Source organism: Plecotus auritus, assembly GCF_963455305.1.
Source record: "Plecotus auritus genome assembly, chromosome: 4".
In the NCBI taxonomy this organism is placed as follows: Eukaryota; Metazoa; Chordata; class Mammalia; order Chiroptera; family Vespertilionidae; genus Plecotus; species Plecotus auritus.
The window spans coordinates 17385313-17529491 of record NC_137775.1 but is presented as its reverse complement, the minus strand read 5'-3'; the positions used below and the strand labels follow the sequence as shown (position 1 = coordinate 17529491).

The window sequence follows — 144179 nt, the reverse complement described above, 5'->3', positions numbered from 1 at the left end:
CTGTGTAGCTTAGTCACCACTCCAGTAACTAAGAGTTTGTGTGGATGACCTGGGTTCAAGAGAATTGCACTGCACCTGGGGAGTGTTAAACAAAATGAAAGTGGGAACAAAATCAGAGGGACCCATGTTTTAGAGCATAAATAATCTTAAGACTATCACTAAATGAATTGTTCCTGCTTGATTTAATTCTGTATCTTGTTTGCTATCAAGATCCTGAAGGACCCTCTATAGTTTATTAGTCAATATATTATGTATATGGGAAATAAGCATATTTAATATATATATATATATATATATATATATATATATGAATGTGTGTATTGTATTCATGCTTATTTCCACATTTGAAAGTAATTAACAGGATTTTGTTCTTTAAAGTTGATCATTCAGAGCACTAGCCTTCCCCCAGGTGGTGGGTGTCCCTGATATTTGGCTGCCTCCCCTCTGGTTTATGTCCTGGAGGGCATCTGAGTATTGATGAAAAGGGGAAATTAGCGACAGCGCAGTCAGAGGGGACTGCCTGAGGTCAGGGCCAGAGCCAGGAATAGCCCTCGGCAGGATTCCTGAGCGATAATCGGGCAGCAGCGTGACCAGGCGGGCTTCCCGATAGGGGCTGGGGGTCTTATCGGTCCTCACGCCCTCGGTCCTCTCCAGAAAGAGGTGCTGTGGGCGCGGGAGGAAGGCGGGCGACCCGAGTCCCGCAGCGGCGACGGCAGCGGCTGCGCTCTCCCCAGGGCAGAAGTCAGCTGTTCCTCCTCCTTCGGCTTGTCCTTGGCTGGCTTCGCCCTTGTCGAGGACCTTCCGGCCCCTGTGGCTGGCTCCGTGCCCAAAAGCAGTGGGTGGTGTACCAGCCAGCCTGGTGGGAAGACCGGACAGACGTGCGCCTCCTTTTCAGCCCTCGCCGCCCCATCATTCACTGGGTGACAGACGCATTGTTCTCGACAGTTGCCTCTCCCTGCGCCCCCTCCCAGCGGACCCCCTGCACCGCCCGCGCTCCCAGCACTTTAACAGCACCTGCTGGAAGAGTCTGGTGGTGGAAGGAGTGAAGCTGGCTGTCCGCGCAGGGCTTTTATGGTTTTGCCATGAGCCGGGAGGCTGGAGCTGTCCCTTGGGACCAGAAAGAGCAGGGATGCGGGAGGGGGCGGGGGAGCGGGCCGCGGGGCGAGTGAGAAAACCTGCGTGGCCTGAACCGCTTCGCGGGGCTAAGGGTCTCGCTCTCTGCCTCCCTTCTACCTGATTCCGAAGGACTGGGTTGTTTAGGGACTTTTCAAGTCACCTCGTTTGTCATACTGCAAGGAGACAAGTGCACACACACCACCACCGCCCCCCACCCCCCACCCCCGCAGTGGAATCTGCATCTGGGGCTTTGCAGAGTGCGCCTCGCTTTTCCTGAGAGGGAGGGAAAAGGGCCCCTGAGTGAAGGACTACATTTCATTAACTTTTTCAAATGAATGCTTAATTTGTATAACGCAAATGCATTTCCAAATGCTGGCTGAAATTTCCTTCTCCGGTCACTTAAAATAAGATGACAAAACCTGAACTCGCTCTCACTGCTCAACTTATTGTATTAAATAAAGTGTTACCACAGTCTCCCGGTTGCAAATCTGAGGTCCTCTTGACTTTCCCTCTACTTCGCCTGGCATGGCCCGCCAGCTGAGAAGTCTGTCCCTTCTTCCGTGCACCATCTTTTACAGAGGTCTTTCTTGGTGTTTTTTCTTTCTTTCTTTTTTGTTTTTGTTTTTGTTCTTAATTCTCACCCAAGGATATTTTCCCATTGATTTTTAGAGAGGGTGGAAGGGAGCAGGAAAGACACAGAGAGAGAAACATTCATGTGAGAAAGACACATTAATTGATTGCCTCCTGCATGCGCTCTACCAGGGTGGGGGGGTCGAGCCTGCAACCGAGGTACATGCCGTTGACTGGAATCGAACCCTAGACCCTTCAGTCTGCGGGCTGAGGCTCTATCCACTGAGCCAGAGACAGAGCTTCCTTGGTGGTTTTATTGACACTGCTGTCCTAGCTCAGGCAGTGATCTCTCTTCCCCTCCTGCACATAGTCACAGTCTGCAGTCTCTCACTTTCCAGATTGCTGGCCCCCTCGTCCAGGGGGCATGGTGATGCCATTCTGTCATCTGCTGATCATCTCAAAGACATGAAATGACTCCCTATTCTCTATAGCAAAAACGTGCAGCTCCTTGGTGGAACAGTCAAGACTTTATTTGCTAACATTTGCTTCCTCTGTATTGAGACTCCTGGTTTCAAACTCCCCCAAGGTTGCTGCTGTTAACAGATGGGTATACTTCCAAACAGTTCCTCCAGCAGTGAAACAACTCTCTAAGCTGGAGGGTTTTGCCTTGTAAGCGTCATGTATAATGCACCCAAAAACAGCAACACACAGCGTCCCACTAGACTCTCTGATTTCTGGAGGAAGGAACAAGTTATGCGTAGTGCTAAGGAAGTTCACAGTCTGAAAAGGGTGGTAAAAGCAATCTCTTCTTTCATCTATTTTTGTAAAAGTAGCAGAAGCTATCTCTCATTTCCTGGGCTGATAATTTTATCCCTCATGACCTGTCTTTAGCCCCAGAGAAGGAAGTCATTTCATTCGAGCCATGAGAATGGAGAGGTACTTGTAGCTCTCCCACATCTCCTTGTCAGCATGCAACCCCTTCTGTTGCCACATCTTCTCTCACCTGCTTCTGGCGTTAATCTTGCCAGTAAATGGCAAGAGGACAGAAGCATTAGCTGTTGGAGTGGTGACCCGACACAATGGGCTGACCCAGGCGTCTGGGAACACTTTATTTATTTGATAGCATTTCCTCGGGACTGACAGGCAGCCCTTCCTTCTGAAACGGCTCTCAGGCCACCAGCATATTCTGATACCGAGTGTGTGCAGTTGGGAGGAGGCCAGACCCGACCTGCGCACCTACTACATGTTGTCCTAGAGACACATCAAGGTTGTGCTTCCTGGCAGGTGAACCCCACAGAGCCCTGCCACAATGCTGCTTGTGCTGCTGCTGCTGCTGGGAGGAAGAAAAAGAACCCACCAAGCACATGAAAGGGCAGGGCTGGCACCTGTTCTCTGAGCCAACAGAATCCGTGAAGAATATCGTGTCTGGGTGTCCTTGGAGGTAAAAGCACACACACTCGTTCAGATCTATATAATGACGAGCTCACTCTTGGTAACCACACCGGTGCACACTGAAAACCTTCAGTGGCGTGTGATGCAGTGTGTGTGCCAACGATGTCACCGTCCAGCCAGAGCAACGTTTTCTGTTCTGAAGAACAATTCCAAGAGGATGTTTTTCTTTTTCTGCAGCAGGTCAAATATCAGACGGAGTGTGTTTGGGTTGTGGGGCGGGCGGTGAGTAAGGAGGTGTCAGTTTATTTATAAATAAATGGCTGTTTGCTTTCTTATCTTTTGAACCAAATATAGAGATTTCTCTAAAGATGTGTACACCGGCGCTCTGTGAATGTGGTGAGCTCAGCAGTTGGTGGGAACTTAACCTGCTGCCCACTCCCAGGGGAAGACGCTCTTGAGTGAGTCTGACGCCTGTGAACGGTGTACATTCAAGACAGTCACAGCCTCGTGTGGCGCATCCTCGAGGGAGATGTGCTGGAGCTGCACTGGGAGACGGATGTGTGCCTAACCTGGCACAGCGGGTCCCTCAGCCTTCCTGAGAGAAGGAAGGTGGGACAAGTCCCACATACTCAGGGCATCAGGGTACTCCCGCCGTTAGAAGAAGCACCCTCATTTGCTCTACATGCTTTTTCAGCTACTGCCTCATATCCATGGTCTTCTGCAGGGCAACATTTCTAGTGTTCAATCTATGGTAGCTCTTTTCCTTACCAATTTACTTTTCCATTCCTTCTATCTGCCTTTTGTCCTAAGCAATCTCCTAAATCCTATGCCCTTTGGTACTTTCCACTTTTCCTCATTTTCTTCCGTCACCCATTCCTGTCATTCTCATTGCGGTAATAGCTATTTTTAAAGTCATCTTCTTCTTTTTTTAAAATATATTTTATTGATTTACAGAGAGGAAGGGAGAGGGAGAGAGAGTTAGAAACATCGATGAGAGAGAAACATCCATCAGCTGCCTCCTGCACACCCCCTACTGGGAATGTGCCCCCAACCAAGGTACATGCCCTCGACTGGAATCGAACCTGGGACCCTTGAGTCCCCAGGCCGAGCTCTATCCACTGAGCCAAATCGGTTAGGGCTAAAGTCATCTTCTTGATGACTTTCATCTTGCCTCTCAGCACTGTGGATTCTACTTCATGAAACTATAGAGAGCAATCATCTCCAGACACGTTCTTCAGTTTTATGACCATTTTGTACCTACCTTGGCATTAGACTTTACTTTCATTTCTACCATATCAGATAAGATCCCCTTCTCTCTCTCTCTCTCTCTCTCTCTCTCTCTCTCTCTCTCTCTCTCTCTCTCTCTCTCCCCCCCCCTCTCCCCACAACCCATCTCTTTACACTTTCTTGGTAGTATTTAAATACTCCTGTATTTTTCCCCGATCCTTTACCCTAGACCTCTTTGCTGGAATTTCCCCTCTTCCCACTCTATTTTATCATTAACCATTCATGCCCATCCCACTGGATTTTCTTGCCTCCACTCATCTGAAACAGTGTTTTCTAAGCTCACTAAAGACCTCCTTTGTTAATGTCTGATGAACATATTTTCTCTCTTTATTTTATTTGACCTTTGCCCACATGTTGTCACTGAAGATTGCATCCTCCTTTTCAAATGTTTTCTTTCATGGTTTCCATAAAGCCTTTATCTGTTCCTGCACCCTTGCCTGAGTAGGGAGTTTATCCTAGTGTTCCTATAGAATTCTATGCTTATGACTACCATGTGATCATCTGTGGACATGAACAGGAATACCTTCTCCATTAAACTATCGTGTCCTTAAGGGTAGGAACTGTATCATTTTGGGTTTTGAATCCTCAGTGCCTAGATTAGTGTCTTCATCAATAAATATTGGTTTATTGACTCTTAAACAAGCAAGAAACTTTTCTTCTATCACTTCAGTTTTAATATAAGTGTGGCAGGAACTGCTCATTGCCTCTGATATCTTTTCCCGCCCCCCCCCCTTTTTTTTATAATGGAACCTTGTATATGTTCAGTTGAAAAACTGTACTTCTCAGCCTCCCTGGTGTGGCCATGTGGCCATACTCAGGCTAATGAGATGGAGGTAGAAATACTGTGTAGTACTTATAGAAGGCTCTTTAGAAGGAAGGGGCACCCCCTTCTCTCCTTATTTCCTCTAATGTGAAGTGAATGGCTCTATTAACCCTCTCATGACCTTGGGAATGGATGGCAGAGCAGCAGGAGAAAAGGAGCCTGGGTCCCTGATATCTTGATTGGGCTACTACACCAGCCTTGTGCCAAATACCTCCGGACTTTTTAATGTAAGATAATAGACACTGAAACTCTTTAATTCAATCTGGGTGGATCTCTTACTATCAGTAGAATTTAATCCTAACTTACACATACCCTAAAATAAAAATACTTAACGTAGGTTGACACACCTGAGTGCTGGAGAGTTTGAGCCTTTGATTCTCTAATTCACTTACTCTGCAGGGGACACGAGGGACAGCAGTCTAGAGCTGGGTAAAGCACAATGGTCAGATGAACAATAATATGCTTGATGCCCAAGGCGTAATGGGTTTGTCTGGAGCCATGGAAAAAAGGAAAGAGTGAAAGTTTAGCAGACTACGACAATGTTATTCAATAGCCAATTTTTGAGGAGTAAATGATTGAATTAAAGCTGTACTAATTTATTCAGAAGAGTTATTGGATTAAATAAGCCAGTTATTTCAGTCTAAGTAGTTATTTTATTTTAAAATCAGATTTTTTGTAAGTTGATCATTCCAAGACCAAATGGATATTCAGTCACCAAATAGGACATGTCAACACCACAGAAGCATGTCACTAGGGTCCAGGGAGAGTTTTAGTTCTAAGTATAGGAGCTACACGTAATGTTTGGAAGAAGAATTGTGAATCTAAAAGGCATGGACCACAACCAGTAGAGATACAGTCTGGGTGGTAACTAATTCTTTAGAGTCTTAGAAAAGCATGCAATTTATTTATCCTTAGAAGTGTTCAAAATATTTAGTGGCCATAATTTAAAAATATGTTTTGAAATAATTTAAATACCTGAATGCCTGTGAAAGAGTCCAGACCCATGTATTTACACTGGGAAGTTTGATAAGCGATGTTTTTCCCATATAGGCATGCAATTGATTTAACTATAGGCTTGACCCATGGAATTCCCTTGTCAACTGACAGCCATGAGAAAACCCACTCTTGCACTGCAGTGCTCCTCCTGAAAATAGAGCAGGCACTTCTTGCCCTTTCTCACAGTCCTCTGGGCTGCAGGGAAACAAGAATGCTCTTTGTCAAGGGCATGCCCAGGAGGAGCATTTTGGAGCTCAATTTTCTCATGGTGTATTCAAATAAAAAGGAATGAAGAGGATTCCATTTGAAATATGTCCAAGTGTTTCTAGTATCATCCTATTTCTGTGTCATATTTTTGAAGCAAATAAGATGGTAAGAAATCAAATATAGAGAAAGTCAGGAAGGCCTCATGTCCTGAAAAATGGCCATTTATAAAGCTTGCCATTATAAAGCGTACCATGTCTTCTTTTATCTCTCCTTTTTCTGAAAGAAAATGTTTAATAACCCGGTATCCTGAATCAACCAAACATAAAAACAGAAATGGTTACCAGAAATGTCTGTAACCTCCACGCATCTCAACATATAAAGCAATCATTTCTTCAGTAGTTTTGGGCTTAGCTTCCTTTCAAGCACAGTGAAGGAGTCATGAATCAAAAAAGTTTTAGCTAGAGAAGGGGGACCCAGTTCATCATGGACACAGACTAATCCTACATCAGAGGCTCAGTGTCCTGAAATCATCCCATCCAGGACTCAGTAGGAGGTGCCAGAATGGCCTAGCAATTTACTGCTGCTCTTGGCTTGATCCAATGTGTTACTGTAGTTGGGGACAGCACATAGTAGGCACTCAGTTAAGATAAACATTGAAGGGGGTGTGAAGTTTTTACTTTTAACTAGTTTTAAATTAACATTAGTAAATTAATTAGATAAAATCCCTTTTAGTGTTCATTTTGCATTTGAATAATCAACTCTATGCTCACCAATTACAGTCTCTATAACTGTTATTGATCTAATGCTAATGACTGAAAACTATTTTTAAATGAACACACGAAGTGTTTCCCATTTCACCCAGTGTGATTTCCGTGCTATCCACATACCAAAATGATTAAAAGAGGGTCTCTGTAGTGAGGCTGCCAAGGATGGAATCCTCACTCTGCCATCTACTAGCTGTGCAATCAGGGAATGTCACATCACCCAGCTGTACTCGCTTCCTCAGATGTAATATATGGGGATGAATATAGTACCTTTCAACAGCAACTACTCAAACTTGATTAGATACAATGGAAAGCAGCAAATAATGTAGAATGGAAATTGTTATACAGTGGAAAGAATTCCAACATTATAATTACAGTTTATGTGTGACTGAGCCTTGAACTTTGGTCAGTCTAATCCAGTCTTACACAACCATATAACTCTCTAGGTAAAATGTCTTTAAGTGGATTGCATACAATAGTCTGTTATTTCATTGGTCTGCTGCAATGACATTACAGATGTGATTATAAAACTGCAGGATGGACTAAAAAATGTAAGTTACTATGCCAAAATTTACACGTCCAAAGTAGTGTTGGACCTTCAAAGCTATCCTTTGTAAGATGTTTCTATACACTTACTCTAATATTACTGTGATTGCTAAATATGCTCTTGGTTCTTTAGTTTTGGAAAGACCCTCAGAAATAGTGGATAGGGTACATGCAAAAATTAAATCCATTCCACATCACATGTGACTCATTGTGACTACTCCCCAAAATCATATTTAGCCTTAAGCACCATCAATACCAATAAAAGTCCAAAGAATAAGTAACTGGCCCTGAAAGGAATGAATAAATGTATTCCTCACTCATCCATAAATATTTATTTCAATGCACTACTAAAAAGACTTACAATATCGATCCCACTGTCCTAAGTGAAATATTTCCTCAAGTACTAGTTTTGATGGGAATGTGTATAAATTCTGGCATGTATTTAATTAAATAAAAGCTATCCAGACCGAGCTGGGCTCCAGCTACAAGGCCGCAAGTTTCCATAGGCCCAGGGAGGCCGACCTTGCCAGGCATGGTGAGGACAGCCTCCCTGGTCCGCTCCTGGTGCTGCCAGAGGGCCTGCTGCTTCCCAAATATTGACGATGTGCAATGAAACCCCAAGGGCTGAATTCCAAGGGCCAGCCGTTAGGGCGAAGGATCCTGGAATCCCATGAGAAACTCTCTGGACCTGGTTCATCTACGTCACATGAGTCTGCAAACAAGAGCCACGGGAGTTTAACCAGACCGCGGCTGCTGGAGATTCCCGGGCCACGCACGCTTAGCTCGCAAAGCTCAGGGTGGCAGGAAAACGCTGCAAAGAGACAAAGGGAGTTGGAGGGAGGGAGAGAAGGCAAGGTCCTGCGTTAGGGATCAGGATGCTAAACGGTGCCACCTTCCTTCCCCCCCCCCCGCCTCCCCCCTCCCCCCCCCCGCACCCTCACCCTCACCCTCACTCTCACCCCCACCCTCACTCTCACCCCCAGGGCTCTCTTAGCGCTTGTTTTCTCTCCAAGGAAGCTGCAGCCCGAGGTACTCCTCCTCCATCCCTGGACATCTGCTGGGCTTGTCTATTTTCTGCTACAGGCAGGGGACAGGAAGGAAGAGTTTGTTTCCTGTAAATACAGGGAGAGAAAATTACAGCTATGATTGTTTTGACAACGGAAGCCCTCCCTGAAACTTGTAACACGGTTCATTCCTGACAGGCATCGGCCCTGAGTTGCAAGCTCTGGGCAGAAATTCCTCCCAAGGGGTCCCGGGGGAAAGCTGAAAGACTTGATGGCTTTGCATTAGATGTCTAATGGCATAAAGATGTAATTCTGGGCCATCTTGATATCTGGCTGTGCAAATGGAATGCAGCCTGCGTTTTGATGAGTGTTTTGATGCAAGCCCCCGCCACCTCGGATGAGCATGCTGGAGCTTGACCTTGAGCGCGGGCGCGCACACCCGTTTATATGCAAACACAGGCCCTACGTTTGAAAGCGCCTTGATAACTCACGTTATTTTCATTTAGCTTTTAAACTAGCTCCTCTTGCCCTCTGTTCCCCCAAACTCCATTTCTTTTGAAGAATCCTTGGCTTTTAAAACTATATAAAGATACATACATATTCAAGGAAAAGCTAGAAAATTACCAACTATATACTGGGTTTCCTGCCTCCTTCTTTCAACATTTGAAGATGTGTCCACCTGTTTGGAGGGACTGTATCTGACCAGGATCCTCAGACATAAACGTGTTATTTTTAGATGTTTTAAAATCATCTTTTGCCTGATTGGTGTTTGAAATCTAAAAAGAAAAGAGGAAGGAACTAACCAAAGATTGTTGGGTTAGGAGCCAGAGAAACATCTACTTCCATGTCCACTCACTAATGAGAATGAGATATGTTACTCAAAGGGAGTGATTATCTCCTATTGGTAGGAAAATAAACTTAAATTTGATAGTTGAAGTAGGATTCATATTTATGTCAAACATATTCGGAAGGGGTTGTTTAGGTTTTTTTTTTTTTTTTTTTTTGCTGAACTTGTAACAATAAGAGAACACCCTAAGTTGAATTAAGTGAATTGGATGATTTTTGCTCTTGCCTATCTTGATAGCCTGTCCTTTGATTATCCTCTTTCACTGGCTTCTCCTGTTAGCATTCTTTGCTAGTCCCTTGTCCTCAGCTCCACCTCCAAATGATAGCATGACCCAAAGCTCCATCTGGTCCTTCTTCATCTTTCATCCAAGCCCATTTCTTTGATAATATCTATAAGCTGACAGTTTCCCAATTTGTGATTCTAGGGACCACCTGTCCCGATTCTTAAAAGCCACAGCCTACCTGACACATCCACTTGGCCATCTACTACACATCTCAAATTTATATGCCAAAAACAGAACTCATTTTCCTCCTCCCCAAACCTGCTCCCACTCAGCATCTCTATCTCAGTCATTGCTACCACATTCGCCTACTTGCTCTATCAGGAAATCATCCCGAGTCTTCTCTTCCCCTAGCTTTTATAGCCAATCTGCCAGCAATTTTTCCTATTCCTTTTTCTACTTCCAACTAGCATCGCCTTCTATTTGTCTATCTTTCTCCAATCCCATGGGTATATCTGCCAAGACCCTATTTCCAAATACCAAGTCCACATTCACAGGTATTGGGAGTTGAGACTTCCACATACCATTTTTGGAGGGACACAATTCAACCTGTAGCATGAACTATGGGAGCTAATGGACATGCATGTCTGAATGCGCAAGGGAGGGCTCAGTGCGTGAGTGTGTGTGTTTGTGTGCATGTGTGCTCACTTACTAAAGAACTATAACCAAGTAACCAAGTTTGCTGGTTCTTGCTTTTAGGTTGCTTGGATAGATTTTATGTTGTCCCTCGACTCCACTCACAATGAGTAATGGATCATTTCTAAGGCTCTTACACCCACCTCTAATGAATACCAACACTAATTAACTGTCAGTAACATGTAGCTGCTCTTGGCTGCATGCATCTCTCACTGAGGTCATAACGGCTGTTGGTAAAGAAATTTATTACTCCGTAAGGCACACTCTGGGACTCTCAGTGTGAAGACCATTTTTTGCAAGTGCCAAGCCAAAGCAGGGCAGGTTTTCCTCGGGAAGGTAATATGTTCCATAGCTCCCGGGCCTTGGCACGATGGCACATCAAAGGCACAATGGTTCCACTGGAATGCTGTAAAGATTTCCAACCACAGTCCCATCCGCTGGGAGGACTACTGTTTGAATGCAGATTATTGCTGAAATCAGAAACAGCAAGAGAACACGGTGTATTATTAGTATGATTAGCCTTAGAATTGTTCTGGGAGTGACAAAATTGCATCTCAGGAAGAAACAACACCATACAAGCAATATCAAGGATTTCTGATTAGGAGAATGGCAGACACCCAAACCCTTGGGTGCCCTGCCATGAAATCACTTGGGCAGCCTGCTTTAGGACCCAGCTCTGTACTCCCAATGAACTCTACCAAATTAGCTTTACACAAGGACGCCGCCTTGCTTCTCTAGAGGATCAAAGTAGCTGGACCCAGGCCCAGTGTTCTGTAGATAACCAGGTCACAGGATACGTTTGCTCACTGTTCTGCTCGTAGTACACCATACTGCGGATTCCTCTGCATTTCCCGGGTTATAGCCATAGAGGGAACTTGGGTTCACATGCTTCCTTCTTTTATCTGCACTAATCTGGTGACCTGAGATCATTTATGTTCCCTCCACTCTTGTTACAATGCGACTGGAACTGCATAACATTTTTTTGGTCATGTATGGGGCTACTGTTCCCAACAAAGTCCTTTCATCCTTCCTATAATAACCTTTGTACTAGTAACAGCACCTCCTTGTAACACTTAAAATGCTTGTCTCACAAGGCCAGCATGACAAGGGAAAGTATGTCAATATGATTTTTTAAATGACATCTGAATAATGAAAAATCATAAGACTAGCTAGTCACAGTAATAAATAGCAATGGCAGTGGAAAGGATGTATTAATATAATGAATAAAAGATGGAAGAGAATAGTGTAAGTTAGAATGAATTTTAGCTGTTCAATGGTGGGTGTTATTGGTCAGGATGCCATGCTTGGAGTCATTCTCCCTTTTCTGCTGCTCAGTTTGCATGTACTAAGATCATTGTCTACATACATCTGCATGCTATACAAATAGTAAATTTTTGAAACTGACTTTTTTAAAATGCCAGAACTTAAAAATCCAAACTATTATTTTTTTTAATTCTAGAAGTATATGCTTATTCCAATTCTTCCATATTTACCTAAAAGCCTGTGGAACTCCTCTTTTAGAAACACCCTTGTGAAAACTAAAAACAAAAAGCATACTCATTACTTTGTGTTCACATCTTAACTTTGTCATCAAACTGTTTAATCATCTTGAGCTCATCATATTCAGAGAGTTAATTCTAAACATCTTTGTCTATAAGTCAGCCTCTTTGAATGAACATTTGCTATCACATTTTTAACGTTTTAGGTATTCTGAATAATAAAAGTGATACATGACAGATGGGTACTTGAAATTATGGGGGTGGGGGGATCACTTTGTAAAGTGTATGATTGTCTAACCACTATGCTGTACACCTAAAACTAACACAAAATAATACTGAATGTAAACTGTAATTGAAAAATAAAATTAGAAAAAGAACCAGCAAAAAAATGATACATGCTTATTATAACAAGTCAAAGAAATTTATAAGGAAAAAATAATCTCTGTCCTCTTCTTTCCCTTTAATCTTATCCTCATGAACTAATAAAATATGGTACATCCATTCTAAAGAATAATGAACAGCTATATATATTAACCTGGAGGGATGCTCAACATATATTTCACATTTTTAAATTCCTACAGCACACCAGTGTGCCATGGCACACTGGTTGAAAATCACTGCTCTAAAGTCACTCAATAAACACCCATCATAGCAATGACTGTGTTTCATTGTTGAGTCATTTTCCTAGCCCTATCACATTCCTAATGTCATCACAGGGACTTGTCAGTGCATAAGATGCACGTGGATGAAAAATGCTGCATGCCAATTTGTAAAGTGTACCTTGAACAAAGACTATCAAACAATGTGTCCCTCAATAGTCATTCATGTTCTCTTTCATCTGTACATTGTAATTATAATTTAGTGTCTTCAACCATTCAGGAGAAAGGGAATTCTATTTGTACTTTATAAAATAATGAGAACCAAGGTCATTACTGAAGAAGAGTTCTAGAGTAGTCCATAAAGTGTAAGTGTTATTTAATTTGATAAACATTTATTGAGTGCCTCCTCTCAGCCAGGAAAACTCCTAGGCATAAGAGAGACAGAAATGGACAAACTGGTCACTGGCCTCAAAGAGGCAAGAGCCAAACCAGTAACCACATTTCCAGCACAGTGTGAGAGAAGCTATAATGGAGACATATATGAGTTGCACTGGAAACCCATACATGGGTTCCCTACAGTACTGAGCATTGTTACAATACTTTTGGAGTCACCACATGTGGCAAGGAAACACATAGCGTTTAATATCCAGTGTGCTAAATAGTACTGAAAGCTCGATGATTATTAAGTCAAGCGGCAAGAAAATTGGGAATAAACAATGTAATAACAAGTTAAAAATCTACAAGGTTATATTTAAGCCTTTCATTTCGAAAAACCTGAAGACATGGACCTTATGATGATGCTCATGTTGGGGACAGAAACAAAACGCAAATTTTCTAATTTGTGAAATCAATTTATCAAATAAAATTCTTCTCTGATTCCCAGTATATCCACATCCATCTATATATATAAAAGCCTAATATGCAAATTGTCCCCTCAGGAGTTCAACTGGGAGACCAGGAGTTCCATAACGCGGTATGATGCGCGCTAACCAATAGGAGGGGTGGTGCGGGACAAAGGAAGGCCCCAGTCGGCAGCTGGCAGCCGGGGAAGGGAGGCCCTGGCCGGCAGCCAGAAGGACCCGATTGGCCCTGATCACTGGCCAGGCCTAGCGACCCTACCCATGCACAGATTTCATGCACCGGGCCTCTAGTGTAATAATAAACCATTATATCATGAGGTTTGACTGTGTTGCTATAATCTTAATAAATAAAAGTTATTGAAAATAACAATATTATCTTTAATTTAGTGGGTTTTTTTTTTAACAGGGATAAATTTTCCTGTGGCACAGAAATTACAGTTTAATTTAGCATCAAAGGTGAACTGTAAAGTAAAAGAATCCCAGGAAATTTATAAAATAAAAAAACCCCAAGGAACTTTATAAAATTGATGATATAAGCTTTAAGAACATCTGTATAATCCACTTAAAAGGAGATAGTAAATGATGTGGTGTAAAAAAAAACACTTCATAAAATATTTCTATCAATGTTTACTTATAATCTGAAAACAAAATAGTCTATAGAAGTACAATTTTAACCCCTGAACTTTCTTTTTGAAAAAATCTGATTTTTCTCAGTTTTTACCCCCTATAGTAGAGTGGTATCTGATGATTTTGCATTTGTTTTTATAACATGAAAAGTCTGCTTAGTGAAATATCGTGTACCTTCGTTTAGCATTTTTCTGCAAAGGAATAAAAAATAAAGTCTTTTTCTTAAGGCCATTTTGCAAGAACTCTAGTATCTTACCACTTAGCACTCATCTACATACCAGTAAATAACAGTTCCTTCCTGCCGCCCTTTTTCCTTCTTTCCTTCCTTCGTTCCTCCATCCTTCTTTCCTTCCTCCCTCCCTTCCTTCCTACCTTCTGTCTCTCTCTTCTTTCAACAGTATTGACAAAGAATAATTATAGGCTTATTATGATTCCAAAAGTGGACTTATCAATTACATCACAACTATTCCATTAAAAGGTTTCATAAAACAGTGTGGTATTAGATTGCATATATACATGGTTAAGTTCAGAAAACTGAACATCTCTAATTCAGCATTATTTAATAACTTCATCAATGGAATACATGATTGAATATAAGCCTGATTATCAATACTTAGGGACAAAAACTGTTTTCCTCTGTCTCTGAGGATATGTTCTGAATTCTAAGTGATCATGCTACATTGGAAATGAGGTCAGATGGAAATGGAATAGAATCAATGAGCAAAAGTGAATGCTAATTTAGAAATAGAAAAATACATAAATAAAATTATGGAGAATGACTTTTTATGTGAATGACAGAAAATTATCAACCAATCTTGGACTCAGAAGTGAATATATTAGTAAAATGATGGTTATAGCAGTGTAGAATACTGATTTTTCAGAGCAAGCAGAATAGTCTGTAGGAACCCAAAGGTTAAGTCTTCCTTGACACTCACACAAAGTATTACCAAAGTACACCATTCAGTTGGGATACACTCACTGAAAGAAACATTAAAACTTATAGAAAAGTCCCAGGTATGCTTGCATTTGTGCTATTAAGATTATTAAGTCTCTTGGAAAAGACTGTCAAGTGGCCCCTGTTTATAGTCACAGATTGACCCCAAAATACCATTTTCCACTTAATTGAGAATGGACTCAAGGGGCCACTTGACAGTCTTTTCCAAGAGACTTAATAAGACAGGAGAAAGCACACGGATGAAGGAAATAGACAAGAAATGAAAGCTGCCTCTTTGGTTTGAGATTATATCAGATTCTCATCTTCCTAAAATGTTGGCAGTGCAGTCCTTCCTAGAAATCAGGAGGAACATAAACCAAAATACTGACTTTAAAGATCTAATTATTCAGTCAACTTCTCAACTGCAAAAGCATACTATATTCCTCTTTTTACTAGAGTATGTCAGTACATATGAACTATTTACATGTAACATAGAGGCTTACAAAGTATATGAAGGACAACTTTAAGTTTTAAGTATTCACTTGTTTTATAATCTGCCTTGCATCAGATAGGATTTTAAATGGCTTACAAGGATTCTGGGAAGATGGCAGTGGTAGAAGCATACTGTTTAAACATTCTTGAATCATTTCATAAAGACCAGCAAACCCAAAAACCCACAGGCAACCTGTGCAGCAAACTAGGTGACAAGGTATCCCCTCTAAAATCCAAAATATGAGGAACCAGAGCACCCACAGTTACAACACTCGTGTGCAAACATCCTTAGCACAGGAGGAAGTAGAGGGACATCAGCAGGGCATCTGGCAGCCCTGAAAAATAGGAGAACCCCAAAAAACTCTCAAAGGAGGCCCCACAGCCATCTGAAAGAGTAGCTTAGGTTAGGGGGTTTCATCAAAGCTCCCCTCTAGGATAAAGCCCCACACTGAGAAGAAATTGCTGGGATGGAATTCAATCTGGGCAGTCAGGGGCAACAGAAATGAGAGAAAGACAAAGTCCAGATAGGAGTCATGAAAAGAACAGAAGAAGGAGTACAGGAATCACCAAACTAGAAAAGGTATTCAGGACTACCACCACCCCTCCAAGCATACTGGAAAACTCATTTTCCTTAAAAATTAGAATCAGAAAAATCAGAGTTGAATCCCATACAAAGTTATTAAATGAGAGAGAGAAAGGGGGGGGGGGCACAAAATAGCATCCCTACAAACAATAAAAAATGTATTTAAAAAAAAAAACACAAGCCGAAACCGGTTTGGCTCAGTGGATAGAGCGTCGGCCTGCGGACTGAAGGGTCCCTGGTTCGATTCCGGTCAAGGGCATGTACCTTGGTTGCGGGCACATCCTCAGTGGGAGGTGTGCAGGAGGCAGCTGATCGATGTTTCTCTCTCATCGATGTTTCTAGCTCTCTATCCCTCTCCCTTCTTCTCTGTGAAATATCAATAAAATATATTAAAAAAAAAAAACACACAAAAAAAATAAATAAAATAAATAAAAATAAAAAGACACAAAAAGATGAAAAGTATAATATAATATTTAGAAGCAATCTAAATGAAGTAAAAAAAATAATAGAACATATAAGGAATAAAAATTACAATTAGGGAAAACTAAAAAATTAGGTTATTAGAAAAAAGAAAAACTTAAAAAGTGGCAGAACTTATAAACAATTGGTAAAGAAAATATGGTATACTTTTAAGACTACATAGAAGGAATTTAAGAGCAAGTAAACACAATGGATAATATCTTTCAAGAATTAGATGACTCAACAAACTAGAAATGGAAGGGAATTTCCTCAACCTGCTGAAAGGCATCTATGAAAAACTCACAGCTAATACTTAATGATGAAAGACTGAATGGTTTTCCTCTAAAATGAGAAACAAGACAAGGATATCTGCTTTCACCACTTCTACTCAACATTGTAGTGGAGGGTTTAGCCAGGGCAATTAGGCAAGAAAATGAGCTAAAGGAAATGAAAGTAAAACTATCTCTACTGGTAAATGTCATGATTTTGTATACAGAAAACCCTAGGAATCAATTTAAAAAACATTAGAATAAATAAACAAGTATAGCAAAGTTGCTTGATACAAATCAATGTACAAAAATCAATTTGATTTCAATACATGCACAATGGACAGTGTAAGTGAAAATGAAATTAAGAAAACAACTCCATTTATAATAGCATTAAAAGAATAATACACTTAGGAATAAAATTAACAAAAGTAATTCAAATTGTATACTCTGAAAACTACAAAATATTGATAAAAGAAGTGAAAGAATACATGAATCAAAATCCCAGCTGGTTTCTTAGCAGAAATTGACAAGCTGATTTTAAAATCCATATGGAAATTCAAGTAGTTCAGAATGGGGGTGGGGGGTGGGAAATAACATCTTGAAAAAGAACAAATATGGAAGACATACTTCCTAATTTTAATACTTAACAGAAAACTATAGTAATCATGTCAGCACAGTAATGACATAAGAATGTATAGAAAGTCATAATATAAGTGAATAGAATAGCATAAATAGTTCAGTAATAAACCCTCTCACTTGCAGTTCATTGACTTTGAAAAAGTTACCAAGACAATTCAATGGGGGAAGAATAGGCTTTCAATAAGTGATTCTGAGACAACTAAATATCCACATTGCAGAAGACTGGAAAGTTGGACCTCTTCTTCACCCAATAGAGTAAATTTAACTCAAAATTGATCAAAGACCCACTTATAAGAGCTAAAAGTATAAAACTCTTAGAAGAAAACATAGGCATAAATCTTGAAGACCTTGAATTAGGCAATGGTTCCTATATATGATGCTAAAAGCACAAACATCAAAAGAAAAATAGATGAATTGGACTTCATCAAAATTAAAACCTTTTGTGCTTCAAATGACACTGTCAAAAAGGTGAAAAGACAATGCACAGATGAGAGAAAATATTTGCAAATCATAAGAAACTTGTATTGAGAATATATAAAGAATGTTTCCAACTCAATACAAAAAGACAAACAACCCAATTAAAAATGGGCAAAAGATCTGAATCAGCATGTTTCCAAAGGAGATATACAAATGGCCAATAAACACAAGAAAAGTTGCACAACATCGGTAGCCATTAGGGAAATAAAAGTCAAAACCACAATGGCATACTGCTTTACTTGGACTGAATCATCAAAAGACAGATAATAACAAGTGTTAGTGAGGATACAGAGAAATTGGAACCACATACACTGCTGGTGGGAATGTAAAATGGTGCAGCCACTTTAGAATACAGTCAGATGGCTTCTTAAAAAGTTTTATTGATTTATCATGTGATCCAGGAATTCATCTCCTAAGTATGCATCCCGGAATAACAAAAATATATGTCTACACAAAAACTGCTACACAAACATTTATAGCAACATTATGCATAACAGACAAAAATAAAGTCAATGAATGGATTAATAAAATGTGCTGTATCCATACAGTAGAAAATTATCCAGCGCAAAAAACTAATGGAGTGCTGATACACATTACAACATGAATGAACCTTGAAAATGTTACACTGTGTGAAAGAAGCCAGTGTCAAAAGACTACATATTTTATTATTTCATTCACATGAAATGTCCATAATAAGCAAATCTGTAGAAACAGAGAGTAGATTAGTAGGTTAGTGGTTTCCTAAGGGCTAGGTGGGTTGGGGGTTTAGGGAAAATGGGGAGTGATTACTAATCATTAAGGAGTTTCTTTTGGGATGATAAAATGTTCCAAAATTGATTGTGATGGTGAATATACAAGTCTGTAAATATATTATAAACTTTGAATATTATAAACCTTTAAATAGATAAATCATATGACATAAATTATATTTCAATAAAGCTATCATAACATTTATTTTTAATATATTTTTATTGCTTTCAGAGAGGAAGGGAGAGGGAGAGATGGAAACATCAATGATGAGGGAGAATCATTAATTGGCTGCCTCTTGCACGCCCCCTACTGGGTATTGAACCTGCAACCTGGGCATGTGCCCTTGACCAGAATCGAACCCCAGGACCCTTCAGTCCACAGGCCAATGCTCTATCCACTGAGCCAAACCTGCTAGGGCTAAAATATATATTTTTTAAATTAGATTTTTAAAAGGAACTTAAAAATTCAAAATGAAATGAAGAGATAATTTTTTAAAAAAACTCATGAAAATATAATAGACTAGGGGCCCGGTGCACAAAATTTGTGCACTGGGGAGGGGTCCCTCAGTCCAGCCTGCCCCCTCTCACATACTGGGAGCCCTCAGGGGGTGTCCTACTGATGGATTAGGCCCACTCCCCATTGGGAGGGGACCTAAGCCACAGTCTGGCCTCCCTTTGCGGGAGGCGACCAGGCTGATCAGGGGAAGCGCCAGCCCCATCACCCCACTACTACAGCCACTGCCAGTCACCGCAGCCACCAAGGTATTTTCATCAACACGGACTCCAGTCCCTTCACCATGAAAAAATGACAACTTTCTTTAGGCATTTTCAAGATGTGTCTTTCATAGGATATGACATTTCTTTCTTTATTTTTCTTTTTATCCTCACCTGAGGATATGTTTCCATTGATTTTTTTCCCCTTCCCTCCGATTCCAGGCTCGGCCCCTTCCCAAGCCTAAAGCCTCCTCCCGATGGCCGATGGCCGATGGCCGGCAGCCGATGGCCGGCTGGGAGTGACCTAGGTGCCAAGGAGGTTCCCAGGACCCAGGTATGTATGCAAATTAACTGCCATCTTTGTTGGGTTAATTTGCATACTCACTCTGATTGGCTGTGGGCGTAGGGGAGGTACCGTCAATTTTCATGTTTCTCTATTATTAGGTAAGATATGGGAGACAGCAGATAGGAGCCCAAAAGGAAATAAAAATCAAAGTAATGGCACAAGACACAAAACAAATGCTAAAATCTACATTCAAGAAAGGTTTCCTGAGGGGGGAGAGGGGGACTTGAAACTATATATTGAATGACCAGCATTAATAATTACTATTGATTTAAAGAAAAATTTCTGAATCCAGGTTACCTATGAAAATAAAGATGAAAGTAGATGATATTTGGAAGGAACACTCAAGGACCTACTTGGAGGTTAGTGATAGCCTATATCCAAAGTGTGTTCACAGAAATAGAGATACTTGTACTGTTGTTCATCTTTATATCCTTCAAATATGATAGAAATATTCTATTGTGTGTTCAAAATTTATTAAAAGCAATTAAATTGAATAGTACTATAAGGCAACATCTAATAAGTGCTTAATACTAGTAAAGAACCTAGACAAAGTGGGGAAGAATTACCCTGCAATGAGGATGTGAGCTGTTGAGTAACAGAATAATATCTAACAATTGTAAAGCTCTTACATACAACAGGCACTATCTTAAGTACTTTATATTCATGTTGACCCTCTGGACAACCCTATGAGGTAAGCAGTACTGTTTTCCCATTTGGCGGATGACAAACCCAAGGTACAAGTAACTTATCTAATTTGCACAGTGAGTTGGTGACAGAGCTGGAATTTGAACCCAGGCAGCCTGGCATTAGAGTCCATGCTCTTAATTCGTAATGCTCCACTCCCTGTGGATTTGCTTAGGCAGGGGTGATGGTGGTGGTGATGTAAGAAAGTTGGGAGTCATGCCAGCTATTCACAAGGACAATAGGGGGAAGGTCAGACAACCTTTGGGATTAGTTGGAAGCCAGATCCAGAAGTGCCTGAATGTCGTGCACAAATGCTGCTCTTTTCCCTTTGATCGGTGGTAGGTATTGAACATTTCTGAGCAAGCAAGTAATAAGCAGAAAGTTATGTTTAAGAAATGATCATAATAAACTGGGCTGGAACACTGGGCAAAGAACTAAATGAAGGCAGAAGATCAATTTGGAGACTTTGAGGAGAAGGCAATGAACTTAAAAGAGATGACTTTAAATCAGGAGCCCTCAAATATTTTTTTCTTTAATGAAATCTTTGGGGATGACATTGGTTAATAAGATTATATAGGTTTCAAGGGTGCATTTCTATGATACATTATCTGTATAATGCGGAGCAGTTTCCAGGGGAATTTGTGTTCCGGGGCCCAGGCCCCGCAAAAGCATGTCCTTTAATATGATGGAGTCTTGACTCTTAAGGAGTGAGACCTGCTGCCTGAAGCCAAATGGATGGATTGGGTGGAGAACACTGTCTACCTAAGTGAGGAAGGACTAGAGTCCAACAAAATAGTATTGAGAAATCTCATAATTCTTAACTCTCCATAACCATTCTCATGGTGAGACAAGAACAGTCTGAGAAGCTGCTTGCTTCGAGAGCAGGAGGGCCCAGAACAGTATCTCTAGAAATGGGTTTATTACATGCCTTCCTGCTACAGTCCCACGCCTGGGGACCAGGTCACACCAATCCTCATGGACAGGAACGGGAGAGAGAAGGGCTTTCAGCTGCCCTGCATAGGTGATCACAGCACAGACGAGGGTGGGGAATATGGGAGCAGAAAGGAAGGACTGGACATGAGATCACAACGGCCAGTTGGTTCTAAGGTGAAAGAGTGAACCCTCCAAAACAAGAGTTTTGAGCCAAGATAATGAGAATAGTGGTACGTCATTTCACATAAGGTTGCAGTTTCTGGGAGCCTATCCACATCATTAAGTGAGGACGTACTCTAATTCAGTAAGTCCTTGCCTGGAGCAGAGATGGTTGGCCACCGTTTTCCACTTCCACAGCGAGGGAAGGCAGTCGGTCGGGCACATGGTAGCTGCACAAACCAGGCTGGAGGAATGGACTCTGATTCCTAGTAACCAGGTCCCTTCCAAACCACGGCAATGCAGGACCGGGTAACTCCTGGTGAAGGTTGCCTCCAATGAAGGCTTTAAAACTCACGGATTTAGAATAGTTTAGATTTAGAGATGCCATTTCTTGGAATGTTTCTCAAAGGGGAGCCAGTTGTGTGCTCGGCCATGCCTCGGCCCTAAACTGCTATTCCCTCATGAAGTTTGGCCACTTTATTTAGTCACTATTATTTTGCCATTATTATTCATGCACTGTAATCTCCAGAAATGAAACTCACGTTCCTAAATCAATCACCAAAAAGGCATTTTAGACCTAAGCGCTGCTAAGCTCAAAGAAAGGGAGAGAAAAAGGAGAGTGACGTCTTAAAGTCCTCTATAGTTTTCTCTCCAGCTTTATCTTAAAATCACAGCTCTTAATTATTTGGGATGAACCATTTCATGAATGCTCAGGCCTCTAACATCAGAAAAAGTCCAAGTGATGAGGTAAATAACTTGCTTGGGGATGTAGTGACTTAGAAGTAAGCTCAATAGCTCACAACTGCTTAGTCTCCACCCAAGCAATGGTTTAAAAGATGGTGTCACCCTGGCTGGTGACTCGGTTGGTTAGAGCATTCTCCCAGGCACCAAAGGGTCACAAGTTCAACTCTCAGTCAGGGCACATACCTGGATTGCGGATTCAGTCCCCAGTCTGGGGCACATATGGGAGGCAACTGATTGATGTTTCTCTCTCTCTCTCTCTCTCTCTCTCTCTCTCTCTCCCTCCCCCTTCTCCCTCTTCTCTCTCTCTTTCTAAAAAAATAAAATACAAACATATCCTCCAGTGAGGATTTAAAAAAAAAAAAAAAGATTGTCTCAGATTACATCACCAGGAGAACATAACTTGTGATAGTGCCCCCATAATAGGGAATCTATCATTATTCAGATGCCATATTGAACTGAACTCACATCTTACTGTAATAAATTCCAGTGCAGCCCTCAAATCACTCACACAGAGAAATACACTATGTATTGAAATGCAACCATTTTTTTGCATGTGTGGTAGAACACAGAAGCATTTTGTTTCACAAGTATAACATGATGGTTTTTATGGGGGAAGTGAAGAATAATTTATCCAGTGGGGGAGGAATGTAATTAGCTTGAATACAGAGCATTGGAATTGGGCCAGGACAATAGCCAAGTTACTGAGGGGAAAAAAAAACACACAAAAAAAAGATTCCATCTTGGATACCCAACACTAAAATAGTGTTCCCCAGTAAAAGCTTGTATCTCATGGTTGTTTCCCCCTCTCCTCTCTCTCTCAGCAGAAAATATGTGATAAGAAACTAAGGGAACATATAAGAAATAACATTGGCCCAGCATCCACTGCATGCTATACACTGTTTAACATTCTCAGTTTTTCCAATGTTTCTGTGCCCATCCGTTCAGCCAAACTCCCTCCACACCCCTCAAAACGCCTGCCCCTGACCCCCTCTTGGGTCTATAAGTAATCCCAGGGAGGGCAGTTTCAGCAGAATAATCTAGAAAAATACCTGAGCAGATTGGAAACACGCTTGGTCTGTTGAGCAGAAAATGCCAGGGTCCCTGGCACCTGGATGATGGGTGCAGGGAGCACAGGCTCCATGGAAGTGTGCCCTTGACCCCGCATTCTCCTCAATCTAGGCCCAGGGGCCAGAACAGGGACGTCTAAAATGTGGAGCACAGGCAGATCCCCACGTACCTTTCCACCTCCTGCCTCGGTCTAAGGCTAGTGCCATCAACCTGGGTTAACTCCAGAGCTCATGCTCTTAACCACAACACAAAATAGCTCCACAGAACACAACAGGCTTCCAAAAATTGCTAGCTGAATGAGTGACCGCATGGGAGTTAGTATCTGACCTCTTGGAGTTTCATAGAAAAAGATTTGTATATTATCTATGGAATAAAAATGAAAAAATGCTGGGCAAAAGGAGCATCAGCGCTCTGATCACCACCAGTTTCCACACCTGTGACATTTGGTTAGCCTTCCCATGAGGAGCACCTGCGGCCCAGCTGCCGGCAAAGGCCCCTTTCCCAGGGCACAGGACCCAGCATCCTTGATTCTCCTCCCCAGTTCAGGACTCAGCATTCTGTCCATGATAATCCATCTCGAGCTGAGAGGTAGTACTTGGGCGACAGGAGAAGAATAATCCCAGGTTATGTTACCTAGCCTGTCGTATACTTTTAGGGCCGGATCAAGAAGACAATAAAGGAACTAAAATTCAGTCTAATCAGCATCAAAATTTGCCCCAGTAGCACCTCCTGGTAACAGGTTAAGGTGTTCATTTGTATTTGCCTTAAGTGAAGTAACCTTTAGAGTAAGGGAGGTAGAAATTTAGAGTCTTTTCACAACAGAGGAAACAAGGTGTGTTTTGGTTTGTTTGTTTGTTTGTTTGTTTTCTGATTATAAAAAATCACATATGTTCTTGGGGAATAATTTTGAAAATGTGGAAATTTACATTGAAAAATCAACCATAATGCCACCTACCAAGACAATGGCCTTCAGTATTTATTACATTTTTGCATGTTAAAATCATTACCAGTTGCTCAATTAAAGCTCCTCTTTTTACCTAATATTTAGATAAGCATTTTCTCATATTATTGAGAATCGCTGGATACATCAATTTTAATAGCCACATGGTATCCCATTATCTAAATTTTCTTGGGTTAACAATTTACTTACCAATTAATTCTACTGTTCTCATGGGGGGGGGGGGACTTTGTTTTTTTCCTGCAGTTTGTTTTTATATTTGCCTTGATGCATAATGTTGTATTTATTTTCCTATTTTTGCCTTTAATATAATATTAAAATATTAGAATGCATGCACACAAAATATATTTTAAGAAGTAGACTATTACTAAGGTTCTAAATTGCTTTCTAAAACTGGATCCTGTTTTAAACCCCATATTCTTATTCCACTTTCCCCCACCAGCAGGGAGCACCTCCATCTGTTTATTTGACAACTGATAAACAAACATGGCGTGTCATTATTATAATCTACACTTGTAGGGAAAGCAATTTAAGTAAATGGAATTATGCCACATTTCCCACTGAAATGTATTAAAAGATCATTTCATCTGATTGTTAAAATATTTCCTAGCTTTCAATCAGTGATAACTGCATGATAAATATCTCTGCATTTACTTTGTTCTTAAACATTTTCTTTTATTGTTGCTATTTTTAAAGTCAGAGTTGGAAATGCCCTTTGCTTGGTCCACAGAAATGGCAGACGTTTGGTTGCACATCCAACATTTCAAATTGACTTAAAATGATTCCATTTTATAATGGAAAACCCTGTTCTTATACCCCAATACTCAGTTTCTTAGAAACCACAATGGCCCCAGAAATAGCTGGAATTATTGCTATGAGAATCTTAGAAGCTTATCTCAATTTATCTTTTTATAATTGTGACATTTCATTTTTATTACTCTTTCCATTCTCTAAAGTACTGCATGCCATATGCTTGTTTTCCAAAACTCAAATCTAATATTTTGACAGGCCTCGCTGAGGATTATGCATTTCCATTCAAACGCATCATATTTAAAAACAAACAGGAAAGAAAACAGGTATGAGGATCACCAGCTTGGAGGGAGACTCGCTGGCGAGTACAGCACCCACACACCAGCTCCAGCAGGGTGTGGGATTTTTGCCACTGACTTTTTTCCATTCACTTGTGAACAGCAGAAGCAAAAGGACCTGGTTGGTGGTCTGCGCCCGTCCAGTCAATGCTGGGAAACTGTCAGGATTACAATGCTCCTTTGTCGGTTGGCTTGGCAGCAATGCCAAGGGCTGAATGGGCCACAGAGACTGAACTAGTTATGACGGCTGCTGGGTCCTCCTGAGCCACCAGAGCCCTCCCACTGCATCGCCCAGCCACCCGGGGCTGACAGCATGGATGTGGAGATGCTTAGATTCCTCCCACCGAGATGCTGTGCCCAGTTGGCTAGAGGAAAACTTTCACTTCCTGGTGATCAGTCTAATTCAGCAGCAGGACCAATCTCATCTGAAACTTGCAAAGAGAAAGCAGGTAAACAAGATAGAAAGAAATCATGAAAATGCTATGGTGTGGTGATGTGCTAATCCCTCTACTGAAATGGCCTGGTGGTTGCTGGGGGTGAGAGTAAAGGATTAAAAAGTAAACTCAGGAGTGAGTGCAGGGTGGAGGGGCTCAATGAGGAAAAAGGGAAGACATCTGTAATACTTCCAACAATAAAGTAAACAAACAAACAGAAAACTCAGAGCAAAACAGAAAAAGGAGCTTCCCTATGATGACATTCATGGGGAAAATCTGATCTGAGCAATTCAGGACATAATAAATTTAGTCACATCAAATATGCCCGAACTCCAATTTTCAGGTTTAGATGCAGCCCCAATAACAGAGAGAAGGAAACTGAAGATTATGAAGAAGGTAGGACAAAAGATTACTAAATGAAAAATGAGTTGTTTTCTAACAGCTTTCTTCTAACCCAGATTCCTGGTTTTACTTAAGAAGCCCCTTGCCTTTGAAAGCACACAGGATCTTTTCAATAGCAAAAGATCAAATGATGTTAATCAGGCAGTGGGGCTTAATCCTTTAATGCAGCTGTCTCTTTACATCATAAACATTCCAACTATATAAACTGGAACGATTTTTATCTCAGCTTCCTTTCTTCTCTCCCTCTCTCTCTCTCTCTCTCTCTCTCTCTCTCTCTCTCTCTCTCTCCCCAACCCCACCTCCCTTTAATCCTAACTTTCGCCAATCAATACAGAATATGCTTTTTTATCCTTTCTAACCTCGATCAAGGAGCAATCTGTTGTGCCTTAGAAGGAGGATAAGAAAATAAGGCAGTAAGTACAGCCACCTCCCCCTTCCCCTCTCCATGTCCCTCACACTTTGGGATGATCATCGTAGTCTATGTTCTGGTGAAAAGACCACATTCACAGGGCACTGTGTGTGGCTCAGCTTCTCCCTGCTCCTCCTCAGCTATTGCTTGGGCCCAGTGAAATCAATTCCACTCACTACAGATGGAAATGCAATCTTTTCCTTAAGAATGCAATAACCATATTGGAATTCTGAGTTTAGGCATGGAGAGCCTAAAGGGCAAAGGACCGAGGTGGGCTGAAGGGTATATGACAGCTGTCTTCGGATAGTTGACCTGTCATCCTGTTGAAATAGGATTGGACTTCTATAAAAATATGGAACCATTAGAGCAGTGATTTCTAACGGGAGGTGTGGTGGTAAATGGTGTCACTCCGGACTTCAGGGTACAACCCCTTTCTCTGCTGAGATGCTAATTTGCCTGCAGTAGAGCACCACTGCTGCCCATGGGTGTGGGACCTATTTGGGGGCACGTCAGAATGGGAAAAAATTGAGAGATTTATCAAATTGGACTATACATTCCACAAGATCAACTGAGAATATATAATTTCTTCATCATTTTATTCCCAAGGACTAACAGGGCCTGAGATGTGGCAGATGCTCAAAAATGCTTCCTGAAGTATAATTTTGTTGATGAATTAAAGGGAAAAAAACTTCAGGGAAGCAAATATCATTTTAATGTAAGTAGAGTCATCTCATAAGAAGCATTGTCCAAAGTGGGTTCCGATGAGAGACAGTGAGCGCTCCGTCCTCGGAGGAGTTCGAGCATAAGCTGGGGGTTCTGCTGTACACGTGGGAGACTTGAGCAGATCTATGAAGCTAACAGAGTGGCAGCTAATTTGGCTTCAGGCCCAAGAAAAATTTCACTTTCCTCTTCATGAAAATGAAGGGATTCATTGTTTGAAGGGTGTGAAAAGATGATGCATCCTGTAATATCATCAGCTTAAACCTTGCTTCCTGGAAGTTATGTGTTAAATTTGAACCACAGTTTATTAAATCTGGTTTTAAATTTTTATGTATAGTACTTTGCTTTTTTTAAAAATTGAGCATAATGTTTGCATCTTTGAGCGTCTTCAACATGTTTTTCTCAATATGAATGCTAATACGCATTAGCCCAGAGCTGTGGCTCCTAGGTCCTGAAAACCCAATTTGTTCTACCTGCAGAACCAAAGGTTATACCAGCTCTTTGTCACATTAATTTGGAACCCAATTTTCAAATTGGTTTAAGGATGGTCCATAAGAGAATTCCAACATTTCTGGAAACATCGGAAGTCTTTTAGGTTTTCTCCTCCCCCTTTTCCTTCTCCACCTCTGCTCCTCCTTCTTCTTCTTTTAATTCTGAATGAAATTTCTCATCCAAGGGAATGTGGTACTTGATAATCACTTCTTTGATACGCAGGCATTCCACATTCACTTATACTGAACATCTGTGGCCCATTAAAGGAAGTAATAAAGTGGTAAGCCTCGTGCCCAACCATCAGGTTTGCTGTGATGATATTTTGGCAAAGAGCGCCCCCTATCAGCAGTAAACCAACGTGGCTCCCTGCGGGCCAGAGTCAGCCAGAGGAGGGGTGCATTACCTATCACTAGCATTTTTTTTATTTGCCCAGCAATTACCTTTTCACCAACAATGGCAAAGTACCCGAGACTGTATATCATGCCTGTTTTAGTGGAAGCACACAGAGGTGGGTGAAAATAAGAGCCAGGTTTTCTGTCAATATTTTTTCCACTATCTATGAACTTAATTTTTGAAGAGAGTAATGGAAAATTCTTAATCGTCTTCTCCATCTGGACCATCCTTAAAAGTTTTGGATCTTTTGCTGAATAAAACATGTCTCCAAACTTTGTCCAGATTAAGAATTATTCTCTAGCTTTTTAGGGATCTTAGATATGTTCTAGGCACTTCCTGATACAGGTGAGGAACCTGGTGTGCAGTGTTGACATAAACCTCTCCTGTCAACTCCACATCCACTGACTGCTACCTCAGGCCCTATCCTTTGGCCTACCGTCCTCTGGCTTCTGCAGCATAGAGAATATTGGAAAGATTGGGAGTGTATAAAAACTCACTATTGCCCTAGCTGGTTTTGCTCAGTGGATAGAGCATTGTCCTGCAGACTGAAGGGTCCCGGGTTCGATTCTGATCAAGGGCACCTACCTCGGTTGCAGGGGAGACTCCTCCCCCGCCCAGGCCTTGGTCAGGGCTCATGCAGGAGGCAACCAATCGATGTGTTTCTCTCACATTGGTGTTTCTCTCTGTCTTTCTCTCTCTCATCCACTCTCTCTGAAAATCAATGGAAAAAATATCCTCGGGTGAGGATTAAAAAGACACACACAAAAACAAAACTCATTGTGATATCTTAGGCTGTATCTGAATAGAACTTTTATCTTTATGTTTTTTATTATGTTCTGCTTTGCTGATAAAATACAAATCTCTCTTCATAACACAAAAATAGATGTTGATTCTAAATAAAGTTATACAATTTACTATATATATATCTAAAATCATTCATGTAAATTATTTGAAAAAGTATTTTATATTCTTCTTCCCTTGTAGGGAGTTTTAAGTGATTTAAAATATGTACCTGTATGTATTATTTGATGATCATACAGTTCTTCCTAAATAACATGCTTGACTTTTAACAGAGACTTTTGGAGATAATGTAGTCTGAGTGCCAATGGGGGAAATTTTACCTTGTAATATATTATTTACTACAGAGGGGTGTTTCTATTGCAGGAGAAAGCCAATGGGCTAAGAATGAGAACTTTGGATTCAAGTACAGTGTCTGCCACTTAGTAGCTCTCTGACTTACCCCAGTCACCAAACTCCCCTGGCAGAGGTGTGTGTGTGTGTCTGAGAGAGAGAGAGAGAAAGAGAGAGAGAGAGAGATCAGGGGAGGGAGTAGTAAGAAAATCTAAACTGCCTTTTTCATAGGATTGTTGCTAGCATCAAATCCAGTAACAGAACTGCAAGTTCTTTGAAACTTAAAATCAAATTTAAGTTAGTATTTCAATGGCTGGAGCATTTGCGTGCTGCCAGGTAGCAAGCTAAATGGGCCCAGTGTGGTTAAAGGTTAAAAGCTGGGCTCTTTGACCTGTCAACTTGGATGGAATCCCAGCTTCACTACTTGCTAACCGTGTGCCCTCTGGAGAGTTATTGAACCTGTCTAAGCTCGACATCCTGAGGGGATACCAATTTAGTGCACGTCATATTGGGTTGTGTTAAGATTAAGTACAGTATGAATGCAAGGCCCCCAGTGGCATGGCCAGCCCACAGCAAAAAAATGTTAGTTTGTCTTCGTATTAGGAGATTCCTGCTGTTCGTATGTCTCCCTGGAGCAAATAACCTGGGAGAGTTGAACTTCTTAGCCCTTAAAATCGTTTACTGAGGTTACCTCTGTATAAAGCTGTAGCTGAGACGTCACCTCGAAGGACATAGAGAAAATTCAGGAGTCATGAAACAAAGTCATCGACAGTAAGGATTCACGAGTTCGAGGGTAAACCCAAGAATACCTGCTTTTTCTCTTTCTTCCTTACTCTCGTCTTCAGAACTAGAGCTGTCTCATGGAAAAATTCTACACTGAGTGAAGAAATGACTATTTAGCTAGTGTCCCCAATAATCTCAGACCCTGTATAAATTTTATGGACTTACAAATAAGTCATATATATATATATATATATATATATATATATATATATATATACACACACACACACACACATACACACACACATACATATTAGAGGCCCGATGCACGAAGATTCATGCAAGAATGGGCCTTCCTTCTCCTGGCTGCCAGCACTGCCTTCGCTCTGGCCAGAGCCGCCTTTCCACCTTCCTATGCTGCCCAGAGACCCTGAGCAGCTGGGGTGGTGTGGAACGCCTGTGTCATCGCCATGGCGACAACACAAGGGTCCAGCCACTCGGTGCCTGCTTATGCAAATTAACCCACCATATTTGTTGGGTTAATTTGCATACTCGCTCCTGATTGGCTGGTGGGTGTTGCAAAGGTACTGTCAATTAGCATGTTACTCTTTTATTAGTGTAGATATATATATGTTTTTCCTTTATTTACAAATAATTTGTACTCTGATTCCTCTGTTTTTACTCTATTTACTTTTAGGTTGTGACCTTCACAAAAGCTGAACTTTTTGTTTTGTTTTTCTCAGTATGCCCAATATTCAAGTTCCATGAATGATCCAAAGAAATGTAATGCCTTGGATTCATGTTGTGCCCCTATTACCTACTTGCTGGGTATTCTGGGGAAAGATGCTTCAATCCTCTGAACCTCAGTTTCCTTGCTCATAAAATGGGACTTGGAGGTAATACCTGGAAAACCCTTAACACATAACCGGTATTCAATAAAAGGTCACTATCAGTATTTCTCTCCTTTAAGCCGTCTCTTGTTGATTATGACCGCCATGCTGGCCATCATCTCTATGCCTATCCCTAAGTTTTGACCCAGATTCCCAAGAACTAAAGATAACACCGGCAAGAAGAAAAATAGAAAAATCCAAGGAAGCACAGTGAGAGAAAAAAAGCTTTTGCTGAGCTCAAATCGGCCAACAGAACAGTCTTTGTATTCCGCGGTCCAGAACTGAAAGCCAACAGGCTCAAAGTGATGAAAGAGAACACTGATGCGATGGTGCCACTTAGCGGTAGTCTCCTGGTACTACAAGCAGTGACTTCGAAAGTGGTGGGGAAGTAATTGCCAAAGGAGCCTCCAATTGTCTTCATTGCAAAGGTGGAACACACTGCTTGTTCCCACACCCTGCTCTCTTCCTGTCCCCAGCAGGGCTGCGCACAGCACACTCACGTCTGGTCAGCATCACTTTACTAGTTTGTTACTTCTGACTGCATAGTTAGAGCCTCTTTGTGCTTACAACTTAGCACATTAGCAATGAGTTAGCAATTAACTAAAATTTTAATCAACCACAACGTAACAAAGGAGGATGAGATCCTTCTTGGCATTTGCAAGTTAAACTTAATCTCCATTCAGAATCCTTCCCCACTTGAGAAGAAGGGAGACAACACTCACCTTTAATTCTGAATGTTTTATGATAGTGCACCCTACAGTTACTCACTGACAATTATCTCTCAGACACAATGATGTTAAATGAGGGGGCCTACAGAACTCTACAGACATTCAGTCTTGAATCCCCAGGAAAGAGAAAATGGGCAGATTTGATTATTCTTGTATTATTCATTCACTTATTTATAGTAGAATCTATGATAAAAAAAAAACACTAAAGTTACCAACAGGGGGGAAATCCAATAGTCACATATAAAGAGACATGTCCTTTAACGGTGAGGAAATCTTGTTTTAAATGTTAGGAGTTTAGAATTAGAAGGGACTTTAAAAATTAGATGGCTCGTCTGCTTTTTTTTAAGTCGGTGAAACTATATTTTCCTAAGATATTTTTGTGTTATTTGTGTGTTAACCTTGATTGCCATGTTGGGTTTTGTTATGCCTGGTAGAATGATCTGGCTCTATTAACAAGTTAGGCTGTAAAACACCTTCTACAATGTGTCATTTATTGGGAGAGAGTGGGCCTGGGAGAGAATTAGAACCAGCTGAAGGCACACACAGGCCCACTGTTGCTCCTATTTTAAAGGTAGTTTTAAAGCTCAGATGGCGAGAGAGAGGGAGAACCAGAAAGTTAAAGCAGAACAGATGTTGCTGCTGCTGTGGCCCTGGTGGTAGGTGGGCCCCGGCTCAGATACGGGAGGGACCCTCCTGGCAACTTGACACACATCCTCCTCAACTCCCTGCCGCCCAGCCACACCTGGGCACGGGAGAAGAGAGGAGCAGGTATGTCCCAATCCCGAATACCCTTGTTTCATGGAAATGCCATGGCCCTCGGGCCAATAGCATCTCTTCAGTAGAGTTGGAAAATGTCTTCCAAGTAGACTGGTTTTGTTCATTTCATTAAATTTTTTGAGCACCTGATTTGTGGCACTGTCCCAACATACTGATGGCTCACACCTCTTTATTTCGGGCAAGGTGATTCCCTGAAATGCATCTCCTTTCTACATCTCTACCCCCCAACCCCCACCCCACTTCATCACCATTTTCTCATCACCATATTCAGGGGACTGCCATGCAAGATTCTTGGTTCTAAGGAAAGAAGATGAATCAAGCACAGTGCCTGCCCCCCGAGAATCTTTCTGCCTGGTATCAGCATCGTCATAAAACTGCCTGAGAAATATGCCCTGAGCTCAGAAAGGTACTTCCAACGACTTGGAGAGTGCTTCTGCAGCTTCATGTTTGGCCATTTGGTTTTTTCACCTTCTAAGGTCGAGTCCGGTGAAAAGACAAGAGCAGCCATCAGGAAACAAATTTGACCTAACTCAAGTGCTATTTTACTCAGAATGAGCCAAAGACACACAAAGAACTGAAGTATCCCCAAAAGAATACTTTATATAATATTTTATAATATAATAGAGGCCCAATGCATGAAATTCGTGCAAGGGAGGGGTCCTCAACCCAGCCTGCACCCTCTCGCCATCCAGGACCCCTCGGGGGATGTCCGACTGCCAGTTTAGGCCCAATCCTACAGGATCCCTGGCCCAATCTGGGACTGCTGGCTCCTAACCACTGCCCTGCCTGCTGCCTGATCACACCTAACCCCTCTGCCTGCCTGCCTGATTGCCCCTAACCACTCACCTGCCTGCCTGATCACCCCTAACCACCTCTGCCTGCCTGCCTAATGCCCCTAACTGCTTGCTGTGGCTTCATCCGGAATGACGTCTGGAAGGTCATTCGGCTGTCTGGTCTAATTAGCATATTACACTTTTATTATTGTAGATATTTTCTATAAAGTGAGATGTATTTTATATAGAAAAGGTTTCTGCTCAATTATTCCCTTCCAAGTTTTAAACTAAGATTCCTTGGCGGGGAAAATCACCTGAGCTTGAGAACCGCTGATGCAGACCAACTGTTAACATTTTTATCGGTGGAGATATAGCAGCAGAAGCACTATTTCTTCCTGAGATGTCTTAAGTGGGGGAGAGGGGGGAGAACTTAGATTGTAGTCAGACTTGGGCTTTCCTGTTTAGTTCGTTCCTTGAGCATACTCATGCATGTTTTCTGGGCAAATTTTCTCAGATTAGTCTATTGGTGTGTATCCCCTCCCCCAATTCTTTGCATGTAATGACAGTTTACAAAATCTATTTCACACACAGAATCTCACTTAATTCCACAATGATAACAGGTGGGTACTGATAGCCAGTTGGCTGGGAGGCAACACGGTGTCCCAAAGAGAAAGATTTGGAGGAACACAGGCCGGAGTCTCGATGCTGGCACTGCCAGATGGCTATGAAAACAGAGGCCAGTTCCTCAGCTTCTGGGCAACTCTGTTTTCTAATTTGAAATGCAGGATTATTAATATTTTAGAGGGATGTTGGGAGAATTAAAATGAGGTAAGAGATGTAACACTACTTCTCACCAGCAGAGGCTCATGCAGTTATAGGTTTTGTTGTTTTGTTTTGTTTTTTTACTAGTTTATACCGCCAGGACCAGAGCTTTGTGAACTCTACCACAGCTGCACATTGAAGCAACTTTCTCAATAGTGGGAGGTTTTGCCCCTTTTCTGCTCAGAGACCTCTTCAAGGATCTAACAAACCGAAAAATCCTCATAACTAACACCGTTTTTAGACACTTTTAGAATATTCACAGACACCTCAAAAGTGGACTAGTATATTGAGTCCAAGCGGAGAATCTCTCTAATGAGAGCTCTCTCATTTCACCTTTTCTTCCAATGGGCTCGAGTAAGTGAGTTGTTTTCCTTGCTCATTGCTTTAAACTGGCATCCTCCTTCTATGGAAAGAAATTGGCTTCTGTTTCCCATCTGGTTGGCCAACACTATTTCCCTTCTTTTAAAATAATCTCTTTTCTAGTGGCCCCATCCATTTTAAATGAGTTGCAATACTTATTCCCATTCTCTCTGGAACCATTTGATGTGGGGTTCTGCTTGCCCCACTACAACTGAATCTTCTTATTCAGGTCACCAATGACATTGAATTTGCTAAGTCTGGCAGTTAAATCTCAACCCTTATCTGATATGACTTGGTTGACCATATTCCTTCCTGCTTGAAATATTTTCTTCCTTTGACTTCCAGGACACAGCTACCTCTTAGTCCTCTTCCTACCTGCCTGGCTGCTTATTCTTGGTCTCCCAAATTCTAAATGTTGGGTTGCCACAGCCCTGAGGCCTTAGATAGCTTTTCTTCTTCACCCATAATTTCTCACCAGGGTCTCATCCAGGTTCATGGTTTCACATACCATCTTGTATGTTGATGACACAAAATTTTTACCTTTCTCCTGACCTCCACATTATACACTGAGTGGCCAGATTATTATGATCTCTGAACGCATAATAATCTGGCCACTCAGTGTGTGTGTGTGTGTGTGTGTGTGTGTGTGTATTTTAGAGGCCCAGTGCATGAATTCGTGCATGGGTGGGGTCCAGCCAGCCTGGCCAGGGGGAGGGGATATGGAGGGGACATGGGCGGTTGGCCAGCCTGCTGGTAGAACTCCTGGTTGAGGGGACAATTTGCATATTAGCCTTTTATTATATAGGATATACACTGAGTGGCCAGATTATTATGCATTCAGAGATTATAATAATCTGGCCACTTAGTGTATATTTACTAGGATCCCTACTAGGCATCTCCACATGTCCTAAACATCTGGTTCCTACCCTTCCCCACAATCTACGGTTCTTGCACTTTCTCCAGCTCAGTAAATAGCAACTCCATCCTTCCAGTTGGTCAGGCCTAAATTTGTGGTCTTGACTACTCTCTTTCTCTCAGACCCTATGTGCAATCTGTCACAAGTCCTGTTAGTCCTACCTTCAAGTTGTATCCGAAATTCAACATCTCGGCACCTCTGCTGCTGTCGCTCTGGACCAAACCAAAATCATCTCTCCAAAGTAGTATTTCAGGAGTCTTCTAACTGGTCTTCCTACTTCCTACTTGCCCCATATAGTCTATTCTCAACATTACCCCTCTCCCTGAGTCCTTCAGTATGCTTGTCCACTAAATGCCTTTAAAAATCATTACCATTGGTTGTTGATAGAATTAAGACAATGATTAAGACAGAGCCTGACTGACTTTTTGGGGTTAGGGGATTCTTCAGCACTTGAGGTGTTAAGGGAAGTTGAGATTTCATCTTGGGATTATACTCACTGTATAGCGCATTTATGTTGATCTCCAAAATCCTTGGCTATGACTAACCCCAAAGTCCTACCAGTACTTGTCATTACTAATGAACTTCTCTTCAAAGTACTTTCCTTGTACTTCTGTTCAAATGTTTATAGTTTGCCCATGTTTAAGTAGGGTTCCTTATCTTTTCCCCAACCAGATTCTGAGTTCCTAAAAGGCGAGATTTTGGTGCAATATGGCTTAGCCCTCCTCCTCCTCCTCCAAACACACACCTGCCCTCCCACCCTCACCCTGGAACTGTGATCCTTTTACAAGTTGGAGGGAGAGCAGTTACATGGAGTCTAGCAAACAAGTAATGAGCGGCTGGTATGTGCCAGCAAGCACTGTGCCTGCCATGGATGGTGCAATGCCCAAGGGACAGCCACCACAATCCGAACGGTGTCAGACAGGACAGAGGGCCTGGGCAGGCCACGGGGAGAAAGTAGAGAAGGGGAAGAAGAGGAGGAGGAGGGAGGGAGGGAGGGGAGAGAGGAGAAGGGAGGGGGAGGGGAAGAGGAGAGAAGGGGGAGGGGCTACAGGCAGCGGCCACGCGGCTGGCTCCGCCCCGTCTGATCGGTGGCCGCATGGCTTCGGCCTCCTCCTTGGCCGTCTCGGGCCGCGGCGCCCGGAACCTGCTGCAGTTCCTGCGGCTGGTGGGGCAGCTCAAGGTGAGCGGGCGCCGACGAGCCGTCCGGGACCCGAGCGGGGTGGGCCGCGCGGGGAGAGGCGGGGCGGCCTCGGGCTACGAGCTCCGCGCCCCGCGCCCCGCGCCCCGCGGCCCGGGCAGGAAACGCCTCCGGGCGCCGTTGCCCGTGCGGGCGGCAGGCGGCGGAAGCGAGCCGGCGGTGACGGGGTGTCGGGGCTGCCCGGCCGGCCGACCCCGGCCGAGTGGGGTCTAAACGACCGCGTGTCCGGGTCGGGGTGGCTGCCTGGGTTTCGGAGGGAGGGGGGCGCGGCTCGGTGACGGGCGGCCCCCTCGCCCTGGCCCGCGTCTGCCCTGAGCCCGGTGCCCTCGGAGCGCAGGACCCCTCCCCTGGGCGGGTGGGGTGGCTTCCGAGCACCCCTCGGTCCCGCACTTTTGCCCTGAACGCCCGATCTCGGGAGCTCAGCTCGGTGGGGCCTGGCAGGCACTTGGATGGGGGAAGACCGAGCCTTTCCGGTTTACGGAGCAGGTAAGTGGGCCGCGCTGGAGTGACGTCACGTTCATGCCCCCCCCTCCCGCACCGCTCCGTTACGACTTGGCTAAATTTCTCTAAGTTCAATCTCCAAAATTATCTGTTTCCTGCCACTTTTACTACAGTTTGTAAAATTCTTGAGAAATGTAGACTTGTGAGGAGGCCATGCAATCTCACCAGATCACATCGTGATGCGAATGAAAGGAAGAGCCCTTAGAGATGACCCGACCCCCTGCTTCCGAATTTGGAAGTCGGTCACCTGGTCAAGTTCAGAGCTTTCACCAGTGTTTTCTGTCTGTGTCTGTCTAATGGCCTTGTTGGAAGGCAAAACTTCCCAAGTCTTGTAGTTATGAAGAATAAGCTACTTTACACTTTTATTTTTGTCTAAAGGACTTGTATGGGTTCCTAGAGGTATAGATCGGTAGCAGAGTACCTCGATGATTAGACTTCTGTATTGTGTACTTGTGAATTATCCCCCCACCTCTTCCTCATTCTCTGCTGACGTCACTGCTTTACTTGATTCCAGATCTTGATCATTTAGGTTAGTTGTGTGCTAGTATTTTTTAATACGTTCTGAGACCAGTATCCTGTTTCTGTGCCCTATGCCCTGGGTTTCTATTGAACAGCATACAGATAGTTAAAATACTTATTTTATAAACTTCTTCCTCTAATTCATTTTCATCAGAGAGTCCCACGGACTGGCTGGGTGTACAGAAATGTCGAGAGGCCAGAGAGCGTGTCAGATCACATGTACAGGATGGCAGTTATGGCTCTGGTGACCAAAGATGAGCATCTGAACAAAGACAGGTAAGCTGTGAACTTTGGCGCTTGGTAGGCAGGGTCTGCTCTGTGACTATGCACCACTTTTCATGACTGAGGCCTGTGTCAAATTCTTGTAGTTTATCACGGAAAAAAATGTATTTGAGGCAACCCATAGAGGTTCAGGATGTGGGGAGGGGAACTGTGTGTTAATTGCACCCTGGGTTTTTTCTTGGCAAGTGAAAGAGCCTGCCTTGGGTGGTGTGGCTCAGTTGGTTAGGCATAGTCCAGTGCCCCCAAAGGTTGCAGGCAATCCGTATGCAGGAGGCAGCCGATCGATGTTTCGTTCTCACATCAGCGTTTTCTCTCTCTCTTTCTACCTCTCCCTTATCTCTCTCTCTCTAAAAATCAATAAAAATATTAAAAGAAAAAAGAATGATTGATAACTTCAGGTTATAAAGCTAGATGATCTGGTTATAGCATTTACTTACTGATACAAAATTCAGAAACAATCATTTCTCCAGTAAACTAGTTAGATAGCAAAATGAGGACCTTCATAGGAAAATGAATAGAGTTGGACAGATCTGAGTTCAAATCCAGCGACCAGATTGATGTTATCAAGCTTTTAAAATGATATTTGAAAAACCAGCCATTTCTAAAAAAAAATAGGCTATTTCCTCTGCACAATACTCTCATGTATTGTGTTGAATATTACTAAGCAGTTTTTTTTAATATATATTTTTATTGATTTCAGAGAGGAAGGGGGAGAGAGAGGAACATCAGTGATGAGAGAGAATCATCAATCAGCTGTCTCCTGCTCACCCCACACTGGGGATCAAGCCCACAACCCAGGCATGTGCTCTGAGGCGGAATCAAACTGTGACCTCCTGGTTCATAGGTTGACCCTCAACCACTGAGTCACACAGGCCAGGCTTAACAAGCAGTTTTGATTCAGAACTGTTGAAGGTTTTCATAATATAGTTACTTCAGAAAATACTGCATTGAAATACTCTCTGAGGGTGGAGAAAGAAAAGTATATTATGTAACTTCGAAACAGTATAGAGGAGGAGTTTGTAGTGAATATGCTTCTGTGTAATTATCCACCATTTCTTGCCTGGTCAGATGTGTACGCCTAGCCCTGGTTCACGATATGGCAGAATGCATCGTTGGGGACATAGCACCAGCAGATAACATCCCCAAAGAAGAAAAACATAGGCGAGAAGAGGTCAGTGTTGACTGTAGACGCCACAAGAGACCACCAGGAAAGCCTGTCGCTGAAGCACAGCTGAGTCTGTTAGACCTGTCGGAGAAGGGAGTGCGCCGCCTCGCAGGGTCTTAGTGTTCAGGAAGGGAAGGGGACCGTCCGGGGAGGATACTTACAGTGGCAGAGCCTGGGCTGGAGCATGCTTACATGGATCTCACAAGAAGGGCAGCTAGTTGAGGCCGCAGACTGCACAGAGTTTAGGACGTAATAGCCTTGGGTTGATGGGACTGATCAGGCAAAATCTTAAAGACACTCTTGAAGAGTAAGCCATTAGTGCTTACTCTGAATTGGGTAGTTTATAGTTTTAGCTTCCAGAAGCAAGGACTTCCCTGGAGTAGGAGCCAGTTGGTTTCTGGTTGTTCTCAACCTTGTTTAACACAAGAACCGGAAAGTATGCCTGCTCCCAGCCTTGTTTAGCACAGGGACTGCAAACTATGTTGGTTTCCATCCTCAATAGTATGTGGACATCGATAGCATGACTTTCATTGGGACAATGGGAAAAACTGGAACTTGAAGGACTTCTCCATGCGAGTTAAGCTCTTTGGAGAGAAGTTCTATAAATTACAAGTATAATCATTTTTATAATTGTTTGTTGGATTTTAAATTAGTTCTTTAGTGGTCAGAAGTAAAGAAATGTTTGTATTAGTAAGAAATGAACAGCATTAATAAAATGGGAAATCAGTATCAGTTCAGGCTGTAAACCCAGAGGCCAGGGCCAAAGAGGAAGATTTATTTACTATACAGCAGAGGCCGCAACATCCGAGAGGGATTTTAATGCTAAATAGCTGGTTCTCAGTTTAGGGATCATTGCAAGCTACTTTTACTATAGGCCAGAAATCCTAAACTGCTAAGTGGACAAGCCCTTTATCAAGATGGTTTAACAGGGCAGGTGGCCTGAGCTAACTCTTCTCAGAGCTGAGGGGAGACAAACTTAGCCAACAGCATTTTTGCCTCTCTACCGGCAGAAAAGCCATAAAGAATCCCAATGTAGGAATTCCAGCATATTCTAAATTATGGGAACTAGAGGACTAGTGTAAGGAATATTCTTCCTGCCAAAATACAGGTGTGGAATACAGGCTCAGCATCGTCACAGCCTATAGAAAGGGTGGAAGCGAAGGAAATGTTTCTCCATAGTTTAGACTGTCGTGGTGAGGTGATCACTTTCTGAGGTACAGATGTCTCTAATCACTGTGTTGTATACCTGAAACTAATGTCATACTGTATGTCAGCTATAATTGAAAAATAATTTCTAAAAAAGAGATGAGAAAGGAAAAGGCATTCTTAAAAAAAAATTCCTAGGTTGATTGACAGAAATGATTTAAACTGGGACCAGTTAGCTCAAGATACTGAGTTACAGAAAGTAATTAGCCCTCAACCAGAGGATGTTGAGAAATGACTTATGACATGGAGAAAAAGAAAGGAAACCTCCTTGATTATACAGCTCATTTCAGGATATATGGTAGTTTTATTCAAGGGTACATCTTTAAGGGTACAACTGGACATCGTGGACAAGAAATCATGTACTGAAATACCAGAGGGTAACCAAAGACCTTGAAGTGACCTAGGAAGAAGAAAAGACAGGCTGTCCCTATGCAGGTACACAGGGTCTTGGAGGCTTACTCCCTAAGGGAGCAAGTCAGAACCTTCTGAAGACAGAGCACTGTCCATAGGAAGGATCTCCAGCTACTGGAGATGGGAGGAGACCTTCTACTGTCCTGCCGAGAGCTGAGTCCTGGCCCCCGTGGAGGGCACAGAGTAGACCTGAACCATCAGAGGGAGTGGTGCTGTCCTCCTGGACTCCGTATCCTGGCAATTATGAGAAACCTCATTAAGCCTCCTGTCTGCTGCCCACTCCTTCTGATTCACAGCAGGGTGAATACCATACTCAGAAGGGACAAGGGCAGCATCTTAGAGAACCACAAGTTCTTGGACAAGAAGCCAGAGGCCTGGAGAGCACTGATACTCCATTGCCTCTTCCTGCTGCTGGCAAGGATTTGGGAACAGAGAGAAGGGTCTGGGAGATGAGCCATTCTTTATGCAGATGGTACTCATGAATAAGAGGTGGATGTCTGAACCGTGCATTAAGATAATTAAATGAGGGTTTCTTGGCTCAAGGTGGATTGCACATGATGAGAAGCAGGGAGCATCCTTTGCTCAGAGGCTCGCCAACTGCATCAGGAAGGCTTTAAACCAAAGGAGGAGGGAGGGAAAATACTTGATAAGCCTGGAAGGCTGACTGTTTTGAAGGCGAGCAAGTATTTGGATGAAAGGGAGGATGAGGGCGTAAAAGAGAAAATGTAGGGGCCAAAAGCAGTACTTGTAGTCTGACCCCTTCCTACCAGGATAAAGCATACTTTATATTATAACCCAAGTTGGTATGGGATGGAACATGAGGCTTGAGTACATCAATGGCAGGTTATATTCCTTTGTAAAGGCACAAACTTACTGAGACAGAAGGAGAGCCATGGTCTATATGTATCTTCAAGGGTTAAAGTTGTTAAAGAACTGAGGTTAAAAGAACCACCCCAGCTGGTTTGGCAGACTGAAGAGTCCTGTGTTCAATTCCAGTCAAGGGCACATGCCCAGGTTGCAGGCTCGATCCCCAGTAGGGGGCGTGCAGGAGGCAGCCAATCAATGATTCTCTCTCATCATTGATATTTCTGTCTCTCCCTCTCCCTTCCTCTCTGAAATAAAAAAATTTTTAAAAAAAGAGAGAGAGAGAGAGAGAAGAACCAAACTGTATTATGGGAGTGAACGTGACAAGATGGAGAAAATGAGAAATATAGTGAACATTTTAAACAGCACTCAGTATGTGCCAGATAGTAAATACTTTATGTATATAAACTATTGAAACCACACAACAATCCTTTCCGGCAGGGACCATTGCTAACCTCAGTTCACAGATGACAAACCTGAAGGACAAAGACTTTAACTTGCTCAGGTTTCCACAGTGAGTAAATGGCCAGCTGGTTTCAAACCCCCTCTGGACTGATAGTTTGTAGTTAGTTGACTGCGGCACTGTTCAGCGTCACCAATGATGTGTGAATGGTGAATGATGCTTTCGTGCTAGTCACGAAACTGACGCAGATGTTTGCTGAAAGCTTCATTCAGCTCAGACCTTTGGGCAGAATCTTGACGGGAAATTATTTCTAAATTGTGTGTGAACAAGGCTAATAGGTTGGAAGTGGGATTGGCAGGGCTCACCATCAGGAAGGGAAAGGCCGGCACCTTCAGCCATGTAACCTGGACTTTTGTGGAGTCGGTTTCCGAGGGTTCACTGAAAACGGTGGGCATGATTCTGTGGCATAGGCTGCCGAACAAGGAATAGCGACTACCTAAGAGGCCTCGAGATGCACTTCTGCTTGTATAATAACAAATGATGTGGGTTTAGATCCAGAATATTGTTGCTCAATTTCAGGAAGAGAGCAATATATTGTTTATCTGTTTTGTTTTTTAATAGCATGGCGATTTGAGTCAATAGGTAGTTTATTAATAAGTTAGTAATTGGATGTGGTCTCCAAACAGCTAGTTCAGTCCTAGGCTGCATTTATAGAAATACAGGGTCTAGCTTGAGGCTGAGGTTCCATTCTGCTCCACTTTGGTCAGACCACACATTAGTAACTACATTTAGTGCTGGTTGCATAACCTCAAATGGGCACAACTGCCCTCCTTGTAAGCTGTAAATATTGTCCAATATTCTGCTGCCCCTTTGAGGTTATGTGTGAGAGTTTGAGACCACTACTTGGCTTTATAGATGAGTTGAAATGTGAACATGATTAAAATAATGGTTTGATGTTTCAGGAAGCTATGAAGCAGCTAACCCAGCTTCTCTCCAAGGATCTCGGAAAGGAGCTCTATGAACTCTGGGAGGTAAGTGCGTATGGTGGGTTGGGTGGTACCTGGGAGCCTGGCTCGGTGGTATTGGTTACTAGGCCCCACAGGGTTTCTTTAGGCAGAACAGTCCCTTCTTCTGAAGTATGTACTTGCAAGCAAACTTTGGAACACTTTGAATCGGGGAATAATGGAGTGGAGTTGTGTTGTATTTCATACACTTAAAAAAAAATGGCTCCTGAGTTTATGAAACTAATTCCTTGTATTATCTCTTAAGGAGGAAAGACCTCAGAATATGAAACCCTTTTACAAAAATCCCTTTCTTCTTGTGACTCCTAATTATTGTAAATACAGTGGCAGTATCTGTTATTTTCTTAGTTAGCCATCAACAATGGCTAAAGAAAGCTTACTGCAAAATTTACTTAACTACAGCAGTAGTTTACAAATGAAAGTGCTACAGCGGTCACTGAGCAAGACTTTGCATTTGGAAAACTGTAAAACACCGAGCATTAAATGATCCCATAATCCCCAAACCAGTAACCATTGTATGATCTTGTAAAAGTCATTGGATGATTTAGTTACGCTTGTTAGAGAAGATCTCAGGACAGGGACAGTGGCCGCCCTGGGACGTACAAGCCTCCTTTAGAATTGTTGCTGCTGGTGAACTAACACCTAAAAAGACGGCAGTGGTTAAATTTCTTGGAGATGCTGTGGGAAATTGATGACTGAGTGGAGGAGAGTTGTGAGCTTTTCTACTTTTTGGCATGAAGTTCATCTTTACATGCTATGACAGGGATGGGGAACTCTGTTTTTTGGGTGTTTTGTTTTGTTTTGTTCTTTTTATTAAGGGCCAGAGGAGAAAAATGAAGACCATATGAATAAGTAGCAACACATTTTTCAGACAGAATTATAGAAATTTACTTATAGAAAATATTATTCCAGGCTCTTAAGCTCTCCTTACCCAACCAGCACAGCCCTGCGAATGAAGAGCTGCTCCAGGTCAGTAGGGTGGTCACAGGGCTCAGAGGTACAGACTGAGGATACAAGTTAAGGATCCGTGTTTATTGGTTTGTTAGTGAAGAGGGTGAGTGTGTATATGGCTTCATGTCAGACGTCTGGTGCAGCATTTTCTGAATGGCACTCTGCTGCATGCCGGCTAATTGAACAGCATTTATAGTTCTAGTGTATTCGTGGCACCTGTCAGTTGCTTATTATTATAGGCAAGAGACTCTCTTGGTTTCTTAGGGCTGCCATAACAAATTACCTCAAACTTGGATGGCTTAAAACAACAAAAATCTATTGTCTCACAGTTCTGAATCCTGGAAGTCCAAAACCAGGGTGTCGGCAGGGCCATGCTCCTGACGGCTCTAGGGGAGGCCCCTTCCTTGCCTCTCCCTCGCTTCTGGTGAAGCCTCTGCTGGCTTTGGCACTCCTTACCCTGTAGACACACTGCTCCAATCTCTGCCTCCACAGTCAGGTGGTGTGTGTTCTCCCTGTGTCTGTATGTGTACCCAACGGAAGCTCCCTCTTCTTGTAAGGACACCAGTCATTGGATTAGGGCCCATCCTAATCCAATATTTAATTACATCTGCAAAGACCCTATTTCCAAATAGGCATAGATTCCAGATAGGCATGCATTTTGGGGGAATATTATTCAACCTGGTATACAGATTCTCATAATAACTTAAGCATTTTTATAATTCATGTACAATATTATCAGCACATGGACTTCAATATCAGATTTCTATGTTCAAATACTGGTCCCTCTGTTTAGTAGCTATGTGATCTTGGGCAACTTATTGAATCTCTTTGTTCCTTAATTTCCTCATCAATAAAATGGCAATAATAATAGTATCTATCTTATAGGGTCGTATGGCAATCAAATTAATTAAATGTATAAAGCATTCTATATAATCTATATAATAAAGATATAATATGCAAATGGTTGTTATGCCGTGAAGCGTAATGACTGACTGCATAACAACCAGATCATGGATTCACAGGAGGGTGGGGCAGCGAGCTACAAGTGGGCAGAAGAGAGCTACAGGAGGAGGCAGGGCAGCAAGCTTTGAGGTGGGGGGGGGCGGGGGGGAGCTACAGGAGGGCGGCAGCAAGCTACTGGCGCACGGATTCATGCGCAGGGCTACTAGTTTAGAATATTGCCTGATACATAGTAAGCTCTATTTTTCTTCTGTTTCCAGACCATATGTTCTGATTTTGGATTAAGAAAATATAGTCATTCTGTACCCAGGGAACTTAAAATAGTACTGATAGGAAATGCCAGTTAATTGATTTCTGCAATGTTATTCACAGCTATTCACCATTATAAATAGCTGTCAGCCCAGAGATTCACATCTTTTTAAAGCAATTAAACATCCTTGATTATAATTTATCTTTTACCATAAAGTGTGAAATCAAATTTTAGCAAATCAAGAGAAAATATTTTCTTTCTCAAAGTATCACAGAAAGAAGCCTACCCCATAGCCTTCATTTTGCTTTGGAGAAATATCCCTGATTGGAAAGCAAAATTGAACAATGCCAGTACCATTATTTTTTGAGAGAAAACCCAGTGATGTATATTTTGAAAATAAATATGTATTTTCCTCACAATTTGTTATAAAATATGTTATTTCCTAATGGTTTTGTAATCTTTTTTTCTCACTTTTAACTGAGAAAAATCCTGGACTGCTGTGCTTAGAGTACTCCATTTATTTTTGTTAAGTAATGAACATAAATTTATTAAATATCTATATTATAAAAGGCCAGTGGCCGTAACGCCATAACAACCAAATGACCAATCACCAGGAGGTTTTGGGGCCCTACCCCCGCCCCCAGGGCACCAGCAGCATCGGTGGAGTGTCGCAGGGCGCCGGCAGCATCCACAGAGCGTGCGAGGCGTCACGGGGTGGCGGACATGGCCCTGATGGCAGGCTAGGCCTAGGGGACCCTACATGCACATAATTTAATCATGCACTGGGCCTCTAGTAAATATATAAGTATAACTGTAAACAAACATTTAAATTAAGTGTAACTATTTCTAAGTGCCTTTGAAATAAAAATGTATTGGTTTTTTTATTAAAATTATTTCTCGGTACAGTTTTAAGCTCTGTCAAAATTCAAATAGCTGTCATAAAAGAATAAGGCATTTAACAAAAACTAAGAAACCGTCAGTGATTCCCATCACATTATCTTGCCAAGAAAGCATGACAGGTTCATTATGGAACACATCTGGGGTGGAATTACAAATGAGAACATGGCAGGGAAACCAGCGGGAGCACTCCGGTGTTAATAGAATGATTCTGTGTAGTATTAATTGGGACTTGTGTTTGTGTGGCCTGTGTCATGCTAAGAAACAGACTTCCTGTAGCTCGTTTCAGGTGTGCACTGAGGAGGGAGGGGCCATTGGGAAGAGGAAAGGTAAAATCTGCTCCGTGTCCACTTCCTTAACCACCTCCCTGCCACACATGCCATGAAGAATTTATAGATACTGACTGGATCGAGTCATAACAAGGACAGACTGGAGGCCTCCCTATTTAGAAAGCAAGGATAGCCTGGACAGCCTGGACAGCCTGGCTTAGTGGTTGCGCATCAACCTATGAACCAGGAGGTCACAGTTCCATTTCTGGTCAGGGCACATGTCCAGGTTGCAGGCTCGATCCCCAGGAGGGAGCGTGCAGGAGGCAACCGATCCATAATTCTCATCATTGATGTGTCTGTCTGTCTCTCCCTCTCCCTTTCTCTCTCAAGTCAAAAAAAATATTATTTTAAAAGAAAGCAAGGACTGATATTCCAAGTATAAAGTGCTAACCAAAATTAAATGAGAAAGCTAGAAATTTCCTTGAAGGAAAAGGAAACCTGACATTAAATAGAAATAATTTGAGAAGCTTGAGATGAAATATTAGCTTGAAGTTAAAGACCTACACCACTCAGATGGATTAAAGCAGTGGTCGCCTACCTGTGGTCTGCAGACCACTGGTCCGTGAGGTCCGAAAGGTTGGCAACTGCTGGATTAAAGAATAATGAGATTGAAATGGAGACAAGATACTTAACAGGAAGAAAAATGCTTGGAGTGTCAATATGAACAAATGAGACTTCCAGGGCTTGCATCTGGTGGAACATATGGAAGTGTGAGCACCCCCTACTGGCGTGGAGTGATGATGCTAGCTGTGAAATTACAGACTCAGCTCTGTGAAGGCTTTGTATAAAGTGGAGAGATGTGGCCAGTTCAGAATGCGCTTTGAGCTGTGACTGCTTTCAGGTACCAGAGTCAGAATTTTCCTGAATTACCCTGTCGTGAGCCCTAATCATGCTGCTCTAATTGTCCCTTTCTTAGGAGTATGAGACCCAATCTAGTGCAGAGGCCAAATTTGTGAAGCAGCTGGACCAGTGTGAGATGATTCTTCAGGCATCTGAATATGAAGACCTGGAGAACAAACCTGGGAGGCTTCAGGACTTCTATGACTCCACAGCAGGTGCGCAGTGCTGTTTCTAATCAGCATCGTCACCGTTTGGCTTCCTCCTGGTGTCGTAAGTGACACTAAGCTAGCGAACCCACTGTTGGGACCCTCTTCTGACCTTTCCTAAGAGAAAGTGGTGGGATTCACGGGGGGAGCTGGCCTGGTGTGGGCGAGCATTGCCCCCGGGAGCCCGAGCTGTGTGCCCCTGGGCAGTCTCCTCACCTCGCCGTCTCCTCTCTGAGAAATGGGCATCATCATACTTACCCTACATAGGTCATAGGTCGGTTTTGAGATTCAGAAGAGATGATGCATGTTAAAGTGCATTATGATCTCTAAGTGCTTCATAGGTGTAAGGTCATGTGGAGGTGGAGGTAGAAATAGAGATTTAAGACAAGAAAGCCCCAAATGGCTGAAGTCACCATACCGGTGTCGTCATAGCACAGACCTGGAGTCAAACTGCTTGGGTTTGAATCCTGGTTCTGCCCATAAAATATGTAACCTCCACTAAGTTACTTAACCTAGCTCTGGGCCTTCGTTTCCTTATTTTGAAAGTACAGATGATTACAGGATTTACTTTTCAGGGTTGTTTGAGGATATAGTGGGTTAATTCATGTGAAGTGTTTAGAATAATACCTGGCAATAACCCTCAGCTATCTTCATTTTGATCCAGTTTCCAGAGTGGGGAGCCAAGTTTCCTGCATTAGTGATGGCTGGTGTGACGGCCGGTGTTCCTGTCTCTCCCTGGAGTAAAACTCCACCTCTCTCCCTGGGAGCTCCTCAGGCCCAGCCAGCCCCCACCTCTGAGAGTAGTTAGGGAGAGCCTTTCTGGGACTTCTCAGAGCACTGGTCCCACCAAGGAGATGAGGGTCCCAGATCGCAGACTACGCTCGGAAATATGGTTTGCATTGTAATGAAGTTGATTGGATTTTCCTTCTCTCTTCCAGCCCACTAGGTCTGCTCTAGGCCTGGCCCTCATTATTTCTGTATTGGACTGTTGTTATAACCGCCTAACTGAGCCGGCGAGACTCGCCATTCATCCTGAGGGTTTGCTTTTAAAACTGGCTTTCCTCTTCCTAAAAAATAAAATCTTGACACTTTTGAGTGGCCTAAGGCCACTCTCCTCTCTGGTTTCCTTCCCTAAACCTCCCTGTCAAGATTAAGTGTTCCCTTCTTTTTGCTAATCCGCACTGGTCCAGAGCTGACCGTGGTGTTTCACTGTCTGACCTGCATTCTCCGAATGATGCTCCTCCTTGGGTCTCCTCCCAAACCCACACTTGCTCACCCCACCCTAGAAGGTGTTTGAGGCCCAACACCAGCTTTGTCTCATATGTCCTTTGATGTAGGTGGTGCTCAAAAATGTTTGACTTCAATTAAATAGCATAATGTTGTAAACTAGGGGTCAGCAAACTATGGCCCGTGGGCCAAATTGGCGCGCTGTACCTGTTCGTGTAATGTTTTATTGAAACAATCACACTCATTCTTTATGTATTGTTTATACTACTTTTGTGCTACCACAGCAGAGTTGAGTAATTTGCAAGAGAGTCATGTAAGTTCACAAAGCCTAAAATATTTAATATCCGTCTCTTTACAGAAAAGGGTTGCCAGCTGTGTGTGTGTGTGTGTGTGTGTTTAATATATTTTTATTGATTTCAGAGAGGAAGGGAGAGAGATAGAAACATCAATGATGAGAGAGAATCATTGATTGGCTGCCTCCTGCACGCCCCCCACTGGGGGGTATCGAGCCCACAACCCAAGTGTGTGCCGTTGGCTGGAATCGAACCTGGGACCCTTTAGTCCACAGGCCGACGCTCTATCCACTAAGCCAAACTGGCTAGGGCATGCCAGCTGTGTTTTAAGCAATGATTGGGTTCTAAGATAGCATATTTTACCAATAATGTAACTAAAATATAAGTAAGTCATGTTTATGTGGTGCTTTGCATTTTAACATTATCTTCCATTGACACATTCTCAATGAAAAATGAAATATGAAAATACTAGTAAATAAAAATGTGGGACCTGGAAGGGTCACCTAGCTAAACTCCCTATTTTCCTGAGGAAGAAACTTGAGCCTGGAAAGAGGGTGACATGTCCATAACTGAGCTGAGGTTAAACCTCACTGCACTGAGTTCCTCCGGAGTTTCCCTGTGGTTCCTCATTCAGAGCCTGCCTGGTGACGTTCCTCCTAGCTCCTATCTAGTCGACAGTTTTGCCTGATTCTCCTCCTTATCAGCGGTGACATCTGGGGTGATGGAGAATAAGCTCCAGGTGGTCCCCTCCGGCCCCGCTCCAAACCAGAAGGAAGGATCTGCGTTGTGTTCTGCGTTGGAGTAAAACATGGGTCAGATCACAGAGGCAAGCCCCTGACAAGGCCTGGGCTCAAGCTGGAGAGACTGATGTATTTTCTCATCCTTATCTTTCTCCGTCTTCTTGCCTGGCAGGAAAATTCCGTCACCCAGAGATAGTCCAGCTGGTTTCTGAACTCGAGGCAGAAAGAAACGCTAACATTGCTGCTGCTGTTGCCGCCGCCGGTGAAGCGCACTCCTGAGAAGTTCTCTATGTTGTTGCAGTCCTGTAACAACGTTTTATTTTCCCATTGAATGTATTGTGTTTGCCACTGTTGGTCTGTTAATTTCCCCAGATGTGAGTCTGTTTATTTTCAATTGCCTGGACTCCAGCAAGAAACATGATATAATTTGGGCCATAAAAGAAGCCGCAGAACAGGATGTGGTCATGAAAATGCATGGATGAAGATTTGGCAGGGTGTGGGAGGGGAGGTGTCTTTTTATGAACTAAATAAATACATTTTAAAACCCTAAACTTTGGAATATTTATTGGAGGTTTTAAATGTACTGAATTTATATCCTATATTCCTGAGGGCCAGATTCATTGAACAATAGAACATTTAATTATTGCTTTTGAGAACGGGTTTTTCAGCCGACGTTGTGATAAGGATCTAGGAAAAAGAATGTATTATCATGCCTCCTCTCAGGTGAAATGCTGCTTTATTCATGTGTCACTCTCCAGAACCAGATGTTTAATTTCACTGTGACCTGCTTTAGGCCTCTGATCATGGATCTGTAAACCTGCCAACAGGTTCTGACCCTTCCCCCAGTTCTGTTTGTCACTTGGAGATACAGATTGGGGTATTCGATTCCACCTGGTACTTGTCTTCCTCGGTGTATTTTTTCTTGTCTGATTTACAGATGTGCAGACTTTGATTATAGGAATGTTTACCATCAAGTGAGAAATAGGGAATAATAAGAGTATTGCCGGGGTCAGTGGACGTTGTGTAGGGAACACGTCAGACCTGGTTTCTTCCCCTCATTTCTCTTTCATAGGATAAGTAGTCTGCCTGCTGGCCTTGCTCAAGCATTGAACGGCGAGGAAGGGAAGGCTACTTGGTGCAAACCTGCTCAATATTTTGCACTGATTTTGGTGTGGAACATGATGCCTGTCCCTTTAATTTAAATGTCAGTTTCTATTTGAAGAAAGCCTTTTCAGCTGGCATGGTGAGAAATATAGGCAGCATTTCTTTGGAAACTCTTTGCAGTCTCCATGGATACCCCATCTGCGGGAAGCAAGGTGCATGATCTCTTCAGAGGCAGCACACACATGTGCATATAGCTAGCTGCTCTGCGTTGAAAAGAGCAATGCTGCTTTGCATCCAAATACTGCTGCCACATAACGACAGTATTTAAAAGGTGGTAAATGATTGAAAACCAGCAGAGGGTGGTTATTATTGGAGATATAGTTAGTAGGGAAACAGAACCACATCTATTAGTATTTGAGTGTATTCTCCTGGCACAAGAAAGCGCCAGGCAAGGTTCAAATATTTATAACCAGGAGATTTCCTGTGGCCCTTGAGTATTATTTGGGATCTTCTGCCTGCTCTATTTTTTATAAATTCACAGAGAGACTCTGGAACCCTCTACTTGTCACTTAATCATTATCTCAGTTTCCATTTACCTACCAAGTGAGCGCTCACACAGTCCCAAGCCTTCCTCACTGAGGTAATGTGTTTACAAACAATGGAAATATAATGGTGCTATAAATAAAGTATCAAAAGAACAAAATTAAGATCAATTTTTTAAAAAGCTATTGATTTCACCAGCCAATGTCTACAAATATTTGAGCATTATCACTTTAAAAATGTAGTTCTCACCTGGCTGGTGTGGCTCAGCATTTGAGCACCAACCCAGGAACCAAGAGGTCACCAGTTCGATTCCCGGATTGCGGGCTCAATCCCAGTAGGGGGCATGCAGGAGGCAGCCAATCCATGTTTCTCATAGATGTTTCTATCACTCCAAAAATCAATAAAAAATATTTTTTTAAAAAATGTATTTTTCTTGGGAGATACCTGCTACTTGCCTGGATTTGGTTTTCTGAATAACAAACCCTATAATTATGATGCGGAGTAAATACTATTCTTGGCTTGAACTGTTGGTTCACAAACCGGCCGCCGAACACAGAGAGCAAGGAGAGACTGAAGGAAGAGGCAGACCTCTCTAGACTGATAGGGGCAGGTTTCACCAGCAAGGGAACAGGGATATGGGGCTTGTCTGGTATGGCCACAAGGTGAGTAAATCTCTGCACCTGCCAGCATTACCATTCTTGCCCTTTGGGGCCATTATTAAGTAAAATAAGGGTTACTGGAACACAAGCACTGCATCTGACAATTCAGACGGCCACTAAGTGACTACTGGGTGGGGAGCATACACAACGTGCAGACATCAGACAAAGGACTGATTCACGTCTCTGGCATGACGGAGAGGGCTGGCTCGAGATTTCGTGATGCTGCTTAGAATGATGTGCAATTTAAAACTCACGAATTGTTTATTTCTGGAATTTTTCATTTAATATTGTTGGACCAAGGTTGACTGAGGGTAACAGACTGCAGAAAGGGACGCGGGAGATAGGGAGGACTACTCTATATTGTTTGTTGCGGTATCATTTTGTATAGATGTGGTCCTGACCAGATGTCATTTTGATTTGTTACTGCAAGGTCACGTCCATTGTGTGCAAATGCCTTAGCACTTGTGGAACACGACTACTTAACTACTGGGTGGGAACTTGCACTTGCAAAGTGAGGGAGAAACAGGCAGTTCTTGAGTGAGCAGGCAATACAGCAATGAAACCTCTAGCCCAAGACTACCTACCTACCAGCAAATGTCTTATTCTAATCACTGATGTGGCTTGTTCATGCACATCCTATGACAAAAAAAAAAAAAAAAAAAAAGACAGCTCATGCTATGGTCCTTATATCACTCCCAAATATCAGAGTGAAATTGATTCTTTGCCTCCTGCACATGCCCTGACCAGGGCCCAGACCTGAGACCAGAATCGAACCCGTGAGCCTTCCGTGTGTAGGCGGAGGCCCTATCCACTGAGCCAAATAGGCTAGGGCGCTTCTCCCATTTTCTAGCTACTGTATTCCTTTTGCAGATACCCTTACATATTCAGCAGTTTACCTGAATTAACTACTACTCTATGTAGATTAGAGAGACTTTTCGAATTTAAGTTTTAGCATCCTAAAGTAGCTGAGATTATAATTACCTACCTATCCCTTTCCATGGTCACCAGATAGCAGAAGTTGATTTAAACTAGCATTTGCATCCCTAACGGGTTTGGCTCAGTGGATAGAGCATTGACCTGCGGACTCAAGGGTCCCAGGTTTGAGTCCAGTCAAGGGCATGTACCTTGGTTGCGGGTACATATCCAGTAGGGAGGTGTGCAGGAGGCAGCTGATCGATGTTTCTCTCTCATCGATGTTTCTAACTCTCTATCCCTGTCCCTTCCTCTCTGTAAAAAATCAATAAAATATATTTTAAAAATAAAATGAAAAAATAAACTAGCATCTGCAGAATTATTGCTATCACCTTTTAAGGTCATCGATATCCCTGAAGACTTAAAGAAATTAAGAACTCAAAGTCATCATTAAAATCAACTATTTTAATTGCTTAAATAAGCGTGTAATTAATGTAGGTGAGGCGGACCACAAGCAGTTTGATGAAATTTGCAGTGTCATCCCATTGCTGGAGACAGAGACAGAGACAGCGCCCCCAGTGGACTGACTGAACTGAAAGGGGGTGCTCACTCAGCCTTCGAAGACATGCACATGGTAAAGGCGTCCAAGCAAAAATCAAAGCAAACAATAGCTTATGTTTGAAAAATATGTTTGAATTACACAAAGAGAAGGGTCATGACCAATTTTGTACCTGCTCAAATCAGGGCATTTTAAAAGATGACCACCTGTGACTACTTAAGGGTGCGATCGAATGGTCCGTTATCAACACAAATACAAATGGAAATCACTTTATGAAACTTTGTGGAGAGGCCATGTGAAGGTCAAGGCCTGGGTTTTGCCAGTGCGATTTTGGTCTTCATATCCGTGTGGGTGTGTGCGGGGTGATGGGCTTGGGCTGGCAGCCCTAGCACTGCAGTTCCTCCTCCGCCCGCCGGGGGGCGCCCGCCGAGCTCTGCGCGCTGGCGTGGGCAGTGGAGCTGAGCACCTCTTCAAAGCTGCCTCCGCCCTGGTTCGTCCCGCCTACTTTCGTCTGAAAGGGGCAGAGAAGCAAACATGCAGTTAGTTCATTTGTTTCTGAAATGTTTTTACAACATTGATTACTCTCAAGTTCCGAACTGCTTTTTTCCCCTTGAGACGGTCTGTAAAGCATGTGGAGAAGGCAGTTTCCTTTGGCAGAGGGCTAGGATGTCATGCATGCCTGGGTTCTGGGACTGGAATAGAAACTTAAATTTTGTACAATTGTAGCAACTCTCTCTCTTCTACATTCTCAATCCCTCCAGGAGCATAACCAGATCTGTGGATTCGAATTATCTCCTCACTCACCCAGAGAAACGATTTAATTCATAAGAAACACAACAGGACTTTAGATATATTCCCCCAATCTTACAAATGTATGGACATTTTTAAGTGACTGAGACTTAGGTTTTCCACTTGAGATTTCACTAGGCAATCTGCATTTCTTTATTTTTTAAATTGATTTTTTACAGAGAGGAAGGGAGAGGGATAGAGAGCTAGAAACATCGATGAGAGAGAAACATCGATCAGCTGCCTCCTGCACACCCCCCACTGGGGATGTGCCCGCAACCTAGGTACATGCCCTTGACCGGAATCGAACCTGGGACCCCTGAGTCCGCAGGCCGACGCTCTATCCACTGAGCCAAACCGGTTAGGGCGCAATCTGCATTTCTGACAAATGTCTCTTGAAAAGGCATTGGCTCAACGGAACATGATTTTTGGTCTCTGCTTTGAGAGTTGTAGATGAATGAAGGTTTAAGCCCTGGTCACTTCACATCATTTTGGCAGTTGCCTTTACAGGAGGAAAAGCCCTTAAAATGGCCCTTTACAAGTTTTGTGTACTTGTTATTAAGCATAGACTCAGGAAGAAATCGATTTATAATTGAATAATACGATTAAGTATTTTGAAAAATTCCTTAATAAAAAGTTCTTTGAAAGAATATTTTTTAAGTCAGTCAGAATGCTTAATGAAAGTCTTAATAACAGTTACATCAGCCTTTCTTTAACCATTAACAATATTGAAAAACACTCCGAGGAAAAGAAAGGTATGGAAAAGGTTGCTCTTCTCAAACTGCTGTCTACGCCTCACTGTCACCAAGGCGTTCCCTCACAAGAACATAAACCACTCTGGGGAAGCAGTGTACCCGCCTACCGCCTGGCCTGCCCTTTTAAAACCTTAACCAGGGTTCAAAAGCAGTTCAGTCACTGCAAGCAAACACACACTTTTCTCCATTTGTCACTGAAGTGCCTCTCTACCTCTTCAGATTCAATTACAAAGTTGAATTTTTCCATCAGCTGGGCGTCGGGAAATCCACTGGGGAAAGTGACAGATAAATACAGGGTGCCCCAAAACATGTGTTCACACTTTACCAGCTGAAAGCTCAGTTTTGAAAATGAAATGTATTTAATAAACACTGCCTTTATAATTATTCAAAGTGTGTGTGTACATTTTGGAGGGAGACCCTATATCTTAGACTTGGGAATCACAAATACTCAAATTAGCTGTTGTAGAAAGTAGCCGAAGACAACGCATAAGTGATTGAGCACGGCTGTGCGTCAGAAAGACTGTATGGAACTGTAGCGTGGATTTCATATAATTTAATTTTCACAAGTCACAAATACGATTTTTCTTTGTTGTTTTTCTTTTTCAGCCATTAAAGGAGTGTAAAAACCATTCTTAGCTTACAGGCCATTCAAAATAGGTGACCAGCTAGATTTGGCCCCCAAGCCTCAGGTTACAGACCAACATCTGCACAGAGCATTCGATTTCTCCTCTCATGTTAGCACTGGGAAGAACGGGGTTGCTTTCCATTATGTGACTTCTTTTCACTATGCTTATTTCTTTTCTGGGAGAAGCAAGAATAATCCACTGTGATTTACTCTATTATTAGTTCCCATTCTCCTCTTTATTTTATTCGCATTCCTTTTTTTGCAACACATGTTACACACAGTATTGAATCAGATCAATACAAATTACTCATGTTTTTTTTCTGGGCTTCGTTTCATTCTTCTCTCCTACTTCTTGATTTTCTCACATCAAAATAGAAAAATAAAGAAGGAGGGAACTACTTTGAAATAAAGCTATTAGGCCAAAAGGAGTGAAATAATGGAGTTTCCTAACAATGTGGGCTTAATGACTCCCCATTGCACTACTTTAGGCAAAGATGTGAACAATAAACCACTCCATATCACTTCCCCTCATAATGGTTTTCCAAACAAGAATTTGTCACTTTGGCCCCAAAATTATATTTGTTCTTTGCAAAAAAAAAAGTTTATTTGAATTAATTAATTGTGTTTCCTAGCCCTCTCATAAGAAAATACCTGGTTGAAAAGACACAAAGCGACAATAAGTGTCCTGCCTTTTTGTTTAAAAATCAAGCTTAAAGCAGTATGTGAGCATGGCAATGCAGCATATAGACCTGCCAGGAATTTCACGCGTCCTGCTGATCCCCAAGTCATTCCCTCAGCAGGAAACAGCCCCAGGATCCACAATTGAAGAAAATGACAGAAATTTTGTAAAAGATTTGGGACACAAAAGTAAACTATACAGAAAATAAGCTATAAAAAAAAAAGGTCAAACATCTATTATTTAGTCTGAAGAATAAAAAAGAAATGAGAAATTTGCAATTATGAGGAAGTGGGAGGTTTTACACAAAGCATGATTACTGGCTATTCTCCATCGCCTGGGTGGGCAGAAACAGAGGAACTAGGCATTGACCGTGACACAGGAAGCGGGTGGGATGTGAGTCTTGTTAAACCCATGGACAATCATGCCAACACAGAATTCACTTTCAGGAGGTCTTGACACAGGCTAGTTACCAGCTGGCTGAGTTAGTTTTGTGCACGTTTGAAGGAGGAGACAGGCTCTCTACCTTCCATCCCAGTGAGGCAAGAAAGTGAGAAGCTGAGAGTGTGGGAAACACATCATAAAGTCATACGTGAGCTGTGAGCTTACCAGAGTTTCCTAAAAGCAAATGAAAATTGGTTGCTCTTTATTCTTCTTTTGCTTCTTCATAGCTCCTTCTTCTAAAGAAAACCTAGAAAGCACAACTTCTCCTAAGTCAGAACTTGTCTAACAAGCAACAGAATCCATCCTCTTTGGCGTGTTTTAGGCTGAGAACCAAATGTTGAGAAACTGACTCCTAGGGTTTTTTGAGCCCTTTGTTTTAAAACGGGATATTCTAGCAACAGAAATGTCCATGATAATGCATGTCCCTCCCTTTCAAAAGTTTTCCCTGCCACTGGGGGCAATTTAATGGCTCCTACTGGTCACTCAAGTGATGATGCTGACAAGCAGAGGGATGAAACTGCACAACTAGAAATTGCTGGTAAATGAAACCAGGGAAGGCATGATAGATGCTGAGTAATTATTTCATTCTTGGGCCTTCAACACCTATTCACAGGCCTAATAAAGTAGGAGATTTCTATGTTAAAGACCCTACCCCTAAGGGGAAAGACCTTCCAAGTCAAATTCAGTAAGAGCACCCAGGACCTCTCGTGAGGAACAGACGCCCTCACAGACCCTTCTCAGGTAACATGGTGATAGGGATTCAGAAGCAGCTGGATAATCAGCATGTGCAAATAGCTGCTTTTGATCTAATTAAAGATCACCTGTATTTTTAATCTTCTCAGTAATAAGGAAATGCAGAAACAGATTCTCTACAAAACCGTGATAATGATACCAAGATATAGGTAGGTCATTGTTTAGGTGCTATCTTTAAAAACACAATCTTAGCCGTTTTAGTGATTTTTCCTGCGTTAAACGTTCTATACATTTTAAGATTAGACTGAATTTAATTTCGCTCCTTTTTTTCCTCTGTAGAATACCTTACCTATGCTGAAACAAAAAACTCAATAAAATTTTTTAGCTCCTACTATGTATGCCACAGGCATATTTTTAGTTTATGCCCAGGGATCCAATGCACTAGCACAAATTAATGCATCATGTGACTCAGCTTTCTTTTCCCTGCATGATAACCAACCTGTGCTGTGCCTCATATGTGAATTGAATAAATAAGTTTAGGCAGCTGGCAGGTAGTGAGTGGCCGTATAACACAGGAGCCAAGTTTGGTTTTTGCTAGTCCATGTCCGTCCCAGAGGAGCTTTGAACCGTTATTGAACTTACACTCTAAATTCAGAATTCACAGATCCTTTGTTCCATCCACATCCTCTCTCACTTACCTACTTTTCGAGGAATAGCATTAAGAGTTCTAACCAGCTAACCAGTGCAGAGATGAATACGTACCCCAACTCACTTCCATGAACAATTCATTTCTAGTGGCATATACCAGCAGCTTTGTCAGGGTACAGTCACATACTCACTCCCGGTTTTATTTACGGGTTTATATGTGAAGCCTGACTGCGCAAGGCCGCCTTCTCGACTGCACCGCGTGTTGGCAGCGCCACCCTTGGAACTAACCACAGCAATGACTATGCTGTCCTGATTCAATGGCCCGAGGACACAAAATTCACTTCATCTGTACCTTAAGACTTGTGACAGTTGTCTCAACCCTCTCCTCAAATGATTTGAAAGTAGGAGAATTCCTAAAATAACAAAACAAAAAAAAGAGAGAGGTCAGCTCCAAAGACCTACCTGTGTTAGTAACTAAGCTGTCTGATTTCGGCTCTTAGAAACATCACTTCGGCACCAGAGCCAGCTGTCGGTGTGGCACCTACCCAGACCACGTATTAACATGTATTTCACTTCGGCCAGGTTAGATCCAGAAACCAACCTTGACATGGAATTTTTCCAAGTGAAATAGTGAGATACTCAACTGTAGAATAGTACAGCATTTGGCAATAGTACAAATGTAATAATTCCATCATGTCATTATCAATGAGTCAAAGGAGGGATAGCTTAACTTTTCATTTACTAATTGCTTCTATCACAACACTCTTCTTCCCAACTTTTATTTTTTATTTTGTAAGAATGCAGAGTCTGTCTAAAGAATGTCATGTTTGAGTTTTTCCCACTTGGAATTTTAAAGTTGTTTATGTCAGTGAATGTGAGACAAGACAGAAATAGCACAAGAAAAGAAGGTTTATAAGTTTTTCTTTTCGGTGCCTTCAAACGTAATCAGTTGTTCAACTTCCATAAAGCAGTGTTTCTGAAAGTCAATGCTTTGATTATTGTCAGTTGAAATATTGTTCTCTTAGCAGAGCCGGCTTTCACAGTCCACTGACATTTTACTTGTGACTCATCATTGTGTTAAATAATCTATACCATTTGTAACTATAAGCATTAAATACTTCATTTGGTGCTTTTTGGTTTCCTGTACTGGGTGTGGTCACATGACATGATTTAATGACAACATTACCATGGAAATGGATATCACCAAGTCCAACTAAAGAAATAAGAACTGAGCTAAAAATGTGTCTTAAATCTTGTGTCCATGTCAGCTTTCAGCAACAAGGATAGCCATATAATTCCATTTGATAAGCCACTTATGATTCTCTCTTGAGTGCAGAAGAAGGAAGATAAAGGAATGGTTTGGAGAAACTTCGGAAGAGAGAATGGCTATAAAATAGGGGCTTCATTGCATGGTGTGGAATGAAGCATAGCTCTAATACTATCAAGAAGAAAATAATGTAGAGGACATGGTTTTGAATGAAGTTGGCTTTGTTAGGGATTGTCGCCTAAGACTTGGATGCTCCAGATGATCAAAAATGTATGTCTTTGCTTTCTGTCTGCATGAATTTACAATGGCGAGATCAGAAGGCCCACGCATGGCATTGCACCTTGTATTTGATTCAAACATGAGTCAAGTTGCTATGAGTAATCCTCCATAATACCTCTGTTTCATGAGGAAGAATTAGTGAAATTATACTTGAAAGACCCAAAAGTAGACACTTATTGGCACCTGACTTCCATGGCAAGTTCTATTTGGCCAGCCTGCTCACGTGACTGCTGTCATCTGTCAGTTATATTAGGTCACACTGGGCAGACAGTTTGCCTAATGGTTTATGGGTATATGTTAGATGAATAAAATCATTTTTTAAAAAATACATATATTATTGATTTTTTTACAGAGAGGAAGGGAGAGGGATAGAGAGTTAGAAACATCAATGAGAGAGAAACATCGATCAGCCGCCTCCTGCACACCCCCTACTGGGGATGTGCCCACAACCAAGGTACATGCCCTTGACTGGAATCGAACCTGGGACCCTTCAGTCTGCAGGCTGATGCTCTATCCACTGAGCCAAACCGGTTAGGGCTAAAATCATTTTTCTTTTAAAGTTAATTTCCGGCAATTTTATGAGGATTGATTTTGACCCACAAGCCACTAGATGAATTCCTGGTCATAGAGCAAAATCATGTTAATTTCTTGCAAGCTCTAGACTTAAAATTTGACAAGTAAAGGAGCTCAGAGCCCCTTTCAGTTACACTACTCAGTTTGGCTATTCTTATGCTGTGAGGAGCAAGTCATTCAAATAGGAACAAAGCAATCCTGAATCTATGCTCTCTACCACCGAATTAGGGAACTCAGATACTGTGATTAAATTCCCAAAGTAACCAAATAACCCCAGTGTAGAAGAGACATCATCGGACAAAATGAAACAGGCATATCTCAAATTAAATTACAGTAGAATACATACTGGAGAACAGGGAGAAACTGTTTGCTCAGATTTAATCAGATTATATAAAAATACAAACTTTCAGCAGTGCAAATGACCCCAGAAAGAACTTGGCTTTGGTGCATTAAAAATGTTAAGAGTAACTGAACCCCCCTCTATAATGTATCCACACCACAACATATGACATCAAGTAGGTTGAAGAGGCACAGTTTTAACTAAAGTGGGGTAGGATCCCAGGGCCTTGATTCTGCCCCCCGCCCCATCACCATGGCAACCCAAGGCAAACACCATGGGAAAAGCAGTACATCTGGTTCTAGTCTCTTATTTATAAACGTAATGAAACATATCACTGAGGTGCGTTTACCAAGGCTGCAAAGTTCATTCCTGGCAGACTCCGCCTACAACCTGTATCCTCTGATTCCCAGTCTAACATCACCTCCTCTACACTCTGTGACTCTTCGCTTGACTTTATCTGACTGGATCACAAACTCAAGCACACTGGAAGCGGAGGACATCTTTCTCAGTTTTCATCTAGACAATACTTTTAATAATATTTTTTATTGTTCAACAGACACCTGACCTTAATTTATACCTTAAAAAAGCCCACTGATATCCGTTCTAAAACTGCTCCCTCTCATTTAAACTTCCCCTTTTATTTAAACTTTCTTCCAGCCTTACATTTAATCCTGGGAAAATAAACATATTTCTACCTTTGCAAATGTGCTCAGAATGTTCTAGGCCTTACATAAGTCACTTTGTTTAGATCTTGCAACAACTATATAACTATTAGTGAAATTACACTTGAAAGACCCAAAAGTAGACACTTATTGGCACCTGACTTCCATGGCAAGTTCTATTTGGCCAGCCTGCTCACGTGACTGCTGTCATCTGTCAGTTATATTAGGCCACACAGGGCAGACAGTTTGCCTAATAGTTTATGGGTATATGTTAGATGAGTAAAATCATTTTTTTTAAAAAATATATTATTGATTTTTTTACACAGAGGAAGGGAGAGGAATAGAGAGTTAGAAACATCAATGAGAGAGAAACATCGATCAGCTGCCTCCTGAAACCATTAGGCAAACTGTCTGCCCAGTGTGGCCTAATATAACTGACAGATGACAGCAGTCACGTGAGCAGGCTGGCCAAATAGAACTTGCCATGGAAGTCAGGTGCCAATAAGTGTCTACTTTTGGGTCTTTCAAGTGTAATTTCACTAATGAAGATTGAGGTAAATTAAATAACTTGTCCCAAGTCTCACATATTAGGAGATTTAAGCTGGGGTGTCTGGTCAAAAGCCCAAGCTCACTGCATCTGCAATACTTTTACAGGATTGTCAAAGTGTTACAGGTTCTCCCGAGGACCACCAGAAAAGAGAACAAAGTAGGTCATGGCACTTCCTTTCATACACAGGAGAAAAAAAGTCCACCAGGTAAATATCAGTAAGTAACAGTTCATACATATTCTGCATTAATATCATGTAAAATAATTTACACACGTTACCTCATAGCAGGCATACTTATGGAATGGCGAATGGAGTAGCTTCAGGGCAAAAGCAGATTAAAGGGAAGAAAAGAGAAGATAGCACAACATAAGCACATGAGAAACTCCCTCCTCACCGTTCTAAAACAGCAATCTCAACTATCTGAAGTGTTTGCTGCCCACCCCACCAAGATGCTATTTGTTTTCATTGGGTAGCATGGGTCACAGTCAATTCCAAGGGGACAAGGGAAGAATAGGCGGTCCACAGTTGCATATTCTTTTACTTCCTGTAGGTGCCCTGTAGGCCAGGAAGTCTGATGTGAATGTCTGATTCCTTCCAGGTCAACCCAGTAGCCCCTGAGCATCCTCTCAAGGGCCTGCTCCTTCTCCGCCCCCTTCTCCTGGTCAAGAAGATGGGAAGTAGGGCTAAGCAGGTAGCAGCTAATTGTTCCACTGCAGTGAAACTCCCCAGAGGAATACAGGTAGTTAACACGAGACAGTCCATTTTACACAGGTTCCAACACCCTCCCTGCTTTCTCTCCTTCCAAGAAGCTAACTGGGAAGGGATCAAACTCATCACCCTTTCCCAGCAATATCCACTGAGGCCATTAGTATGGGTGGCACTTGACTAGAACGGAAACACAAAAGGACAAAGAAATTCAGGTGATACTTATGGTTCTACCTTAAACACTCCATTTGGAAACTATAAACAAAATATTTCCTCAGAAATTGTATTTAAAAAGAATTACTAAAAGAAATTCATCAGCATTATCAATCTATTAATCGCCTTAGAGACAGTCTTCTCAGAAAAACAAATTCCAAAAAAAGCATAGAATAAGATTCCAGGTTTTTTTTTAAAAAAAGATAAGCTGAATTCAGAGCATAGTGCCTGACATATGTGCTTCTCCAGTAACTTTTTCCCTCTTCAGCTTTAGGAGGTATGGAAAGTTGAAGATGAACCATCCCCATTAATAACAGTTACAAATGTTCAGAAAAACATGACAGTCTAGAGAAAGTAATTTCCTGTTTCTTGACCTTACTTTCTCTAAGTTTTATAAAAATACACAACTCCCAATATCCACGTTCCTTTTTTCTTCTCTCAGAAGGACCTCTGCCAATATAGGGAGAAATGATGTAGAAAAGAGATTCCTAAGAGATTGTTCAGCAAATGAAACTGGTGTAAATGGTTCAGAAAGGAGATAAATATGAGCTTACAGAAATTCAAATGCCTTGGATGCCCCACCTAGTCTGTCACTCCCTGGTCAGGAACATGCTCAGGAAGAGAGACTTAGTTTTTGGCTGAGGCACACCTCACTGGGAAAGGAAGAGAGCTCTGGGAAGGAAGGGGCGGAGGGTCCCCCGAGGCAGTGCTTACCCGATGGAGTGGGACCTGCAGCCCGGGCAGCATGGAGAGAAGAGCAGGAGCAGCATTAGCACATCAGGAGGAAAAGATACATCATATTGGACCTTGTCCCCACTTCTAAGAGCCCCAAAGCAAACAGTAATTGCATTCATTACACTTTTTGAGTCTACTGACTTTTTAATGTGTCTGAGTTTAACAACATGTTATAAACTGTGCTTCTATTATTTTCATGGGTACATAACGATGGTGAAACTCACTAATGGTATCACGTGCCTCCTCCAAAGATTTCATCTGCCCTAGATCACGTGCAGTTTGAATAAATTCCTGGGAAGTACCAGGAAGATGCCAATATCATAGAAAGTATTCCAACAGCTTGCATTTCTTCAGAATACTTTCATAGATGTGACCTCATTTTAACTTCACAGGAAACATTTTAATTTGGTAGTTGTTTTTTTTAATATGTTTTTATTGATTTCAGAGAGAGAGGGAGAGAGAATCATTGATTGGCTGCCTCCTGCACGCCCCACACTGGGGATCAAGCTGCAACCCAGGCCTGTGCCCTGATTGGGAATCTAACCCATGACCTCCTGGTTCAAAGGCTGACGCTCAACCACTGAGCCACGCCAGCCAGGCTAATGGATTCTTTCTAATTTCTGCCCTACTGGGCCACCTTGTCACTGAGATGGTCACTTAGGAAAGATAAAAACTAGCATTTTTCGAGCGCTGAGTACACTGCAGGTTCTCTTCTGCTGCTTTTAAAATAACTCGATGGTGCTGTTACTTTTATCCCCATTTCATAACTGGCACAAGCCAGGTTCACAGGAGCTAAGGTGCACCCGGCTTCCTCAGAACCTGACCACATGAAGTCGAATCACCTGGGAGCTTGTTACTAAGCAGATTCCTAGACTTCCACCAAGACTGAGGCACAACTCGGGGAGGTGCAATCTGGAAATATGTATTCTCAACAAGATTCAGAGCTGTTTGTAAGTCCCCTAAAGATGGAGAAACACCAAGGTCCCAGCGTTCAAGTGAAAGGTTTCAAGTAAGTATGCGGAGAATGAATTTTAGAAACGTGGCAAAACCTATTTTCTTGGAGATAACAGGTAATAAGGTCTTCCCCATTTAAGGTATTATTTAACTAGTTTAGATCAATGTTTTAATACCACTGAAATGATTGCATATTTTATTTGTAATAAAATTAAGGTTAATTAAAATCCAGAATGTGTGCCTGTTAATCACATGCTGCCTCTGAAGAATTTCAATGGCATTTGTTATTAGTAGTAGTAAAAATATTCAGATTAATGTACATTTCTCATTTAACTCCAGCCTCATGAATGCCAAGTTATTAAGATGGTGCATTAATATTGGGCACAATCTAGCAATATTTGAAGTAAAAAAATAACTTAAACACAAAGATATAAATATTTCCCTCTAGGTATCAAAGTTGCAGGGTAATAAAAAATTAATAGTTTAAGAATCCAGGAAATAATTCACACAGATCTTTTTAAAAGAAGAAATTTAAAATGTACTTTAAAAGTTTTTAAAGAATGAATTTGATTTCTAGAGAAAAAGGAAATTGGTTTATAAATTAAAAAATCACATAAGCATATCAGCTAAATTCCAAATAAACTATGGTAGGTATTTAAACAAGCAAAAAAGCATGAGAGTAACAATTCTATATAACTCCTTAGCACATAGTATAAAAAGTAATGGTCAATACTGCAATGTTTTTCTGGTGACTATAGTGAGGACATTTGGTTCTCAGTTCAAAATTTTAATGATCACCTAATTTTATATAATAGTGAAATACTGAAAAATAACCAAAATGTGCAAGGAAATGCACTGGAAGATAATGAAGTTATTAAAAATGTAATAGACATACACTTATTGACATGTTCACAATATTGCTAAAGTGAAGAAAGAAAACTACCAGAAATATACACCATATAGTACCTTTTTGGAATAAAATAATACATACGTTATGTATTTAGCATAGAAAAATGTATGTATATAAAACTGTAACTAGATGGATGTATATAAAACTGTAACTAGAATGATTTATCAGAGGATATTCCACTAAATACATATTTTATTTTAACTTATTGCTTAAATTACAATAATTAAAATTCATGTGTGCTGTGTTCTTTTGAAATCCCTTATTACCAGCGATTAAAGACATCCTCTATCTTCTGTTTTTACTAGATTGGGTCCTGGTGGAAAGGGCATCTTTGGGACCTGTCCTGCCACTAAATTGACCTTCAGTCAGAATATGTCCTAATATAATAATTTATCTCATTCACCAATCACTACCTGACACATAATAGTTAATCCAATTACAAAAGACTATATTGGGAAGACTAGCCAGTAGATAACGCTCCTCCTCTCTCTAGCAGCCAAGGGCTGAGCGCATTCCCGGGGTTCTCTCCCACAGTACCTCATGTCTCCAAACTTCTTGCTGATGGCCGTCCCAACATTGCTGAAAGCAGCAGTTGCCTTCTGCCCTGCATGACTCAGGGTTTCATGTGTCTTCTTGTAGCTAGGAGTAAACAGAACCACAGTTTACATACCATCATCACCCATAAAACATTCATCGTCCATCTCTCTCCTTAGTGATGGTTTCTAGCCATGGTTTGGAAATGATGGTTGGCTGCCACTTATCAAAGGGACAGTCAGACAATTAAATCTGAATTCAGGAACAAGATACAGACACAAGTATAGATCTGAATGTGCAGATCTTTAATCACAAGGAGTGGGACTGTTCAGAGAGTAGAGAGTCATTCTTAAAGAAGTGTATTAGCTTTACGAAGAGACACTTGTCAATGAAAGCTCTAGACATCAAAGGTGACACAGAAATTTTAAAATGTACATTTCAAAGGGAACTTTAAGCTTTTACTGTTACTGTGGGCAAAATTAACCATAAAAAGGCAAATACTGTATATAACTAGTATTTAACTTACTTTTCTAATATTTATACTGAGAATAAGAAAGGCACATAATTTAAGATAACACAATGACTTTTTCAAAAAACAGTTTTAGGAATATAATACTGCAATGACCTATCTCTGCTCATCACCTATGCCCCACTAGACTGACTCCTTGAGGGCAAGGAAGCCACTCATCTTTGTGTCTCCATGTCTGGCAGAGGGTTACAGGAGAAACTCAGAAAACACTAGATGAATGAATGGATGCTCGGAGAGGACGCTCCCCTGTGGCTCTGAATGGGGAGTCGTGGCAGGAAGAACAGAGAGGAGGTGGTGGGTCACAGAGAGAGATGCACAGACGTGAGAGGTGATAAGTGACAAATAGAACCAGATGAAAAGATTGGCCTGGGGTTTTGAGCACAGTGACAGGAAGAACAGTGCTATCTCCATCGTTTTGAGAAATTTCTAACAGTTACTTAATAAAATGGGAAACAAAAGAGACCTAACCTGAGGGAATCAAAAGAATCAATAAAAAGTTTTGTACATCACTTCACAACATGCCAAGTCATTATGCTGTACACTTTAAACTTACACAGTGCCATAGGTCAATTATATCTTAATGAAACTGAGAACAAAACAAGAATGTTTGTATAGATTAAAAAAGAAACACAAATTCTTATAATGTACATACCACCTTCTTCCTATATATGCTACTCCCAGGCAACTTCCCCCAAAGCTACCTGCTGAGTCTAGAGCACCTACATTATCTGGTACCTCTGAGAAGACTTTATATGATAGCAGATCAGTTGTGTGGCAATGTCCCTTATCCCTCCATCCACCCCTTCCATCTTCCGAATCATGCATTCCTAAATGTACTATCAGACTTGAAGGAAATGCTTTAAAGCATGCGCCTTGGTCTTCCTCAGGACTGAAATCACTTTATTAACATGGCATTCTACTACTGTCTTTTGGTTAGCAGCTTGGAATGAGTTTACCATATGTTATTTATTTACACAATGCCTGCTTTTCAGGAAGTGTCAAAATCATATTACTCTAGATCATAAAACCAAAAAAAAAAAAACATTCATGTACTAAACAGACATTTCCTAGTGAATATGGAAAGACCAAGGAAAATAAGGGTCAAAGAAGAACCTGGTGAGTAGGAGGGAATTTATGTCTCTGGCGAGAGCTGTGTGAGGATAATGGAAACTTTTTGTTGATTTCTTTTGATTCCCTCAGGTTAGGTCTCTTTTGTTTTCCACGTGATTCAACAACTGTTAGAGAGTTCTCAGAACGATGGATATAGCATTGTTCCTCCTGTCACGGTGCTCAGAACCCCAGGCCAGTCTTGTTTATTAAGATTCAGTATCTCCTCCAGTGACCTCTCCCAGCTAGACCCCAGGCCACACACATGCCCTGTGCCTCCCTGAAACGCAGAGACAACATGGAAAAGCAGCAGAGATCATTTTTGAAAAAAGGATGGCGGAATACTTTGTGTCTGCTCCTAGGTTCTCTCAAACCAAGACATGTAAAAACTATGACACCAACAACAGCAACAATAAACCCGGGACACGGGGGATCTCTTGACCTGCTATTGTATGGTTATCTTTCTAGAAAGGAGCTAATTTCAGTCTCCTGTGTAATTATTCCTACTCATCCAGTTCTGTTCCAATTTGAATCCTACCACAGACTAAAATATGCCAAGATCTTTCATTACCATCCCACAGATTTTCTTTTCATTATAAATCAAACTAAATAGGTCATGATGGCCTAATCAGTATGCAAAGTATTGCCTGTGGTAGTCACCAGCGATTCTCTGACAGCTAACATCCTTTTAGTGCTTTAAAATCTAATTCTACCCAACTAACCCCATCCCAGTTCCTTCTCATCAAAATGTTCAGTATGTGAGCTATAAAGCTTGTCCTGGAATGGGTATCATGGACACTAACAACAGGGATTTAATTAATGAATGGAGAAAGTAGGTTTTGTTATCTGCCCCCTCCCCTACCCTACCATGTGAGTAAGACTTTTTCCCTTCCCTCAGCAGCCAAGAAAAGACGGTGGGAGGAAGATGCTCTCCCAAAATTATGTTGTTGACAGGCCTCCCTCTTAAGAGAGAGATTGATTCTTTCCTACAAAGCAAAGTTCACATCATCCCTCAAGGTTAGTGAGTCCACACTCATCTGTATTTAAGAAATGATCTCTGAGGCAATCTCATCTAGTCCTATAGCTTTCAAGACATCAGAAGGCAGATGATTCCTGAATGTACTGGACTTTTCCCCCACATTGTGCTCTTGGTGTATAAACTCGTTTGTCTACTGGGCATTTCAGACTTGATATGGCCAAAACGATTCTTGGGTCTCCCCACAAAACCTGTCTCAGTCTTTTATAGAACAGTGAATATGACTACAAAGTGTCAGACACCGTTCTACATCCTACACAGATATTAACTCACTGAATCCTCACTTCCTATGAAACAGGTACTAATATGGCCTCAATCCACTGATGCAGGGAGGCCTAGATTTCAATCCAACCCGGTGGAGTCCATAGCTCATGGCTTAGCCACAGTTCTACACTCCCATTGCAGTAAACAGTGCCCACATTCACCCAGTAGTCCAAATCCAAGACCAAAGAGTTACATTTGATCCTTCTATTTCCCTCATCCCCTGCCTCCCAACCACTAGGGAATTCCATTGGCCTGGCCTCCAAATCCTGTCCACTCCCTGTCCGCAACTCTCCCTCACCACTGTCCCCACCTGGACTACAGCAATAGTCTCATTAAGGACTTTCCGGTTTCCACACCTGCCTCCCCACAATCAATATCATGCTAAGTAACTGCAGTGATCTTTCTGAAAGATGAATCAGAACAGGTCACTTCCTGCTTCAAACTCTCCAACAGGATCCTGAGCCCTTGGAAGAAAATCCCCACAGTTCTTCATGAAACAGAGGCTCTGACCCCCTCTCCTCTCACGATACTCCAGACAGAGCACTTGCTTTGGGCTCCTGAGACCTATAAAGCTAGTTCTAGCTAGCCTCAGGGTCTTTGCAGAAGCTTTGCCTTTGCGTGAAAGCTCTTCCTCAGATCACAAGATCTTTCTCACCATTCGGGTCTCAATTCAAAGCAGCTTCCAGGACAGGATTTCCCTGACTGGGACCCCATCCCAGCAGCTTCTCTGGCCCCCATCTCCTCCTGTAGAGCATCACCACACGCCATTTAGCACTTCCTGATATTTCCTTATCTGTTCATTTTATCACTTGTTTCTTGATCTTTTGCCTTTCCACACACAAAGAGAGTAGGAACTTTGTCCATCTTTCAAGCCTTTATCCTGTGGGTTTAGATTAGCCTTTGGGTAATAATGCCTAAGAGTAGGCACTCATTAAAGTTGCTGGATAAACAAACTGTCATGACCCCTTTAATGGCTTTCTATTGCCTGTGGATAAAAAATAACTCTATTTCCTGGCTGGGGTTGCTCAGTGGTTGAGCGTCGACCTATGAATCAGGAGGTCACAGTTTGATTCCCGGGTCAGGGCACATGGCTGGGTTTCAGGCTCCATCCCAGTAGGGGGCATGCAGGAGGCAGTCGATCAATGATTCTCTCTCATCATTGATGGTTCTATCTCTCTCCCTCTTCCTTCCTCTCTGAAATCAATAAAAATATATTATTTTTTGTTAAAAAATAACTCTATTAACAAATGCCACAGGCCACTTCTACCTGCCATCTCCACAGCAATGAGTAACTGGAGCCTCCTCTCCTGTGGGCCTTCACCAAGGAACCTCTCCCAAAAGGCCCCTCCTGCCCCTGTGGCTGGAGAATTCCCACTCATCCTTCTGCTGAAACATCTCTTCCTCGGGAACCCTTCCCTGGGCCCTGCAAGGTTCAGTCTGCTTTCCAACCAGACAGCACCAGTATTTACACTTATCCTTTAACTGGTGCTTGGTAACTACTTATAATATAAATAAAAACAAAAACTAAACTCTGTTTTCCTGACTAGCCTATACACTCTATACCCAGAGAATAAATGTATTCTATTCATTCAACAAAAACGTGATACTAAGTAGGATGCCTGACTATAAAACCCATTTGTTCTTCGAACACGGGGAAAATACAAACTACATACTCTCCCCTGTGTGAAGAGGCTAAAAGCCTTCCTGGAACTTGCCTGCTCCAATCCCATGTCCCAGCAGGACTATGAGTCTCTCCCCTCACTGCCCCACCTCCCACTCTGCCCCCATCACACCTAGAGCAAACTTGGGGCACCCTCTGCTCATCTCCCTGCTCCCCCCCACCCCCGACCTTCCTTCAGCAACAGAAGGGCCTGGCTCTCCCTTGGGCTAGCTTATCCCTGCAGTGTGGTTAGAAGGGCCTGGTTCTTACACCTAGAAGGGAGTTCAGGTCAGTGTGGCATGAAGCCTCCAGACCTGGATCAATACAGAGGTGACCAGATCCTAGGATTGGAGATTGTTCCATCTCACACGGTCAGGGCCATTAATGGGCCTAGGCCACCAAGGTGCAAAGACACAGGCCAAACTGCTGACACATGGGCTCATTAATTTAGGCCTAAAATCCAGCTACGCTTTTCAGGAGATTGTGCACATGGCGTTGCGTTATATATTTGAAATGTATAAACATTATTGTGAGGTGTCTTATCTTCTATAATTGTCGTCAGGTTGGGGAGGGCTGGTTAGCCTCTGCAGATAAACTGCTGGGTTCCCTGGCTCCATCCTGCCCTACTCTGTGCCCTGACCTCGTCTGGAGAGCCTTGGGGTGCACAAGCACAGAAGCCTATGGGATTGCTAGGCTGTTATAGCGGGGGGAGGAAAGCGGGTCTTCTTTCACCTGGAAACTAAAGGAAATACAGCAGGGAAACAGCAGACTCCTTTAATCCAACTCCTCCAACAAAGAGCACCTTCATACAGGAACAAAAGGTCTTAGACCTTAGCTTTCAGGCATCAACAGGCAAAGATGGCCCCCAACGAGACTGAAATAATGGCCATCCATCCCGGGTACCTCTTCCTACTACCAGACTCTGCATGTCCATTTACCATTTTATGAGAACATATAAAAAATACATATTCAACAAATGCTTAAAAATATATAATAAAAAGAAACATTTTAAAAAATATGCAATACCATAAAGAGGTCTGAGTAAAAATAAAATTTTAGTGAACAAAGTTTAATACTTTATGGAGCATGCTCCACATGCAACATTTTAAAAATGATTATTGAGGTTTTCCCCCTACTTTTAGAGAAGGTATCCTTTTTTAGCTACAGTACCGAGCCAGCCTTGTAGAAAAAAAATTGAAAAGTGGCAAGATGGCAGACTAAGTAATTGGTTAGTATTCCATGAATGTACTTACGCAGTGGTGGTCTGCATGTCATGCCAGCTTTTGCTGAAGTTCTGTTTTAATTCATTCATCAAGTTCATGCCGAGTTTTTGCTTTATTTCAACCAGATGCCTTTCTTTCGCTGATAATACTTGTCGTAATGTTGTAATTTCGTCTTCCAGCTACAAGTAGGAGGGAAGCAGTAAGGAAAGATGTCAAACCAAGCTGAAACATACACCTGCCCCAGGTGTGTGTGTGTGTGTGTGTGTGTGTGTGTGTGTGTGTGTGTGTGTGTTTTCTGCCTTTGGATTCAAACTGTGATGTTAGCTCTTCCTGGGCCTCGAGCCTGCTGGCCTTCAGACTGGAGGTACACCCTTTTCCCCTAGGTCTCCAGCTTGCTGACTATAGATCTTGGGACCTGTTGGCCTCCACAGTCACATCAGCTAATTCCCTATAATGAATCTCTTTCCGTATACATATATATATATAATTGGTTCTGCTTCTCTGGAGAACCCTAATACAGAAGAACGTTACAGTAAGACATTATTGGTTAGGAACACTTCAGTTGGTCACTAGCTTAGTCCAGAAAGAATAAAGGATTGGGAGGAAGGAACTGAGTCTGTAAGTCTAAGAGACGGGAGCTTGAGGGCACTGTGCGTTCTTCCTGGGGGACCACACACCCAAGGAAGAGGGGAACCAAGAGTGGTTGGAGGGAGCCTGAACATAGGTTATGCCTGCTGGATAATGCTGTCTGGTATTTTTTCTAGTCCTATTAATACCCATTTTTCTCGAGTCATTTTATCGAGGGGACATTGGCAGTTTCTAATTGTTATATAACACAGATTTCTAGCACTAATGCCAACACTTCATCCTTTTCAAAAGCCACATCAAATTATGGAATACTGAGCATAAAATGCAGCTTAGTGAAATGAAAGTGGGAGTGGATGTTCGTAGCACAGAAATATTGAGCAAGTTTAGTTAAAAAGGTAGACAGAGGGAAAGAAACACTGACTAGATGTGCAGAGACCTCAGAGATGTCAGGAGCAACTGGTAATAAGATGAATGAGATCAAATCTCCCACACAAAATATCTTAATATATTGATAAGCTTATAAAATAGCATAATCCACTTCTGGTATTTACAAATATAAATATTCATTGGAGCTATAAAATAAAGTTAAAAGTCTTATTGCGTACCTGCCACGCACAAAGCACGCACCAGATCAGAGGTGATATTGGCCTCACACTGAGATTTTATTTATTTATTTTTAGTTTATTTTTCCCTTTTTATTGAATTTATTGGAGTGACACTGGTTAACAGAATTATACAGAATTCAGGTGCACAATTCCACCACACACCTGTACACTGTATTGTGTGTTCACCACCCCAAGTCAAGTCTCCGTCCATCACCATCTATTCCCCTATACCCTCCTTCACCTCCTCCCACTGAAGGAACTTTTAAAAACACACATATCACATGACTACAGTCATAAACAAAAGGCTAAACTGTGTTAACAACAGATTCCTCTTTTAAAATTCAGACTTTATCTAAGATGTAGCCTTTTGGACAATACTGGCTTATTTCATGTCTCCCAGCACAAGGACAGGTCTTCCTAGTGCCAGCACTTGGTAGGCACACAACAATAAGGCAGGATGCAATACTCCCTCATCTCTGAGAAATCCAGAAATAAGAGCAAGCAAGCACGGAGGCTAATACATTCTGAGGGATGAAAACATGCATCCTGGTAACTTGAACACAGTGTTGGGAGTCTGGTGTTATTTTCAGAATTTGGGCTCAGAAAGTGTTAGAGGAGTGAGGTGCACTGGAAGCTTATTAATGTGGCTGAATAAAACAGGAATTTCTGAAAACACTGCGGGTTATTTATATTCAGGGGGTCTCCATTTAGAACCCAGGCTTACCTTTTCTTGTTTATAAAAGTAATCCATACTCATTGTTGAACATTTAGAAAACATAGAATGTACAAAAAATGCATTGTTAGAATCCCAGAACCCAGAAAAATCAAGTCATTTTCTAAAAGTTGGTCTGTCACAGAGGTTGCCTGTGAACTTAAACCTGGACTGTTATATGAAGGAGTTAAATTTTAGCATAGAATCAGTTAACTTACACTGGCCTCAGATCATAACCTTTGGACACCACCACTGACACGAACAGGTTGTGAATAAAATTCCAGGCCTACAGGAAACGTGGTGCTGCTGCACGCTCAGTGAAGGCTGACTTTGGTCCGCACACTCTGGAATGTGTGGCCGGGTTGAAGTCAACTGAGTGGTTCTGGATCAGTGGCCACAGACAAACCCAGCCAAAGAAGCAGGTTCTTTGATTGGAGGTACTGTGCTTACAAAAATAACTTCTGCTGTGCCAGAGGAATAAGCTGATTTTTATGAAGTTATTTTAGGGTGTGTCTTGGGAAAGCACCTGAAAAATCTTCAGTATGATTATGAACTGTCACGAACACACACTCTCAGGACCTCAGAACTTGAGGAGTCTGCAGTGGACAAAGGGTACGGTAGAGCTTGGAGCTCTGTCCCCAGCCTGCAGAAGAGGCCAGAGCTAGGGGTGAAAGCCTTGCTTCCTGATGGACCAGGAGCTTCCTGCCCTCGGAGCCAGGGATTTAGAATGGGGAGGGGATGCTGGCTTCACCCCTCTTGCCCTGCTGCTTATTGTACTTGGGAAGCTCCCTGTGTCCAGCCCTTTGTTTCTGTAATGTAACCAACTGCTCCTTAGCCAAGTGTTCAAGGGGTAGTAGGTGCTGCAAACAAAATACTTGAACAGAGAGTTGCATTCACAATGAGCCAGGCATCCTCCTCGCCTCTAAGTCCCAATGCCCCAACAACTACCTGAGATCTAATGAAGCCTACATCCAGCACAGCTTTCCTCTCTACCCCCAGAGCTTGATTCTTCTGCAAAAGAGCACAACTCAGTAAATCCAGTTGCTCTGTGATTGACTTTTTTATGACAACTAAATTATTTCAGAGTGTTTGTTGAGCTACATTGCTGACCTAAAACAAGAACTGCTCTTAAAAAGCAGCTTGTACTTGCAGGGTCTTGAAGGAATTCCACCAGGTTTGTAAGTGGGTTATCATCCCCATGTGATACTAAAAGAGTAGGAGATGCTAATTATCATTGTTGCTTAAGCAGCATAACCATTCCTTTTTGTACTGTAACCAACAAATAATAGACAATTAGCATTACAAAATACCCCCAAAATAAATCATCTTGCAATACATCATTTATCAAATTTTACTGAATGCAATATAACAATGGTAATATGGGACTTATATAAAAGGAATAGTAACTCTCAAGATCCAGAGATAGACATAGGAACAATAAGATTCCTAAACATACCTGAACTAATTCTGCCTTTAATTCTTCTCTCTCCTCGTCAGAGAGCATGCTAGAGAAGTCAGCACTGGCTACTGTGTCTTCATCTCTTCCTCGCAGTGGTTCAGTCTCCAACAGACCTTTAGGCAAGATTGATAAAACATAACACAATTTTTAAAATGAATGAACAAATAAGACAAAACAAAAACAGATTCATAGAAACAGAGACCAAAAAGATGGTTGTCAGAGGGAAAGGGAGGGGAGTTGGTGAGAAAGGTGAAGGAAAATATAGTAAATAATATTGTGATAAGTTTGCTGATGTGATCACATGGATGAAACTTGGGAACAAGATTCTGAGTGGGAAAAAAAACCAAGTTGCAGAAGCTCACAGAGTATGGCTCCACTTATATGAAGTTGCAAAAATAAATAAAGTATTGTTTAAGAATAAATTTATGAAGGAAAGCAAGGCAATGATAAAGCATTTAAGATCATGGTTTGCTCTGAGGCAGCAGGGGCAGAGAGGGGGATGAAGAGGATGGGAATGTGGGAACCAATAGGACATATCTGTGGAGTTGATGGTGGTGGTCCATTTTTGGAACACTGTGCATAAGTATTTTCTGTACTTTACAATGTATTTTGTAAATATTTTTTGTGTATTTAGTATTATCCTAATATATAAAAAGCCAGGGATTGTCACGACTGAAACAATCGAATGGATGACTGAACAGCAGGCTGCGTGGAGCGACCAGGCTGGCAGGGGGGGCAGTTGGGGGCAACCAGTCCGGCAGGGGGGGCAGTTAGGGGCAACAAGGCCAGTGGGAGGCAGTTAGGGGCAACCAGGCTGGCAGGGGGGCAGGTGGGGGCAACAAGGCCAGTGGGAGGCAGTTAGGGGCAACCAGGCCGGCAGGGGGGCAGGTGGGGGCGGCCAGGCCAGCAAGGGGGGCAGTTGGGGGCAACCAGGCTGGCGGGCGGGGGGCAGTTAGGGGAGACCAGGACAGCAGAGGGGGGAAGTTGGGGGCAATAAGGCCGGCAGCGGAGGGCAGTTAGGGGAGACCAGGACAGCAGAGGGGGGCAGTTGGGGTCAACCAGGCTGGCAGGGGGGGGGGCAGTTAGGGGCGATCAGGCCAGCAAACAGAGGCAGTTAGGGGTGATCAGGCTGACGGGGGGGGAGGGGGGCAGTTAGAGGCAATCAGGCAGGTGAGCAGTTAGAAGCCAACAGTCCCGGATTGTGAGACGGATGTCCGACTGCTGGTTTAGACCCGATCCCTGGGATTGGGTCTAAACCGGCAGTCAGACAACCCCTGAGGGGTCCCGGATTGGAGAGGGTGCAGGCTGGGCTGAGGGGACCCCCCCCCCCCCAATGCACGAATTTCATGCTCCAGGCCTCTAATTATTCAATAAAACAATTAAAATAAAATATATATAGTTGGTTAAAAGTCAAAAGAAAAAGGTAAATAATTATCCTACAAAATCATTCTAGTTAAAGAGTAAAAATATGGCCCAATTTGCAAAGTTCTTGAGAAGCTGGCCTCACTCTCTTTTTTTTAATGACTACACTTATTTTTATTTATTTATTTATCCTCAAGCGAGGATATTGTTCCATTGATTTTTTAGACAGAATGGAAAGGAGGGGGAGAGACAGAGAGAGAAAAACATCTATTCGAGAGAGACACTTCTATTGGTTGCCTCTCACACGAGCCCCCACCATGGCCAGGGGATCCATTCTGCAACCAAGGTAAGTGCCCTTGACTGGAATTGAACCTGGGACCCTTCAGTCCTCAGGCTGGTTCTCTATCCACTGAGCTAAACCGGCTAGGGCTGGCTTCACTCTTAAGTCCACTGTACCCACATCTTTTTGTCTGAATCAATGGTGCACCATCAGCACTTTGTATTACTGCTGATACCCTAACACACGTCAGTGAACAAGGCATCTTGCTGACCCAAGTTCATCAGATCCCCATCCCCTCTATGTACTCCAGAGGCCAGTTTCACTGCTCAGTAATATTCTTTTTCATGAGTAATACCTGTTTATTGTAGAAGATAGGAAAATAAAATACCCATTTCTAATTAAAATCACTATTATTCACACCACTCCAAAATAGTTATCCTTTTGGTCCATCCTTGCTGATATTTCTTCTGTGCATACATGCATATTTTCTTACATATTTTATATGCATTTACTAGTACTGTTGTGAACTTGATTTATTTATTCATTCGATAGGATATCATGAAAATCCTTTATGTCTATAACCATGTATCAACATGTGTACATTTTTTATGGTTGTATTTTGTCTCGTGTGTGAATGATAATTTATCCTGTTTATTGGGAAGCTGCAGTGAACATCTCCTAGCCAAGTCATAAGGCAAAATCTTGATGATTTCGTATACATTGTATTACTGAGTCAAAGGGCACGGGGACGGACCTCTTGAAACCCACTGCATTCATTCCCCAAAGAGGCTGTGCCATTTCATGTAAACATCAGCAACCTAGGAGAATATCTCTAGATTCTGTACAAAATGTAAATAAGTCATTTAAAGGAGAAACACACGGTCATTTATTTCTGCGAGTAAATATTTGTTTACATGTGGCCAATGTATTTTTCAAATATATTTTTATTGATTTCAGAGAGGAAGGGAGAGGGAGAGAGAGTTAGAAACATCAATGATGAGAGAGAATCATTGACTGGACGCCTTCTTCCAGTAAGGAGATCAAGCCTGCAACCCAGGCATGTGCCCTTGACTGAAATTGAACCTGGGACCCTTCAATCCACAGGCCGATGCTCTATCCACTGAGTCAAACCAGCTAGGGTGGCCAATGTATTTTTAGTCCATTTTCTAGGATAAATGTCTAAATCAAGAATCAGCAGCAATTCCAAGCACAGGTTTAAGAGATGGGTCTGGAAGGTAAGCTACCCCTTGCATCTGGGGCTAGGAAGCAGTATGGTAGGAACCTGTAAGACACTCTGGTCTTCTCCAACTCAATCTGGCCCTGGGACTTAGGGATATTGCTCAAATTTAGCTGGAACACAAATTCTCAGTTTCCTTCTTTTGACAGTGTGAGAGTAGTCAGGAAAGGGAACAGACAATAGTTCCAGGTAGTTAGACTCTTCAAGACATCAAACACTTTTAGTATCTTCCTATATTCTAGAAAGAAAACTCAAAATCCAACTGAATTGATAATACATGAATTGGGAAAGTTCTAGTGAATTTAGGGAAGCATAGACCCCCCCACATGCAGAAGAAGCTTCTACTTTTCAGGGGGAAGATCCATAAACGTTATAAAGTGAGGTATTCTGCACCGGCCTTCAGCTCTGATCTGTCCCATGTCCCACTCCTCAAAGATGTCAGGAATCTTTCCAAGTCTCACTCCCAGAAACCAGCCATTCAGGAAATCTGCCTGAAGGCCAGGTTGCTAGTTACTTCCCCTCTAATTAGACCAGGTACCTTCTTCATTCTCATCTTTGAAATTAAATGACACTTCCCCATCTTCTTTTTCGACTTCTGTATCTATTTCCCTGCTACATCCTCTTCCAGTGGGTATTCTCTGAGTTAGACAGTTCAGCACAGGGGGCCATGTATATAGAAACAGAATGAACTCAAGACCTGCTGCTTTCACCAGAATATGCTCCGCTCACTGGGCTAGTGAAGCAGCAATCAAATCATGAGGTCAAAGGGTAATTCCAGAATCAAAGAGGAGTTGGTTAAAGAGGTGATCAACCAGTAAAACTAAATCAGAACCAGAAGAAAAAAAAAGCAAATGGTAAGAGATACCAAGTGGCAGACAATAATGTGAGAAGGGCAGTAAAATGCATTTAAAATGACCTAGTTCCTGTGAAAGTAGATATTAGAAGAGATTAAAAACATATTTTTAATAAAAAATAATAGAGAAAACTGTTCAGAAAGCACAATTTTTAGCAGGTGCAGTACATTATGAGGCAACTTCTTGAATCTGAGTTTCTTTTCTAAGCGCCCTCTTCTATAGCTCAGCTCTGGTCAAGTTCAAGAGCCCCGCCCTCTCCTCCAGCCCAGAGACTGTATTTACTTCCTGCTGCCGTAGTTCTGAGGAGCCTCTTGGTTTCCCTTAACTCTTCCCATCTTCTAATAGTCCCTTCATTAAACTCTCTTGAATCAGGCACCCCTTTGGGAATGCCATCCATCTGTTTCTCTCCTGGTCCCTGACTGGTACAGAAAGGCTGCCCCAATTTCCTTTTTGAGCTCTAGAAAAAAATATCATTCAGGCCATCCCACACCAACCTGGAGCACAGCCAATGCCTGTAAACCAGCCAGGTGCTGGGTGGTTGCCAAAATCGGTCCTTGGTGTTTACTTCCCCAACTGCAGTCAGTTAACCAGACACGGGCTCCAGAACGCCCCACAGTACTTAGGGAGAACCCTGCCACCTCGGCAACAGGTTGGTGCCCCTGCAGCAGACGCTGGGGTTACGGGCCCTGGCCAGGTGGAGAAACTCTTCCACCAAAGAGAGCCAAGTGAGGCTGAATCAGCTTGGAAGGGCTACTGGGCCCAAACTCAGCAGAGGAAGACAACAAGATCAAGAGGCATATCTGCAGAAATGTCAGCATCAGAAGAGATGGTCCCAGCTGCTGGAAGAGCAGCAGAGAACGCGAGGCACTACATGGGCCCTTCCTGCTTCCGTATACCTGAGACCACCTTAGCCAGGAAGGGAAAGGGGGCGCTGATAAAGAGGAAATCTCAGCTAGGAGGTTCTCTCACTGAGAAAGTGGGCATTATTTAAAGGGTTTTTTTAAAATTATTGCATTAGAATGGACTAGACCTATTTTTCTTCCCCACTTCGCAAAGCCTAAGGGCCCATACCCAGGTCAGGTATAGGTTTTTAAAAAACGGAGCCCATGTATGTACACCAAGACGTATTGTAAATAAATGTTGCCATCCCGCCACAGGAGTAGTTTGCACTTCAAGACAGCCACTTTCCTTTCATTTTCATGCAATAAAATATGAGGCTTAACAAAGGTAACAGAGAGCCACAGGTCTGACTCCAGTGCAGGAACTGTGCCTCTCCATCGGCTAGGTGACATTTTTGGAAGCAGGTCCGTCTTAGACTACTTGTCAAATGCTACCATGTTCCTGCTTTCACTCTACCTGCAATCGGCCAGTGGTGACTCACTTAGGTCTCCCAGGTGGTGCTAAATGACACAACAAACTGAACCAGATCCAGCTGAGAAGTCACTGCAGGTGGTCCCAGCCTTGCTGATGAGGACCCTCACTCCTGGGACCTGGGCTCAGGGTCTGGCTCAGTTACATGTTGTTGGGCTCTCACTTAGGCCAGTCTGACTCCAAAGCGTATATCCTTCCCTGTCTTACAACCACTGACGAGTAGTAAAAAAAAATGTTGGAAAGTATAAATCAAAATGTGGGTTTTGGATCAGAGTGCCTCCTTTAGCTTTGAGACAAAATCTCCCATTGGTACCAACACACTTCTGATGCACCCTGTCAGCACTCCAATGGATTAGGTCATGGCTTCATGCATATGATTGAAGCAGTACAGACAGCTGTGAGTTAAAATGATTGCAAACTATGATTTCAGATGAGTGGCATTATTTTGCATTGTTGAAAAATATATAAAAGTTACAGAATTTCTTTTTTGAAAAAATATTTTTATTGATTTCAGAGAGGAAAGGAGAGGGAGAGATAGAAACATCAATGATGAGAACGAATCATTGATCAGCTGCCTCCTGCACAGCCCACATTGGGGATCAAGCCTGCAAGCCGGGCATGTGCCCTAACCGGAATTGAACTGTAACCTACTGATTCATAGGTCGATGCTCAACCACGGAGCCACACCAGCTGGGCCAGAATTTCCTTTAAATAGCAAAATAAGCTTGCATGTAGGTGTATGAGAACCACAGTAAGAAATTAACAAATAAATCCATCTGTATAACCAAGCAAAGGAAGAAAAGCATATATTTGCAAAAAGAATACAAAATTATCCCAGGACTTCATAAAAGAAAGGATGCAATAAACTAGCTTAAATGAAAATTCACCATTTTAAATAATAAATTTAAGACTGTAATATTTATTACTTAACTATAGTTTCTTCATGACATTTGGTAAAAATAACTTCAGGCAAAATAAAGTTTCAAAATATCTTCATTTATTCCTCAAGGGTAAAACTATTGGGCTAATCTCATTAATGTTGGATTTACGATATCTTTAAGTGCACACGATTTTATACATGCTAATTCTAGGAGGGTGGAAATTAAAGTTATAAAACAAATTTCCTTATTAGAATTCATTCTACACATTTCCTAAGCCTACCACAAAAAAAATTAAATATTATTTCTTATGGACCTCCATTATTGAACTGCTTTTCATTCATTTGCCAATAACTTGTATTGAATATGTACATAGGAAATAAGGTTTTTAATGTATTTTTCTCCGTTGCCCTGGCATTTTAGCAAAGGCCTCAAGTGCTAAGAACAATACAGTGGGAGCTTACCATTCCTACATCCATGAACCCTACTGCATGACACAATGAAATATTTGAAAAGGGTTCTGCCAGGACCTAGGGTCACCTACCGCTAGCCATTGAGAGTAGGGTAAAGAGTGAAACAGGAAGAGAGCAGCAGTGTAAGAAATGTGCATTCTCAGAAAAGCAATAATTAAAGGCAAATTGTAATCTCACCTCCCAGAGTTCACCACTATAAAACTTTCATGTACATCTCTCTGGTTCTTTTCCTATATACCCACCCTTCTTTTTCACTTTACACCTCTCAAATTAGAATACTTCTTACAATCAATGGTGTCTTACAATTAATTGGCATACTTTTTCATTCTTAGTGATGTATAAACCAATGGGTATCTTAAAATCTTTGGCATCCTAGCTTTGAAAAATTTAATCTATATATATAAAAGCCTAAGCAACTGGACGACCTGACGACCGGCTGGTAGCTATGATGTGCACTGACCACCAGGGAGCAGACGCTCAATGCAGGAGCTTCCCCCTGGTGGTCAGTACATTCCCACAGCGGGAGTGCCGCTCAGCTGACCAATGGGCGCCAGACGCTGAGCTCATGCCTGGCAAGTGCAGCTGCAGCCGTGGGAGCCTCTCCTGTGGATACTCGCCCTGCACGCCTGAGTGGCGAAGGTGTCAGGCACAGCGGGGCCTGGATGAGCGCGAGTGGGCTCAGGCTCCACCCCAGCCACCTGCTGCTTCACGCACTACTTCATGCTGTGCGGGATCCATGTGGTCAGCAGGCTGGAGCCCATCAAGCTGGTGGGTAAGGTCAGGCTGGGCAGTGTGGAGGTCCACTGATCCCTGCAGGCCAGCCGAGGGACCCCACTGGTGCACGAATCCGTGCACTGGGCCTCTAGTATAGATATAAATATATTTAAAAATCTAATATATAACACATATATTTAGATATACCCATAATATACACAAATAAGATCACACTTTTTTTCTGACAACTTTATCCTCTCATCTTTTTTCATCTCATCTGAAACCAGACCATATCAAAGGTCTCCAATTGATCCCATAATATGTTCTCCCCAGAAACACATTGGGCAGGTGCATCAAGACAAAGGATTTCAGATTTTACCCAACTTGCGAGCCAACAAGTTAGCCTGCCCATAGTTTCATGGGTGCTGGCAGAAGACCCAAGACTCCTGGATCAGACACTCAGCATGAACATCTATTCAGGTTTTTTCCCTTGTCACCAAATTCCATGGAGGAGTGACATGGAAGGACCTAGATGGAACATGCTCACACAGTGAGTTTCCATCACAACTGAAGAACCCCAAGCTCAGGAAATCTGGTTGCTTTTCATAGGCAGCAATCAAACGTGCTGACCTCCACCCTGGAGGGAGATATCATCTTTATTCTACTGGACTGTATGCCAACCTGACTTCTGCTCTAGAGATAGACACCATCTCTATCTTCCAAGGCTGTTACCTATAAACAACCTTGAAAGAATAGTCCAGAAAAAAACAAGGTTGTCAGTATCTCTGCTTGCAAAATGGGCAGAAATTCAAGAGATATATGAAGAATCATTTTGTAGAGGTGGTTTCTCATTTGCAAATGAAGAAATGATGGCTCAAAATGTTAAATAACTTACCCAACCTTACATGGTTGGTAAATGGTGGATTTAAGCATTGAACGGAAGCTTATCAGATTACAGAGTTCATGTTTTTTCAACTTGACCACAATATCTCATGCTGAGATGGGACAGGGCTAAAATGTCTCTCTATCCCACCCAAAAACCTTCTGCTTAGCAAGACTAAGAGTTATTGAAGATCAAGGTCTATAAATTTAAAATCTGTAGCCTCCCCACTGTTGAGCATTGCAAAGAGTTCAGGGTAGGTCTACATCTCCTAAACTCTCTTAAATAGGAGTTGCTCAACTAATGTTTACTGCATTAGTCCCCAACCATAGAAAATCAAACTGTGAAGTCTTCTTGATGCCCTTTCCTTATCCTTTTGTTATCTGTCATATTTGTCTACCCTTTTTAATTTTCATTGCTATGACAGTGATTTAGGTTTTATCACTACACACTCAGACTACTGAAATCTTAGCTAAATCTTATTTCCTTGCTTGCAGTCTCCCCACTACCCAGCCTACACAACACTCAAATCAATATTTTGAGCATATTACTTTCATCATGTCAAAACTCAGTTCAAAACACATTCAGTGGATAGAGTCACTTCCAGCCTAAATTTGAAAATTTGTATGCTAGCATTCAAGTGATGATTCCAATTAGCCTGCCTGTGATTTTCCCACCACACTTTGAAACCAGCCAGTCTACCATATGCAGTGTCCCTCAGTCATGTTTCTATTCAACCCTATGCTTTTATGCCTCTTCATCACTCTCAAAAGCCTCCACCTCTTCCTCCTCAGTCTCCCTTCTAAGAATCCTACCAAGTTGCAAACAACACTAGAATAACAAGTAACATGCTGTGTGCCTTAAATTGATCTAAAGTGTTGACTTTTTTGCTCTCTATTCATATTACTATATATCACTATTAAATATTATATACAATATAAGTTACATTATGACTTGCATTATAAATTGCATTAGCACACATAATACTATTACTATAATTATAACTAAACAACTTTATGAAAAAATATTTCTGACACTGTCCTGTAGAAGTTTATTGTCCTTCTTAAAACATGAATACATGAGTCACCACTATTAATAGCCCTGTTTTCTAAAGCTTTGGTTTCATTTAATAATGTAGCTAAAAAAAGAAGCCGCATCTGTAATACTCAGCTTGAGTGTGCACTAATCAGGTGAATAAAGAAAGATTTTATGCTTTTTACTAAACATTTTATCAGAAGATGCTTCTGAGGTTGTAGGAGGTTAGATTAAATTCCTATAATCCATCTTTCAGCTTAAAAAAAACCTCTGCTTAGATGACAATTCAAATAGATGCTGATTAAAATTGACTCTAGTGTCTAAAGAAAAATTTGTGACTAGCCAAAACCAAATTTTGGCTAAAGAAGGAAACGACATACTATGACCTAGAAATCAACAATAGCCCCAGCTGGTTTGGCTCAGTGGATAGAGTGTTGGACTGTGGACCAAAGGGTCCTGGGCTCAATTCCGGTCAAGGGCATGTACCTCGGTTGCAGGCTCCTCCTTAACCTGGGCCCTGGTCAGGGCTCATGCAGGAGGCAACCAACCGATGTGTTTCTCTCACATCAATATTTCTCTCTGTCTTTTCCTCTCTCTTCTATTCTATCCAAAAATCAATGAAAAAATATCCTCTGTTGAGGACTAAAAAAAGAAAGAAATCAACAAATATATAGAAATATGCCCTTCCATTTCTCATTCACCCATATGTACAAAATGACTGTCTTCTTACTCCAAGAAGAAACATAGCTTTGATGTAAAATTCTCAGGTTATTTGTATATTGTTGAAGTAACCAATATTCACTAGAATACTAAAGATTGCAGAAAATAATGCTACCCAATAGTTAAACATGTATCATGCAGCCTTCAAGGGTGAGCAACCTTCAAGGAGGTCAAAGCAATTAGGGATTCACAAAAACCTAAATTATCATTTCTGTGACTAAGGTCTGACCAGAACTCCTATTCAGCTCCAGGAATAATCATCCCAGAGAGGCCCTGACTGGTTTGGCTCAGTGGATAGAGCGTCGGCCTGCGGACTGAAGGGTCCCGGTTCGATTCTGGTCAAGGGCATGTACCTTGGTTCCGGGCACATCCGCAGTAGGGAGTGTGCAGGAGGCAGCTGATTGATGTTTCTCTCTCATTGATGTTTCTAGCTCTCTATTCCTCTCCCCTCCTCTCTGTAAAAAATCAATAAAATATATTTTTGAAAAAAAAATTAAAAAAAAAATAATCCCAGAGAGCCTGAAGAGCATCCAAGTACCCCAGGAGTCCCTGGTCTCATGCCCAACTCTTGGCTTTAGGGTGCTCCTGAAGGCATTGAGAGCTGTAGGGATTGGGCGATGGATGGATAGGACCTGCTTGCCTGAAGGTGACTGTGGCACCGCCCAGGGCCATGGGAGTGGCTTGCTTCATGACATCATTTTACTGGGCTAACTACAGAAACTAACATTGCATTAATACACAATTTGATTACTGTGTAAGACCAGCTGGCCATTCAGGCTGGCATCCTCTGGTAGGCTGCATTCTGAAAAGATATCGGATTCCAAGGTATCACATATGAAGCTTAAATTCATATCATTTCCTGTGGTTTGTTCCACACTGCAATGATGAGCCTCTTAGATGACAGTCTCTACTAACCAATCTCCAGGGAGACTGACTTGCCAAGTAGATCAAATCACTTATGGCAATTTCTGTGCTTTTTACAACCTCAGAATAAAATCTACTTGAGGAACTAAATGAACAACAAAAGATTATTGGTAAGCATTGGGAAGACTGATCTTAATTAATTGTTAATACTGTAGAAAAATTAAAAAAAATTGTTTTATAAGTAGGTCAAGGGAACAAGTATAGGAAACACAGGTTTGGGTGGTTTTTTTTTAGAAAGCCAGAGATAGAGAAGCTTACGTTTCTTACAGATGATGTGGTAAATGTGCTCCTCCAGGAGTTGCTTCTGAACTTCACTCCAGTGGGACCAACTTCAATCACAACCAAAGAGTGAGCTGCTCAGACCTGAGCTTTTATTCCCCTCATGAGGTCACGTGACCTCATTTACACCAATGGCTTCCGCCGGTCATGAGCATGTCAGTGACTATCCTCAAAACTATGGAGGTTAATTTTCAATTAAAAGATGTAAAATATTTATCACAAATCTCCTCAGCTTCAAATATAAGATTTAGGCATTTGGGATATACTTCCCATTTCAAATCACTATTTGTAACCCTTGAAAGGCACAGTTTGACACACTTACAAAACAGAAGCAACTGCATAAAACAGCAACTCAGGCCACAATAACCCCAAAACAAAGACATAACAACACAGCAGCCACACATTCGAATAAAGAACACCAAACAAATAGTCATGGAAAACCAAAAATAGCTAATGTTCCTGATGCATAGACTCTGGGAACTTCCTTTTCTGAGTAAACACCTACATTGCATGAGAAAAATAAAACTATTACAGGAATGTGTATAGACAAACCATACATAGGTTGACCATTTTAACCTTTATGTCATCCTTTTTTTCTGCATCTCCACCCTCATTTCACGCCCCCCCGCCCCAACACACGCACGCATATATTCAAATTTACCTCTTCTGGTATTTGGGAAAGGAAGCCAAACATGACAAAAGATAAATCTCAGAATTTAACACCCAGACTTAGATTTCTGCCTTCATCAAGACTGGAGACAGTCTCTCACTTGTATCACTAAGAAAACTCCAAGGTAATAAATCATTCTAAATTCAAATTCATTAAGAAAAAGTAACACTCATTTAAAAAAAAAAAAAGAAATCCCTTCTATTTCTCCTCCTCCTCCCATTGTCCTTCTCCTTATACCACTACACTCAAGAACTGGATTTCCATTCATTCGTTTGCTGAGTTGTCCTGAGATACCCAGCACTCGGAGACAGACAGCTGTGTCTGCGGTCAGCTACATAGGAGAGGCCACATTCCCATTTTCAGTCATGCTCTCGGGGCTTTATAAAGTGCTGGGCCATCCTTTAGGGCGAGTTCAGGAAAACAGTAAAACCATTCCTTTTGCAATGAAAGACATCTACTATGGACATGAAGCAGGACCAAATACAACTTGCTCCCTCCAAGGCATATTTGAAGAGTGGGGTGGATAGTACGAGGGACTCTTCAGACAGGCCTGAACTTGTTAAAGTTCTCTAGCCCTGACACAACGCCAAGGCTATGGTTAGGATAATGCCATCATGGCCACATGGAAAGACTGGATCCATGACCTTGGTACTGCAGCCAGACTCAGAAGCCTGATCATTCCAAAAGCATTGCCACAGGTATAAACAGTCTTCCCTTTAAGCAGTCAGTTCAGTAACATTCACGTTTCTCCAGTTTTACTTATCAAATCTCTAGCATTTCAAATAACTGTTATTGACAATCTCCAGGAAAATCTGTTTTTCTCTTGAAATCTGGGTAGAAAAAAATAAATGCTAAAAAAGATGAAAATATGTGTTTCTGAATCATTCAAAAATAAAATATGCAAGAATTAGAGAAGTTTAAAGTAAGTCATACACAAGACAATGAAATAGCCAAATAAAATATGAAAAGACAACCTTACCAGTAACAAAGAAAATGCAAATTAAAATCGCAGAGATATACCATCTTTTCATCCAAGAGATTAGCAACAAAAATGTGAAAGTTGTATAACAACCTATGCAGGCACTGTCGAGGAGAAATAGGTCCTCTAACATATCACAGGCTTCTGGGCTATGACAGCTGATTGAAAGGCTTTTGAGAATCAATCTTATAGAAGAAAAAAGATGATCTAAGAAGATAAATTTTAGATATTTACTGCAGTATTTTGACAATGGTAGCCAACTATAAAAACCTGATGCCCCTGGCCAGCGTGGTTCAGTGGTTGAGCATCAACTTATGGACCAGGAGGTTCGATACCCCAGTCAGGACACATGCTGGGTTGTGGGCTTGATCCCCAGTGGGGAGTGTGCAAGAGGTGACCAGTCAATGATTCTCTCTCATCATGGATGTTTCTATCTCTCTCTCCCTCTCCCGTCCTCTCTGAAATCAATAAAAACATATTTTTAAACAAAAACAAACAAAAAAACCTGGATGCCCATTAGCAGGGGAACAAATGAAATAAGTACAGTGTACCCACTGTGCTATTTTTGAGTTATTAGAAATAATGACCAGAAGGAATGCTCATTGTATATTGTCAAATGTGAAAAGCAAGTTGCTGAGTAGTGTTTGCACATGATCCATTGAGAGAGAGGAACAAAAACTGTTGGGAAAGGCAGTCTCATGCATGCAGTCTTTGGACTCCCACTTCACCAAATAAGGATGGGCCTTGGGCCTGTAACACCTCCTACCGGAGATACAGCGTCCATTGAGCCTGTGCCCTTGTGAGGGAGTATCTTTCCAGATATCATGCTCATATGTGCTCTTTTGTACTGCTTAAGCATGGGTGTCAATGGCCCTCAGGCACACCCCCATCTTTCAGTATCTCAGACTACACTGAGGAGGATTAAGGGTTGGAGTCCTTCCCCTCCATTGTTGATGGTGGTAGAAAGGAGAAGGGTATCCATAGGCCAACTGTCCAGTCTGTGGCTAAGGAAGCAGGGGGGTGCCCTGTAGCTATGAAGGACTGATGTCCATTATTGAAGCTGATCTTTTTCTGTTCTTGTTCCATCCACTGCTTAACTGTCTTTTCCTTGGCAACTCCAATACCAACACACTGCAGTGTTTGGATTCCTCCCCTGGAGGAATACACAGTGTTCAGCTCTCTTGGGATTAAAACCAGTACACAGTACTCTGCTTCACAAAAATACCTTATATGTGAACAGTAATGCCCAGGTGTTTGTATGAGCACCGAGAAAGGTGAGAAAAGACACATACCAAATTGTTAATGCCGGTCACTGCCAAAGGGTGAGATTGGATAAAGAAAAGATTAACTCTCTTTTACATACCTCTGTAATACTTGGCTGGTTACAACAAGCATGTGCAATGGACTGAATCTTTGTGTCTCCCCAGATACATATGTTGAAATCATAATCCTCAATGTGATGCTATTAGGAGGTGGGGTCTTCAGGAGGTGATTAGGTCATGAGGGTGTAGTCCTCATGAATGGGATTAGTGCCCTTACAAGAGGCTCCAAAGAGCTCTCTCACCCCTTCTACCATGTGAGAACACAGCAAAAAGATGCCATCCATGAACCTGTAACCAGAAGTCACCAGCAGTTGCTAAAGTGTCCCACACTTGCAGACCCATAGCCTTTGCTCATTCTGGAGGTAAATGACTACTGACGCACATTTAAAAATTAGGTCATGTTGAATTATTGAGAAACTATGTACATCTTTTGGCTCTATTTTCTGAAAACATTTCTGGTATTTTGGATGGAAAGTTTTTAATATATATATATATATATATATATATATATATATATATATTTAAATCTGTGGCTAGTCAACTTTCAATACATTTTAAACAAATGACTGGAATTTAGAATTGTTTTTAAAAAATAGAAGATCTGACTACCATAAGAATTTATTAATGGAATTTATGGCAGGCTACACTTCCTGCATCAACACAGGAAGGGGCCCAAGTTCTCCTTTAAAATCCTTCCTAGTTGGCAAACAAAACTAAAAAATGAAAGTCTGCAAATGAGATGATGGAAAGAAGGGTTTTAATAATAATCATTGGCTTTAAAAATGTATGTTCCTTTTAAAGAGGTGTCAGAAGCTTAACGTGGACGAGCAACATGAGAACATGGCAATGACTGCTGGCTCTCTCATGTGTGCCAGGGCACCCAGCCCAGGCAGTTGGGTGATGACCCGCCCACTGAGGTGACTTCACCTAACAATGGAACAGTGTGGAAACGCAATGAAAGTTGAGCTTTAAAAACTGCCCTATGACTCCCAAGTGTTTTTATGCATGAAGTCATTGTAAAAATTTTATCAACATCTGATTTCCAATATTGTGTGATGTAAGTACTCAATTCTATTTAAGGCAAGATAAACTTAAATATCTTCTTTTTCCTTTACAGTTTCATTTGACTTGAAATAATACTTTATGGGCAGAACTTAACAAGTGGCCTTTTTCTTGGTGTCATGCAAATATCAGCAATAATTTAGTAAATCATATGAACCTATCAAAAATTTTAGGCTGTATTATTGGTAAAAATTAAAATCCACAAAACCTAGCCTTAGATCCTATAATCCATAGTGCAATAAACTAGTTGAGTAGCTAGATTTGAATATTTAAATGAAAAAAATCATTAACTTCCTTTTAGAATCAAGGAAAAGTTGTATTTCACCAGAATTGGATTGAGTTCCACAGCAGCGTCTAGCACCTATGGGCTCTTTATCTCCTTTGGTGCCAGATGAGCCAGTAATGTTAGTATGTTAACGGTATTTAACACGTTCTTTTTCCTAAGGATGAAGGAAAATCAGCCTTGTCCCTCTTGGCTATGACTACTTAGCCAGATGGGTTTCTCAGCCTGGGAACCACTGGCATTTGGGCAGGGGGGTCCTTTGTTGTGTCCTGCGCATTGTGGGATGTTTAGTAGGACATATGGCCTCTAACAGCCAGATACCAGTAGTACCCTTCCCTCCAGGTGTGACTATTAAAAATGTCTCCAGACATTGTCCAGTGTCCCCTGTAGGACAAAAAACACCCAGTTGAGACCCAGTGGGGAAGCTCTGCTCCCAGAGCCAGCTCCACACCCAAAATCATGGCTCTGCACACGCGCTGACTCTGTGTCCACAATGTGTCAGGCACTACGCCAGGACTTTTATGCACATTAATTCATATGGGTAGGTATAACTATCCCTAAGTTATAGATGAGAAAGTTGATGTTCAGAGAGAGAGAGTGGTCAAGCTGGGTCCCCCTGCTTTTTCTATATTCAGGTGGCATGCTTCAGTGTGTCCGTGGCTCTCCCGGTTTGGATTGGCCATGTGTTTGTAAACACATACCCCTGCCCTGTGCAGCCATGCATGTGTGTGCCAGGATAGGACTGGCACAGCCACTGCAAGTGAACAGAGGTGGAAAGTAAAGGAGGGGAACTTCCCAATTTTTCCATCTCCAGTGCTGCAGTGAAAAATCACTTAACCCTGCCACTGTCGGTTTTAAATACTCCGCAAGCCACTGGGAATACAGTAGGCACAGGAGACTCAAACTGCCTTGCAGGGTTTAAAGCACTACAGAGGCCTCCCGTGGCTGAGCTGCTCCTGCTCGAATCGGGACCCACTGGAAACGCACCGCAGATCTTCTATTCTGTCCCTGAAAGCAGACAGACCTTGGGCCCTTTCCCCTCGCAGAGAGCCAAACAGCGTTCAGGATCACACATTAGTCAGAGAGCCAGGGGCCTGGCTTGAGGCCCAGGTATAATCCTAGTTCCTGGTAGGGCTTTGACAGTGGTGACCTTCTCGGAACCCAGCCTCTGCTTCTTTCATTGGAGCTTCAGGCTCACTCAGAGGTCCCCAGGCTAACGGATGGCCTTGACCAGAGGCGTTTGCCCAGCCTACACATGTGAACTCCAGAAGTGAGCTGCTGTTAACCACACTCTGTTGGGACATTCCCTACCTCCTCCTTTTATTTTCCTTCTTTTGGAGTCACCAGTGACTCTGCTGTTTCAGGTAGTGGATGCCCACGTGCCTCATTTAGACTCTTTGAAAACAGCTGATGCAACCCCTCACCTCTGAGGTGCAGTGAGCTTCAATTCCCTTCGGAGTCTTCCACTTCTAATATGTACACTTCACTTGCTAATAGTTCCTGCCGCTCATCTGAATCCTCGGCACTAAACGGAAAGGATAAGCAACCAACTTGGCAAGCAGTGTTAATCTTTTGTGGTATACCTTATCTGAGAGGCACTCTTGTTTCTGAAGTGTGGCCTAAGTTCAAGGAATTATTAAATTATGTTATTTTAGAAATAGCAAGTTTTCATACTTGATTAGTACCTTAATTATACTCTAAATTATAATGGAAAATAGACTTTGCTTAAAAAAAATTCCTGCAACTATTCTGCCGCTTAAGAATTCTGAACCTCACACTTACACTCCAAAAAGTCTTTACTTCGGGGCCAGGCAGGGAGTAAGAGGGGAGTGTCTCCTGCTTTGGGGGAGACAAACTTTTCTCTAAAATTCTCCCTGGTAGAAAAAGAACTCAAAATGGACATGAAAAATGAGCTGTGGGAAAACAAGGAAAGTTACATTTCTTGCATTTCTGAGCTTGTGAACTTGATTCAGCCTCACTCTAGACTGAATGAGGTTGATTGGGGACATGTGTGGTTTAGAACTATTTACTTAGAGATTATGAAGGGAACACATAAAAAACTAAAATGATTCCAGGGTTTGGAAGGTCAAAGTAGTAACATTAAAAAAAAAACACACAAAACAGATTTATTCTGGAAAAGGACATCTTGAGAGATTTCACACCAGGAGGGAGGGTGTGTTAAAAGGAAAAGGGCACAGCCCTTCTCCCAGCGAGCAGTAAGCAGGACGAAACATTTCAGCAAGCATGATTTTGAGTCTGTTTTAGGAAATATTTTCAGATGATAAATTTAATGTAGCTTCTCATGGTCTAGAAAAGGTTGGGAACATCTTTTCTGGAGATCCCCAGTGGGAGAGTCACCACATGATTATTCTGATTAAAAGCACAGACTAGTTCAGGAATAGTTTTAAGGTTGCTGTTTTTTGTTTTCCTGGTCATTTAGAAATGTGACTATGCCTTTGAGATGAATTGCAATGCCGGGTCTGCCGCTAACCGGGTAAGTGGCTCTGAGCAGGATTCTCATTCATTCTCACCTCTGTGCCTCCTACATAAAGCAAGGGGGACAGCCGGACATACCTAGAAATCTTTTTAGATTCCATGTGATGAGGGAGGCGATGAGTTTAAGAATGAAATCTGATATCAAATATGTACACGAATATAAGGGGAAAAGAAAAGTTCTATTTTCATGGAAATCTATTGTACAATTTAAGTGGAAGCAGATGAACACCGAAGACATATTATAGATAAATAATCATTTATTTCAAGTTTTTTGCTATCATGTACTTTATATAAACTAACAGAAAAATAACTATATATGTGGTACATTTCTTAAAAATAATTTGGTGGTTGTTGATCGTGCATTGAGACAGAGCCTCGTTGATAATTATTTACATTTCCTGTATTTGTAGGACAGCATACCAAAACTTATTTATACCTTAAAACTGTAATTAGGCTCTGACATGACTGAAACAATCATTAAAACTTTGGAACTGCCCCAGATGTTTCTGTGGCTAATCTAGGTTCATGTTTGATCTCATTATTATCTCTGTGACAGTCACAAGGATTAAGGATATGAGGTGAAGATTTAAAATAGAATATAGAAAGTCTTAAAAGGAACCACAACTTTGGAAACTATGGATAGCTTATCTTTCCTTGTTTTCCTGAGCTTTTGATGACTCATTGAGCCAAATTTAAGAGCATCATTCCAGGCCAGCTGAGTTGGAATCTCTGAGGTCAACCTTGCACATCTGTGATTTTTTAAGCCCCACAGGTGACACTGATGGGCAGCTAATGTTGAAACCACTCATTTTAAATAACATATATGTTGTAAGTGGTACCATGTCAAACTCCAAAAGAAAAGAGATTTTCTTTATGCTAAGCAAAATAAGCCAGTCAGAGAAAGATGAATATCACATGATCTCACTCATTTGTGGAATATAATGAACAACATAAACTGATGAACAAAAATAGATCCAGAGACAGAGAAGCATCGAACAGACCGTCAAACCTCAGAGGGAAGGCAGGGGAGGTTGGGAGGGGAGAGGTAAGAGATCAGCCAAAAGACTTGTATGCATGCATATAAACATAACCAATGGACACAGACACTGGGGGAGGGGGGGCTGAGGGCATGTGCAGGGGTGGGGGCGGGGAAAAAGGAGACATATTTAATACTTTAATCAATAGAGAATAAATTAAAAAAGAAAAAGAAAAAAGAAAAGAGATTTCCAAGGAGAGGTAATAGCTACTTCAAAAGTTCTAGGTTAAAACATTAAAGGATCCAAAGATGCACGTGTTGGCTAGAGCACCACAAGATGGGAATACTGTTTGTTCAGTATTATCAGGGAATTCCACACAAGTGTCTGTCCCATAGACCTGAAGTTTACTTAAATAATTAAAAATTATGCATGTTATACAAAATCTTTCTCTCGTTGAAGGGTGTAACAGAAATGCAGGGCATGATTATCCTCAAAGAACAGAATATCCTCAATGTACCCAGCTAACTACAAATCAAGAAACAATGTACTGCCGAAACTGGTTTGGCTCATTGGATAGAGCGTCAGCCTGCGGACTGAGGGGTCCCAGGTTCGATTCCAGTCAAGGGCACGTATCTTGGTTGCGGGCACATCCCCAGTGGGGGGTGTGCAGGAGGCAGCTGACCGATGTTTCTCTCTCATCGATGTTTCTCTCTATCTCTCTCCCTTCCTCTCTGTAAAAAATCAATAAAATATATTTTAAAAAAGACACAACCTACTTAAAGGCTTTATTTGAGGTCTAAACCATGCACTATCAGCACAAATAAAGAAAGTGTAATTCCAATAGCAAATCCCAAAGGTCTTCCTAGAGATGTTGTTTGATTTTGGACTTACAAAATAAGAGATTTTCGACGGGTAGAGATAGGGAGGGAGATCTTGTAGGGAAGAGCATTGGTGGACTATCAGAACCAAGAAAGTTCAGGTACGATCAAAGGATGGAGAGTTGCTCCATTATCTGGGCTTAGGCTTTTTGGGGACGGCTTGACCTGGGAAGGAGAAAGGAGGCAGTAGAGAAGCACAGAATGTTTTTGAGCTGAGGAATCATGGGCTAAGAGATGTTCTTTGAAGAAAACACTACTTTGCTGATGCTGTAATGTACTGCACTGATGACTCTAGGGGCTTTAAACAGCTTTAAACAAATGCTGAGGAATGCTGAGAAGGGAGAGTTGGTGTTTCTTCCAGATCTTTCCCTGCTGTCAACTGCCATTTCCAATTCATTGTAAACTAGAAGTTGCCAAGGGAAACTAACAAATCACACTTAATCCTATAATTGAGTAAATAAGCTTGAAATCAAAGATAGTCCCAGAAAGGCGCTTCGGGACTAAAAGGCACCGGGCCTTGTGTTAGCTGTTTGCTTTGTTCTATTTTGTTTACTTTTCAGAAAACTGTTTCACAGAATTCTCTAACTCATGACAACCTAAGAAAATTGACCTATAAATTGAACTGTCCTGTTATCCTCCAGGAAAACAAAAGCCCTTTGGGTGGTGAGCTCCTTGAAGGCCTGGCACAGCCTTTATCCCCCTGCCCCCCAGCTCACTCTGGAAGGCCTGGGAAGAGCTGCTGCAGAGTGAACGTCTAACAGCTTTGCACTTGCTCATGCTGGTGCTGGGCCGGGAAGAGGGGGACATGCACGCGCAGAGTCTCCTCTCAAGAGGTCTATGTTCTTCATGAATATGTGTTTTTCATCTGCATGTCTTCCATGTGCATGTGCATTTTATATACGTTTCCTGTTTTAACATACATATGCTTTTCATACACATAGGAGCCGTTTTGCATCCTTCCTCAACACTCTGCCGCGGTGTGTGCCACCTGAAACCGTGTCATCAAACAGAAACCTCCACACACAGGAAGTCACTGAAAAATGGCGTGGGGATTTGTCAGCCCTCCTTCAGCCCCCTGTTTCTCAGTACTTTTCTATCACTGTACTCCTGGGGGCCACGGTGGCACCCCCTCAGAAACTCAGTGACTCAGTGTACCGGTGACCATCAGTAGAGAGGACAGACATGCCCCCCACTCCACCTCACCAGGAAAGCAAATCAGACAGAACAGGGAAAAGGAGGGGAGGAGGAAAATGAAAAAGGACGATATAAACACAGCAGTGGAATAAAATGCCCTAAATCCTTCTGCCATACTCCTCCCAGTAAACTGAGAATCACGGCCTTTGGTGTAAGAAGGGCCTGAGTCCAGTCCTAGCAACACAATGATTAGCGGAATAATCCTGGCCATCTCATGGAGCTTCTCTTAGTTTCCCTTTCCTCTTCTGTAAAATAGAAAAAAAGTCACAGTAACTATCTCACACAGTTGTTTGGAGGATTAAGTGAGATTAAATTACATAAACTGTTGGGTTCAATGTCGAACACAGGGATAATGAATAGATGGCGGCAGTGATTACTGTAAACAACCAGCCAAGCAGAGCTGAACTGCACCATCAGTGCCCTTATAATTAAACTAGAAGCCCAGTGTGCGAAATTGTGCACCCCGCTCACCTGCATGCACAGCCCCGCCCACCCACGCAGGTCTTTGGTCATTAAGGTGTTAGGGCCACTGGGTTTTTATAATATAGATGCTTCCCATGGAGGGTATGGATGCTAATCAAGCCTTTCAAGAAACCAGGTGGGACACCTGGTACAGGCCCAGCTCCCACTGGAGTGGCCACACCTGGGCCTGGCTTCATCGTAAGGGGTGTGTGGGAGTCAGGCCAGAGCATGAGGGAGGCCAGTCCTGTGGGAGTGAGGGGTAGGGGCAGAAGCAGGCCTACCATCAAAGCAGACGGCGGCAAAGTGTTTGCAACCACAGCTAATATTCTCTTTTCTCTCTGGGCTCTTCATTAACACTCAGAAAAGTGGACTCAGCAAACCAACAAAGTGGGGGGAACTCGATGCTAATTTCCTTAGCAGTGAAGCTGGGCAGTCATATATATGCCTAGAGCTAAATGGCTGGTGTCCTGAGCACTAGCCAGGTTCACCAGGCAAAGAAGAATTTCCACTTGGAATCAAAGCCATCCTCAGCTCCTCCCAGTAGTCTCATACAGCGAAGGCCCAGGGGAACCCTGATAACTGGACAGTGTTCTCCCCCAACAGCACATCTACAGAAGTCATCAGGAAAACTGGTGGCTAAGTAGTAGCTATGTCGGGTCCTTCGTTGATAATTTTGTTCAAATCTTTTATGATTGTACTTCGATTCTGCCTTTAGAATTGCAGATTCCACGTGCCATTATATCGTGTGTATATTGGTTCTTTTTCATTTTTCTTGAACTTACCTTGTTTAAAAAAATAATAGTTCATCATGACAAGGTATGTTGCTGTCCAATGAACAGAGCAAGGGAGCAAAAACAGGTTATCCGGAGGCCACTGAGGACTGTGAGATGTCCCACGGTTGTTAATTTCCACCTTTATTCAGAGCTCTCTCCCCTCAGGTGATAGGGAGAGACACACACTCAGAGCACGTTTGGTCTGATACTCAGAACATCTGCACTCTGTTTCTCTATTTTGACAACAACATGTGAGAAGAGCCAACCAAATGGGAAACACCACTATTCTCCGCATCTATTATGTGATATCATAGTGGGTAGGCTCCTCTGCGCCCTTTCAGTTAGAAGAAAGAATACCATTCACTCAATTTTGAATACATCGTTACCCTTTTTCCTTTCGAAATTAAGGAAAAACAAATTAAATCTATTATTTTCATGGAACCTAGAAAAGGACATTTGGTCTCTCTCTTCTTTTAGAAGAGAAGCGTGGAAAAGCTGCGGTCTGTGCTCAGGGAAACACAACCAGCGCGTGGACAATGGGCGAGAAGCAAGTGTCCAAGGACAAACTGTTCCTCTGCAAAATCGCCCACTAGGAAATAAGGCCAGGATGATTACTGAAATAAAGAGACAGAAAATACCATTTGAACAAAATAACCAAACACACACACACCAAAAACAAAATAATACCCCAAGGTCAGCGAGGAATTATTCCCTTTAAAAGAAAATGTTGTTATGTTTTGGGAGATAGCTGAATTAAGATTCCACATAACATCATATGCTGTAAATATACTGAGTGGCCAGATTATTATGATCTCTGAACACATAATAATCTGGCCACTCAGTGAGAGAGAGAGAGAGAGAGTGTGTGTGTGTGTGTGTGTGTGTGTGTGTGTGTGTGTGTGTGAGAGAGTATATATATATATATATATATATATATATATATATATATATATATATTAGAGGCCCAGTGCATGAATTCGTGCATGGGTGGGGTCTAGCCAGCCTGGCCAGGGGGAGGGGACATGGGTGGTTGGCCAGCCTGCCTGCTGGTTGAACTCCTGGTCGAGGGGACAATTTGCATATTAGCCTTTTATTTATAGCATATACACTGAGTGGCCAGATTATTATGGGTTCAGGGATCATAATAATCTGGCCACTCAGTGTAAGTCCCTATAGTCAAACGTAGAGTGGAGACAAAAAAAGGGGTGGGGGTGGGGGCAGATATTGCATCATATTTCCTTGGTATAGCAAAAGAGAATATATTGAGTATTCTTTAAAAGTCTAAGGCATGCTGATGTAATGATGATGGCTCTCGGTCCCACTGATTTCCTGTCATCAGTTTGGTTGTTGCAATGACTCCCAGGCCACCTACTTTCGTGCTGTTTTCAGAGAGAATGACCTAGGTCTTAATTCTGAAAATGGAGCTCCGGAGGCTGTAGTCTGCTTCATTTGGGACAAGTTAGGTGTCTTATTTTTTTGACACTCCTACAAACCAAGAAAAGCATATTAATTCTTGCCAGTCACAGAGTCACAGCTGATAGTTTAAAAGTATGGCCACTATCATCCATAGAAACGCCTTCTAATCTGGCACTTCCAGTTACTTTGAGGTTCCCTGTTTTCAGCTACAGAAAGAAATGGCAAATGTCTTAAGAGCAGGAAGCTCTACCTATACTTCCTTTCCATCCTAACTCCCAATACTGTAACGTGGGCAGAGAATTCTAGCAAGAGGAGGAACATGGAAAGGTGGATTTTAGGAGTACCTATAATTTGACTCTCCCCATCTCAGCACCCCCTTTTTGTCAGGTGTCTTGTCAACTGGAAGCTATTGTTACTACTGCTTTTACTGTGCATTCTTCTTTCTGTGCTGCTTATTAAATACCTTGAGGGGAAACGTCTCAATTTATTTCAAATACTCATGTGGTAAGGAAATAAAATTAAGCTCCTATAATATCAGATTTGGAACTACTTCAGAGTAAAAAGGAAATAGCAATGGGGCTGGTGAAAAGTCTTATGGAAAAATACCAAGAAGAGAGAGGTTGCCAGTCCTCCTCTGCTCTTTCCCATGTGATGAACTAACTTTTGACAACACCACATCAAAGGCACCAATGTTAATCACTAGGGGGGAAAGTTAGATTAAATAATAAAGTTAATGGCAGGCTATGACAGCCTTTCTTTCCTAATGAGTATTTTAAAAAATGCTTTTTAATATACATCTTAAATAAGGTATACTACAAAGGATGCCATAGTCAGAGTCCATTTTCGTCTTCTTTTTGAAATTCTTTGTTCCCAAATCCAATTAGATATAACATACATCATTTTCTTTTGTGGTCAAACCCTAAGTCATGTTTTCAAATACTTACACTTTAAGAGCCTACACATCAGCCACCTCTGTGCTTATGACCCACACAAATCCTGAATTGGAATGAAATGTACCACTGATCTTACTGATCTTAAGAAGAATTAATTTAGCAGTTTGCCCAACGGGGGTACTTATAAAAGAATGTACTTCATTGTTCTTTAGTTTGCTATGGAAAGTCTTTTTTTTCCAACTTGAGTATACGATTTTCAAGTTTATGTGGGAAAGATAATCCAAGAATGCTTAGGGCAGAGGTGAAATCACCTGAGATGCCTTCTATTTATACCAAGATGACCAGACTACTCATGGCAGTCCCAACTGTTGGGAAACAATCATTACCGAAGGCAGTGGTTCTCAACCCTTCTAATGCCGCGACCCTTTAATACAGTTCCTCATGTTGTGGTGACCCCCAACCATAAAATTATTTTCGTTGCTACTTCATAACTGTAATTTTGCTACTGTTAATGAATCGTAATGTAAATATCTGTGTTTTTCTTAGGCGACCCTGCTAGTGGTTCTCAACCCACAGGTTGAGAACCGCTGCTGTAGAGCCAAAGACCATCGGAAAACACAGATATTTACATTACGATTCATTAACAGTAGCAAAATTACAGTTATGAAGTAGCAACGAAAATAATTTTATGGTTGGGGGTCATCACAACATGAGGAACTCTATTAAAGGGTTGCGGCATTAGAAGGGTTGAGAACCACTGACTAAGGGACCAACCACAGAGTAAAAAAGTATTTGCTCCTAGTTTAAGCTAATTCTCTAAAAGTATCACAGTGCTTTGGCTACGACTTAAAACTACCTTAAGGAACCTGCTGTCAGGATGTCTTCCATATGAGCTGGCCTTATTGGCATGGACTAAATAAAAGAAAACATGCCTACGTTTGGGTTTGACCTCCCTGAGTAACTACCTTGCCAGCACAGTGGAAATCTTCTGACCATGGAATGCCACGCATGCAGTTTTGATGTGGTATTTTTTTCAAACTGCAGATCACTACCCATTGAATGGGTCAGTAAGTCAACTTAATGGGCTCTGACCAGCATTTTTTAATGAAATAAAATAAAGAAGACTAGAATAGAGTAGAAATGATTAGAAATGCACATAGTAAGGGCAAGCAATGTTTCATGAATTTTGCTTTCAGCTACAGTCATTATTTTATATATACAAACTAGTGGCCCAGTGCACAAAATTCATGCACAGGGGTGGGGGGGTGTCCCTTAGCCCGGCCTGCACCTTCTCCAATCTGGGACCCCTCATGGGATGTCCGACTGCCAGTTTAGGATCGGGCCTAAACCGGCAGTCGGACATTTCTCTCGCAATCTGGGACTGCTGGATCCTAACCGCTAACTTGCCTGCCTGCCTGATCGCCCCTAACCACTCTGCCTGCTGACCTGATTGCCCCCAAATGCCTCCCCCCACCAGCCTGATTGCCCCCAACTGCCCCTCCCTGCTGTCCTGCTCTTCCCCAACTGCCCTCCCCCACCGGCCTGCTCACTCCCAACTGCCCCCCCCTGCCAGCCTGCTCACCCCCAACTTCCCTCCCCTGCCAGCCTGATCGCCCCCAACTTCCCTCCCCTGCTGGCCTGATCACCCCTAACCGCCTCCGCCTCAGCTCTGCCACCATGGCTTTGTCCGGAAGGTCTCCCAGTCTAATTAGCATATTACCCTTTTATTAGTATAGATGGGATGAGGCCACTTTTAGCTATACTCAGAACACAGCTGTGGAAGGAAGAATCAACAGCACATGAAGACATATCCACTGAGGAATGCAAACATGCCTTTCCACTGGATAACAAGATGACACAGCTGTTTAAACAGAGGAGAGAGGTGCAGTTTCCACTGGGGTCACTGGTTTTCCCAGCTACGGCAGCTTGTTCCGAAACCTAACCTTGGCGAAATGAGCAATATGCTTGGATAACTGTGGGATATCTTATTCAATAGGGGATGCCATAGAACCTGGCCACTTTCTCACTAGAAACCTCCAAAACCAGATCTCCAATAATTATCCTTAAATGTGAAGTGTTCCCCTTACTCCCCCCCTCTAACCCCCAGCTGAAAACCTTTGTTCTTCAACACCATTAAAAACCTTGGCACATAAGGAAGTATAAAAACAAAAGTGCATTGGACAGTTTCTGGAGTTAAGATAACACAAGACTTTGCTTATTTTTTGGCAATGTGTGTGTGCACATGTACATACGTGATTATATATACACATGCTTTTTTGCCACTGTTGGACAAAAATGGCATATTTATATACTCCTCCGTATCTTGCTGCTCTTACTTCAGAATTCATACTAGATATACAGTATGTTCCAAATGGTACAATTGTAAGTCTTCCTTTACCACAATGCCTTGTCTAGTCTCACACATTTATTCTTCTGTAGGTTATTCTACATGCATTTTATCCAATTCCAAAATATCTTTGTTGGAACTTTAAATGGAATTACATTAAATATAGTTATTAATTCATCTACTAAAGTTTTACATTCTTCTTTGATCAATTTTGGTAGTTTATATTTTGCTATGCTTTCTCTAGTTCAGGGGTCAGAAAATCTGTCCTACAGGCCAAATCTGGCCCCATCTATTTTTGTAAATAAAGTTTTATTGGATCATGGACATGCCCATTTGTTTTTATGATGTCTATTTGTTTTTATGGGTCCTTCAAGCTTCAGTGACAGAATAGAGTGTGACAGAGACTATTTGACCCGCAAAGTTTAAAATATTTGCTGTATGGTCCTTTATAGAAAAATGTGTGCAGATCCATGCTCCATGTTTACAACTTATTTTCCAAAAGGTTGTACATGGTATTTTCCAGCTTCTAAAATTTCTTCAATGTTTAGTTATCTTTCCTTCTTAATCTCTAACTTTGCTCTCTTTTTTTCTGGAAATAGGTTCACAAGGAGTTTGTATCATTCCTAAAATGAACTTTTGAATTTATTTATTCTTTCTGCTATTTTTCTGGTTGCTGTTTCTGATTTTATTAATTTCTGCTTCCATCTTTTAAAATTCTCTCTTATTTTAGTGTACTTTTTTTCTAGTTTCTTAGTTTTAACTTGTATGATTTATAACTACTCTGTGTCTCATATTTTTTGAGGGTTCTCTCATCATTTTTTAGATATTTCAGAATTTTCATTTTTACTTTACATTTGACCCAAACATGTTTCTTAATTTCCAAGTTGCTAAATATTTTCAGTTATATTTTAATATTTATTTCTAATATTGTTGCACAATAATTAAAGAATTTGGTCTATAAAAGCTCTTCTGAATGTTTTACAGTATTCTTTAGACCAAGTATTTCACTAATTTTTCTAAGTGCTTCATGGCACCAACAGAGTTAGGGTAAGAACATTAAGTTCTATATAAAGTTTTAAAATATATCCTGTTAATTCCATTTAATTAGATCATTCAAGGCCTTTCTATCTTTACCTATTACCTACTATTTACTCATTAAAATACACCAGTATAAAACTGAATTATTAACTGTTCTCCCTGCAATTGTGATAGCTTTTGATTATGGATTCCTAGCTGGTAGGCCAATTGGGCATAGAATTTTATGACTGTACAAACTCTGCCTCTTTCTACAGTTTTATGCTTTCTTACTAATTTAATGATTGTTCTTCATGTTTTATTTTGTTTGCTCTTTGCCTTGAATATTTGTGCCTATCTCAGTGTTCCCTCAACCTCAAAAAAGTTAAGTATATTTCTTATAGCAACTCTCATCTATGTTTTTATTTTTATGCCAGCAGTCTCTCATTTTATGTAGGGGTATTTGCACCTTGGACATTTTAATATAACAATAGTATATTTGACTTTTTATTTTATATTTATAATTTAGCTTACTCCTTTTTTTTTCTCTTTACTATTTTGCTGGCTTGGTAGAATTTCTAATCATTATTATTATTTTTTTTTTGTCAATTTAAAAGTTCTACCACTCTTTCCAATTCTGTAAGCTGTTGCCTTCCCTTCACAGATATGTGTATTGAAATATTCTGAAAACAAAATGCCTGATGCTAATAATCAGACACAAATCAAATGTTTACTGTCTTATATAAATGAAACACCAATGATTTCTGCCTTCCAGATACGTTGTTTTTACATTGTCTCCCCCTACATCTGCCTCCACTGCCAAGCCGCCGCAAAGCTGGCCTCCTCGGAGCCAGAGGCCCGTGAGACTTGGGTTAGGTCAGTCAGAAGCAGCCGTGGCAGCTAGAGGCTGCACTTCCACCACCTCTGCAGTTCCCGCAGCTAAGCACAGACTTGAAGGCATCAGTTTTCTGTTGGGGAGGTCTCCAGGCCTCCCACTCAGCCCCCCAGCTTCATGGTGTGACCCATTCATTGAGCTGCTGCAAACAGGAGCAGGGTAGCACAGTTCTGCAGCCAACTGCGGGTGCAGCAGCTTGGTGACAAGGCAGGTCCCAAAGGGGTGGCTTGATCCCAAATGCTTCTGAATAGTAGCCATGGCAGCAGCAACAGGGTGCTCCCATTCTGGGGAGTAGCTGTAAGAGTTGTTCCTGAAAGCTCAGTCTAGAGTCTACCACTTCAGCCATACAGTGAGTCTGTGGCCATTTAACATGGCTCTGGAATGCCTTCCTGTTTAGAATAGGTGTGTGGATTCTGTCCTCTGTAACTGGGCCCCAAGTCATACTCTCCCTTTCTCCCCATAGGACTCACAGCTTTTACTGGGACAACAATAATTTCATACTTTTGGTTTTAGACAAAGTTGCCCTTTCAGTGTGTCTTTCCTTTTCTCTATTAAAGATCTTTATGTAGATCGTATCTTACATATTCCCAATTACTATCATCATTTATTTACATTTAATCAACATTTGAGTGTCAATCAAGTTGCTAGAGATTGGCTTTGCAGGAAAAAAGATGGTTAAACCTTGATCCTTTTCTTGTTGTTCTATAGCCACCTTTCACAGATTTTATAAATGTTTTATTCTCATACAATCCAGTGATGTTTGGTTCATTGTTTTTGTTAAAAGCACTTCCCTTAAGATCTTTCAGTGGAGTCAGATGGAGAAATATCAGGGACATCAATATGTGCTTCTAATCAAGGCCCTTCACTAGGCACTCTTCATCTACCTATGTTTCTTTCCAATATTTCTATCCTATCATTTCTAACTATAAGGCCTGGCTCCAAGCTCACCCCTCCAACTGGTTCTCCTGTCCAATTCTGGGCCATCCTGGGCCACCCTGGACCTTCTGGATGCCCCAGTATTCTGCATGCCCCTTGTTGCTGCTTTCCAAATATGCCTTCATCCCTCTTTTCATTCCTTTTTTCCTTCATTCCTATTTATTGTACAAGGACTGATTCTATTGAAAAATTCCTCAAAAAGGGGGAATTTGTCTTTTTGGCTGCCCTCATTTATAATATAGTGATTGGTATAAAGTCTCAAAAATAACATTCCTTGCATTCTTAATCCCCACAATATGTGTGTGTGTGTGTGTGTGTGTGTGTGTGTGTGTGTGTGTATGTGTTCATATGTGGTATAAAACACACATACAATGCACACAGTGATTTTTGAGTACTCAGTGCATAAGCTACTTAAATTACCTAGGCCTCCATTTACTCATCGTGAAATGGAGACACTGTCACCTACCACATAGTTGTGTTTGGGAGATTAGCTGGGGCCCTGTATGGCAATGCCTCCTTAGCAGCTGTCCAGGGTACCGAGTAAGCAAATTGTAGGGATGATGATGTCTGAGAGCCAAGCCAGTGCTCTTCACATCCGGACTCCCTCAGCTGTTCTCAGCCACGGTACTGTAATGTTTTCTTCTCTTAATGTACTCCGAAAGCAAGAGGAGTACTGTAAGACACTGTACCCAAGGCCTGGAATGTCATCACATCCAGATGGCAGTTCCCTCCCTTCTACTTTCAACCACCTCTCAAAAACCACCCCCTCAACACTCAGCTCCTGACTGTTGCAGGGGGAGCCTCTCCTTCCACCTCACTCTCTCTAAAAATGCAACTCCTACAGCACTTTGCTCACGACTTCAGCTCACGACTCCTGAAAAAAGGTAGCTTGTTTTTATATGTGGTCAAAAGTGACAACACGGTGCAGCTGGTGGGGTTTACCTACTTCCCCTGCACTCTATGTGCTTTTGATGTTTGTACATTTGCCTTAGAGAAGGCACAGAGCTGTTGACACTGATTTTTTTTTCAATGCCCAGCCAATATTTGTGCTTTGACAAATATTGGCTTAAGAAAGGCTCCCAGCAGTGACTCAGCATGGATGCCTACCTGTCTTCCCGGGCTCTCTTAGTCATTATGCTTCACTGGTTTCCATAAACCACAGCTGCAACAGGAGCACAGTAGTGCCTTTCTAAAGCCAGAAGTGTCCCGGGGGCAGCGCTGTCCATAAGGACTGTCCAGAAGGGGGGATGTGGACAGGCACCACCAGGATGGAGGCTGTCCAAAGCCAACTTTCCAAATGAAAAACTGCCCAAGAATCTCCCTCATGTCCCAGAGACTTCGTAGACCCCACAATCAGCGCACCATCCAATACGGACTAACTCCAATTCTCCTGGGAAATCCTGGCCTTTGACAATGTGGGAGAAGAGAGAAACTGCCCGAAGACTGACCTATGGCTCACACCATCCAAGATACACTGAGAAGGCCTGGGTGTTCATAATTATCTTTGCTGACACATTTTAGCATCTGTTTCAGCTCATCAGTGTAGCCCCAGAATCTATACATTGCCTAGCATACAGAGGAGTTCACCAAATGTTTGTCAGTAAATAAATATTATCATAAAACAACATATGCTTCTATCTAGGTCTGTCCTCAGTTACTAGTATGAAACACCCAAATTCTTTTTTTCTTTTTTTTTGGCAAATTATTTTATACATTTCAGTTAGATAAGGAAACTCCTCCTACTACTAACCATGTAGTGAATGTTCCTACATGCTACCCCAATAAATAGCATTAGATTACACTTCACAGAAGACATCAACATTGCACAAAATAGGTTCACCTATGTATTTTTTAAAATCTTAATTGTTGAAAGTATTACATATGTCCCCTTTTCTCTCCCATTAACCCCTTATAGCCCGCTCCAGCCCCCTGCCCCAGGCCTCCACCACCCTATTGTCTGTGTCCATGGATTATGCATATATGTATACAAGTTCTTTGGTTGATCTCGTCCCTCTCCTATACGCACCCCCCCCCCCAACTCACTCCCACCTTCCTTCTGAGATTCCACAGTTGAAACACCCAAATTCTTTAGCTATTCATCCTCTGGTATTTAAATCCCAACACTCGTTAAGTCTCAGTTTGGTTGCCTCTCTGGAAAACAGACAGCATGTACTAATAAGGGAAAATATCTAGTTTGCCTCCACACTAACACTGAACTCCCTGACTACCTCAGTTCTCTGTTGTACCAGGACTAAAATGTTATTTAAGTCTCTTGGTTATTCCTAAATTTTCCTGAAGAGATATCTAATTATATTCAGACATCCTAGCTTTCCTGAATTTTGATCTTGGCATTGTTACTTGTGCTAATCATATAGATCACATATTATCAGATTTTCTAATTGCTACAAGTTAATTACTACAGGGTATAAATAAATAAATCAATTATGACATCATATTCACTACTTGGTTCACTGCCTTCAGATTCTTCACCTTTCTAGATCCTAAAGAGAAAAACAAAATGTAGTCTTGAACCCAATGTCTAAGATTACTTTAAACCATCATTTCCCTCTCTTCTGAAATCTACACACCAGCCTCCTTCATATCACCGGAAAGTACTGTGAATGCTCACAATTAGATGTATCGAAAAGCACTCACCAAATATTTAGGGCTATGGTAAGAGCAAGTCATTTGGCTGTGATTCTGTGGGTTTCAGAGAAGGAAGCTGGTGTGATTCTATTCCTTGATTAAAAAGAATTCTGAGAAGGCAAATAGAAAACATTCTTGATACCTGAGCTTGTCATTGGAAGGACCAGGAAACGGTGTTCTATACTGATGTCAAATGGTCCCACTTCATGTTTACAATTTTAAGTTAAATTCTCCAGAATGAGGTAATGGGGTATTAATTAATGCTCTCCTCTATGTTCCCTGATCAAGAAATAGATGAATATATACATACCAACATCTATATATATAGTTATATATTTAAAATATATGTATTACATTTAATTTGCAAACTCCAGTAATTTCAGGACCTTCAAGATTAAAGTAGAACTTTGCTCAATTAAAAAATGTTATAAACCATGCTTGGCACTGACTATGTCCAATTAACCATAGCAGGTGGTTCGTAATTCTGGGAAAATACTCACTTTCAAATAAATGTCTTTGGAAATGTAATAGTACAAGCCCGCCTTTCTTTTCCTTCCTTCCCTACCTTCCATCCTCACTCCATAAAGTTGATTGACTTACAACATCGTATATGATAAACTAAATTACATAAAAATCAAGTAGGGCTTGTAGAGCAGGTATTTTAAAAGACAGAGGGAAACTGAGACACATGATGACTATTAAGGATGCTGAGTGTAGCCTGCATGACGGAGTGCAAACTGAAGAACAGCAATAAACAGAGCTATGGGCTAAAGATGATAGACACATGGTGTCAGGAGGGCATCAGAGTTCTGTCCCTTAGAAGATGCAGGTGATCTTAAACTCCAGGTAGAAAGTGATTTTCCTTGTTGAAATGACTTTCAAACACCCCCCTCCCTTAACCAGATTGCTGTAAGATGCTGCTCCCCAGAGCAACACAGCCCTCTTAAAACCATCTCTGAATTTTTCTCAGGATGCTCAAACAATGGCACCATGCATGAGAGCAGAAAAGACTCACTTTAAAGAAGAGCAGTCTTCTCAGATTTTGGTTCCTACAAAGATCACTGGTGTTGAGTAAGTAAATTGGAGGAATAGTTAGTACCACAGAGTGAAAAGGAAGAAATGAAAGATCATTCTGCTACATCGAAGCTATCCTGTGGAAAAGAACTTGTGTGCTAAATATATACCAGGTACAACAAAATGATCATCATTGTAAAAACAAAACAGTAGTGTAAGTCACATTATCATAAATCCTGCACAGAGAGGGAAAAGAATGATCTGCTTGTGACATGCTTTAAGCGATTTTTAAAGTAAACCTTCAACTAAGGAAAACTAGGATTCCTATAGTGGTTCTTAGTTTACAAAGTGCTTTGAGGCGTGTGGGGACTTCTGCAACTCTTATTCACACTTGAGAGATGCAGTCTCTGAGCAGTTGCCTGCGATCAGGAGCCTGAGTGGGATGACCCTGTGAGTTTGGGCTGCACTATTCCACCCTAGACATGCGCTGAGGGTCTACTTGCGTTACCCATGGTTCTCTACACTGCAGTGATAAATGAGAAGCTAAACAGAGCTAAAGGTGTGGTGTTTTTCCTCTTAAATTTCATTGTCTCCTGGAGAACTAAAATTGACCAGGAAAGTGATTGGAGAAGTTGTGTCCAAATTCCAAGATAAAACCAGGAGGGATGCCTGGAATTCAGTCAGCTATGTCTATTAAGATTGAATGGTCTGAAGAATATGAAGGAATGCAGGGTTCCCGCAGAGATCTTTACAGTTGGGTGGACAGTATGCTTACATTTTGTAAGAGCCAAAGAAATACAAAATCCATTCAAGTGATGTGGGATTGCAGGTTTCGATTTAGAAGTCATGGAGTGATGGACATGGCAATTGTAAGTTCAAAGTATTCACCAGGGTCAAGAGTGGCAACTAGTCCCAACCCAGCCTCAGTGTGTTCAGAAAGCCATGCCTCTCTGCTGGAAAGTAAGTTCAGATCAAGTCTCTGTGCAGAGTATCAATCCCAGAGAGATGTAGAATCACCTACCACCACTCCCCCTACCCCCACATTCACAACCCCCTCCAAAAAGTTATTGTTCTCCTTAGCATTTACCAACATCCAGTACACTACATCACTTATTAATCTACATTATTTACTCTTTTTCTCTTTCCTAGAATAGGAACTTCCCAAGGGCAGAAATTTTCATCTTGGTTGCTTGTGTTTTTCTGGAATCTAGAACAGTGATATTTTAGGTATTTATTGAATGGAGCACTTAGATATTTTAGGTAATTATTGAATGAAGAATTGGATGAAGAAATTAATAAAACCAAAGGTACAGAATTAGTATATTTGTGGGAAGGCATCTGAATATTTGGTATTTTATATTATCTTTGAGAGAATTTGGTCTATTGAGAGACTATCAGGCTTATAATTTCAATTTTAGTTTAACTTGGTAATTGATTTAAATGTGATTTTTAAGGGAAAATCCTACTAAACTTGCAAGTAATATCACAACATTTAAGAGAATTTTAGATTTACTCTATCTATATATTTATTTAATTTTTAGATTTAAGTACTTGGGAAGACTTGTCCCTTAGAAAATGGAAGTACTTAAATATGAAATTGAGTATATCAGCTAAATTTGTATGTCAGTGATATCCTAGTATTTAAATATCATACTATCGGGGGGTTAATGGAGGGATGAGGACACATATGTAATACCTTAATCAATAAAGAAATTAAAAAAAATAAAAATAAACAAATAAATAAATAAATATCATACTATTCCAAGTTCCTTTAAAAGTAAGTATTTACATTTGGTAATTTTATAAGTAGAATAGGATTTGCCAGCTGAACTTAAAAGTATAACTTAAAGTGTAAGATGGGAGCACAGGGCTACAAGGCAGAAAACCAAGTTCCTGTTCTAATGCCCACACAGGAGAAACCGGTCCAGGCAAATCCCCGGGTGAACGCAGTGCTTTCATCTGCACAATGAGGAGACGGTCTGAGAGCCTTTATTCGGTCCCTCCCAACTCTAAATTATAAGGCTACTTCTTCAGGACATAAAGCAGATTCAGAGTGCTGTGGGCGTTGAGCGGAGAGGAGGATTACTTCCAGTGGGAAAACCAGGAGCTCATTAGTGGGATCTTACAAGCTGACCTGAGGGGAAACAGCATTTGAGGTGGACGCCTGAGCAAATGTGGGAAAATAGAAAGTGGGTTTGGAAAAGGGGGAGTCAGAGAAAATGTCCAATGGTGGGCCAGTCATCCAGTCTGGTTAAAAGAGCACTTCCCCAACGTGTGGATGAATATATGTCATCACTCAAAACACTAATGTATGAGCAGCAGCCTTTACCAGGTCTGCTAGGATGTCAGAGATAGTTTCATAGCACAATGACAGTATTTACTTAGGACCTAAAAACTTATTAAAGAAATTATTATATCTATTTACATAGATTTTACAGGAAGAATCTGCTTTATAAATTGCATAGTAGCCTCAGAAGTTTTCTTAAAAATAAGCTTATGCTAATTTATTGGTGTAAGGCTAGTGATGACTCAAATATCATGTTTCAGAATCCAAGTTGAGTTCCACGAAACTGAAAGAATAGCCACATAAATCTGCTATTTCTGCAAAAGATTTCCTCTGCCCTAAATTCTCAACAAAGCTAAAAAATCCTCTCCATTGGAAGGTCAGTGAAATGCAGAGGTGAAGAGATCCATCCTCATCAATATTTCAAACCCTAGCAGGCCATCAGTGAGAACTTGGGGGAGGTAGCACATTCAGGGAAGGAAATAAGTGTTTTCAGGTTTGTTCAATAACTACTTGCAGCATATTGAATAATGTTTTTAAGCAACACAAGAATATGGACATCGTTTCTCGTAAATGGCAATAAACTAGCCAATCAGAGAAAGCCACACTTGTATTACAGAAGAAAATGCCACCAAATGATTGTAACTTCTATTTCTTCAAATGAGACTTTCATCTGTCCAGTTAAAATAATTTAAACAAGCTCAGCTGGGGTGGCCCAGTGGTTGAGCGCCGACCTGTGAACCAGGAGGTCAAGGTTCGATTCCTGTTCAGGGCACATGCCCGGGTTGTGGGCTTGATCCCCAGTGAGGGGCGTGCAGGAGGCAGCCGATGGATTAATGATCTCTCTCATCATTGATGTTTCTATCTCTCTCTCCTTCTCCCTTCTTCTCTGAAATCAATAAAAATGTATTTTAAACAATAATAAATTGAACAGGCTTTGCTGACCCAAGGTTCTCAACTGCCTGCAAACCAGCTGCCCAGGCGAACCATTCCTCGTGGCCGTGGCTGCAGCTCTCTCCTCCTCATCCCTCCCTGCCCCTTCAGAAACTCCGCACCAGGACGGAGAGAAAAACGGGGCACCCAAAGCACGTGGTTATTTGCACATCTCACACTGACAGTCTAAATATTCGCTCAATATTTGCTTAATGGAGATGGGGAGAAACTGAATACCCATTTGTTTGTTTGTAAAATATACATCAGCTATCCAGTCACCATTTTTCTCTGAAGCTGTCCCACATCAAAAGTGTATTGACACAAACATTTTGAACATGCATTGCAGAATTTATTAAAGATGCTACAAGGGAAACTGAGAAGGGGTTTACAGTATTCCTTGGGAATACATCATTAGAAGCGTCTCTTGTCCTAAGTTTCTCTCCTCAGCCTCCCAGCATCTCATTCTCTCTTCCATTCTGTTTCTTCTCTCTCCAGGACTGTCTTCGCGGCTTTCCTCTCACTTCCCGTATTTTCCCCTTACCCTCTCCATATCCCTCTCACTCTTTTTCTTAATAGGAGCAACTTAGTTCTGTCTTTACGTTGACATACTCCTACTCCATGGTCATATATGATATCATCTACTCAATACCATTTATTCTGTCACTCATCATTTTCCCCACAAGCATTGACAGATTGCTTTCCATGAACCAGTCACTTCTAGACCCTGGGGATATGGCAATAATGAAAACAGTCAAAGTCCCTGACCTCAAGGAGCTTAAATGCTCCTTGGGAGAAAAAGAAAAGAATTTATAATTGAACTGTTGTAATAAAAAAAACTTAATTATATTCATAATATAAAGTGACATAGTCCTATGAAGAAAAATAAAGCAGAGTAAAGGGGAGAGAAAATGATGGGGTCTCATATATATGCAATGTATATACGTACATAGACACATACATATTAAAAGTTTTTATTTGTGTCTTATTTTTTAAGAACATCTAAAATAGCAAGAGCAGAAATCTAAATTTGTCACTAGAAGCTTTTCGGGGTACTCAGAAATCTTAAGCATGCTGCTAAGCAACTGACACCAGGATCTTCAAACTCCTGCCCCGGGAGCACAGCCCTTTCTCCAGGGCTTTGCATTCCGTCAGCAAGGCTGCACTGCAATACGCTACATCCCAGCCACAAGATACCAGAAATAACAGCTGCTCACTGACTCCCAGTCCGGGCTCCAACATGTCCAAGCTGTACAAGTTGAAGAAAGTTCTGTAACTACTATCATTCAGTTTCCTCATCTAAGATGAGAATACTAGTAACATGACCTTCCTCATGACTGTTGTATTTATTAAGTAACATGACTTTTTAAAATATACATATACTTTTTTTTACTGATTTCAGAAAGGAAGGGAGAGGGAGATAGAAACATCAATGATGAGACAGAATCATTGATTGGCTGCCTCCTGCATGCCCCCTACTGGGGATTGAGACATAACCTGAGCATGTGCCCTGACCTGGAATGGACTCTTGACCTTCTGGTTCATAGATCGACACTCAACCCCTGAGCAATACCAGCCAGGCTTAAATAGCATGATTTAAAAATTTTTTAAATATATATATATATATATATATATATATATATATATATATATATATATATATATTTTATTGATTTCAGAGAGAAGAAGGGAGAGGGAGAGAAGGATAGAAACATCAATGATGAGAGGGAAACATTGATCGGCTGCCTCCTGCATGCCTCACACTGGGGATCAAGCCCACAACCCGGGATGTGCCCCAACCAAGAATGGAACCATGACTTCCTAGTTCATAGGTCAATGCTCAACCACTGAGCCACACCGGCAGGGCCTCACTTAATTGTTCTGACCTTCCATTTTCCTGTCTATAAATGAGTTAAAAGTAATGGTATCTATTTCAAAATGTTCACATAAGGATTCAATAAGATAATGCATGTAAAGTTCTTGGCATGTGCTACTAAAAGCAACAGCAAGCATTTATGTAGTACTTACCCCATGCTGAGCACTGTTAAGAACATTGATTGTATTCACTTGTTAAACTCTCATTACCATCCTATGATGTAGGCGCTATTATTACCCTCACTTTGCATATGGAAAAACCAAGGCGCAGAGAAATGAAGTAACTGGTTCAGGGTCATGTTAATGGTGACATTGGCAGGATTAAAATCCAGGCAGTTTGCCCTGATTCTGGAATCTTAAACACTGTCCCTCTGCCTCTCAACATTCAGTGCTTGTCGCATCTTTGCTATTACTATAGTCATCGATAAGTAGTTGTTGATATATTTATTTGACAAATCAATACTTGAGGAAGTACTCATTTATTATTTACTATCGCTCACTAAGTACCAAATCTTATCCTAGTCCACAAAAATGAACCCTCTTGCTTATCAGTCTTATAAAGCAACTTTTCTGATTCTGCCCACCAAGAGTATCAAGCAAACAAGGTGTATGTTAGAAAACGCAATTCAAAATAGATTCCCATATACTGTAATATCTATCATTTGTATGATCAGATTTTACAAGAATTTTAATTGCAACTATAGGATATGTGGCAAATGACTGAATTTATCTTATGTATACATCACTACTACTTTAAAACTTCTATTTAGCAGGAAAATAAAACAATAGGAGGTAGCTCTGAAGACAGTAAAATGTTCTTAATAATACTTTTAAAAATCATAATATATAACACCTAGCTCTCATTGTTTAAGGTTTATAATTACATTAACTGAAATTTGCAGAAGAATTTTGTGTGGGGGGTAATCTGATCCCTACAATATAAGAGATTTTGCCTGTTACTATTCAGCAGGGGAAGGAAGGATTATTTTAAAACAAAAATTTTTTTTTTCTCAAAGCAAGAATTTGTTTTCTATGCAATATTAACAAAAAGGATAGAATTGCATTTGTTTTACTAGAGCTTCATTCCTTGCTTCATTTGCTGTCCTTATTCTCATTTACTTTATTTCTTCTATTTTTAATTTACATTATCTTGCTGTGTTTCATATTTCTGTATAAACTGCCCTAAGTTCTTCCTGGAACAAGATGAGGCTAAACCAATGTCCTGTGAGCGAAGTATAATGTAAGGTCTGCATGACATTTTCACTGTAATGGAATTGGCAATCAGGCAGGATTAATCTGACACGTATTACTGTATGCCATTCATGGGTTCCTGAGAACCCTGAGACTAGCATGTGTGAATCTAAAAAGTAGTTACTGGCTGAACAACAGCCCCCAAGTATATCAGGCCCTAATCTCTGGGACCCATAGATGCCACCTTATGTAAGAAAAGGGTCTTTGTACGTGTGACTAAGTGGAGGATCTGGAGGTGGGAGGATGATCTTGGATTATCCAGGTGGGCTCTAAATGAAATCACAGTGTTCTTAGAAACTGGAGGCCGAGGGAAATCTGAAACAGACAGCAGAGAAGGCAGTGGGACACGGAGGCAGATACTGGAGTGGTGCAGCCGATGAATGCAGCCGACAGCCACCAGAAGCTGCAAGAAACAAATTCTTCCTTAGAGCATCCAGGGACGCGAAGCCCTGCCAATACCCTGATTTGGGCCCAGTGATAGTGATTTTGGAATTCCAGCTCCAGAACTGCGAGAGAATAAATGTCTGTTGTGGTAAGCCACCGAGTGTGTAGCAATTTGTTACAGCAGTCATAGGAAACTAATACAGCTATTAATCTGAATATATATTCAAGGGTTAAGTGGAAAGAAGATTTTTCTTTCAACATTAAAGACACTGGGAAGGACAAAAGCAAAGTTATTTCCTAGAAAAATGAAATATTGGAAGATAATTTTAAAAGATCAGGGACTTTTCATTTTAAAGCACTACATATATTTCAGGAAAATGCTAAATTCCTAACCAAATGTCCTCTCCAATAGATCATTACATTAAAGCAACATTCTCCAGTACCAGGAAAGCAGCTGGGAATGCTGGCATCCTGTGGGCCCCCATTCCACCCAGTTCTCCAGCCCCTCCTCACAGAATCGTGTTACTCATAAGCCCACTTCTGAACGTTTTGATCTACCAACTTCCCAGAATGTGTCCTTGTTTTATCAAAAGCAATCTTTTCTTTTACAAAGTTAAGTGATCTATTTGCAGAATTTCACTTCTGGAACGGTTTCTGGGACTGGCTGCGGTCTTCATTGAACTACATGTGCAAATAATGCCCACAGCATCTGGTTGGTCTCTGGGAAAGTCCAGGGGGTATCCCATCAGCAGCTGCCTACTTAACCTCACTCATCTCTGCTTTCTCCAGATCAAGAGGCAGAAAGATAAGCCATCCTCACTCTAGGTAATTCTAACATAAATTGTGCTGATGACACAAACCTGCACAAAGGACTCTTAGAATCTAAGAGTCAATTTCATTTAGCCAGAAAAATATTCCAAGTGGAAAGAAGATTTTCTCTTTAATATACACTATAAATGCTTTGTGAATAGTTTTCTTCTTAAAGGACTTTAAAAAAGGGGGGGGGGGCTTAATATGAAAATGTAAAGTACTGGGAAAATAAGGATTTAAGAAGTAAATATTCATCTGGTTGTAAAAGTATAACAGTGTGGCTCAGTGGTTAAGCGTTGACCTATGAACCAAGAGGTTACCGGGGTTCAATTCCCCGCAGGGTTGCGCCTTGTTGTCCAGTAGGGGGTTAGGCAGGAGGCAGCTGATCTCTCATAGATGTTTTTCTCTCTCTATCCCTCTTCCCTCCTCTCTCTCTAAAAATCAATAAAAATTTTTTTTAAGTATAGAGTTGGGGTCAGCCTTGACACCACCCTCCTTCATATTAATCCAAGTTATTTTTATTTTCTTCCTGAATGTTTTTAAAATCTGTTCACTGTTCTCCGTGGCTGACGATCACCCTAATACAAGTGTCCGTAGGAATGCTTCATTTGCCTCTTTAACTTGTCCTCCCCACCACTCAGGTCCCGCCCCTTCGTGAGGGGAAGGGGAAGAGTGGCAGAGAGGGCAGGGCGAGAAGGGGACTCAGGCTTTACCTTCCTCTGAAGACGGTGGCTTTGAGCAGGAGAGGCACTGAGCACCACCTCCACCACGCATTACCTACTTGGTCTACAAGGAGCTCATGTACACCCTGAACGGTCTCCCTCTCCGTGGAAGGGGCATGAGGACACCACCTACCTCATGGGACTGCTGTGAAGAAGGAATGAGTCAACACATGCGAAGCACAAAGGACAGAAACTGGGCACAGTAAACAGACCTCACCATTTTGGTTATCACCTACCAGGCCCGAAGTCTTTCAGGCCCCCCCTCCTTCCACATCATAATCGAAGCTGCAATTTCACATTTATCAAATAACTCTCAGAGTAATGTCTGTCTCTTCAGGAAGCAGGGATCCAATCTGTGGTTGCTTCTCCTCGAGGGCACAGTGTTTGGCAAAGAAAAGCACCGGAATGTTTGTTAAGTAAATCTCTCAAGGAAAGCAAACCAGTGGCCCGGTGGTTCCAACCTGCAGCTTCACATGTCTTCAGGATTCCTTTTTCTCCAGCTCACTGAGTAAGAGAAGGACCTGGAAAGCTTTCAAACATACCCATGGCCGGTTTGACTGGTCTGGGGTTCGCCAGGGCCAGTATGTAAAACTCTCCAAACAATCCCAATCTGCAAATCAGGTTGGAAAGCTCCCGTGTGGTTCCCTCCCACCTGCTTCCATTCAGGAGGGAAGGCCTCCGAGCTGACCTCTGCTTTTGAATTTGCCCAGCCTCGGGGGTGGGGGTGGGGGGAATTCTCCTTTCTTATTTAGATAATGGACAGGAACTTGGCTGACGGAACAAGCAAGAATGGTTCGCGCTGTTCAGACCATGGTAGTCCTGGCAGCAAACCCGTGGGATGGCTCCTGGCCCCGGTGCAGCCAACCCGCTCTCATTCAGGACACTTCTGCCCCTAGAGGGCGAGCGCACAGGGTCGTGAACCTCCTATTTATTTATTTATTTATCTATCTATCTATCTATCTATCTATCTATCTATCTATCTATCTTAAAAGCCATCACTGGATTCTCTACTGTAGTGCAGAAGGAAGGTGCGATGGTTGTTTTAAAGGCTGAAGAAAGCTGACCTCAACCCATCCCTTCCAGGCGCTGCTCCCAAGATAGACGGACCCCAGAATCAGCGTTGTTCCTCCCAGCCTCCTGCTCCACATCCTCCACCTCTGCTCCTTTCCAGTCCGTTTACTCCGGTTCTTGCATGAGTCCATCCGGCTTCCCAAGCCCTGGTCCCAGTGTGACCCCAGACATAAGGCTGCCCTTCGCGAAGCCGTCGCGGGCTCCTCCAGACCGCGGTCCCAGGAGTGGGGAGCTGGGCGACCAGACCGGCGGGGCCCCGCGCGCCTGGGGTGGCAGAGGGCGCTCCCGGATCGCGGGAAACCAGGGCACACGTGTCGGTCCTACTGCAGATCAGCGGGCGGGCAACGCTCTCCTCGCCTGGGGAAGGCCGGTCCCCGAGAGGCCAGCGTATCCGGGAGGCCGGGGTCTCCGCGGAGCCACCACCTAGGCGCGCCCGGGCTCAGCCCCGAATTTGGGAGCTGCACGCAGGACACGAGCCCGAGGCGAGGAAATCGCGCTCCCTCCCCACGCCCCGCGGGAAAGGGAAAGAAACGAGGATCCCCGACCCCGTACAACAGGTCTTTGGGTCCTCGCGAGGTTCAGGAAGCGGGACGACCGGCTGGGGAAAGGGGCGAGAACATTCCGTGGGCGCATCGCCTACGGAGGAACCTCTCCACTTAGCGTCTGCTCCACCGGCCCCAGCCCCACAGCACACCCTGAGTTTGGGGAGCAGGAATCATCCCGCGAACGCGGGTGGGAGCTGAGTGGCGGACCCGTGAAGCTGGCACCTGTCCGCTCTGTCCGAGAAGTTGGGCGATGCCGGAGGAGCGCCCCTCTGCGCGCCGGGGAGCTGACCCTCGGGGCGATCGGCGACCACTCACCTTGTGCCTGCGCCTCCATGGTGGCCGAGCTCGGGCTGAGCGCGGCGGGGACCTGCTCGCAGAGATCCAGACGGCGGTGCCCGAGTCCAGAGCGCAGCTGGCCCGGCCGAGGCCGCCTTCTCTCTGCACCGAGTCGCGAGCTCTGCGTGCGGGCGGGAGAGGAGCCTCGGGCAGCCACCGCCGGCCGCTTCTCCTTACCTCCGCCCCTTCCAGTCCACCTGGCCTCCACCGCGCTGGGGAAAAGCCCACCAAGGGCGCCACCTGCCGGCCACGCGGAGCACTGGGCGGAGGGCGCCCCCTCCTGGCTCAGGGCGCGTGCTCAGGCCACATAAATGCCTGACCCGGCTCAAGTGGGCCCTGAACTGGGTTGTACCAAAGCAAATATCGTGGGAGAGAAGAGGGAGGGAAGATTTACAACACTGGACGATTATTGCTCCTGGTGGAAATACTGTGTGGTTTCTGTTGCCCCCTGGACCCAACATTTTTGTCAACTGGCCAATATATATCCTTGTTTTATGTGTGTTTCTGTTTAAAGATATCTTACTTAACATATATTGTTGGTTAACTCTAACATTGAGCTCAGGGCCAACAGCATCATAACTCATACTGCATGAAATTTATTAAGCTTTTTATATGTATTTTGTTCCTGGGACACTAGAAAGCACTTCAGCACTGTGTTTCTGGCCCCTTTTAAATCACACACACACACACACACACACACACACACACACACACACATACACAGACACACACATACAGACACACACACACAGACACACACACACAGTCACACACACAGACACACACACACACAGACACACACACAGACACACACACACAGACACACACACACACAGACACACACACAGACACACACACAGACACACACACACAGACACACAGACACACACACACACACACAGACACACACACAGACACAGACACACACACAGACACAGACACACACACACACACCCCAAAGGCACAGAAATGGGGTATTTGTAGTCCGTGAAAGGGCACTTCACAGTATGAGAGCTGAAATAAGAAGGTAGAGGTTAGCCCTGTTTGACCTCTGCTGGGAGGGTATGTGTGTGTCCGCCCGGGTTTTCAGGCCCACGTCTGGGAATGACCATGAAGCGCTGTATGGATTTGGGGGTCATAAATACATTGTGAGGAGGTAAAGTCACAAATATGGGACTTGCAAATAACTAAGCAACTGTGTATGTATTTTCTAATCCCAAAACCCATAGGCCATGTCTATAGGTTGGGGAAGCAATCATACTTTCAAGAAAAGACTAGATACAGCCATGGGCAAACTACGGCCCACGGGCCGGATCCGGCCCGTTCGGCTGTTCTATCCGGCCCGCGGAGCCGAAAGAGCGGAGGGTTCTCTTGCTCTCCCCTCCACTCCTTTACTTTGAATTTATATTAGTTCACACAAACACTCCATCCATGCTTTTGTTCCGGCCCTCCAGTCCAGTTTAAGAACCCATTGTGGCCCTCGAGTCAAAAAGTTTGCCCACCCCTGGCAGAGAAGCTTACAGTTCTGTCCCACGCCTGGCCTGGCATTGTGAGTAGTAAGCAGGGCCAGGAGGAAGATATCAGCTGGTGTCTCTCCCACTCAGGCCTTCCACTGTTACAGAGCTCCCCTTTTCTCCACGTCTACACCATCTTCATCTGTAAAATGAAATGGACTATTTACTGACATTTGGTCTTGGGTTGCCTTTTTTTAAATTGTTTTCCTTTCTTTCTTAAAATAGATGGTAAAATCTGTCAGGGTAAAGTGACAGTTCCAGACTGAGCCCCCCTCCCCCAATATTTCCTACCGAAGAGCTTTATGCAAATTCATAGCTCAAAAACTTTATTGAATAAATAATGACCTCACCAGTAGGTTCTATTTTATCCATGCTCAAGTTACTGTCAAAGTACAGACTTAATAAACATTAATGGACTCTTTTTTTTAAATTAATGGACTCTTAAATCTTCGCTTGAGAGAAGGAACACTCGTGATTTCCTGGCACATGTGAAAATGCATCAGTGTTTCTTTTGTGGTGTTCAATAAATTCCTGATTTGTAATCACTGACATTAAAATTGCTGTATAGAACAGCAAGCATAGGGCTCTTTACATGGATTTCGGTGGTAGTGACCATGGGATGCACCAAGTGACAAATTAGAGCCAGTGATTAAATCGGTTTTAGAGTCTCTTCAGTTGTTCTGGTCCTCCCCACGCCCCCCCCCCCCCCATCCTGGAAATTAAACACCAGGTTAGCCTTGACTCCCAGCTGTTAAAAGAGCTAAAAATAGTCAATGACTTTCCAGCTTGAGTCAGCGAACCTTCATCCAAACTCTGACTCATTTTTCTGATTTATAAAATTTGAGGCTACCACCCCCTTAATATCTTTCATCATTGTTTATAATAATAAAATATTGATATTCATTCAGAAGTACTTATTGAATATTCTCTGTGCTGGGAACTGTGTTAGATGTTCAGGATATAAGTGAAGGGCCTGTTCCCTTTTACCCAGGGAGTCCATGGTCTGGGGAGAAGGGAGTTAGACAGATGCTTTATAAAGCAGTGCACTATGCTAAGTGCCGTGCCCGAGGTGAGCCCAGCGTGCAGGTAAGCAGTGAGGAAGGCCTCATAACTCATTCTGCTGAAGAGATCAAGGAACATCTCTTTGAAGATGTTTGCCTCCACTGAATCCTGAAGGAGGAAGAAATGAACCAGGTATGTTGCGTTAGCCCCCAAATAATGGTTTAGCCAAGGAGGACTATTATGTCCTTCCTTTTTCCTTGTCACTTACGATGCGAATTTTCTTAACTTCTTTGAAGCTTAGTCAAACAGTCATCTACATCCTCTGTTCTTCATCTTTGTAACGACTCCTGCAATGGGCAGGTGTTTAAGTTAATGCAATCCCGGTTCAGTCCTGCAGAACTGATCTTTCTGCAGAGGTGGGGGTGCAGTGGGAATCATAAAAGTCCACAGGAAGGCATATTCAACAGTCACTTGTATGAGAGGGAATAGGAAAGGACAAATGAAGTATGCCGCTCTGGCTCATGAACGTTGGAAACACACTGAAGGAGAACAGGGGCTTTGGGATCCATTCCATTCTCACACGGAAAATTACTAACTGTGTAACCTACAGCAAGTTTCTTAGCCGTTCTGTGCCTGGGCCTCTGCATTTTGTGGCGGTATGCTGCACGAGGTGTAAATTGATGGTTCTTTCCCGCCCAGCCTACCATTGCCCATGATTCTAGAGCAATGGTCCCAGCCCTCTTAGGCATCAGCCCCACCCAAAGGGCTTTAAAACATTTCTGATACCTGGTCCCCACTCCCTGATATTCTGATTTGCCTTGTAAAAAAAATTTTTTTAAAAGAAAGTTTCTACCCAGCTAAACAGAAAAAAATGAAGAAGGAGGCGGAGGAGGAGGAGCAGGAGGAGGAGAAGGAGAAGGAGAAGGAGAAGGAGAAGGAGAAGGAGAAGGAGAAGGAGAAGGAGAAGGAGAAGGAGAAGGAGAAGGGGAAGGAGAAAGAAGGAGAAGGGGAAGGAGAATGGGAAGGGGAAGGGGAAGGAGAAAGAAGGAGAAGGGGAAGGAGAAGGGGAAGGAGAATGGGAAGGGGAAGGGGAAGGGGAAGGAGAAGGGGAAGGAGAAGGGGAAGGAGAAGGGGAAGGGGAAGGAGAAGGGGAAGGAGAAGGAGAAGGAGAAGGAGAAGGAGAAGGAGAAGGAGAAGGAAAAGGAGAAGGAGAAGGAGAAGGGGAAGGAGAAGGGGAAGGAGAAAGAAGGGGAAGGGGAAGGGGAAGGAGAAAGAAGGAGAAGGAGAAGGGGAAGGAGAATGGGAAGGGGAAGGGGAAGGGGAAGGAGAAGGGGAAGGGGAAGGGGAAGGAGAAGGGGAAGGAGAAGGGGAAGGGGAAGGAGAAAGAAGGAGAAGGGGAAGGAGAATGGGAAGGGGAAGGGGAAGGAGAAAGAAGGAGAAGGGGAAGGAGAAGGGGAAGGAGAATGGGAAGGGGAAGGGGAAGGGGAAGGAGAAGGGGAAGGAGAAGGGGAAGGAGAAGGGGAAGGGGAAGGAGAAGGGGAAGGAGGAGAAGGAGAAGGAGAAGGAGAAGGAAAAGGAGAAGGAGAAGGAGAAGGAGAAGGAGAAGGGGAAGGAGAAGGGGAAGGAGAAGGGGAAGGAGAAAGAAGGGGAAGGGGAAGGGGAAGGAGAATGGGAAGGGGAAGGGGAAGGGGAAGGAGAAGGAGAAGGAGAAGGAGAAGGAGAATGGGAAGGGGAAGGGGAAGGGGAAGGAGAAGGGGAAGGGGAAGGGGAAGGAGAAGGGGAAGGGGAAGGAGAAGGGGAAGGGGAAGGAGAAGGAGAAGGGAAAGGAGAAGGAGAAGGAGAAGGAGAAGGAGAAGGAGAAGGAGAAGGAGAAGGGGAAGGGGAAGGGGAAGGGGAAGGGGAAGGGGAAGGAGAAGGAGAAGGAGAAGGAGAAGGAGAAGGAGAAGGAGAAGGGGAAGGGGAAGGGGAAGGAGAATGGGAAGGGGAAGGGGAAGGGGAAGGGGAAGGAGAAGGGGAAGGAGAAGGGGAAGGAGAAAGAAGGAGAAGGGGAAGGAGAATGGGAAGGGGAAGGGGAAGGGGAAGGGGAAGGGGAAGGGGAAGGAGAAAGAAGGAGAAGGAGAAGGAGAAGGAGAAGGGGAAGGAGAATGGGAAGGGGAAGGGGAAGGGGAAGGGGAAGGAGAAGGGGAAGGGGAAGGGGAAGGAGAAGGGGAAGGGGAAGGAGAAGGGGAAGGGGAAGGAGAAGGGGAAGGAGAAGGAGAAGGAGAAGGGGAAGGGGAAGGGGAAGGGGAAGGGGAAGGGGAAGGAGAAGGAGAAGGAGAAGGAGAAGGGGAAGGGGAAGGGGAAGGAGAATGGGAAGGGGAAGGGGAAGGGGAAGGAGAAGGGGAAGGAGAAAGAAGGAGAAGGGGAAGGAGAATGGGAAGGGGAAGGGGAAGGGGAAGGGGAAGGAGAAAGAAGGAGAAGGAGAAGGAGAAGGGGAAGGAGAATGGGAAGGGGAAGGAGAAAGAAGGAGAAGGAGAAGGGGAAGGAGAAGGAGAAGGGGAAGGAGAAGGGGAAGGAGAAGGGGAAGGGGAAGGAGAAGGGGAAGGGGAAGGAGAAGGGGAAGGGGAAGGGGAAGGGGAAGGGGAAGGGGAAGGGGAAGGAGAAGGAGAAGGAGAAGGAGAAGGAGAAGGAGAAGGAGAAGGGGAAGGAGAAGGGGAAGGAGAAGGGGAAGGGGAAGGGGAAGGAGAAGGGGAAGGGGAAGGAGAAAGAAGGAGAAGGAGAAGGGGAAGGAGAAGGAGAAGGGGAAGGAGAAGGGGAAGGAGAAGGGGAAGGGGAAGGAGAAGGGGAAGGGGAAGGAGAAGGGGAAGGGGAAGGGGAAGGGGAAGGGGAAGGGGAAGGGGAAGGAGAAGGAGAAGGAGAAGGAGAAGGAGAAGGGGAAGGAGAAGGGGAAGGAGAAGGGGAAGGGGAAGGGGAAGGGGAAGGGGAAGGGGAAGGGGAAGGAGAAGGAGAAGGAGAAGGAGAAGGAGAAGGAGAAGGGGAAGGAGAAGGGGAAGGGGAAGGGGAAGGGGAAGGGGAAGGAGAAGGGGAAGGGGAAGGAGAAGGGGAAGGGGAAGGAGAAGGGGAAGGAGAAGGAGAAGGAGAAGGGGAAGGGGAAGGGGAAGGGGAAGGGGAAGGGGAAGGAGAAGGAGAAGGAGAAGGAGAAGGGGAAGGGGAAGGGGAAGGAGAATGGGAAGGGGAAGGGGAAGGGGAAGGAGAAGGGGAAGGAGAAAGAAGGAGAAGGGGAAGGAGAATGGGAAGGGGAAGGGGAAGGGGAAGGGGAAGGAGAAAGAAGGAGAAGGAGAAGGAGAAGGGGAAGGAGAATGGGAAGGGGAAGGAGAAAGAAGGAGAAGGAGAAGGGGAAGGAGAAGGAGAAGGGGAAGGAGAAGGGGAAGGAGAAGGGGAAGGGGAAGGAGAAGGGGAAGGGGAAGGAGAAGGGGAAGGGGAAGGAGAAGGGGAAGGAGAAGGAGAAGGAGAAGGAGAAGGAGAAGGAGAAGGGGAAGGGGAAGGGGAAGGGGAAGGGGAAGGAGAAGGAGAAGGAGAAGGAGAAGGAGAAGGAGAAGGAGAAGGGGAAGGAGAAGGGGAAGGAGAAGGGGAAGGAGAAAGAAGGAGAAGGGGAAGGGGAAGGAGAAGGAGAAGGGGAAGGAGAAGGGGAAGGAGAAAGAAGGAGAAGGGGAAGGAGAATGGGAAGGGGAAGGGGAAGGGGAAGGAGAATGGGAAGGGGAAGGGGAAGGGGAAGGGGAAGGAGAATGGGAAGGGGAAGGGGAAGGGGAAGGGGAAGGGGAAGGAGAAGGAGGAGGAGGAGGAGGAGGAGGAGGAGGAGGAGGAGGAGGAGGAGGAGGAGGAGGAGAAAGCAGGTAGAGCACAGACTCCCCCACCCATGCTTCCAGGGAGTTGAGGAGGGAAGAGAAGTTTGGAGGAGAGGTTAGAGCTGTGTCTGCCTGTGGGTTTCTCTTTCCCTTTCCTTCCCTACCGTCCTCACAGCAATGAGGATCTGGCTTTTATAATCCCCTCAGGAACTTTATGGCCAGAGCGCTTTGAGAAATGTTAGTAAGGACAGAGTGACTGTCTCTTTGTGTTTCCCACCCTTTCAGGTGGTGTGGGAAACCATCTAGGCGTTTCCTTGAGCCCCATGTGGGGTGACGAAGTCAGGAGAGAGAACCAGCTAGTGGGCCAACATTCACAGGAGGCTGGACAGAGACCAGGGGAGGAAAACTGCAGAGTCCCTCAGGAAGGTAAGGGGGCTGCACACAGGGAGAGGCAGTGGGGAACTCTGCCCAGAGGCCTGCTGTGTTGCACATCCTGCTACAGAGCTGGGCAAAAGGCAATGGGGAGACTTTGGTGAGGTCCTCCCCAGTCCTCAAGAGGACCTGGAACATGTCTCCTCTTCAAGTCCACCCGCCAGAGGGTGGGCTGTAGAGGCCAGGGGAGACGGGGCTGCCGTCTTGCCAGGACCACTGAGGCAGAGAGTCAAGACATGGACATCAGATGAGTGTAGCATGAGGCTGTAGAGTTCAGACGGAGTGATTGTGCTCTTAGCCCAATCTCTTTTCCGGAGAGAAGGAACTAAGAGGATTGAGAAGACATCACTTACATTGACCTTCAGGTGGGAATGGGACCATCCGGCAGGAGGAATCTGAAACACTCGGAAGAAAGCAGCCCCAGGCCTGCACTGGTCATGTAATGGTGAGCATTTGGTTTTCACCATTGGATTTCAAAACCTGTAGTTTGAGAAATTGACTATTTTCAAGGTGATTGTATCTCTTTTGTTTGTTTGTTGCTGGGTTGTGTGTGTGTTTTTTTTTTTTGGTGTTTTTTCTGCTTAGTGTTTATTCTGTTTCTGTTCAAAATATTCAATTCTTTCAGGAGCACTAAGAAAAGAAGTGTGTTGTCAAGTTGGTGTAGGCCAGTCAGGACACAGCAGGGGTGATGGAAACAAGAAAACTCCGAGAGAGAAGCACAAAAGGACAGAAATAAAAAGACTAAGGCCTCTACCACACCATTAATTCCTTCATTATAGTAGGGTTTTCCCATTTCTTAGAGGATTTTTGTCTTGTTTATTCAAAGGTGTGATGTCTTCACAGCTCAGGATCTCTTGTGCTGATTAGCAGGCTCTGTGGTTAGTGGCTGCGCTTCCTGTGGCTGCCCTTGCCAGAGCTTGACCTTTAGATAAATGGTATTAGCACAGCATCCTCATGAAACAGAAGCAGAAAGTCAGGTGTGGTCTAATTCTTTTTTCAAACACAATGGATGCTTCTGGGTTAGAGAAAGTCCACATAGAAAGTCACAGGGATTATTGATAAAGTCCTTGGAGAAAGTTAAAGGATCCAGGAGGCTCGTTTATTTTTGTGAGCAGAAATCTGTGTGACATCTGATGACGGCACACCCATCTATCGTGCACGGTCTCAGGACAGATCACAAGCAACACTGCGAAAGAGCAAAGGATTGTTTACTGACCAAAATAGCTGTTTCTAAAACTTCCAAGTGACTCTCACACTCTGAAATAATCTACTAGCACACTGGGTTTTAAATGAATGTGATAGACAATCCAAATTGATCATAAAAATTGTGCAATAATAACTTACCAACGTAAGCTCTCTTACACCGGCTGATGTCAAATTCAAGGGCCTGCCCTGGGTAGGCAGGCCGGTCTCAGTTAAGACCCCATCAGAAAGCTCGTATTCATTATCTGACTAAATGAATAATCTTAAATTTTGATTTTGCAAACTGGAAAATGAATTGAAGCAAGTTAAATTCAAATTGGAAATACTGTATATTGCTCAATGTTTCAACTTATTTGTGGAAGAATAAAATAAATCCATAATTAATAATTATTAAAAAGAATCATTTGGAATTAGAAAAATTTTAAAGCACCATGAGCTTTAATTCTTAAATATCTTAATATTTAATATTCTAATATTTAAGCTTTTGAATAAAAGCTAGTCGGAAAAGAAATGCACTTACAGGATTGTGCAGAGGAAAATTTTATGAGACCTCGCTGAGAAGTTCTTGTATTTTGGTAGTCAGTCCTCCCCATGAGTGATGGTTAAAGAACAGAAAGCGATTTATCCAAAGAGTTCTCCAGCAGTATGTTAATGAAACAACTGGTATGAGAAAAACTAGTAAGTCAAAGATATTCCTTATAATATTAACTCATAGTTAATTTGAGAATTGTTTACACTTTCCATTCACTAATTTCAAACACATACCCTAAAAGGATCTATAAACTTTATTTTGTTGCTTATGTAGAGTTATATGGTTATCATGTTAAATATTTCAAAACTTTTTTAAAAGCTATGTAAGCATAAAATAATTGCTGTATTGTAAAAGTTTGTGAAGTCTTTTACCAAGACTAACAAAAAAAATGTTAAAGTACATTTTTAAAATTGGAAAAAAAAATTCTATCACTTTTTGAACAATTTTAATTTATACATTCTTTTCACTTTATATGTCAAAATTAATTTCACAGAAATTAAAATATCAAATATTTATAGGTTATAGAAAAACTAGAAGAAAATGTAATTGAATAGAGACATATGTAAAACTTCAGGCAATAAAAAAAGAAAATGTAATTGAATATTTATTAAGTTTTGAGCTATAAAAAGTACTTTCAAAGTTTACATTTCATAGAGGAAAATAATTTGACTTCAAAAAATAAAACTTTCATCTATTAAAAATAACAAAAATTAGCAAATTGTAAAATAATTTACAACAATTGGGAAGAGACTGTAAAAGACCTTACAAAGCTATAATCTTGATACCAAAGACTAATAAGAATAGTATCAGGAGAGGAAATTATGAAAAATTACTATCAATGCAAAAGTTCTACATAAATGAAGGTGAATAAAATTAAACTGTGTAGTGTGTGTGTGTGTGTGTGTGTGTGTGTGTGTGCGCGCGCGCACGCATATGCATACAATCTCCTTGGAGGTAGGTATTATTATCCCCATTTTACAGACAAAGAAACTGAGTCTGATTGGCCTGAGATTATTTAACTGACTTAGGTCAGACAGTTAATAACAGTGGAGCTGGGATATGATCCCAGACTAAATTCCTCAACCAGTGTTCTTAACACAGACAATCTGCCTCCAATTTCTAATTTTCTTTCCCTCCATTCCTGGGAACAATTAAACAATTACTGTCACAGTTCATTCAGTAATAATATCAGAGAAGAGTCAATGAAAATATAAATTAAAAACCACGTTTAATGACCGAACGTCACCTGAAATAAGGGTTGCATAATGTTAATGGACACATTCGAGAAAACTCACACATTGACTTCCTTTTAAAAGTAATAACTTACATCTGTGTCAGGAGGCTTCACTTCTGTGAGTCACCTGTCTTTTTCGGAGGAAGAAAAGGGCTGCTCTGTTCATGAGCTGCATCAGCAATGCAAAGCATCCGCTAGGAAAATGAAGAAGATGGCCACACCCTGACACACGGCAGGCACTCTCAAGCAATATGACATTTCAAACCAGTTCAGTAAGGAAATGCATAATTATTCCCCATAACTGTCACGTGAGTATAGCAGCCCCGTACCGGCTGCTGAAGAGAATCAATCTGAGAGCAAACAGAGTCTATCTAACTGTGGGAATAAGCCAATGAATGTCCTGGACAAAAAGAGTTTCTTTCCCTTTTAACTCCTTGGATATACTCAAGTGTTGCTTTCTACCTTAAATTTCTTTAATTCCACCTCTATCTCCAAACCACTTTTGCTAAAACACCACCCTGCACTACTATATACACACTCACACACTCACTCTGGTCATGGTAATTCACAAGGAGAAGATTCACAACCGATTTCCAGTTTTGTAAGCTGAAGTGTTTCACCAAGCTCTGTCATTTTCAGTAAAAGCCACATGAGAATTTTTAAGTACACAATATGATTATTCAAGTAAAAGGGAAATATTTTTCCCATGATTTATGTGTTGCTGTTGAGCACTTATTCCACCTTTTATTCCATCATCGTGATTCTATTTGCTATTACTCAGACTTGCTTGCCATTGTACTAATTTCTGCTTGGCATGTGGTATTTCCATATCATTCTAAGAAGTCTATTCTGTCATCACTTTTTTTAAAAAAAAAATTCTCACCCAAGGATATGCTTAGAGAGGGGGGGGGGGTGAGAAAAAGAGAGAGAGAAACATTGATGTGAGAGAGAAACATCGATCTGATGCCTCCCATATGTGCCCTCCCCCCCTCCCCCCCCACCATCAGGGAATGAACCCACAACCTAAGTATGCGCTCTGATCTGTAATCGAACCTATAACCTTTTGGTGGACGGGATGACACTCCAACCAACCGAGCCACCTGGCCAGGGCTGTCTGTACTTTTTGTCTCTTAAATTGTTTCATTTTTCCCAATAAGCTCCATGATTTAATTTAATGAGTCTTTTTTTTTTTTAAGTGTAAATTACTGCCTTCTTGTTTCTAAGTTCTAACAGGGGTCCTCAAACTTTTTAAACAGGGGGCCAGTTCACTGTCCCTCAGACCGTTGGAGGGCCGGACTATAGTTTAAAAAAAAAACTATGAACAAATTCCTATGCGCACTGCGGGCCCGGGATGAGTCGGCTGCTAAGCAGGACAGGCAGCGGCACCCGGCGGGCCGGATAAATGTCCTTGGCGGGCCGCATGTGGCCCGCGGGCCGTAGTTTGAGGACCCCTGTAACGACTGTTAGCTCTCACAGTTTAAGATTTATGACAAGTGCAGCGATTGTGTTATGTTTCTCCAGGTGGGTGACTCAGGCATAATCTCATTTGGCCACCTCTAATTTATTTTCATTTTTTCCTTCAGCCACTCTACTGTTACAAATGACCTCTTTAAAAGACAAATCTGATAATCTTTATTTTTTTTTAATAAAAATCTCCTTAACCCAGGGGCATTTATCAAAATTTATTTTGTCTTATAGTTTATATACATTTTTCTAAAATAAAAACAAATGAGACAACATTTAAAAAAATAAACTACTCCAAGATCAAACACATTGGAAAATATACAGATTTTCCATGTATCTTAATGATAGAACACTGGCTTTGGAAATATACTTATTTTCCCCGAAGAAAAAAAGTCAGTTTAAATAAATATACTAAATAAGTAACAGCTCAGCCCTGGTCGGGTGACTCGGTTGGAGCGTTGTGCTATACACCGAAAGGTTGTGGGTTTGATGCCTGGTCAGGGCACTTTCCTAGGTTATGGTTGGGGCCAGCATGGGAGGAAACCAGTTGATATTTCTCTCTCACATTCTCTCTCTCCTTCTCTCTCTCTCTCTCTCTCTCTCTCTCGCACACACACATACACACACACAAATCAATAAACATATCATTTGGATATGGCAAAATAATATGTAAATGGTAATACCATGAGGAATCAGTGAGTGATCTAAACTGAACACTACCAATTCAAAATTGCAGTGCCCAATATGAACACCAGAGGGCACCAAATCATAAGCACTTTAAAACATAAGCATGTAAAGATGACCTTATTTCAATAGCAACAAGTCCAAAGATGATGATAGCTCTCATTTCTTGATTATGTATTTTGTTTTAAACATTTTGCTAGGCAAATTACATATATAAACTCATTTATTTCTCACAATATCCCTTAAAATTAGCTATTATTATCTCATTTTAGAGATAATAATGTTATTGTTTTACTAGAAGCCCGGTGCATGAAATTCATGCATGGGGGTGTGTGTCCCTCAGCCCAGCCTACACCCTCTCCAATCTGGGACCCCTCGAGGGATGTCCGACTGTCTGTTTAGGCACAATCCAGGTAGGATCGGGCTTAAACGGGCAGTCAGACATCCCTCTCACAATTCAGGACTGCTGGCTCCCAACTGCTTGCCTGCCTGCCTTCCTGATTGCCCCTAACCACTTCTGCCTGCCAGCCTGATCACCCCCTAACCACTCCCCTGCCAGCCGGATTGATGCCTAACTGTTCCCCTGCCAGCCCATTTGCTCCTAACTGCCCTCCTCTGCCAACCTGGTCACCCCTAACTGCCCTCCCCTGAAGGCTTGATCGACCCCAACTGCCCTCCCTTGCAGGCCTGGTCCCTCCCAACTGCCCTCCCCTGCTGGCCATCTTATGGTGGTCATCTTGTGTCCACATGGGGGCAGCCATCTTCGACCACATGGGGGCAGCCATCTTGTGTGTTGGAGTGACGGTCAATTTGCATATTACTCTTTTATTAGATAGGATAGAGGCCTGGTGCACGGGTGGGGGCCAGCTGGTTTTCCCTGAAGGGTGTCCTGGATCAGGGTGGGGGTTCCCTTGGGACATGGGGTGGCCTGGGTGAGGGACCTGTGGTGGTTTGCAGGCCGGCCACTCCCCCCGGCGACCCAAGTGGAGGCCCTGGTATCTGGGATTTATTTATCTTCTATAATTGAAACTTTGTAGCCTTGAGTGGAGGCCTAGGCCGGCCAGGGTGTGCGAAAAGCTTGGATTCCTCCATCACCGGGGGCAACTCAAGCCTCCTGCTCTCTCCAGCTCCTTGGCTTCTGCCATGTTTGTTGGGTTAATTTGCATACTCGCTCCTGATTGGCTGGTGGGCGTGGCTGGTGGGTGTAGCAGAGTGATGGTTAATTTGCATATTGCTCTTTTATTAGATAGGATTTCAATTTTATCTCTTTTTTAAAAGAGTAGTTTATTGATTTTTAGAGAGAAAGGGAGTGGGAGATAGAAAAAGAAACACTGATGTGAGTTGGTAGGTGATGGCATTAACATGTTCCTTATATTTTTAAGTCTGTTTCTTCACAAGAAGTCTCCTATGGATAGTTAATTTGGAACCAAGAAATTATTATTTTTAAATTTAATTTATTTTTATTATTTTACAAAAATATAATTTACAAATTAGTTACACCTTTATCATGTGTGTCTATGTATATGCACACACATACATACATATATACATAAACATAGTAGTGGTGTGCTGGTAAACCTCTCTGCCCTGCCCTCACCCCGCACACCCACACTCCAAATACTCTGGTTTATAGACTTTGCCAATTTCTGTAGTGTAAACACTCCCATCTTTGCCAATTTGAAAGTACCAACTTGATGTTACTGAACAAGGATTCTGGAAGAGATGAACATAATAGACTCTCAAAAACTGATGGAAGCCAGCTTCAGGACATGCACATCTATAATAATAAAAGTGTAATATGCTAATTAGACTGGCGTCCTTCTGGACATCCTTCTGGACAACCGTCTGGACGAAGCCGGGGCTGTAAGGGAAGCCCAGGTCCCGGGTGCCAGAGGGAAGCTGATGCTGGCAGCCGGGGGAAAGAATGCTTTACTCTTGCACAAATTTTGTGCATCGGGCCTCTAGTATACACATAAAGGTGGAGTGTGTGTGTGTGTTTGTGTGTGTGTGTGTATGTGTGTCTGTGTGTTGGAGGCTAATGTAATTTTTCTTACCTAAAATGCTTAAGAAATTTGTGGGTATATTTATATGCACAATGCTCTGTGCTCTCGCATCTCCTCAGCCCATCCTTTGACGTCAGCCATACAGAGGCCATCAGTTTCCAGCAAGTGAGACCCAGCAGCACCCTCCTCAGACTTCCATCTTGGGAGCTCTCTGCCTCTACTTCATTGGATGCCGGGTGGAGACTGGAGGCCTTGAGATTCATGTGCAAGCATGGAAGTATGAGCGAGTTATTGTCCCACCGAGCAATCCTTGACTAACGGGGATCAGAGCAGGGGCATAGACATCTCCTCCTCTGTGTTTGGGGTGGGCAATTCCGAGGCCCAGTCTCCCTGGCTCTTCAGAGGGTCCTGCGGGATGCAGGCACGGTGCCTTGACATTGTATCCTTGGGGAAGCTGTCCTTCCTTTCTTGGTTCATTCTCCCAATGGCTCACTTCCGTTTCGTGGATTCACATCCCAAAACCTTACCTTCAAGTGAGGTCTAATCTTGGGCTCTCCCTTCTTGGAGGGCACAGCCTGAGATTCTAGGCTTATTGTCCAAGCTCTATAATGATAGCGATTTGATGAAATATAATCACCACCACCAACACTAAGTAGTTTATTAGTTAAAGCTTCATCTACAAAATAGTTAATTTGCATTCTCTTTAGTTTAACTGCAAATTAAGACGATTTGGCTTAGATTGTAACTTCTAATAAAGAAGAGGTAGTTATGTGATAAAATCTAAAGGGGCCCTATAAAAAGGAGAATATACAATGATCTATTAAATCAATTGCCTTGGGCTTCTTCTATTTAAGGGTTATACACCAGCAAATTATCAAAGACAAATAGATATACATTTACTCAGTAACCTATCTATTTCTCCTGCCCACATTCACACACAAAAAAATAATTCTTATAACCAACTACTGGAAGTATATGTTTAAGAAGACACAAAATTCTTATGCAGTGTTTAAAATGGTATTAGAAACAGTTGTCATAATATTAAAATAGAACATTGTAATTACGTTAATTTTCACATCCATAAATAAAAAGAAAGTATTAATAATGAGTTCAGAAGGTAGTTTTAAGCCATCATCATTCTGGGTTATAGGTTGGGTTATATTACTTTTGGCTTAGGTTTGAACTGTTTAAGTATGGTAAGACAGCTATTTCTGATCAATTTATTTTTGTATTTTTCTCTTCTTTCAGATAGCCAGAAACCAAAAACTTAATATTGAGGCCAGCTAATTCAAATAAAATAAAACAAGAAACACTTCAAACACACAGCATATCAAATAAATTAAGACAAATATAAATTTTAAATGGTCTTAAAAACTTTAATGGGGAATATCCAAATACATAACCAGATGAGTAATACTACATTTAACCTAAGTTGCTTATTTATAAAGAAATAATTTTAAATTTTCCCAATTAAAAAAAAAACACCACAGAATTTGAACACAAAAGAAAGACATGTACATAATGAGAATTTAGAACATACAAAAAAGAGTACAGGAGAAAATACAAATCACTCTAATATTGTTTGCGTGTTCAAAAACTAGAACCCCATTGTTTTTGAGTCTGTCTGCCTACGTACAATGGCCCAAGTAAGTGTACAAGTAGGAGTTTGCAGTATAGAAAGAAAAAATAGTTTCATATTGAATTGGCCAATCCAAAGACGGGAAGCTAATGCTAAAAACCCTACTCCCCAATAGTGTTAGGTTACAGATTATTTAGGGCGAAATCACAAGACACCATGGGCTAGAGGGCTCAGGGTTGTGCTGGGGACTTACTGGTCAGAGGTGGGTAAGTGAAATAAATTATTTCTTCAGGTGTTAAGGACAGTTTTGAGGTCTGCTCCAGGGTTTCTTTCTCTAGTCTCCTGAGAAAGTAGCCAAATTTAAACAAATTTAGATAAAATAAAAGTATTATTAAAAAGCTTGAATTTTATCATAAAAATGTCTACCTATAGACATTTTTAAACATATTTGTTGCTTTAAACATATTTGTTTAGTCTCAAAGAAGTTTGGGTTTAAAGATTTGGGGCCTCATTTTGGTTTATTTAAGAGTAACAGCCTCTGCCCAGCCAGTGATGCTCAGTGGTTGAGCATCAACCTGTGAACTAGGAGGTCACGGTTCAATTCCCGGTCAGGGTACATGCCTGGGTTGCAGGCTCGATCCCCATTGTGGGGCTTGCAGGAGGCAGCCGATCAATGAGAGCCGATTCTCTAATCATTGATTATTAATCTCTCCTCTCTCTTCCTCTCTGAAATCAATCAAAATATAAATTTAAAAAAAAGAAGAGTAACAGCACCACATTGAGTTGCAAGAGCCACCTGGAAATAGATTTCAGATGGTCATTTGGTTGCATTTGATACTCCTCAGCTTTGTTCCTGGACCCACGCCTAGTGAATTAAATTATTGCAATTTTCCAGGCCTTCATTAATGCATTTGTATAGAAGATAAGCAACAAGAAGAGTGTTTTTAAGGGCTCTTAGCAAAGATATGAAGTTGTTTGAAGCTGTTTCCTAATGATCTGGTAATTGTTCAGCAATGATGTGTGAGTGTTCTAACAGCAACCTCTTATTGCCTGAGGTGGCCTTAAAATAACATCTGATTCTGCTATTTTCATAATTACTGTTAGTCTAGTAGAAATACTAAGCTAAGTTTAAATACAAAGTAGTGAAATACAATTGTGTCAATCCATCCTTTCTAAATACTTTTCATTTAACAAAACACCCTCAGCATTTATCTGTAGAGTAGATATTTGATAAAGAATCATCAGGAAGCAACTGTGAGAATAACGGGAATGATTCTGAGTGCCTAGGGTGGTTACTGGGAATTTTGCAGTGATGTGTGTGTGTTTAGTTCACAGATTGACTCCTCAGATGACTGAATGGTTCTAGCAAGGAGCTAGCAACATGACTCCAAAAGGCCTTTGAGCAGTCTTTATTCTTGCTGCTCAGGATTCTGGCTAGGGCCTCCTGGAGTTAATTGCAGCCACAGCCTTTCCTGCAGGGCCAGCTGCTTTTATGGTCAGAGGAGATAAACAGAGGCTCAATGGGAGATCTATTTCTGGGTGTTGAAAGGGCCTCTGTGCTGCTGGTTGAGGAGGAAATCACCCAGCCTCGCTCATGGAATGCCTAGGTGATTTCTTGGGCTGGGGGGTGGTCCTCCTGATAGGGCACTTCCTGCACCCCGTTTCTATAGTGGGTGGGCTAAGCCCTGGAACGTCCTTAGGTATACAATCCTGTCTAACTGGGCAACCCCAAATTCTAATTTGGCAAGCCAGTATGTGTTAGTTCCAAGTTCAATGGCCAGAATAAGAAGTGTCTTAATTGGATGAGGGGTCACAGTCACAACCCAGTGATTGTTCATGACATTCTCTGGGTCAAGAGCTGTTTGCTGAGGGAAGGGAGAAGGGAGTTTTCATGCACTGAATACTGCTTTGGGCCTCCCATATGAACAATACCCACAGTATATGTATTTACCTTGTGCAGTTGTCAAAGCAAAAGTTAACTTTACAAAATTGTAAAAGAAGTTTTTAACTACTATAGTTTAATTTTATTACATACTAGTAGCCCTGTGCATGAATCGGTGCACCAGTAGCTCGCTACTGCCCTCTAGTAGCTCTCCACCTGCTGCCCCGCCCTTCTGTAGCTCCCCCCGCTCCCCTCCCCTTGACCCCCCTCTTGGCTTGCTGCCCTACCCCCTTCTGTAGTTCTCCGCCACTCGCTTGTAGCTCGCTGCCCCACCCTCCTGCTGATCTGTGATCCCGTTGTTACTCGGTTGGTGGTTACCTTGTAATGATCATTTGCATATTACATATTTATTATATAGGATTACTGTTCATTGAATATGTTACAGTATGTTAGAGAGCTAGTTTCCCCATATCAAGGGAAGGAAACTCGGCTACAGAGAATTGAACACAGCACCCATGAGCAGGCAGTAGAATCCAGGCCTTTAGACGCATGAGTCAATGACCATTTCATTCCCCCGCACCATCGTATTTATGTACGTTTCTTCTTGATTAAGAATGCAAGACAAGAGTAAAATTCCTGGGTACAAAAGTTAAGAAATGATTTTTACAATGATTTTCATTCCTGAACAGAAATAGCCTATGTATACAAATAATACACTTTTTAGACGTTTTTCACCATTATCAATTGATTATAAAAAAAATGCATACTATAAAAGGAAAAAGAAAATTTCATCCCAGCTCTAGGACATAAATATGCCACTCAAATGATTTTCTAATAAAATGGGAGCTGCCTATATTGCTACCGAATGCCTTTTTAGACTCATTTAAATTAGTTAGGATCACTTTCACAAGGAGGAGTACGCTTTCAATTGTGGAAACAGGCCCTGAAAAGTTAGGTAACTTTCCAATTTTAATGTACGATGTTGTTACCATTGCACTGTTGATAGGGGCAGAAATAGAATGTTGGAGACCAGCTCTAATTATAAGAAATATGAATCATGCTCTGTTAACCGTGATTGTTTTGTTCTGATTAAAGAAGGCACATTCTAACCTGGCTGGGAGTTGCACACGGGACCTGGGAGCTCACCTGGAAATGCAGCCCATGCTCCCCATCCAGGAGCCACCGATTATCACGGAAAGATTAACAACCTTGTTGCAGAAACCAGAGCTGCCAGCCCTTTCAAGACCCCAGCCCTTTGCATATTGCGAGTCCTTTGAAGACCCCTTAGCCCTTTTGCATACCTGAAGGCCTTTGGAAATCTCCAGCCCACATTACCTGTAAACTGACCATTTGACATACCCCTTTGCCTACTTCCACGTGTAATCTTTATCCTTCTATCCAGTATAAGCATCTGGCTTATGGTGGGGTGCAGAGCAGATTGCTGTGGATGACCTGTCACGCCCCCATACTGCCAGCAGTACTGGAATAAATGCTCATTTGATTCAACCCAGTCTCTGCTTAATTGGTTCAAGTGACAGGCAGCATGGACCCATTGTCTGGTTACACGGTAACAAGCAATCACACATTTCTCTAGAAGGAAAACAGTGCCTGTGTCAAATTGGCTGTATGTCTTCCAGAAGAATTCCCCTGCATCCTAGAGTTAGTGATTCTGTGGAATGGAGGATGTGGAGTGAGTTTTCAAGTGGAAGCCTGGTATGTTCCCTAGATTGTTCTGTAGTCAGTCTTGGGTCCTATCCTAGGGATGGTCAGAAACTGCCCCATTCTTCCAGAGAATTGCATCTAGTGAAAAAGACAAATGTTCATTCATTCCTTCAAAAGTATTTAAGCCATTGTTCACTATGCATCAGATGGTGTTCCAGTCACTGAGCTATGACATAACGGGCATTTAATCCCACAACAATCCTTCTAGGTGAGCGGATTCTACTTTTACAGATAAGAAATTTCAGGTACAGAGAGGTTAGGTAACTTGTCCCAGTTCCCTGAGCTCAACAGCACAGCTGAGATTTGTAACCTTGTCTATCTGGGCCCCATGTCTGTCTATGTTATGTCTGTCATGCCTGGTATATATGTAATTTCCTATACATAAAATATTTGAGACATATTTATACTAAAATTATTGGTTGTTTATCTAAAGTTAAAATGTAACTGACACTGAAAGCCCTGTGTTCAGCCTGGTAACCCTTGGTGGGTGTCTCCTCACGGCCAGCAGAGGCAACAGGATGGCATCATGCTGCTCCAATCTTTTTTTGTTTTAATGCTCACCTGAGGCGATGTTTAGAAAGAGGGAGAGAAACATCTATGTGATGGGAAAGATGGTTGCCCCCATATGCTCCCTGATCAGAGATCGAACCCACAACCTAGGTATGTGCCCTTGTTATTGATGGGGTGTGTGTTCTGTGTCCTCACCTGTTACTGATGGAAGTGGGCTTCTTGGGGTGCCACAGGAACAAGAACTTTCTGAGGCCCCAGGGGAGAATGAGGTGTTGTAGAAAGCTTTATTAATGAGGTAACATGAAGGAGATCCTCTTCAGGGTCTCATCTCCCTATGTCCTGCCATGAAAGAAGTCCCATTTTGTCCTCAGCAGGCCTAGGATTAAAGTCAGCGCCCAGAGTTTCTGCTCCATATCAAAGCACAGTCAAGTCCAGCATCAGACTAGGGTAGCTTGTGTTCCCATCTGCGTCCACTATGTGTAGGGTTTGCATGGCCATGGGCCATACAGCTTCTAGGAGCTCATGGTGGGCTAGAGAGGATATCCACAGACCAAGCAAGTGCAAGGAAGTAGGAGCCACGCAAGAGGAAAAAGAGAAAATTCCTTTGTCTGTGGATTATGTATTTCCAAATGGTTGCAGGGTGCACTGGGGTCCAACCTCTTCGCCAAGGATCTTTGCTCCCAGGTTAGACTGACAGGTAAGCACCTTCCCTATGTGATGCTGACTTCACTGCCATGTGCCCATTTTCTCCTTCGCCCTAGTGATTTGCAGGGAATGGACTGTGGTTTTCTGGGGAGTGTAAAGTTGCAGCTTCCTGGTGACGCTACCCCTATGACCATGCTTATAATATCTGGCCACCCCTTTGCTTTCTTCCTATTATTAATATTAATAACTAGCTAGTTACAACAGTAACACCCTGACCGGGTATTGAACCCGCAAAAATTTTGGTATATAGGACGACATTCCAACCAAATGTCCACCCGGCCAGGGCTCCATTTTTACTTATTTTTAATATATTGGTTTAGGAGCCACCACTATAATCTCATTTTACCTTCATTACCTCTTTAAAGATCCTATCTCCAAATAGTCACATGCTAAGTTTCTGGCAGTTAGGACTTTAACATATGGATTTGGGAGGGACACCATTTAACCCATAACAAGGTCATACTGGATGAGAGGGGCCCTAAATCAAATGACTGAAGATATTAAAATCGAGGGTCCTTATGACTTCGATTATTTAGCTTTAAATCCTAGTTCTGGAAATGATGTTTTTTTTCTCTCTCAAGACAGAGACCTAGCTTTTCCCTTTTGGATAATCAACAACCCTGAGGTAGCAGAAGCCAGTAGCCAGAAGTCTGGCAGGATAAAGATCACATCTTGACCTGTTATGTTTCAGTTCCTGAGCCCTAAGGTGGAGCAATCCTCTGGCTACTTTCTCATGAGACCAGACAAAGGGACGCTGCAAGAGACCTCAGAACTGTCCTCAAGACCTATAATTTGGCACTGTCAAATTTTACCTTTTAAGTTATTTAAATTCGAAATCTATTGGAAAAAAGACAAGATTCTTCTCTCTTAAAAACTTTTATTAGGCATTGCTAGATGATGCTGCACACATCATGGGAGTACACAGCACCCCACAAGAATCCATACAACAGCTCAGACAGTGACATTCAAAGTAGTTGATTCCCACTACATTTTTCATCCCAGTAGAGTGAGTGTCCTTATATCCTTCCATGAGATCAGATGTCATAATTAAGATTACCCTTCCATTCTCAATCAACGCAACAAAAACAATAAAATAGGTAGTCCCCTCCCCCCACAAAAGACAATAGGGATATTTGAGTGTCCAAAATTAGACTCCAAAATATCACAAGGTATCCATTTTGAAAGACTTGCCCCTAAAATTTGTGTGATCTGATGTTGGGTGCTTGTGCTGCCAGCAGCAAGTGAGATTGCATTTGCTAAGAAGGAGCAGTACACCAATACATATTCATTGAACATCCTTGAGGTAAGAGATTTAAAAATTTCACTGCTTTAAAACAAAAAGTTAATTTCCAAGTCCTGTCCAGCAGGACATATCTGTTGGCAGGAAGATTATTTTTCTTTCTTTTTTTTGTCAAATATTTAACACGTATTTGCACATACAGCCTGTGTCTTTTCTAAGCACATGATTTATTTTAATTATTCATCATACATTCATCAGGAAAAGTTGAATTACATACTATGGTACATGAAGAATACAACAAAACTAGCTTTCTATATAGAGCTAACACAAAAGGCAAGACCAAGAAGAGCAACATAATATATTGTACACAATGTCTTGATGTCCACTGAGCCCACTGTGAATGAAGAAGTACATGTAAATAGTGAACACCATGGTTTTTCAGCATCTGTGTGGAAGTAAATGACAGATAACATGTTGCCAAAGACAAGTTGTAGAGAACTGGTCAAATTCCTGAAGTACCATATACTTACTTTTATTTATAATGTTTTTTGCCAAGTAATTTTGTCCTAATAGGAGCTATAGGTAACCATTCCAACTCCTGTTTTAAACATTAATAATCATCATTCTTTTTTTTGTGGTTTAAAAATATGCTTCAATTATAATGATTTTAATTTATGGTGTTTAATATTTTTTTATACTTTTGGTTAAAAATGAACAATGAATTTAAGAAAAATACAATGGCTAACACACTGTTCTAGAGATAACACAGTGGATGGCGATAGCAAAGGCAGCCTATTTACACCCTGAAGGTTCACTGTCTCATCAGGACTTTAAATAGAGGGACCAGGGAACAGTCACAAAAAATATATGGCTCTTTAGATAAGAAACAAAGTCAAGTGAAAAAAATAAGGCACCAATAACATATATAAATGTTATACACTCTCATCACACAGAGCACCGTAGGAAAGGTTATAGGGAACTATACATTAGTGCTAGTGGAAAATGGTAGTAAAACCAGTTTCCATAGCGTTTATTCACCAACTTCTTCCTTTCTTTTCAGTAATAAATGTACAAACACAAAAATGGGGGAAATTATATAATATGTTAAAAGCACAATTCACGAAACTAACAGCACAAATAATCATTTGGCATTAAGAAGTTAAGGTCTTAAATACTCCTTATTTTCCAACATTTTCATTTCAACAGCATTTGTTTTTTTCCTTTCCAATTTTCTTTCAGGGATTTCTACATGATACATTTTAAAAATTTATTTCTACCTGCCTCTTTTTAAAAATACATTCATAATGGTTTCTTCCACATAGTTTTATGAATACCTAAGTTAATAATTTGACTAAATGTAAAAAAAGAAGTTAATAATAAAATTACATATTTTCCAATATCATTGAAAAAAGTAAATAAAATCTCTTTTAAGCTAGGCTAATTTTAAACATAAAAATATGACATTATTTGGAAAATGACCACTATTTTACACAAAATGAAAAATATGTAATATAATGAAATGACAGACAAGATCTGGTACAAACTACTAATGAAAGTCATTCATCTTACAATTAAAAAATTCTTCTCATTTGCTATTGTTCATGAAAATTTAATTAAAATGGGATATATTATGATAATTCAAATGAGATGACAATTATTCCTTAGAACTGCAATTTCTGAGTATACAGCAATATATTAACCATCCAAACAATTTTCTCTTTAGCAATTTATACTTTTTGTGAAAAAAGAGAATGTGAATAATTTAATTGTCCCAGTTTTGCAGTAGGTATATACACATATAAATATATTTGTTTCATGAATGTCTTAAAATCAATTTTGTTTAAAATAGAAATAAAATAACTAATTGTTGTGGCATCATAATAAATAATGTACTAACATAAAAACAATTTAATGCTACTGTTTTTGTATTCTACATAAAAATGTATCTGTAACCTCAAAATCTACTACTTAAGTTAATAATTGCTTTCATAAGCAACAAGATTGTCAATTAATTTTTATAATAAAAATCTGTAACAGATTGTCCTTGTCAAGGTAAATGGATTTATATATCTATATCTATTCAGATATGTATCCATTACCATTCTAGGTATCATATGAATTATAAGATTGGTTACTTTTTTTCAATACCATCTACAGAATTTTAATTATAATGAAAAGGATCAACTATCAAAAGTAAATTATGGCCATATGGAACTTTTTAAAAAATGAACCTTTGAAAAAGGGCTTGTAATCAGCTAATTTAAAAAATCATATACTTTAGAATTTTCTTTATAAAGGAACATAAAAGCATAATATTTATATCAATATTAGGTAGTATTACTTGAACAGTGAAAGTATATTTGGACACAGAGGATATATGTTCATTTTAAAAAGTTATTTTTAAGAATTTAATGGATTATTGAGATTGTTTTCCCCACTGGAACATGAAGTGAACACCTAACAGCTTTGTGGGGAACTGATAAAGACAACACAGCTTGCCAACTGCAAGGCAGAATCTGTGAAATGCACTATTTTTGCAACTTCTGGGGCCCTTTAATACCTGTGACTCTACCTTGAACTTTCCCACATCATGTACTAAACCGATATTAAATATAACTTGAGTGTGGCTTGTATAAAAAATCATTCCAATGAAAAAGTTGAACATTTGCAAATGAAAAATGGTTTCTTGTGAATAGGGCTAATATCAGTTAAAGTTAGTGTGATCTACTGTAGATTACCAAAAATTCTAATTATAAACCCATCATTGAGTCTTATATACAAATGCTATACTATATAAACGCAGCCCCAAATCCAAACTGTAGGACTTTTTTGCTAAAACGAAGACCATAAACCATATATTTGGCCATTTTGGATGAATCATGAATGAGTTGTCAGGTTGGATGAATGTCTACACGCACTTTCTGCTCAATTCATATGCAAACACAATATTGACCTTACAGTATTCCTGAAGCAATTTCTGAGGCTTGGTTGTAGAGTATTTTAGGCTCTATGATCCAACTGACATCTACCTCATTCATTTTATTTCTTGTCAGAGGGCTGGGCAGGGCTCTCCATCTCTGTCCCAGGTACTTCTGATATATTTTAATTTACAGACAAATAAGCCAAAGTAGGTTATGCTCACTACCATTGCCAAATTATGAAGTCCTTTCAGTGTTTGCATTGCATTTCATTAGTGTCAGAGGAGTTAACGGTGAGACAGAATGTATCCCACATTTGGCAAAGATGGGAAGGGAACCACAGAGCGAAAAAGCAAGACAACCAGCAAATCTAAAACAGAAAAGAGGAACTGGATGTTGAAGTGTGAGAGTATCACGTCACAAGTAGGGAAGAACATCCTTTAACATGAATGGTGGAACAGAGTAACTAAAATGTGGGAGACCAGAAAAAAACAGTTTCGATTGGTAATATAACCTAGGTGATACAGAGTTAAATACACCTAATGAAATTTCTTTTATAAGTTAAAAGGAACTGGGGGGGGGGGGGCTGGGAGCACTGGCAATCTTTTGTATTTTTTAAAAAAATAATGTATTGGCCTTTATGCCCATTTGTAGTGTGTCATGAGCATAATGACATGCTTCTAACATTGGCACTGTGTGTGTGATATGTGGAGGCTCCGGCCAACGCTCCAAATGGACAGCCACAGGTCTGACCTGCTGTCCCTCTCTGCTTCTTGGATAATGTCTGCTCCACTTCCGGCCTCACCACAGCGGTACGCAATGGAAGAGCCGCACACTGTTAGCTATGAAGCAGGTATTAGTTCTGGCCTGAAAGCCACAGTTCCGAAGAGTTGCGCTGCCTTTCTCTTTTCAAGGTCTGCATCATCGGTTTGCACCCAAAAGACATTTCACAGTATTAAATACTCCCCACCTTTTGGGCCTCCGCTTTTGTTCAGACCATATCTTAGTGATGCTATGAAACTACTTCCGTCTTATTAAAGTACTATTTGTGGTTATACACATTAAACATGGGAGTTTGGAACTTATTTTCCATAGGAGGAGGAAGATGTCATACTTCAGTTATGAAGGCTTGGAAAACAGATACTCTCAAACTAGCGATTGGTGATAGTTTTCATTTATATCTCGTCAGTGGACTTTCTTTCATAGATTTCATGAAAAACGAAAATGCAGTTAAAATTTGCAGTAAAAATTAACTTGATATTTTAAACAAACATCCCAACAAGGTTATTAGGTAGCATTTATTAATTATTTGCTATATTGGAGCTCCTGAGACCAATTTTTAGGATTGCTATAATTTCAGAAACTCTGC

General features: G+C 42.0%; 2 protein-coding genes and 1 long non-coding RNA gene across 7 annotated transcripts; 2 read left to right on the top strand and 1 right to left on the bottom strand.

Moving 5' to 3' along the window:
- The first annotated feature begins 36353 nt into the window (after positions 1-36353).
- Positions 36354-50131, top strand: HDDC2 (HD domain containing 2). The gene is made up of 6 exons (XM_080663594.1): positions 36354-36499; positions 37692-37813; positions 38888-38990; positions 42831-42899; positions 47194-47332; positions 49756-50131. The coding sequence occupies exons 1-6, from the start codon at positions 36416-36418 to the stop codon at positions 49860-49862; spliced, it is 624 nt and encodes a 207-aa protein (XP_080519720.1). The 5' UTR covers positions 36354-36415; the 3' UTR covers positions 49863-50131.
- Positions 50132-53245: 3114 nt separating this feature from the next.
- TPD52L1 (TPD52 like 1) lies at positions 53246-118695 on the bottom strand. Of its 5 annotated transcripts, XM_080663591.1 has the most exons (9): positions 118342-118555; positions 74888-75003; positions 71557-71705; positions 65711-65812; positions 63289-63303; positions 61935-61973; positions 58340-58400; positions 56812-56893; positions 53246-53871 (listed from the first exon to the last, which is right to left on the bottom strand). In XM_080663591.1, the coding sequence occupies exons 1-8, from the start codon at positions 118358-118360 to the stop codon at positions 56849-56851; spliced, it is 546 nt and encodes a 181-aa protein (XP_080519717.1). In that variant the 5' UTR covers positions 118361-118555; the 3' UTR covers positions 53246-53871; positions 56812-56848. The 5 variants fall into 5 exon arrangements, with proteins under 5 accessions (XP_080519717.1, XP_080519715.1, XP_080519718.1 ...); XM_080663589.1 differs by lacking the exon at positions 56812-56893; XM_080663592.1 differs by lacking the exons at positions 61935-61973; positions 63289-63303 and having other exon boundaries at positions 118342-118695.
- A 2100-nt stretch (positions 118696-120795) lies between these two features.
- On the top strand, positions 120796-137219 carry LOC308246216. The gene is made up of 5 exons (XR_013960375.1): positions 120796-121070; positions 124988-125128; positions 125500-125579; positions 132374-132531; positions 136811-137219. It is a non-coding gene; the product is annotated as an uncharacterized lncRNA (long non-coding RNA).
- Positions 137220-144179: the final 6960 nt, after the last annotated feature.

Bases quoted from the DNA above. Each gene is read 5' to 3' on its own strand.
- HDDC2 (XM_080663594.1), top strand. From the start codon at position 36,416: ATGGCTTCGGCCTCCTCCTTGGCCGTCTCGGGCCGCGGCGCCCGGAAC. The intron at 38,991-42,830 runs GTCAGTGTTGAC...TTGATGTTTCAG, and splicing joins AAAAACATAGGCGAGAAGAG to GAAGCTATGAAGCAGCTAAC. The intron at 47,333-49,755 runs GTGCGCAGTGCT...CTTGCCTGGCAG, and splicing joins CTTCTATGACTCCACAGCAG to GAAAATTCCGTCACCCAGAG.
- TPD52L1 (XM_080663589.1), bottom strand. The intron at 65,813-71,556 runs GTAAGTACATTC...GTTTACTCCTAG, and splicing joins GACATGCAGACCACCACTGC to CTACAAGAAGACACATGAAA. The intron at 58,401-61,934 runs GTAACGTGTGTA...TTGTTATTTTAG, and splicing joins ATAAGTATGCCTGCTATGAG to GAATTCTCCTACTTTCAAAT.